Source organism: Nicotiana tomentosiformis, chromosome 3, assembly GCF_000390325.3.
Source record: "Nicotiana tomentosiformis chromosome 3, ASM39032v3, whole genome shotgun sequence".
Classification (NCBI taxonomy): domain Eukaryota; kingdom Viridiplantae; phylum Streptophyta; class Magnoliopsida; order Solanales; family Solanaceae; genus Nicotiana; species Nicotiana tomentosiformis.
The window spans coordinates 103,189,049-103,333,227 of NC_090814.1; the positions used below are offsets into that span (position 1 = coordinate 103,189,049).

Consider the following 144,179-nt stretch of genomic DNA (forward strand, 5'->3'; position numbering starts at 1 on the left):
GACCTGTTGCCCAACTCATAGTGACAAACACAAAAGCTATTCCCTGGAATTATAACAAGACTGTCATGACATACAAAGGAAAAGAGATAGTTGAAGAAACAGGTGAAATGGGGGGCTTGACCCGCTCTGGAAGGTGTTATTCACCAGAGGAATTGAGAAAAGCTAAGCAAGCCAGAGAAGATCATTTGCCAGTGAAAGAACCCGTTGCAGAAAAAGAAGCGGAGGAATTCCTTAAGAAGATGAAATTGCAAGACTACTCAATTATTGACCAACTAAGGAAAACTCCTGCTCAGATATCTTTGTTATCTCTGCTTTTGCATTCAGAAGAGCATCATCGTGTGTTGATCAAAACTTTGAACGAGGCATATGTCTCAGAAAAGACAACGGTGAATCAGCTAGAAAAAATGGCTGAAAGATTCTTTGAAGTAAATAGAATTACTTTCAGCGATGATGATTTGCCTGAGGAAGGGGCTGGCCACAATAGAGCTTTGCATCTTATGGTCAAATGTGAAGGGCACTACGTAAAAGGAGTCATGATTGACGGAGGCTCAAGTGTAGATGTGGGTCCTCTTTCTACTCTACAACAGCTGAACATCGATACTAACAGAATTCGAACCAGTAATGTCAGCATCAGAGCTTTTGATGGTTCAAAAAGAGACACTATTGGGAAAATCGAACACACCATGACAATCGGCTCGGTTGATTTTAACATTGTCTTTCAAGTGTTAGATATGGAAACTTCCTATAATTTTCTTTTGGGAAGGCCGTGGATCCATATGGCCAGAGCTGTACCATCCACCCTACATCAAATGGTCAAATTCGAGTGTGACGGGCAAGAAATTATTGCTCATGGGGAGGATGACTCATCCGTATATAAAGACCCGTCCATTTCATATATCGAGGCCAAGGAAGGATGTGAATCTATCATATATCAAGCATTTGAGGTGATTGAGGTGGACCAAGTGGAAGAAGGAAAACCAATTCTGCATCCTCGTCTTTCAGCCACATCTATGATGGTAGCTTCGCTGATGTTGAGGAACGGCTATGAACCAGGAAAAGGATTGGGATCCTCTCTACAAGGAATTGTGAACCCCATTGCTCCATTTTCGAAGAAAAATACCTTTGGCTTGGGCTTTAAACCAACATCAGCTGACATAGACAGAGCCAAGGCCCGCAAAAAAATGGTTGGAATCTGTCCAAACCAATCCCTCACATTGCCTACTCTTTTGTCAAGCCACAATTTGAAGAAGTCCAAAATCCTTCTACTCAGGATGACATTGACGGAGTTTGCCAGGGTCGCAAGGAGATGTTCTATGAGATCAATATGGTTCAAGTTGGGGAGGGCCCTAGCCGTGCAAGTGTTCAACTGATTGGTCCAGATACTTCACTCAGCAACTGGGAAGCAACTCCTCTTCCCATCAGGAAGGAGTCTGGGTAGCCTGTTTTGTTATTTTTTACTGTATTTGGAATTTTAAGGGTTGTAATCCAGATATTTTAGTTTAATTACTTTGCTGTGATGTTAACCCTTCTATCCTTTCAAATTCAATGAAATGAAGTTCCATTTTCGTAGTAAAATTCTATTTTTTTATTTCCCTAATTTTTGTTAATTTCTTATCATTTTCAGTTTCGATAATGCTGGCTTTAAATACATGACATGCACGCGGAATTCATGCCCAGATCTTAAAAAGCTGTTTAATCTCAAAATAATGAATCAAGAAGTTGAGTATGACGAAGATGAGTCTTTTAGAGAAATAAAAAGGGAATTGGATCAATTTGAGAATAAGCCTAAGCCTAACTTAAATGAAACTGAGGCAATTAACCTGGGAAGTCCTGAAGAAACTAGAGAAACAAAAATAAGTATTCATACTGAACAAAAGACGAGAGATGCCATAATTCAAGTTTTGTTTGAGTACAGAGATGTATTTGCTTGGTCGTATGATGACATGCCGGGTTTGAGTGCCGATTTAGTGGTCCATAAGCTTCCCGCATATCCTAATTTTCCACCAATCCAGCAAAAACAAAGGAAGTTTAAGACAGACATGAGTGATAAGATTAAAGAAGAAATCATGAAGCAACTAAGTACAAATGTGATTAGGGTCGTCCGATACACTACATGGTTAGCAAATGTTGTGCCAGTGCCAAAGAAGGATGGGAAAATCAGAGTTTGTGTTGACTATAGGGATTTAAACAAAGCAAGTCCAAAGGACAACTTTCCCTTACCCAACATTCATATCCTTGTTGATAATTGTGCTAAACATGAGATCCAATCTTTTGTGGATTGTTATGCCGGATATCACCAAATTCTGATGGATGAAGAAGATGCAAAAAAGACCGCCTTCACAACTCCATGGGGAACTTATTGTTATAGGGTCATGCCATTCGGTTTGAAGAATGCAGGGGCAACTTACATGAGAGCCATGACTACCATGTTCCATGACATGATGCACAAAAAGATTGAAGTGTATGTTGATGATGTGATCATTAGGTCGAGAACACAAGCTGACCATGTGCAAGACTTGAAAAAGTTCTTTGAAAGGCTACGAAGGTACAATCTCAAACTCAATCCAGCCAAATGTGCATTTGGAGTTCCTTCTGGGAAGCTTTTGGGTTTTATAGTTAGTCGAAGAGGCATTGAGTTAGATCCCTCCAAGATAAAGACCATTTGAGAGCTGCCTCCCCCGAAGAACAAAACAGAAGTCATGAGTTTACTCGGGAGGTTGAATTACATCAGCAGGTTCATCGCGCAGCTTACAACCACATGTGAGCCTATTTTTAAGTTGTTGAAAAAGAACGCCGCTATCAAGTAGACAGATGAGTGCCAAGAAGCTTTTGATAAGATCAAGGAATATTTGTCAAATCCCCCTGTTTTGGTCCCGTCGGAACCTGGTAGGCCTCTGTTTTTATATCTGTCAGTAATGGATAGTTCCTTTGGTTGTGTTCTGGGTCAACATGATGTCACAGGAAAAAGAGAACAAGCAATATATTATTTGAGCAAAACGTTCACCACTTATGAGGCCAAATACACTCTTTTGGAAAGAATATGTTGCGCCTTAACCTGGGTCGCCCAGAAGCTTAGGCATTATCTTTTGGCCTATACAACTTACCTCATATCCCGAATGGATCCCCTGAAATACATCTTTCAGAAGCCGATGCCAACTGGCAAATTAGCAAAATGGCAAATCTTGCTCACAGAGTTTGATATTGTTTATGTCACTCACACTGCCATGAAGGCACAAGCTTTGGCTGATCATCTAGCAGAAAACCCGGTTGATGATAAGTATGAGTCTTTGAACACATATTTCCCAGATGAAGAGGTTAATTTAGTTGAAGAAGTAGTCCAAGATGACAGTCAAATTTGGAAACTATACTTTGATGGGGCTGTCAACATCAAAGGCTTAGGGATTGGGACAATTTTGGTATCACCTACTGGGCAACATTACCCTGCTACGGCGCGACTTCGTTTTTTCTGTACAAACAACACAGCAGAAAATGAAGCTTGCATCATGGGTCTGAACATGGCAATAAATCTAAATATGCATGAACTGTTGGTGATGGGAGATTCAGATTTGCTTATTCGGCAGGCTCAAGGTGATTGGGAGACTCGAGACATCAAGCTCATTCCATATAGACAATGTGTGGAGGATCTTAGCAAAAGGTTCAAGTCCATCGAATTCAGGTACATTCCCAGGTTTCACAATGAATTAGCTGATGCCTTGGCCACCCTGGCCTCAATGCTTCCATATCCGGGTAATACTCACATTGACCCATTAGAAATTCAAATTCGGGATCAACATGGTTATTGCAATACAATTGAAGCAGAACCAGATGGTGAACCATGGTATCGTGATATTAAACAGTTTCTGAAAACAAGAGAATATCCGGAACATGCTAATAGGGATCAAAAGAGAACTGTTAGGCGACTCTCTAATGGTTTCTTTTTGAGTGGGGAAATCCTATACAAAAGAACTCCGGATTTGAATTTGTTGAGATGTGTGGATGCCAAAGAAGCTGAAATAATTATGAATGAGGTGCATTCGGGAGTTTGTGGCCCGCACATGAATGGATATGTTCTAGCAAAGAAAATCCTTCGGGCAGGATATTATTGGCTTACTATGGAACGAGATTGCTTTCATTTTGTTCGCAAGTGCCACCAGTGTCAGATTTACAGTGATTTGATTCACTCGCCTCCTTCAGAGTTGTATCCTATGTCGGTTCCTTGGCCTTTTGTTGCTTGGAGAATGGACGTCATTGGCCCAATCGAGCCAAAAGCTTCAAATGGGCACAGATTCATCTTGGTTGCAATTGATTACTTCACCAAATGGGTGGAAGCTATTACATTGAAAGCAGTTACCAAGAAAGCAGTAGTAGACTTTGTTCACTCCAACATTATCTGTCGTTTCGGTATTCCAAAAACCATTATTATAGATAATGCTGCTAATTTGAATAGTCATCTGATGAAGGAGGTATGTGAACAATTTAAAATTGAGCATCGCAATTCTACTCCTTACCGTCCCAAAGCTAATGGAGTTGTTGAAGCTGCGAATAAGAACATCAAGAAGATTCTTAGGAAGATGATCCAAGGGTCTAGACAATGGCACGAGAAACTGCCTTTTGCTCTTTTGGGATACCGGACAACTGTCCGTACATCAGTTGGCGCAACGCCCTACTTATTGGTTTATGGAACTGAAGCGGTCATACCTGCTGAAATTGAGATTCCCTCTCTCCAAATCATTGTTGAAGCAGGGATTGAGGACATTGAATGGGTGAAGTCCCGATTGGAACAGTTGAATTTGATTGATGAAAAGCGTTTGGCGGCAGTTGGTTTTGGTCAGTTATACCAACAAAGAATGGCACGCGCTTACAATAAGAAAGTGCGCCCAAGACAATTCGAGGTAGGACAACTTGTTTTGAAACGTATCTTTCCGCACCAGGAAGAAGTAAAAGGAAAGTTCGCCCCAAATTGGCAAGGTCCTTACCTCGTCAAGAAAGTATTGTCAAAAGGAGCTCTACACTTGGTAGATATAGAAGGAAAGGTGACTGATATATCCGTCAACGCAGATGCGGTCAAGAGATACTATGTATGACATGGCTATGTTGGGGCATTCTTATATTTAGCATTCTCAGGTTGGGATGACGAAAGGCTATCATTCTCGCTACCCAAACACTGGTCAACTCTAGTTATCCCTTTGAAGCCTTGTTTATATTTCTTTGTTTTCCCCTCTTTTGGAACCAATGTACTAAAAAAAAAAAGAAAAAAAAAGAAAAGAAAACTCAAAAAAAAAAAAAAAATCATCAAAACAAGTTCATGTTATTTGAACTACGTTCGACCTGATTCCAAAAGGATACGTAGGCAGCCTCACTCTGGGGTTCGGTCACACCAAAACAAAAATCCATATTTTTCCAGTATTCAAAGAAACTGGGGCATGATTTTATTTTATTTTTGATGGTTGTTCCATCAAAATGGTTCCAAAAGTTGTAATTCAGTTGAATAGTTCTTTTTACCTTTCCCTGCTAAGACCTTCTGATCAACTTTCGAGAATGCTAAGTCAGTATACTACGGGTAATGCTTCAGCCATTGAAGAGAGAAAAAAATAAATGAGAGAGTCTTATTAGTGAAAACCTTCATGGGCACTATAAGGCAATTGTGAGTTGAGACAAAAGCAAATGAGAGAGGTCAATTGGTGAAAACCCACAAAGGGCATCATTGATCGATTTAAGGCTTCGTACATCCCGACACAAGCATGGTCAAGGCAAAGAACTTAGTTTCAAAGTTAAGTTTACAATAGATTTTGAGAATTAGACGGTTCAAACGGATCAGGCATCCAGTCCAAAGTGCATGTCATGTTCATTGAAGTCAGCATATTCCTCCAGATAAGTCCTTTCTTATTTTATTTTATTTTATTTTATTTTATTTTTTATTATTTTTTATTTTTATTTTTTTTTCTTTTTTTCCTAAAAGGGACACTTCTTGATTAAATCATAATACCTGTTAGTTCACCTTCTTGTTTTCGTTCGCATTACCTTTTTGAGTCCCTTTCAGTCTAATTTTGTCAAAGCAAAGCAAAGAAAAGGCCGCAAAACTGGTTACAGTTTTCCCGTTATATAAAGCAAAGATTGCTGGGCATAAACCGTATGGGCAAAGGCATAAAGCCATCTGTGATTTTTCCTGACTAACAAAAGGCTTGAAGGACGGAACAATGCTTCAAGGTTCAACAAAAGTTACTCAGTTAAAAGTTGTTTTGGGAGCAAGGTTGTTTGCATCATAAACACAAGTGGTGATAGGCGCAAAATAGTCTGGTTTTGATGTTGAGAAAGAAGATCTCCAGAAAGTAAAGACAGAATCTCCCGGCGATTTGTACGACCATCGACAGAGTCAACTTTTCTAACAAGTGTAATGGACTCGAGGTCAAGTCACCCAAGAAATCAAGGCCACAAACTGACCACCATTTTAAAACTAACGAATCTTTCTTTGTTCAGAACAGGAACATAACAATTTTAGGAAACAGTTCGTGAAAAGACAAACACCACCAAGTGAAGTTCTCAAATACTTGATTTCCTTCCAATATACATGTAATCATGTTATTTTTAGTTTCATCATAGGGAATCAATACCCTATCTTTACCTCAGGGTACTACATCCCCTGGTTGCATTCCTTATTGCTAACATAGGGTACGACATTCCCTAGTAGTATCTCAGAGAGCCACATGCCTCATCGTTTTGCCAACATAGGGTACGACATTCCCTAGTAGCATCCTAGAGTGCCACGAGCCTCATCTTTTTGCCAACATAGGGTACGACATTCCCCAGTAGCATCCTAGAGTGCCACGAGCCTCATATTATCACAAACACAGGGTACTACATCCCCTGGTTATATTTTAGTACCAACATAGGGTACAACATTCCCTAGTAGCATCTCAGAGAGCCACGAGCCTCATCTTATTTGCAACACAGGGTACTACATCCCCTGTCTGCATTACTTTCTGCCAACATAGGGTATGACATTCCCTAGTAGCATCCCAGAGTGCCAAGAGCCTCACCTTATTGCCAATACAGGGTACTACATCCCCTGGCTGCCTTACTTTCTGCCAACATAGGGTACGACATTCCCTAGTAGCATCTTAGAGCCACGAGCCTCATCTTATTGTCAACATAGGGTACTACATCCCCTGGTTGCCTTCCTTCTTATTAACATAGGGTACGACATCTTTTTTTCAATTCTTTATTCTGCAATAGCAAATATAGTTTAATGAATTTTCAATAACTCACAAAAATTTCCTAGAGCAAACTGGGGCAGAAAAGTTTTGTTCGTTTTGTTTGTTTCTGATGGCTTGCAGGTTTTTCTGCAAAGTATGGATTGGATGTGCAAGAAAAGACTCCATCTCTCGCCAGAGAAAGTGGAACGTTTGATCTCAATACCATCCGCAACCAGCTTTGACATAATGCATGCGGAGACATAGGATCTCAAGATCCATCTTCTCATCATCTGATCAAGAATCAAGCCTCGGAGAATATTTCATAATTTGTTACATCGAGAGCATCAAGTTTCAGTCTAAAGTCAATGAGGGAAGCAAGTCAAGAATCAAGACAAGACTCCAGATGACATTTAGATAGAAATTTTGTAACTCTTAGATTTCAAGAGTATATAATTTTCTTTTCATTTTGATGTAATAGTAGGAACCGCGGATCTGAACCTCGACGGAACTTCACTCGACTCTCCCTCTAAGCATACTCCATCACTCTTCTTTCACTTGAACTATACGTGACCTGATTCTCTTATAACCCGGGATATGTAGGCTGCCTAAAACCAAGGCTCGGTCACATACCTTTCTTTTATCTTATTTTTTATTTTAAATAATAGTGAGGTCAAAAATCAGTCACATTGTTCATTTTTCTTTGCCTGAAAACCTTCATGTTTTCAAGCAAAGAGGGGCATGCTGTGAACACCTAATTTTTTACCACACCCAAATTCTATACTATCTAGTGTAAATATTTCTTTTAGGTCTAATTTTGATATTTTAAACTTTTATCTTACTCTTAATAGGTTTTATTTGAAAAAAAAATTTAAAAAAATTAAAAACAAATACAAATATATTCATATATATATATATATATATATATATATATATATATATATATATATATATATATATATATATATATGTTTTCTTTTAAATAGAATTGTAATAAGTAAGCTATAGAATTTTCTTAGTATCATTTAAAGTACGTGTAAATATTTAGTTTTCCTATATTATAAGAAATGTTGGTTAATATTCTTATCTTTATAATTTAATTTATCATTTTAAAATAAAAAAAATAAAAAAAAATCTCTGATTTATTATCTTTTAAATTAAAAAAAAAAAAAACTCTCTCACGTCTCCTATCCACAACTAACCCCCACGATTCCCTCCTCCCAGCCCCATTACCCACTCTCTCACGTATTCCCCCCACATATCCATCCCACATCCCAACTTTCTCACATGATAGAGCACACACTTGCACTCTTTATTTGGAAGAACCCAAAAAAATATAGTCCCGGCAAGTAACGGACACGATCACTTTCTCACAGACACTGTCTTACATAGACTCTATAAAATAACCCTTACACACATTATTTAAGGAGGGGGAGAAATCTGGAAAAAAAAAAGGGTGGTAACCAAGGCAAGATTCAAAAGAACAATTTGGTTGAGTTTTGAAGTTCCGGTTGTGGTTCTCTGTTGAAGTTCCAGTATCGTTTCTACTGTAGTTGTATTTTGCTGGATTAATTTTCAAGCAAATTTTCGCCTAAAGGTCTGTTTCTTCAATTAGTTTTAGTTTTTGAATGCTTGGTTTATTTACTCTTCATAACTATGTGTGAATGAAGGTATAATTTTAGTTTATTTTAGTTTAACTGATTCTCTATCTTCTTTGTGTTAGGATTAAAGTTTCTTTCATGTCTTTCTCGTTGATGTTTATCCTTAATTTAAAACAAAGTATCAGCTATTAAGTTTAGTCATTTCTTTAGTTTAGATCTTTAAAATTTGAGTAGATAACATTTCTCTATATGTATAACTTTAAAGATCTTTTGAATTCACTGTCTTACTTAGTTTAACTAGGAATATAAGTCATAAAATTAATTTGTGTAATACCATATCCGTGATTTTCCTCTTTTATTAGTAAAATAAATCTTTTGATGTATAATGGATAGATATGAAGAGAGTAGGACCATATGAGGTTTAGCTTGGACCTAAAATGAAGGTCCGTTAATCTATTTTTTTTCTAATATTGAGTAGATTTTTTTTTTTGAATTTAATTATATTTTACTCTTCTAGTTCTTGCTACGGTAGCCTAGTAATAATCACAAGAGGCCATATCATGCATTTTGGGCGAATATTTCTTTCATTAACATTTTGTTTGTGTAGCGTTAAATGTATTTACTTTAAACGTGAATGTTTGAGCTATATTTGTATCTTTACTTGCTGAATTTTCTTTATAGTTAAGTATGAACTTGACGGGGATGTAGATACTTATTGGATTTTTCATCATTATAAGGCCATTAATCATTTAGTTGAATTGGATAATTCAGGCCTCGAAAGTTCAAGTTACCCACGATATTTGGCTGGCAGCAAGTTTTAATTGTTAGGACAAATTATGATATAATTGGTTTTATAAGTGTTGATAACCTGTAAATCCTTATAGTTAAATCACACATTTCCTCCATAATAATATTCATTCCATAATTTCGGATTTACAATAAATCTCAAATTAGTTTAGAAAAAAAAATAACTTTTAAAATAGCTAAAAGAGCTTTACACGCGTTTAATGCGCTAGAATGCTTTAGGCGCACTCTTAATTAATTGAATCATCATGATTATGTATACGTTCGCGTGACATAATTATGATTCCCAAAATTAAAGGCAAAGTATGCATTCGCGCAACTTTGACAGAACAATCTTAAAAATAATAAAGTATTATTAATTATGTACACGTACGCGTGACATGATTCATGACACACCAAACAAAATGAATACACGTACGCGTGATTCGTTTCAAGATAATTCCATAATTATAAATAATCAAGAAATTAAAAGCGGTTTAAGATGAAAGTGCACAAAGTTTCCTAGAACATAAAATATCCAGAATTGGTTATGCCAAGTATAATTATTAAAAGCGACCGTGCTAAAATCACAAAATCTGAGAGTGCCTCACACCTTCTCTCGGGTTAACAGAATTCCTTACCCGGTCTTCTGTGTTCGCGGACCATAATTCGGAGTCAAAACTTGCTCGATTTGGGATTTAAAAATAAACTTGTGGCTTGGGACACCATAAATTATTCCAAGTGGCGACTCTGATTAAATAATCCCATTTCGAATAATGTCACTTAAATTGAAAAAACTCTCTTCTTCCCTATCCTTAGGGAAAAAGGAGGTGTGACACTAAGCAACCGATTTCAGTGTGATTGCTATGCGCCAACCGAGGTCCTCGCCGTACGCTAGACTAGATTATCAGTATCGTACGGAAAAACCAATGTCGTGAGCAATTGAGCAGTGAAAAATGAGCAATTGATGATGAAAGCTGATGATTGTATTGATGATGATGATGAAAGCTATTATAAGATACAATGCGGTATCGGGGGGGAGAGACACCAGTACAGAAAATTGTTTGAATGCTTGAATGTTTGAATGCTTTGGTCCCCCTTAATAATGCTTAAAAAAAATAAACCAAAGTTACATGAGTTGACCTAAGAAAGCTATAGAAGCACACTAAAAATAAATGAAGTAAAACTACTCTATAATTATAATGAAAAGGACTTAGTCTTCTATGGAAGCAAAGTCCGATAGCAGCAACTTTGTCTTGAGCATCAGGGTCTGCGCGCGCATTGCTGTGGGCGCGCGTGGCACTATTTGGATCTGCCAGCGGCGGGGCACTGTTGCTTGGCATTGGGTCTGCGCGCGCGGCATTGTCGGTGCGCGCGCGGCATTGTCGGTGCGCGCGACGCTGATGGCATTCGCCAGCCGCTGGGGGCACTGATTATCGGTAGGGCGATAGAGGCGCATGCTCGCTTGTCACTTGGCGCTGCTGAGACCACGGGGCCGACCGTGGCGCTAGGCGTTGGGAGGCTTGCCGGGACGCCACGGGGCGCGTCCAAGGGATCATGGGTCGATGATGGAAAGCAGCCCATGACATAAGATATGATGAAGAAGCAAAAGAAAAAGGTAGACAACCCAAATCAATCATTTTTGCTAACTCCTCGCGATCCTTCATTTTATCATATTTCATAAGTCCTCAAGTACTAGGGTTTAGAGCTCCTTGATTTTCATCTAAATCAAAGCCACATTCTATAAGATGAGTAATTCTCATATGTCTACTAAGTGTTCCAGTCCCCCCAAAACTTCCTCCAGTCTTATGTTTAAATTCATCTTCACAAATCTTGCATCTAACTCTATCAGTATTCTCTATTTCGTCAAAATATTTTCAAACTTTACTTCTCCTTCTTCGATTACTAGTCGGGGCCACATGTGGTCTACTACTAGTGCCACGACCACCACCCCTGCTACCAACTCCAATACTACTAGCTGTAAGTAGTGTCTCATCTTCAATTTCTAATTCATTATCTTTTATACCGTAATCTTCCTGTAATTGTTCATAATCTATATTATTATTAGGTGATGTTCCATAAACATGTGTAAAGTCATTTATATTACTACTACAAGTTGAAGTAGTATCTCTTTTTCTATTTCACTGATTATCCTGATTAGCAACCTTATTACAAACTCGTTTTGTAGCATTAAACATATTGTAAAAATTTAACTACTAATAAAAATTAAATATACAAATAAAATATTAAATAAGAGAAAGAGTTAGAATGAGTGCACCGAATTCCGCAATAAATTGAACACTTGATGATTTTTGAAGTCTTGAAATTGAATTTCGCAACTCTGATGTTACCACGAAGAAACGTCAATTGTTCAAAGTTCAAACTTCAAATAATACCATAAATAAAATTTCAAAAAAAAATGAGAGCCAAATAGTTGATTGCAATTTAGGTGAAAAATGAGAAAATGACAATTGAGAATTTGAGTTTGAGAATTGAGAGATGAGTGAAGAAATAAAGAAGAGGGGGGGTTTCTATTTATAGTTTTTTAAAAGGTTAAATTAGTAAATAATAAAAGTATTATTTTGGGGGGGAAATGCCCAGAAAGGGCTATTCTTGGATATTAGCCGTTGGGCAACGGTCAAAATGGCAGCTGATCGTTGCCAACGGTCAACTTTATTATAAAATAAAATAAAATTTGAACTAGTCGTTGAAACGGTGCGGTTAAGCGGTTCCAAATTGACTTGACAGTAATGGGTCGTACCAGTCTAGCTAACCGGTATCAAAATTCTACTCGTCACAGGCCGGTTTCTATCCCAATCCAGCCCTGCTCGGCCCCTTACTGTCGGGCCGGGCCGGTCCGGTCTAAAACCGGTCATGGTCGTTCTAGATCCGGGCCAGCCCGCCTTGTTTGACACCTTTATGCACTACCATATCCATTCCCCTTCTCGTGAGAGTTTTGCAACTTGCAAGGTGGGAGCTGCTATCTGTCCAGTTTAGATTTTATGTTTTTTATAGGTATTGTGTGTAAAATTCTCGTTATTTTATTTATTTATTGGAAAATTTTCTTCTCAATTATCAACTCCTAAAGATAACAAGAATCAGATAAAATGCAATTCCATACTTACTGGATCCATTGAGCCCATCGGAAGTTCCCTACCTTTATTTAATTTATAGAAAAGGACCAAAAATGCCCTTGAACTATTTGAAATAGTTCAAAAATGTCCTCCGTTTGTTTTTGGTACCAAAAATATTCTCGTCGTTTATATTTTGGACCACAAATGCCCTTAAACCACTAGTCTTGCCATTGAAGGTAACATGGCAGTCCAACTGGGTTAGATTTGCTTACATGGCCATCCACCTAAGCAATCCAGCATGGCAAAAATATTTTTTCAGAAAAATTATTTTTCCGATTTTTTTTTAAAATACAAAATCAACACTTATTCCGAAAAAAGTAAAAATATTTATGAAAAATTATTTATTTCGGAAATTTTTATTAAAATACAAAATCAACACTTATCCGAAAAAAGTAAAAAATTTCAAGAAATTTATTTTTTTCGAGAATTTTTTTACTTTTTTCGGAATAAATGTTGATTATGTATTTTAAAAATATTTCCGGAAAAATAAATTTTTAAAATTTTTTTTTACTTTTTTCGGAATAAGTATTGATTTTGTATTTTAATAAAAATTTCTGAAATAAATAATTTTTTCGAAAATTTTTACTTTTTTCGGAATACGTGTTAATTTTGTATTTTAATAAAAATTTCCGAAAAAAATAATTTTTCCGGAAATTTGTTAACTTTTTTGAGAATAAGTGTTGATTTTGTATTTTTTTAAAAAATTCCGAAAATAAATAATTTTTCTGAAAATTTTGTACTTTTTTCAGAATAAGTGTTATTTTGTATTTTTTTTTTTAAAATTCCGAAAAAATAATTAGGTGGATGGCCATGTAAGCAAATCTAACTCAGTTGGACTGTCATGTCACATTCAATGGCCAGACTAACGGTTTGAGGATATTTGTGGTCCAAAATATAGACGGCAGTGATATTTTTGATACCAAAAATAAACAAAAGACATTTTTGAGTTATTTCAAATAGTTCAATGACCTTTTTGGTCCTTTTCTGTTTAATCTATTATCATGAGCAGAAGAAAAAGTGCACAACTTCAACTACATGACATTACCAAATTGCATTATACAAGTTGACTGAGCCTGACTTATGCATCAGGGTTTTGACTATTTGGAGAAGAATATGTTTGATCAAGTTCTTGTTCAACAAAATGAGTAATTTTGTTTTCTAAGAAATTAAATCTCATATGATGGCATGTGAGGTTCTTTCCGTTAAAAAACTAACAGATGTTTGGATGGAGACTAAAAGTATCCACTTTATTAAAAAATGTAGACTATTAATACTCAATGTGAAAGAAATAAGATTATTTTAAGTTAAAGTCCAAAGATACTGGACTATTTTGGGCCTTTTCTCGATATAGGACAATGGTTAAGATATAATCCCTCTGTTCCAGTTTATGTGAATTTATTTCCTTTTTGGTCCGTTCCAAAAAAATGACCCATTTCTAAATTTGGTCATAATTTAGCTTAAACTTTCAATTCTACCTTTAATGGAAAGATTTTATAACCACACAAATACGCTAAGCCCCTTTTTGACTTGTTTAGGATCATAAATTCCAAAAGTCTTCATTTTTTTTTAAATTCTATGCCCAATCAAACAAGTTCACAAAAATTAAAACTGATGGTATGATAACTAAACACTGAATTTAATTAAGAAAATAAGAAACTATTTTCCTCTACCAAACACACCTAAAGGGGGTTCTCTTTTGTATAAAATCGCTGGAGCTAAAGGAAAAAAATAGTTTGCACATAAGTTTAAGTTTCATGTCAAAAATACTATATTCAAATAAATTCTGCATTGCAATGCTACATTCGCCTCTGACTATAGAATAACTTTCGGCATCACAAAATTCATAATCCTTTAAACCACATATGTTAGAAAGAAAAAACAAATACTAATTGGGCTTAAAATATTAGAACCAACTTCTACCAAGTGGTTAAATACCTGTTATTAGTTAAATAATTTTACTTGCTTTTAAGTTTTGAAAACATGAATCTAAAAGATTAAATGAATGAAAAAAACGTAAAGAAAACAGAAATAGACAAAAATCATACTTAAGTATTCAAAAAATAAAATAAAAAATGACATATAATACTACATATGACTTGTAAGTTGAGAAACCATCAAAGGTGTGATGGAGCAATAAATAGCCTCCATCCTTAAAAGTCTTGAGTTTGACTTGTCATAATGAAGTTTTCTTTTGGTGGGGAGAATTTATATACAAAGCTGACTTTCTCATGCAAATTTAAATTCATAAGCCCAAAACGGTCATCGAACACCAGTTTCGAAAAGGAAAACTACCGGTTATATTCATTTATAAGTAGTTTATTATAAAAATTGGCCAATATATTAAATATTACTAATATTACCCAATTAGTTGTTTGTAGCTAAAACATGTCAAATTTTCGCTTTTTTGAGTGGGTATTATTAGAATAGGTTGGGTATATCTTAAGGAGTTTGAATCTCATTTTTTGAATGATTTGACGTAGTTTTGAGGTGGTTTGAATTGAAAATTCGAAGTAGAAGATGAAACATGAAAAAATATATTGTGTATCATTTGTATATCACATATGTATCATATTTGTATCAAATGTGTATCACACTATATGTATACTTGTGTGTGTGATACATGCGTAATACATGTTTTATACATTTGTCGTAGAAGAATTTTTTGAACTCGATTTAACTACGAATTTTGTTACCAAATCAGTCCAAATCACCTCCAATCTTCCTAAAAAATTGTATATGTCATTTCAATGAATTCCAACCATACCAATTGAAAAAGGTCTTTTTTGCTTAAATTTTTGAAATCTTTTATATATATTTTTGTATTCCATCACCTTGTTTGCAACCTCATCCATGCAATTTTCTTTCAGTCTTGCATCTAATGTTGGTGATCACGCTTAAAAAATATGAAAGGAGATCTTTGCGTGTGATTCTTGGAGAGAAAGAATCTTATTTAATTGGTATTCAATTTTTATATATGCTCGGCTAGTTTTGGTAAGTCTATAATTAATGACTAGAGGTTATCAAGTTGAACTTATTTGGGACATTTACGTAAGATCCCCTTTGGAAAATCGAAAAAAAATGTTGATTGAGCATAACAAAACATGGCAGGATTTGTGGGCTGAAGTCCACAAACGGCCCCTTTTAAGAAGTCGGAAAAAAGACATTGTATAATCGCTCTCAAAATAATAGCATATATATGTGAATACCTAATTTTTGTACTATTTTAACACCTTCTAAAGTCATTAGTGTTTTGTTGCTTTAATTATATTTTCCAATTTTTGTGTCTTTGATTGCATATTCCCTATCATAAAAATACCAAAAAATAGTTCTTTCTTTATTTGTGCATTTTAGGAATTAACTAACTATTCAATTGGTGAATTAATATAGTTAATTGATCATTTGAATAAGTTACTTAATTAATTTATTTGTTTGTGTAAATTTAGTTTAATAAGTAGGATTAAGAAAGAAATTGGGCCAAATTTGAAAGAGAAAGTGGCCAAAAGTGCAAGATAAGGGGTTGCCCTTGAAAGGGTCCGAAACGACGTAGTTTTGCCTCAAACTACGTCGTTTCATTAAGTGACCCAAGATCAAATCTCGCCCATTGATCACCCCTTGATCTAATGGTCCATATTTGATCTCTCAAGAGATATTTAAAGCCTCAAAAATCTAAAAAATTCCCTCATTTCCCCCATAACTCTTTCTCTCTTGTCTCTCTCTCTTCTCTCTCTTCTCTCTGCCGCCGCTGCCGGAAATCACCCACCGGCGACGGCCAACCTCCAAACACTCCCAAATTCACACCATGTAATCTCTACAACCTCCTCTTTCCATATCTCCAAACCAAATCCTTCAAAAACCCCTCATACGCCTTGAATTTTAGATCTAGGAAACTTTAGCCGCCACTTTTTTGCCCAAAATCTTGAAGTTCCGGCCACTACCACCCCTACAATACCTACATCAACGGATAGAACTCATCAAGACCTACCTATTGATGTCAATTCCATCCCGAAAATCCGGCAACTAAAAATCCGGCCAAATTCCGGCGACCACCCCGAACACCCTCAATTGGTATACCCCTATTCTCATTTCCTTTGTCTATTTTTTCTAATTGTATTGTATTTAGTTTATGTCTAGCTTAATTTTTGATTTTTTTATTTATTTATTTTTATTATTATTATTTATATTTTTATTATTAGTTGTATTTAATATATGTTAGCTTAGTCGTTCATAGTTATTAATCACTGACAATTAGTTATTCATTAGTTTTGAAATAGCTATTTGCTTAGTCATGATAGTTTATGATAGAAGTTTCAAGTGCTTAGTGAATTTGTTTTATTGGATTTGAGTATTTGAATTTTTGTGTTGATAAAAGCTGAAATTAAAGAAGGAATAATACAAGTTTGGTTGTTTTTACTGTGCAAAGACTTTGAAGTGCAAAACTCAAAAGTCATTGTATGGTGACAAGTAAAATACTTTTTGACAGCTTTTGAACAGTATTTAGCACACAAAGTCAGTCTTTTGGACAGACTTTTGGTGAACCAAAATCTGTCCAAAAAATCTGATTTATTGGCCTATTTAAAGGGCTCTTTACTCACTGAAAAAAAAAGGAGGACACTCTGTTACACATTGTATCTTATACTGAGACACATCTTGGAGAGTTGCTTAAAGACATATATCTTTGAGAAAAATCAGCAGCTTAATACATATAACAAGCTGAAATTTCAGAGTTTTGTGAGGATTATTTGAGTGCAAAAACCTCGAGAAAAATAGAAAGATCCCTTAGGCAATTTGTGAAGTTGATAGCTACCAGCTTCAAGCATCTTTGTTGAGTTTTCTGGGTTGTCTTAAAACTTGAGTTGCTGCTGTTTCTACTGTATTTGCTGCTGAGTTTTTTATTGATGCACTACTGTATTTTATTATTCTACAAATCAGGTAACTTTCAAATTCTTATATTGCAGATTCTTGATGATAATAAGAAGGATTTGATCCCGGTTTGGTTGATGGAACATATTAGATCTGATTTTGTTTCAAGATGAATGTTATATTAGTGTTATCAGCATGTAAATCTGTTAAAAATTAGTTAAATTATCGTTTTCTTCTTTATATATGTGATTGAAATTGCATTCTGTTAAGATTACTTAGTTTAAGGAAAAGATAAAGACCCCACTTTTAACCATGTTTGTTTAGTTTGGGCTCTTTTCCGTGAGTTACTTTCATGGTTCATGTATAATTATTTAAGAGAGACTTCTAGCTTCAAATGTTTTGATGCTTTGAATTATAGTCAACATAATGTTATACTTAATATAGTTCTTCTCTTTAGCATTGAAGTATTACCGTTTTTTGTATTTTTTATATTTAGTCGTGGTTTTTATGTTGTTAATGAGTGTAGTTTGATTAGTGCCATGATTGGTGTAGATGAGTAGAAATATTATGTTAGTCCTTAAGAAATAGTTGGTTAAGAAGATAAAAGATAATAATTAGCATGTAAGTTTCTTTTATGAAAAAAATAATTTTTAGTTTGGACATCAATGTAAGAAGCAATTTGGGCTTAGAAGAATATTTATTATTTTGTGTCATCGAGGCTCTTAAGCAACATGGGCCAAATAAGCTAAAATTTGTAGGCCCAATGACAATAGAAAGTAAGATGACATTTTCTTTAAAATCAATAAATTATCTTTTGTTAAATAAAATAAGTGTCCCAATACCATAAAAGTTTAATATAAGCTTACCCGGGTTTAATGTTTTGCATTAGTGAAAATTATTTTTAATAATAATATTTTTTTTCAGTCGAACAAGTAATAAATAAAAAAGAAGCGCTTTTTAATTAATTTAAGCGATAGGCAATTTTAGGCACGTTTGAGATGTAGACCATGTGTTCATACACGGTCCTTGGTCGATATTTGTATTAATAAAGTAGTCATGTGTGCATTCCCGCTCCTTGACTTTTTAATATCAATTGTATTTAAACCATGTGTACCGACACGTTCTTTGTTTTAATACATATAATCAAATAACGACTTTGTGTGCTTGCACGCTCCTAGGCCAAAATTATTAATTATTAAGCAGCACTAGACAATAGTAACTTAAGGCAAATAATACACACTTTATCCAAAAATAATTTAAGTCAAATTTTAGTCAATAAAAGCGACCGTGCTAGAACCAAGGGATTCGGGGAATGCCTTACACCTTCTCCCCGGTTAATAGAATTCCTTACCCGGACTTTTTCGCAGACCAATAATAATAGAGTCAAATCTTCCTTTGATTAGGGATTCAAATAAAAGGTGACTTGGAACACCAACAAAATCAATTCCAAGTGGCGACTCTATAAATAAAATAATCCCTACTCAATTTTGTTACTTTAATTGAAAAAACCTTTTAATCCACAAAATATTATTTTGTGGGTAGAAAAAGGGCGTGACAATATATATATATATATATATATATATATATATATATATATATATATATGATGTTTTAACTTCAATACTACACAAGGGGGAGGGGGGAGGAGTGATTTGTATGGTGTCCAATTTTTTGCTTAAACTGATTATAGAAGGATCTGGTTCTTCTAAGTGTTCCTTAACCTACTATTGCTGAAATAGTAAATGCGGAAAGTAAAAAACACAAGTATTTTACGTGGAAAATACCTGGCTCAAAAGGTGAAAAAACCACGACCTACTTCCTAGTAGGATTTTCCCAAACTCTCCACTAAATCACTGAGCCAAAAACTGAATTTACAAAATACTTTTGTAAACTTAGGATTAACTCTAATCCCGTTGTGGCAACCAGCCTCTAACTGCTGCGACAACTTCAAGTTAACTCTAACTTGAATACTCTGAGTACCTATTACAATTACCTCTAGATAAAGCTAAAAGGTACAATATGAAAACGCTTACTACAATTGAACTAGAATAAAAGACAAACACTTGGAGCTGGTTCTTCTATCTCGTTCATGTAGTTTCAGGTTTGCACACTTGAATCACACACGAATTGCTTGCAAAATGCCTTGCTATTTTGCTCTCAATTCACGTTTAACTTCTGCTTTTGTGCATCACTGTTTAATGAGAACATCCTGCGATTTATAGAGTTAGTAGAGTAAAAACTTCCTTGGTGGAAGAGTTGTAGTTGATCTCAACTTCTAACTCCTCCCTTATCTTGGATAGTGTTCTCTTTGAGTAAGTAGTCCTTCTCCTCAATTATGCAACCTTTTCGATCAGGAGATATCAATTATACCAAGTTAGGCTTATCTCCTTCATGTACATCCCACATACTCGATTCTGCCCGTGTCTATGCACACAAGGGATGGACCTGGTTCATGCGTGAGCTTCCTTTGTCAATCTTCAAAACTAACCTTCACTTGGGCTAACATATATATGTGTACACACACACACACATATATATATATATATATATATATATATATATATATATATATATATATATATATATATATATATATATATATATATACATACATACATTCTGTATGTTATATACAAAAATTACACAAATTTTATATACTTTTTCGACTAGCGAATATAAATAATTTTTAATGCGGGTTAAAAATGATAATACCCCGTTGAAGTCACCAACTGTATATTGTTCATGCTTTAAAAAGTTTTGCAAATATAATTGATGCTACACAACCTTGAAAAATAAAAAAGAATTATGTTGTCGCTTACGGACAAGTGACAATTAAGTTTAAAGTTTGGTTATAGTTCTTCTATAACTTTAGACCATCAAATCTAAAAAATTTAGTGAACTTGTCTAAAGAAACTTTCCAGACAACTTTAGATCTCTGTCTAAAGTTTGGTTATAAGTTTTTTATAGGCAGTCTCGTTTTGTCAACAACTTTAGACATCAACCTAAATGTTCGATGATCACCTATATGGTTATCTCTACTTCTTATTTTTTATCCAAATTTAGCTTAAGCTTTAGTTTTTAATTTATTGTCCAGTACTAAACTTGTCTTTGTCTCTTAATTACACCTGTTTGGATTAACTGACTTTTGAAAAGGATCCCAAAACATGAAATTAATTGAGTATTTATTTCTTGATTCAAATTTAAAGTATTTCTTGAAATTAAAACAACCAAAACATGCATGAATTAAAATTTTCATGCTAAATTACGGAGATTAGGAGGAAAAAAAGAAAGAAGAAGACTGGAAAATAAATGAAATCGGCGATTTTCCATTGGGTCTATATATGTAAAGGCTGCTAAAACAAGATATAATTAGTGGTTTCAAAAGAGGACACATGTTGAACTTTCTGTAGATTGTTGTAGGAGAAGGCGTAAGGATTCAAGCTCATATCATCTCTGTTAGATTTTTCTGGTTACCGAACTTTATCACCGTAATAATAACTAGTATTAGAACTCGTGCAATGCGCGATAGTTATTAAATAAAATTAATTATAACAAATTATTTTATTTATTTGTAACACATTAAATCTAATTATTTCAATTAAGTTGCATAATCAAGCATTTATAAATTCAATTATATTTAATAATAACACATTTATTTATGTTCGCTTCTAGCTGCAAAGTCAATCATTTTATAATTTTAGTTAAGCAAACCATTTTTCTAAGTTCTAAATTTATAATCAACATAACCCAATTAACCTCAACTTTTTTTTTCTCTTTTTATTTAATTAAAATCAAAGAGATTTTATTTTCTAGTCTTGTAAGAGCGTCGAGACTTTGGTAGGGACTTCCAATTTTCTTCTTTTCATGACAATATCTTTCTCTACTATTCATATGATTGCAAAGAGTACGCCAAACATATAAATTACGATTAATAGTTTTCTATATAGCGTCTGGCTTACATATTTAAATAATTCCTATTTTTAAAGTTCTGGAAGTCTCTAAAAAAACATGCATTTTGGCAGTAATATTTTCGCTCTACACACATTCAAGAACCATTTAGAAGAAAATTCACTCATGCCTAGTCTTAATCTCTATGATATAACATGTAAAATAATATCTAGCGCTTTATTGTCCGCAACTTCAAATGGAAAAACTATCTTCTTGTGAAACCTTCTTTAAGCAAATAATATAACACACTCGGTTTAAGTTCTTTAATTTGTATCACCCAATCCATCATTATCATTATCTCGCTTATATATATGGTTATGATGCGATTTAAGATTTTTACTTTGAAAAGCTATTTAAGGAATACAGTCCAACAATCCTAACTGTTTCAACATGATATAACTAAGTTTAACCCTAAAAAAAGCCTCAAAACTATTTTAAGGAACAAAAATATATTTTGCCATAATAAACGATGTCCAGACTACAACCAATACTTCTTTTGTATAACTTATTTCCTTTTGTTGGTCGACATTAAAATGCTTTTGCTAGTTCACACAATAATGGACTCATATGATTCAACCAACTACCAAGTATGATGTGGTTCTATATAAGAAACAGAGAATACCTCATTCCATTTAAATATCTTCCCACAATAATGAGGATAGTTAAGTAATCAAAAAAGAAAAGTACAATTTAAGTTTCATATAGAAAAACATAGAACACTTCATCTATTTCAAACATCTTCCAGTAATAATGAGGATAATTAATTAATTATTCTAAATATGGATTAGAATAAATAATGCCATTAAAAAAATGATAATTATGCTGAACTTCATTAAAGTCAATCGGTAGTCCAAATATCTTTATTTATGATCTCCTTATTCATGTTCATCAATATCCGTAAATCAAAATCTAGATTTATTTAAATTTAAAATTAAAGGTAAATCAAAATTTTACCTAATACAGGGTCTGAGGAGGGTTGTGTGTACGCAGACCTTACCCCTACCATGAGGTAGAGAGGTTGTTTCCAATAGACCCTCGGCATCCTTCCCTCCAAGAACTTCCCACCTTACTCTTGGGGTGACTCGAACTCACAACCTCTTGGTTGGAAGTGGAGGTTGCTTACCATCAGAGCAACTCCTCTTGTCTAAAAATTTTACCTAATCTGTTCATTCTCCGTTCCAATTTATGTGAGCTTGTTTGACTGGACACGGAGTTTAAGAAAAAATGAAGACTTTGAAATTTGTGGTCATAAACAAGTCAAAAAGGGGCCTAGAGTATTTATGTTGTTATAAAAGCTTCTCATTAAGGGTAGAATTATAAATTTAAGCTAAATTGTTTCCAAATTTAGAAAAAGGGTCATTCTTTTTGGAACGGACAAAAAAAGAAATAGGTTCACATAAACTGGAACAGAAGGAATATGATTTTTGTGACTTTAATTATATAGATTTACATATTAGTGATCATATAATTTTTTTATAGCAAGTACCACTGATCATATATTATGTCATGGGCTGCTTTCCAGTCACGCCCCATGACCCCTTGGACGCGCCCCGTGGCGTCCTGGCAAGCCTCTCAACGCCCAGCGCCACGGTCGGCCCCATGGTCTCGATAGCGCCAAGTGACAAGCGCGCATGTGCCACTGTCGCCCCACCGATAGTACTAGCCAGCGCCCAGCGGCTGGCAAATGCCAACAGTGCCGCGCGCACACACCATCATATTGCTATCAGCACCGCGCGCACAGACAGTGTCGCGCGCACAAATCCTGATACCTCGCCAGCAGGCAGATTCCAACAATGCCGCGCACACAAACAATGTCGCGTGCGCAGACCCTTATGCCAAGTGTCAGCGCCAAGCCGCAGGCAGATACAAATAGTGTCGCGCGCGCCGACCCTGATGCTCAAGACAAAGTTGCTGCCAACAAACTTATTTCTACCTTGTAGAAGACTAAGTCCTTTTCATTATAAATATAGAGTAGTCTTTACTTCATTTACTTTCAGTGTGCTTCTACAATATAGATAGGTCAAGTCATGTAACTTTGGTTTATTTTTTTTAAGCATTATTAAGGGGGATCAATCATTCAAACATTTCAAGAAAGCAAACATTTCTCTGTATTGGTATCTCTCCCCCGACACCGTGTAGCCTTTTGTAATAGCTTTCATTCATTAATGCAATCAACTTTCATTCTCAATTGCTCATTTCAGTTCTCTCAATTAACTATGGCATTGGTTTTTCCGTACGATACTGACAATCTCGTCTAGCGTACGGAGGGGACCTCAGTTGGCGGACAACAACCGTACTGGCATCGGTTGCTTAGCCTTACGTCGCCCTTTCAAAGAATCTCACGAAGACGCCGTGTAACAGTTGGTATCAGAGCCTAGGCTCGACATCGAACGAGGGAACACATTGCCATTACCACCATTTCTAACCATGGTGAACTATGTGGATCACATCGCGATCCTTGAAGAGACGGTCGACGTATTATGGCCCATCATGGATACGGTGCCTGATCTAAGAACCAGTCTAGTGCAAAGGTTGGACGACTTGGATCGCAGAATACGGCAGGTCGAAGTTAACATAGCAAACATCAGTCGCGACTGTGAAGAAGATCGGCAAACGGCAGCCATAGAGGCAGCCGAAATTCATGGCAAATTCGAGGACCTCCAACAGGAGCGTGCCGAGGATTTAGCCCATCGAGAAATAGAGGCAGACAGAATGACTGCCATGCAGTAAACTATAGATAACTTGATATGCCAGCTCAATGTTGCCAATGCTGCCCTTCAAGGCCTGTTTAGAGGAGGTGAAAACCAAATCAAGGGTGACATGAACATTGCCCCTGGGCCACAAAATGTCACGACCCAAACTGATGGGCCGCGACGGACACCCGGTACCTTACTCAACCGAGTACTAACATAACGTATCTTTCGCATCATACTATCATAGGTAATTGAGCCGGAGAGGCTGTCGTGAGATATGTAGAATAAAACATGAGGAAATACTCAATATAGGGTGACCCAACTTGATAGACTGACTTATACATATGACGTATTGGCCTATAAGGCCATACTAGTATCCGTATACATGACATCTGTCTACAAGCATCTAAGAGTACATAAATATCATAAAGGTCGGGACAGAGCCCCGCCATACCATACAATACATATTCAAATCATACTGACCAAATAGGCAACTCTGGAACAAGTGGAGTGCACAAACACCTTCTGCTGAGCTGATAGCCTACTAGGAGAACTCTCAACTTGTCTATCGGGACCTATGGGCATGAAACGCAGCGTCCCCGGGAAAAAGGGACATCAGTACAAATAAAGTACCGAGTATGTAAGGTATGACAGTAGTATATAAAAGACATGAAAGAAACATGGAGTAAAGAACTCAACCTGAAATTCTGAATAGCTCTGTGAATCATGAAAATTTATAATGTCATGCATGTGCGTATAAATGTCATACCATGCATATGTATATGCGTTCATAACATCATCAAGCCTCTGAGAGCATCCCATCATATCATCTCGGCCACTGTGGGCAAAATCATCAACGTATACCAGCTGATCAGGTGGTGCTGCGTATATAACGCCGTAACCTTTTCATATATCACATATACATATATATACATATTTATGCGTATATAACGCCATCTGGACATGGGTCAATGTACATGTATAAATGAATGTAATGCATGAGAAGTACGTCAATAAAATCTTTTGGAATGTCATAAGACCACTATGCCTTTGATTAATATCATGAAGTAAACTTTATCAACTTACGTATTTTCTGAGACCCATGAACAAATGATAGAATAATAGGACACATGGGGAATCAAGAACATAAGCATCTCTAGAATTTCTATGAATAGAGTTATTTATGGAAGTTACGTATTTTGCTCGTTTCGTTTGTATCATTTGGATCATGTCAAAAGAAAGAAGGGATAGCCTTAACATACCTTAACTCCGTTGAATCTTTAATACGTTCAAAGAAATTCTTCAAATAACTCAATTCAATCTACCACATCATAAGGAGATTCAAAATCAGTGCTGAGTAAAGGCTAAGTCCGCAACTTAAATTAGTAGTTCGTTTACGTAAATTTGGGCAACATCTCCCTTGTAACTAGGACCTCCTCCAATACCATATACCAACAACAACAAGAACACAACAAGAACAAAATGTAAGCATCATTTTTCAACCTTATCTCCATCACAATATACCACAAAACAGCCCGCACACCCTAATCACTTCATACATAAAACGACAACCAAAGTAATGTCAAACAACTTAAAAAAATATAACGACAAATGACCAGCCCACCATTCTATCATTATGTGGTGTTTATCCATACCATTTTCCTCCAAAACTCTATTAAACAGTAGAAAATATATACAGCCAAAAGGCAACACGAAACAGCCCCCAAAACAGTCCACTACAAGCCAAATAACTCGAACTCACGGCTTCCGATCACCGTCCCGTGAGTTCTAACTATTAGAAAACGAATTTATCAACATTCCTTGATATTTAAATACTTAAATACAGAAAGTACATGTTTTCTTAACTATGAAGTACCTTCCAAAACTCAAACTACAAAGAAAAAGAGAGGCGATACAGCGATACTTACGTCGTAGGGATCGTTTTAATGTTATTGTTTCTTGATTCCGTGCCCGGGATGATAATATTGTTTGAAGCTCTTGTAGAGAGCTTAAGAGTAAAGTTAGGGGGTATTATTTGGGCGAATTCTCTGGAAAAATGGAGAAAGAGACAAAATGGGATATAAATATCTCATTTTTTTAAAAGTCAAAAAGGTGCTACTTGGCACCCTATGATTGGCCCTTCTTCCAACGCTTATAACTCTTTATCTGGGTGTCGTATGAATGAACGGTTAAGTGAGTTGGAAACTGTATTACAAGACCTTCAATTTGATATACAATATGTCCCAAAATACCTCATATAGCACACGAAATATATTTCTTAAAAAGCTCTATTACATGGCAAATCCTTAGTCGGTGTTTCCGCAACTTTAATCCGATTTTTTCCAAACTTCATATTTTCTATACAAACATCATATATAGCCATATTATGACTTTAAAATCATTTAAATCATGATTAAAAAGTTTCATATTCATTACGTCACATTGGGACGCACAGGGGGTAACAATCTTCCCCCCTTAGAAACATTCGTCCTCGAATGTTAAACTCCCAGAAATCTATAGAAATTTTGGCAGAGTCTCCTCTGTAACGGTACTACTACCAACTTGTCATACATAAAACCCAACAATACAAAGCCACACAGGGCCACAATCATCAATAACACCAATGGCCTCACATGACCAATAACAATATCTAACATAAGAATCAAGTACCATATACGTACCTAAAGGCTGTGATGTCTCAGTCTGATCCTTCTCCGGAAGTGGAAACAAGTGAGGATACCTAGTCTTCATTTCTTTTTCAGCTTCCCAAGTCATCTCCTCCACATTATTGTTAATCCAAAGTACTTTAATCGAAGCTACATCCTTAGTTCTTAATCTCCGAACTTGTCTATCTAGTATAGCAATGGGAGCTTCCTCATATGATGGCTGCTCTGTAACCTGAACATAGTCAACTGGAATGTCTTTAGAGGGATCTCCAATACACCTACGGAGCATAGACACATAAAATACTGGATGTACAGACTCCAATTTGGAAGGCAAGTTTAACTCATATGCTACTTGGCCTACTCTGCATATAATCTTATAAGGTCCAATGTACCGAGGGCTAAGCTTTCCTTTCTTACCGAATCTCATAACGCCTTTCATCGGTGACACCTTTAGGAATACCCAGTCATCTACCTGAAACTCCAAGTCTCGCCGCCGATTATCTGCATAGGACTTCTGACGACCCTGTGCTGCTAATAGCCTTTCCCTTATAAGCTTAATCTTCTCAACTGCCTGTTGTAGCAACTCTAGTCCTACTAACTTAGTTTCCCCAACCTCGAACCATCCTATAAGAGACCTACACTTTGGTCCGTAAAGAGCTTCGTATGGAGCCATCTGAAAGGTGGAATGATAACTATTATTATATGCAAACTCAATAGGTGGAAGATGATCATCCCAGCTACACGTGAAGTCCATCACACAAACCCGTAGCATATCCTCCAATGTCTGAATAGTATGTTCAACCTGACCGTCTGTCTAGGGATGAAATGTTATACTAAGACTTACCTGAGTCCCCAATCCTTTTTGGAAGGACCTCTAGAAATTACTTGTAAACTGAGCACCTCTATCTGAGATAATAGATATAGGGACACCATGAAGTCGTACTATCTCCCTAATGTAAAGCCTTGCATAATCTTCTGCTGAGTAGGTAGTCCTGACAGACAGAAAATAGGCTGCTTTTGTAAGTCTATCGACAATAACCCATATAGCATCGAACTTACGTTGGGTACGAGGTAAGCCTATGATGAAATCCATATTAATCACTTCTCATTTCCAAGTCAGAATCTCTATAGCCTGTAATAATCCACAGGGTTTCTGATGCTCAATCTTAACCTGCTGATAATTAGGGCACTGAGCAACAAACTCTGCTATATCCTTCTTCATTTCGTCCCACTAGTATATTCCTCTGATATCATGATACATCTTCGTCGCTCCTGGATAAATAGAATAACGAGAATAGTGAGCTTCTCCCATAACCTGCTGGCGTAACCCTGCCACATTAGAACACATAATTGACCTCGATATCTGAGGACTCCATCTCCTGTAATCTCAAATGGTGTATTCTCCTTTTGAGGGGATGTATCTCTGTAATGAGCTAGCACAGGATCCTCATACTGGCGTTCATTCACTTCAGTTACTAAAGAGGATGTCGCCGTGTCCTGAATAGTAACTCTGGTATCACCTGAGTCCAGTAATCGAACTCTAAGACTAGCTAGCTGATGAATCTCATGGGCTATACCACACTTCTCTGGCTGTAAATATGACAGGCTACCCTTAGATCTATGGCTGAGGGCGTCCGCTACTACATTCGCCTTCCCCGGATGGTATAAAATATCAACGTCATAGTCTTTCAGTAGCTCCAACCATCTCCTTTGGCGTAAATTCAATTCCTTTTGATTGAAACTATATTGAAGGCGCTTATGATCCGTATAAATATGAACATGAATACCATACAAATAGTGCCTCCACATCTTTAGTGCATGAATCACCGCGGCTAACTCTAAATCGTGGGTCAGATAACTCTTCTTGTGCTTTCTTAGTTCTCGTTAAACATAAGTAATTACTTTTCATGGTCGTTCTGCCATTTGTTGCATGAATACATGGTTTATCTCATTGCCCACAAATATTGAAATTTCCTGTAACTCATATGATCTCAAATATCATCTTTTGATTTTTTTTTTCTTCCCGTTCATTAGCCACGATAGATGCCACTTTCTTATGGAGTGCATACAATATTGTTGTGAGACTGTTGTTACAAGACCATTTGTTCCTTATGTCACTATGCTTAAGTTGAAGCCTTCTTCCTTATTCCCTCAGCTAGACTTTCTTTGTAGTACTTAAGAGAGACCCTTTGACTCCTGTAAAGCTGCGAGCTTATTACATCGTATACTCGAAAGAATTTTTGTCATTCTTACTCGCCTATAATTATTCTTAATTACTTACCTCCGCGCCCTTGTGCTCGTAAGGTTGATTCTGAACTGAAATTTTTGGACAGTCTTCTCAGTGGCACCATTTTTTTTTGTAACACTTATACGGTACCTTTATCAACCCCAACTTCTATCTGAATATTTCTCAAGGATTACGATGTCATCATATTTGCGAGACTGAATTCCCTATGTTGGGTTTCGCTATGTTTATCTTGCACAACCTGCTGATTTGTCTGTATCCTCTTGTTTAGCCATGGCTAGGTTCTTCCTGAATCAACTACTAATTACACGTTAGTCCATTCTCATATATATATTCTGTGTAATCTCTCTTGGGTTATATCCTTTGTCTTAACTTATCCCGCACACTAGCGCATTATGTATTCAGTGTTCATTCGCACTTATTTATCAATAACATCTAGTGATGGAACCCTTTCTGCCTCTCCCCGTCGTCATGCTTACATAATGTTATGGAGTCGTATCATATTCGTAGGATCTGAATAAATGCAATTTCATTCCTTTTGCCTTTCTACCACATTATTCCTTTACTATTCCATAGTTACCTTAATCACATAACTCCGACTTAATACCACATCACACAATCTCCCACCCTTTAGGGGAGTACTAATATTTATTGCTATAAAGATTTACCTATAAATATTTCACCTCTTCATATTTGACATCTTTTCACATCTTCACATACTCTTACTTGCCTTGCGGTAACCCTTCTATACCAGGGATAATTTAATTTCTTACACACAAAGTTGACACCTAGTGTAATTGGCACACTTAGTCCCTTAAGCTTAACTCTGCTCACAATGCTTGTTTCAGGGAAACATATTCCTGAATGACCTTTAAAAGTTATTCTTCTGTTGTCCATTCAATTATTGCCCGGAACGCGATCTCTGAAATTCTCACGATGTCAACTATTATCAAATCCTTCGGTCCCGAATTCATGTTCAGTTTATCTTATTCACTAGCCCATACTAATTTCTATTACTCCGGGGTCTAACTTTTTCTTCTGGTAATCATGGGACATGACTTTATGGCTTATACACTTTTATTGTCTCAAGGCATGTAACTTCTTGTCTTTTTCTTCACTTGACTATAGAATCTGTAGTCCTGTCATATTTTAATTTACCGTTATCATCCATTTATCACATCTTACTCATAATGCTTCCTTTACTTTCTTCTTATTCTCCTACTAATATTTTTGTCTATCACTTTATTATGAAAACTTCTTCAAAACATTATTTCACTTTTTGCCCCCTTGATTCAACTCACTGGCTCTTCGGGTCGCCTAACACTCTCTCTTTACTAGGGACGAGAGCCATACAAAGGTAAATATTTATCCCTTCTAGGATTCCAATGCCAATCTTTTGAAATTTCTGAACATTCTAGTATTTATATCTGATTGTACTATTCTAGAGTGCACCATCTGGGTGCCTCACAAGGAGAACCATTACCACGCTTGCAATATCCCTCGAAAATGTAAGCTAATGATAACAATCCATCCATAATTTTGGGTTACTCTAACCCCAACTGGATGCTGATATCCTATCCTTCTTTTAAATTATATATGTTAGCTCCCACAGGGCATAACTGAAATGGGTGTTGTCAAGTGAATATATCTTTGTTATTGTTGAAAGTAACTCAAAATGCTTATATTTCTCTGCCTGAATTGTAAATACATATAATCTTCACTAACTGCATACCTCTTATCCTTCTTCACCTAGCTTCTTTTACTTGTTGAAACTTGTATCTACCTTGTGATTCTCTAGTTGCTTTTTACCATAGGGGCAAATAGATATTCATGCCTTAGAGCTCCTTATCAAGAGGCTCACACGTGGTAGTACACGCATATCCACTGAAGGCCTTACATTTACTCATCATAAGCATGATGCAAAATCGAGTTCCTCTTACTCAACTCTTCCACAGCCACATTCACTCTCTTACCAATTGTCTTTCTGGATGTAGATGTCGTTGTATAACGAATAAAATAGTACTTAGGAGTTTAAATTTCTTACAACTCAACTCTACCACACGATTTAGAGTAAGAAGAAAGGGTGACAGTCCTAAATGCCCCGTAGCCTCCTTCTTATAAGTGTGGTGCACAACACACCCATAAACAAGACTCTACTAGACACGGCTTGTAGACTCCCTAGGACAGAACTGCTCTGATACCACTTTTGTCACGACCCAAATTGATGGGCCACGATGGACACCCGGTACCTTACTCAACCGAGTACCAACATAACGTATCTTTCGTATCATACTATCATAGGTAATTGAGCCGGAGAGGCTGTCGTGAGATATGTAGAATAAAATATGAGGAAATACTCAATATAGGGTGACCCAACTTGATCTGACTTATACATATGACGTACTGGCCTATAAGGCCATACTAGTATCTGTATACATGACATCTGTTTACAAGCCTCTAAGAGTACATAAATATCATAAAAGTCGGGATAGAGCCCTGCCATACCAAACAATACATATTCAAATCATAATGACCAAATAGGCAACTCCGGAGCAAGTGGAGTGCACAAACACATTCTGCTGAGTTGATAGCCTACTAGGAGAACTCTCAACCTGTCTATCGGGACCTGCGGGCATGAAATGCAGCGTCCCCAGGCAAAAGGGATGTCAATACAAATAAAGTACCGAGTATGTAAGGCATGACAGTAGTATATAAAAGACATAAAAGAAACATGGAGTAAAGAACTCAACTTGAAATTCTGAATAGCTCTATGAATCATGAAAATTTATAATGTCATGCATGTGCGTATAAATGTCATACCATGCATAGGTATATGCGTTTATAACATCATGAAGCCTCTGAGGGCATCCTATCATATCATCTCGGCCACTGTGGGCAAAATCATCAATGTATATCAGTTGATCAGGTGGTGCTGCGTATATAATGCCGTAACCTTTTCCCATGTCCCATATATATATACGCGTATATAATGCCATCTGGTCATGGGTCAATATACATGTATAAATGAATACAATACATGCGAAGTACGTCAATAAAATCTTTCGAAATATCATAAGACCACTATGCCTTTGATTAATATCATGAAGTAAACTTTATCAACTTACGTATTTTCTGAGACCCATGAACAGATGATAGAATAATAGGACACATGGGAAATCAAGAACATAAGCATCTATAGCATTTCTATGAATATAGTCATTTATGGAAGTTGCGTATTTTGCTCGTTTCGTTTGTATCATTTGGATCATGTGAAAAGAAAGAAGGGATAGCCTTAACATACCTTAAATCCGTTGAGTCTTTAATACCTTCAAAGAAATTCTTCAAACAACTCAATTCAATCTACCACATCATAAGGAGATTCAAAATCAGTGCTGAGTAAAGGCTAAGTCCGCAACTTAAATTAGTAGCTCATTTACATAAATTTAGGCAGCATCTCCTCTGTAACTAGGACCTCCTCCAATACCATATACTAACAACAACAAGAACACAATAATAACAAAATGTGAGCATCATTTTACTACCTTATCTTCATCACAATATACCACAAAATAACCCACACACCCTAATCACTTCATACATAAAACGACAACCAAAGTAGTGTCAAACAACTTAAAAAAATATAACGACGAACGACCAACCCACTGTTCCGTCATTATGTGGTGTTTCTGCACACCATTTGTCCTCCAAAACTCCATTAAATAGTAGAAAAATATACAGCCAAAAGGCAATATGAAACAACCCCCAAAACAGTCCACTACAAGTTAAATAACTTGAACTCACGACTTCCGATCACCGCCCCGTGAGTTCTAACTATTAGGAAATGAATTTATCAACATTCCTTGATATTTAAACACTTAAATGCAGAAAGTACACATTTTCTTAACTATGAAGTACCTTCCAAAACTCAAACTACAAAGAAAAAGAGAGGCGATATAGTGATACTTACGTCGTAGGGATCGTTTTAATGTTATCGCTTCTTGATTCCGTACCCGGGATGATAATATTATTTGAAGCTCTTGTAGAGAGCTTAAGAGTAAAGTTAGGGGTGTCATTTGGGCGAGCTCTCTGGAAAAATGAAGAAAGAGACGAGATGGGATGTAAATATCCCATTTTTTTAAAAGTAAAAAAGGTGCTACTTGGCACCCTATGATTGGCTCTTCTTCCAACGCTTATAACTCTTTATTTGGGTGTCGTATGAATGAACTGTTAAGTGTGTTGGAAACTAAATTCTAAGACCTTCAATTTGGTATATAATATGTCCCAAAAATACCTCATATAGCACACGAAATATATTTCTCAAAAAGCTTTATTACATGGCAAATCCTTAGTCGGTGTTTCCACAATTTTAATCCGATTTTTTCCAAACTTCATATTTTCTATCCAAACATCATATATAGCCATATTATGACTTTAAAATCATTTAAATCATGATTAACAAGTCTCATATTCATTACGTCACCTTGGAACGCACATGGTGTAACACAAAAGGTGAAAATTCTGGTGCCAAAACCATACAACAGAGCTCGGGATGCTAAAGAAGTGGAGATTTTCATCTTCTATATCGAACAATACTTCAATGCCATAGGAGAGTTAGAAGAAGTGAAAAAGGTAGCAACTGCTGCCATGTATCTTCAGGGTGATGCCAAACTCTGGTGGCGAATGAAATACGAAGCCATCAGGGCAGGGGAAGATACTCTCAAGACATGGGCAGAACTGAAGGCAGCCATACGCCTGCAGTTCTTCCCCAAAAACGTGGAATACAATGCACGAAGAAAGCTGCGGGAACTCCGCCAGACCAGATCATTGCGGGATTACGTGCGAAAATTCTCCTTGCTCATGCTAACATACGGGATATGGGGGACAAAGACAAACTATTCACATTCATAGAAGGTTTGAAACCTCATGCTCGTATGGAGTTGCAAAGACAAATGGTAGATACCCTGCCCAAGGCGATCCAAGCTGCAGAATGCCTTAGGGATTATCATATGGAAACTCATAAGGATAGGCCCCAGCCGCCTGTCCGAGGGGGATACAACGGGAGACAACCTAGCAATGGTGGCCCTAGCAGAAATGGAGGAGATCGAAGTGCATCCAAATCTAAGACTCCTTCCTCAAGCAGTAACAATGATGCATCCGTCAACAACAATCAGGGAAGAAAGCCCCCTTCAGAATGTCGTCATTACGGCGGGGAACATTGGAACAATCAATGCCCACATACACAGATCAATGCTCATCATACTGTTGAAGATGGGTCAGACGACGACTCAGACGACGCAGAGCAAGTAGGTGCCTTCAATGCAATGGTTGGCTCCATCCCTGATACCTTAGCGGGAATCAGTGCTGGTAACCCTAAGAAAAACGCATGCCCAATCACCAAGAAAGGGAAACAAAAGGCAGATGAGAGGCCTTCTACCACACAAGTGAGGACCTTAATGTTCGTCGAAATGAAAGTAAACGGCAGATCCATTCGGGCAATGATAGACACGGGTGCTACCCATAACTACTTAGCCTCGATTCAAGTGGAGCGCCTCGGTCTAGTTGTGCAAAAGAGTAGGGGTCATGTCAAGGCTGTCAACTCACCACCCCAGCCACTGAGTGGAATAGTCAAACAAGTGCCAATGAAGCTTGGCCCATACGAAGGAAGATTCAACCTACACATAGCAATCATCGATGACTTCGAACTGATAGTGGGATTGGAATTCCTGAGGCAAACCAATACCATACCGGTACCATATGCCGACATGCTCCTGATGATGGGTGAAAACAGGGCCAAACCCCGCATCATACCATGCATACCCATAAAGATGGCCGCTGAAAACATTTCGGCCATGCAGTCGAAGAAGAGAGTCAAAAGACTTGAATCTATGGTTTCGGCTACCCTCAACATCAAGAATCAAACATCACATCATCGGCCTCAAATGACTGATGACGCCCCTTAGTGTGTGAAGACTTGTCAAGCATGCCAGAAGGACAAGTCGGATTGCTCAGCACAAGTGGGACTCTTGGAGCCGCCATCTGTCCCAAAGAGACCTTGGGAAAGCGTTTCCCTAAAATTCATCACAGGATTACCCAAGGTCTGAGATCTTGCAACCATCTTGGTTGTGGTAGACCGGATTTCCAAGTATTCCACCTTCATAGCAGCCCCACATAACATATCGGGAGAAGATACAACTCGACTCTTCTTCTCTCATATTGTCAAATATTGGGGCCTGCCCAAAGACATCATTAGTGACTGCGACTCACGCTTCACTAACAAATTTTGGACCCACCTCTTTAGGTGCCTCGGATCCAAATTGAGTCACAACTCAAACTTTCATCAACAAACAGATGGCCAGACAGAACAGTTCAATGACATGCTGGATGAATATCTCCGCCACTTTGCAACCGGATCACAGAAGAATTGGGTGAAGCTTCTGGATGCTGCTCAACTGTGTTCCAATTCACAAAAGTGCTCCAGTACAAGCAAAAGCGCTTTTGAAATTGTTACCGGACAGCAACTGCTACTCCCACAGATTGTGAATGCACCAAACATGCCAAAATCGCCTCGAGCTGCCAGTTTCTCAAAGGAATGGGAGTAAACTTTGGAGATAGTGCGGAGCTATCTTGTCAAAGCCCAAGAGAGGGAAAACAGATATGCCGAACAAAACCTTCGCTTTGTCCAATATCAAGCAAGAGACAAACATTCTCTGTATTAGTGTATCTCCCTCCCGACACCGCGTAGCCTTTTATAATAGCTTTTATTCATTAATGCAACCAACTTTCATTCTCAATTGCTCATTTCAGTTCTCTCAATTGCTTATGACATTGATTTTTCCGTACTACACTGACAATCCCGTCTAGCGTACGGAGGGGACCTCGGTTGGCGGACAACAACCGCACTAACATCGGTTGCGTAGCCTTACATCGCCCTTTCAAGGAATCTCAGGAAGGCGCCGCGTAATAATTATTACGCCATAATAATTTTTTTCTTTTAGTTATTATTGGACTTTTGGTCTATCACATGTTTTGAAAAGAAATTTTTTCTTTCATGTTTACGACAGTGTCAATAGAATATTTCATACCTTTTTCTCCTACCTATATTTACTCAAAGTATTAATTTAAAATTTTTGAAGAACGTTTTCTCAACAAAAAAAAAAAGGCATTTGCATAGATTGTACTTAAAGCAATAATATAGAAGAAAGAACATTTTACTATGATATAAAATCTATATTATATTAACTATCAATTTTGCCTAGGTTTAATATTATTTTCTTATATTCTTTTCTCTAATTAATGCTTGCTTTATTTTCTCACTTTGAAGAAAAAAATATAGATTTGTCTAAGATCTATTTAGATTATGTATAAGATTCATTCAACTGCTTCCATTAATTATGTTTCCATTAATAATTTTTAATTATTAATGTTGTCCTAAAATTGCCAAGTGGCTTTATTTTAGCTTGTCACTTGGCTTAACCACATGCTTCACTGCCCTCCTTTTAATATAATATAGATATAGATATCTTAAAATTATTTTTTAATCATATTAAAGTAGCTGAACTTTACTAATTATAGCAAAAGAGTTATTACACTTTATCCACTAAAATAATAAATTATAAAACTATTTTTATCACATTAAAATAAATAAGTTTTACCTACTTTAAATTCAGCCAAATTTACTATCATAGTGGAAATTTTTTTGTGACTTTATTATTATAATAGGTAAAATTTAATTAATTTAATGTGAAAAGAATCATTTCTTAACTTGACTAGTATTATAGTGACTTAAATGTTGTATGGATAAAAAACTATTTTATGACATTATATTATTATAGTAAGTATAATTCAAAAGATCATACGTGAATTTAACCACATATCTACTTGGAGCGACTTAAATGCCATTTTACTACCAATAACTAAGGAAAAAAAGTATGAAATTCACAGTTGTATATTTTTATTAATACCAGTCAATATATATATATATATATATATATATATATATATATATATATATATCCTAATTTTCCTTGAACAGTTTGCTTTTCTTTGCGAGCAAGTTTGGTTTCTGTTCCTGGGCGGGAAACTGACCGAGTTGGTTCTCTGCCCCGATTTTCTTTTCCATAAATAATGACTAGTCTTTACTCTTTAAGCGCCACTTGTTCCTCTGTCTGAGGTACCTTTAAATCCTTTTTCATGCTTCTGTTTTTCAATGTTTTAATTGGCTAAAAGCACTCAGTAGATTCTGCTGCCAATGTTTGTTTTGCTGCAGTATAAATAGTTTCAATTAAGAGAAAAGGGAAAAGGAAAACAATTGTAGCAAAAGACGCATGTGGTCAGGCAAATTCATGTTAGTGATAGCTACAAATTGATGGAACTTCTGAATTTTTTTTTCTTTTTGGTTATCCTTTCAGTACAATGGGAAATTTAAGAGCTAACAATCCCTGGGATGCAATTAGGATTTTTGCCAAGAGATTTTACTGTGCCTGCAGGTTTTGCTTCTTCTTTATTGTTATACTACTTCTTTTCTTCATTGCATTTGGTTTATAGAATATTTTTAGCTAAATCTCGCTTATGAAATGCAGTGAACGTATTGTTGATGTTCCAGTAGATGTCCGCAGAATCAAAACGGGTTTTGACCCAGAAATATCTCGCCTCAACTTCCAACTGAAGGATTTAGTAAGAACAAATCAAATTTTAAAAGCACGTCAACTGTTTGATGAAATGCCTTGCAAAAACACTTGCTCCGTGAACATGATGGTTTCGGGTTATGTGAAGTCACGTAATCTTTCTCGTGCGAGGGAGTTATTTGATAGCATGCTCTCTCGTAATGAAGTTTCATGGACTACGATGATTGGTGGTTACTCTCAGAACAATCAGCCTAAAGAGGCTTTTAGTCTATACACGGGGATGTGTAGGTCGGGGATTAAGCCGGATCATATCACCTTTGCAACTCTCTTGTCAGGTTTGGATGATACAACAACTTTAAAAGAAGTACTTCAGATTCATTCCCATATCATTAGATTTGGATTTAGTTCAAGTCTTATTGTTTGCAACAGTTTGGTAGATTCGTACTGCAAAACTTGCTGCCTGGATATAGCGTCTCGACTCTTCAGTGAAATGTCAACGAAAGATTCTGTAAGCTTCAATGTTATGATAACAGGGTACACAAAATACGGTTTTCGTGAAGAAGCATTAGAGCTATTTATGCAAATGCGGAATATGGGTTTTCAGCCTTCAGATTTTACTTTCGCAGCAGTTCTAGGTAGTCCGAGTGCTGGATCAGATGATGTTACTTTTGGCCAACAAATTCATGGACTTGCCATCAAGACCAGCTATGTCTGGGACATATTTGTTGCAAATGCATTGCTTGATTTCTACTCGAAGCATGACTATATAGATTTCGCGAAGAATCTCTTCGATGAGCTGCCCGAGTTAGATGGTGTTTCGTATAACATAATTATCACAGGTTATGCATGGAATGGGCAGTATGGGAAATCATTTGATCTCTTCAAAAGGCTACAGTGTACAACATTTGACAGAAAGAATTTTCCTTTTCCCACGATGTTGAGCATAGCTGCGACAGAATTAAATTTAGCAATGGGAAGGCAAATCCATGCACAGGCAGTGGTGACAACAGCTGATTCAGAAGTTCAAGTAGGAAATGCCCTTGTTGACATGTATGCAAAGTGTGAAAAATTTGATGAAGCCAACAGAATATTTGCAAATCTGTCATACAGAAGCTCTGTTCCATGGACAGCCTTAATCTCAATATATGTTCAAAAGGGTCTTCATGAGGAGGCACTCAAAATGTTCAAGGATATGAATAGAGAAAATGTTCATGGTGACCAGGCAACTTTTGCTAGCACTTTAAAAGCTTCAGCAAGTTTGGCTTCAGTCTCTCTTGGGAAGCAATTACATTCTTCTGTGATCAGACTGGGATTGATGTCTAGTGTTTTTTCTGGCAGTGTTCTTGTAGACATGTATGCAAAATGTGGGTCCATGAAAGATGCAATTGAAGTTTTCAAAGAGATGACAGATAGGAATATAGTATGTTGGAATGCACTGATTTCGGCATATGCTCAAAATGGCGATGCTGAGGCCACTTTTAGCTCCTTCAGGGATATGATTGAATCAGGTCTCTATCCTGATTCTGTTAGTTTTCTCAGTGTCCTAACTGCCTGCAGCCACCGTGGGCTTGTTGAAAAGGCACTATGTTATTTTAATTCTATGGCGCAAGTATATAATCTTGACGCAAGGAGAGAACACTATGCAACAATGATTGATGTGTTATGTAGAAGTGGAAGATTTAATGAGGCAGAGAAGCTGATTTCTGAAATGCCATTTGAGCCGGATGAGATAATGTGGTCATCAGTTTTAAACTCATGCAGAATTCATAAGAATCAAGACCTTGCCAAAAAGGCTGCTGACCAACTTTTCAAGATGGATGCTCTTAGAGATGCTGCTGCTTATGTCAACATGTCCAACATCTATGCGGAAGCAGGCAAGTGGGAAAATGCGGCAAAAGTCAAGAAGGCTATGAGGGAAAGGGGAGTTAAAAAGGTCACTGCCTATAGCTGGGTTGAAATTGACCACAGAGTTCATGTATTCACTGCAAATGACAGAACCCATCCACAAACTGAGCAGATTAGAAGAAAAATTGACTCATTGGTTCAGCTAATGGACAAGGAAGGATACACGCCTGATACAAGTTGTACGCTTCAAAATGTGGATGAAGAAATGAAAATAGAATCACTCAAATATCACAGTGAGAGGTTGGCCATTGCCTTTGCATTGATTAGTACTCCTGAAGGATCGCCCATTATCATTATGAAAAACTTGCGAGCGTGCGTAGATTGTCATGCTGCAATTAAAGTTATCTCTAAAATTGTTGGAAGGGAGATCACTGTGCGAGACTCAAGTAGGTTCCATCACTTTAGAGGTGGATCATGTTCATGTGAGGATTACTGGTGAGATATGGATGGATGATTCTAAGATCATTTCATTTGGTTTGTGCTTTCCCTCTGTAATCGGAAGTCATAAAATTTGGGGACTTCTTCAATTTATTCCTTGGGGTGATGATGATAATTAGGATTTACCTTAAAGGATGGGCTTAGCCCAATTGCAGTTCTTGGATCCAAACCTTGTGGTTGTTGAACTATTGCAATTATTATCACTCTAAATTGGGCATTTTAATTCTGCTATGAACAGCATGGAGAACCAAGTTCTGCTTTTCCCTGAAAAACACTCTACTTTTTTTCAAGAGTTCACTGGTTTTCTCCCTAAACCACGAATTATTCTTTCAACAATAAGAAGGATTTGCTGTCTGGAGATGGAGGGGTTTTGGTTTCTCTTCTTGGGAATGCAAACATGTACCAAGTCTACATCATTCTCATCTTCAAGAGGGAGCTGGTTGGAAGAATGCTTAAAAAGAGACTGGAGCTCGTAAAGAGTTCATAATGGTATATTTCTACCGCTTTGTGTTCATCAAAGACATCATAAGAGGTTGTCAGTAGACACCTATGCTTTGTGCAGGTAACTCTCTGATTGTTTACTCCCTCAATATGCATCTATTCCAGTTTTTATGAAGTAGACAACAAGTTTGTTATCTAAGGGGCATACATACATCTAAAGAGATGCATATGGAAATGAGATTGGTATCGAGTTGATTGTCATTAGATCCTACTTGTGTACATTTTTGGCCATTAATGTTTTTCTCTCTTGTTTCTCACAATGTTTCCTCCCCTGAAAGGATAAAAGGATCCCACTATGTCAAACATCTGTATTTCGCAGAGTGTTTCATCCATGAGATTCTCTATCTCGTAATTATAACAGTTTCATTCTGTTTAGGTCTTTGCCAGATGCATCCTTTCATTATTGTATCATCTTAGGGCTTGAACAGTGTCTACTAGCATCCTTTCCAGGTGGTGGAGGTGTCTATGGGTGTCTACTACTCATCTCAACTTCGGCTGGTTCATATAAATTGCTCTGGCAGCTTAACTCATTCCCTTTTCCTACGGCCAATGAATGGTTCTAGTCTGTGTAACACCAAAGTATATTGATTGGGTGAAACATATGAAAAGATTGCACAAGCGATCGGACGTCGAGGAATTTCAGATTTTTGTTTTGACTTAGACTCACTTATCACGATGATATACCGACAGTTGGACTGAATTTGCTAAAGCATAGAGAGTTCAAAGCTGATTTCATCTTCTAAAGCTGTAATTAGTCTATAGGTAGGACACCCTTTAATCAGTATACAGATATTTGACCTGTTATGAGGCTGCCCGTTTGACTTTGGCTATTCTTGAAGATTTTCACCTAGTTACCTTCTTTCAATTGATTGGACTATGCATTGCAATTCAACCAATTTGAAATTCCTCAGTTCTGCCTGCAACACTAAAACATGAACAAGTTTTGGAGTGCTTATATCCTAAAACCTTCTTTAAAGTATACGTGTTTTATGGAGTAGGCCCTTAAACTTGGAGATTTTCGGATTTTCTTGGAAATTTTCAATTGTTTGAGGAGACGATCAATGGTGATACGGAAACACAAATCTTTCTACCCTGGTATATCCAGTAGATAGGACCTCAAATGCAATTGCGGCTTCAGCTGTTCCCGTGCTTGTCGAGATCTTTCTTACTGGACGCATAGTTCAGTGCATATTGTGTTCGCTTCTATAGCTTAGTTGCTGCCAGTCTCAGCTAGAGATTCTCATTGTGGAACCCAAATGCTCTAAGGTTGATGTTTATGTAATATCGTATTTTAGTTACATTCTTATGGATGTATGTGATTTGTTTCCCATACATACCCTTCTTTTTATAGAGTTAGTTGCATTTGACCTTGCTCATGCATAGTCTCAATTTTTCGGTGTAGCATATTAGTTCACTTTTTTATCTATGCCTTCTGGGGAAGTACCTGGATAAAGGCGTCTTCTTGGAAAATTTTGTATTGCAGATGGGATAATCTATTCATGTTTATTCCCTGCTTCATTCAATCATCAAATCATAGTGCGTTTCTAATGCTTTAGTGGGTGGGTTGTTGCCTTGCCATACATAACTTTCGGCAGTATATACTGTTTTTTGTTTCACACTAACAGTCTACCACCTAATAACAAACTTCCCACTTGTTCCCTCCCTCTTATAAATCTAATAATGTCCTCTTATAAATACAGTCATCATTATATGCCACTTGAAGTTTATTTGAACAAAAGAATCTATTATCGGAACTGGTAGTTAGTGGAGTGCAGCAAAGAATCAGTTTCATCTGGTAAAAAAGAATATAGTAAACAAAACGTGAGAAGAAAAGGCTGCAGGCTGACGACAGTGCCATGGCTACCACTAAAACATTAAACATTCTCTTGCTCGCTGTAATCCATGATACTAATTTAAACAATCTATCCAGAACTATGTTAATACAGCTTATATATAAAACTAAAGTGCCTCCAAGTTCTTGGTTGGCGCTTTTCCTAATAGACCAATGGACTTGAACCTTCTACTTCTTGACCCTAAAATTAAATAGCAATGCCATCCTCTATGATTGTCTTTTTGATCCTAGCTATGCTACTAAACACAGGAGTTGGTGTCAACTTCGCCGAAGTTTTCGAGTCGAGTTGGGCACCTGACCATATTACTGTGGTAGGAGACCAAGTTATGCTCACCCTTGACAATGCTTCTGGTGGTTACCAATATGTCTCACTTCATTTCTACTTACTCTCTCTTCCTAGTCTTTTATTATATTTTCTGTTTTTCAAGGTAATATAATTATATAACCATTTGATATATTATGTTGATATTTACAAAGGCTGCGGGTTTCAGTCGAAGAACAAATATTTGTTCGGGAAAGCCAGCGTGCAGATCAAACTAGTTGGAGGAGATTCAGCTGGAACAGTCATTGCTTTTTATGTACGTAACCAAACCCAAACAAAATATTCATCAAGAGTACTCTTACATTGTTTCTTCAAACTATAACCAACATTATTGGAATTAATATGTGGTTGCAGATGTCTTCGGAGGGAGCTAATCACGACGAATTGGACTTTGAGTTTCTTGGGAATGTTTCAGGAGAACCATACCTAGTACAAACAAATGTGTACGCGAATGGCACCGGAGACAGAGAGCAGAGGCATAGTCTCTGGTTCGATCCAACAACGGACTTTCACACTTACTCTTTCTTCTGGAATCATCATACCATTATGTAAGTAGTTCTTACTTCAACCATCTCTAAATGTGTTTGATCTTTCCTTTAAATAATTTTAGAGGGTTGCAACTTTGACAATCAAGTAAATTTCTATAACGAGTTGGTAACCTGCATTGTCGGTGTATATAAGTTAAACCTCAACTAATAAAGAAGAATTTTGAATTTTTGTAGCTTTTCAGTTGATGACATTCCTATTAGAGTGTTCCAAAACAAGGAGAACAAAGGCGTGGCATACCCGAAAAATCAAGGCATGGGAATTTATGGATCATTGTGGAATGCAGATGATTGGGCTACACAAGGAGGGAGAGTGAAGACCAACTGGAGCCACTCTCCATTTGTTGCAACATTTCGAGCGTTCGAGATCGACGCTTGTGATTTGTCTGGTGAGGACACAGTTGCTGCCGGTGCAAAATGCGGCAAGTTAGCAGAATGCTGGTGGGATAAGCCAGCTGTGAAGCAGCTGAACAAGAGCAAAAAGCGCCAATTCAAAATGGTTCAATCTAAGCACTTGGTCTATGATTATTGTAAGGATACTGCAAGATTCACTCAAATGCCTAAAGAATGCTTGGACTAGACCAACAATTCAGACAGTTCGGCAAGCAACATGTTAATCAACGTCTAAATATGTTTATGTCTCGCACAATTTTAGTTTTCCAAATTTGTTGGTCCAATTTGCTGATCTTATTTTCTTTTTTGGCTTGTTATGCTATCTAACAATTCAGAAAGTTCGATGGTCAATAAGTAATTATTCAAAAGTGTTGTGTGTTTGAATCCAATCCTAACCACTAGTATCCACATTGGTTTTTTTTTAATAATTAACTATGTGAAAAATGGATAATAACAAATCTATTATAAGAAAAATCAAATTATGGTGGATGTCTACTCTTCCTCCATGATCTTCTCAAATGCTTAATGACATATTCAATGACATATTTCTGTGCTTAATGACATATTCAATGACATATTTTTCTTCACTTTTCATGCCTATATAAAGGTCTTGTAATAGATAAGAAAATACACACAATTGAAGAAGAAAATCTCTTCCTTCTCTCTATCTCCATTTCTTGTTCATGTTTTACTAAATTGCTTTTATTTCATAACAACATGTCTTGTTCATATTTTACTAAGTTGCTTTTATTTTATAAAACGTTATCGACACGAATTGCTATTTTATCTATGCTTCCTACAAGAGATAACAGAATTGTAGACTTAGCTTCGTTGAGGTCTTGACTTTTGTTAGTGTGTTATATAGAGTTCATCTTTCAATAGTTTCCATGTTTTGGGACTTTTCTTATACAACACTTATATGGCCATCAAACAGTAAGAATTGCCCTCTACGATCATTCTAAGCGTACAAATAAGGTATGCACATTTCTAATAAATAAGTCAGATGAGGTATGTACACCTAGTATAGATTATAATTAGTATACTCCTTCTGTCATGTTCTCACCTTTAACTCTAGTTTTAGTTACTTGGTGATACATGATGGTGGAAAGGTCAACATACCAAGTAATTTTTCTAGAATTAATACTTTCTAATTGGACAATATCAGTTGATTGACTAGCTATATTTACTACAAAATCATGCTTGTGTTTTAAAACTAATTCATGAAAGTGTGTTAGGTTGTCGCTTACATGATGATATCCTCTAAATGTATTTTCTATAATTTTATATAGTTTAGATAAATTGATCCTCTCTAAAAGGTTTTGTTAAGTTAGGCACCTATTTAACATAAAAACTATAGCTTTCATTGTTTGGGTGGTTTCTCTGCGGAAAGTATTGGATTACTTTATTTCACCAAACTTATTAAACACAACGATCAAAATGCAACACATGTAATTTGGTTTCTATTTGAGCTAATGTCATCTCGCGGAATTGTTCATATGATAATTAAATACATGTGCTTCACACTTGTAATATGAGGTTGTATTTATTCTTTCACCAACTAATTTTATAGGTTTCTTTTAGTATGCGAAATATTTGAGCATATCACATGTACGCAACCCATTCATACTTTCATATCTTTGCATTAACTTTATGTGCAGTGTTTAGTAAAAATACTTTTTTCAATTGTATCTAGTGAAATAAAGAATTGGAAAGGCATGTCTTTATTTGCTACATCTCTTATATGACAAAGATAATATTCCAACGTATATATATGTTCTGACATTTTACATACTATGATAGATAATTATTAAGGTAATTTAGTAATAATATTTTTACCATAACATGATGTATTTCATTGAAAGTAAAATTGGCATATATCCTAACTGGCATTTTTGTTGCAGAGGAACTGTTTCAAGATTGAAATAGTTATATATGTCTTCTTGAAAGTTAATTTACTTGTGCCTATAATTATGAAGTAATAATATTTTAAAGGTTCGAATGCGAGTCCAAGTGAATTTTGGCCTATTATGCCAAAAATTGAGGGTAAGATGATGGGTTCAAGTCCCAACGCACTATGTTGATGAAAAGGCGTTGGATTCAAGTTCCAACGCATTATGGCCTAGCATGCCTTTATATGGGTAAGACATTGGGTTTGAGTCCTAATGCACTATATTGATAATAATAATAATAACTAAATAAAAAATAATGTAATTTTCATGAAAAAGCATGAAGCTTGTCCCACTTGATTTGCTCCATTTTTGAAGTGAATGTGATAGCAGTGCATGATAAGTCTAAATAAAGACAAGTGGTTGACCAATAAATGTGGGCGTGCGAAAGGCCAAAATAATAATAGTTATCACTATGGTAATTATAAAAGGGAGAAATTCTTTGAAGAGAATATGACTTGTGATAAATATTAAGATTGCATACTCATTCCTGAAAGTGAATGTGAAAATATATATATATATATATATATATATATATATATATATATGATAAAGATTATACATAATAATGTATTTATGCATAGTTGGATAAATACTACAACTCACCTCTAAGGGAGGTTTGAGACAAAGAAAGATAATGAATATTATTGTGTAGTTACATGAATATATCATTGGTCGCATGCATGTGATGCGCCAAAAATATTTTGTCATGCCTTATGAAAGTTATTAAAAGAAAAATTAAAGTAAGAAATTATTTTGCTTGTGATGATTTTGAACATGACAATTATTATGATATGATTCTCTTTGTGAAGGAGACATTCATTATATGGATGGTGTGATAAAAGATCTTGCAGTACAAAAGCAGTTAAGAGCTCTGAAAGAACTAATTTGTTACTACCCAGATGAATGAAATTCTTCATGACATTAATATTGTAGTAAGTCTCAAAAGAAATATTTTGATTTACAAATATATTAGACAAAGTGGTTAGCATATTGAGACTATAAATGAAAAGAAGATTGAATATCTTTATATTACTATAATCATACCGGGTAAATATGAAAGGTTACCTGACTTTTCTTCTATTTGTACTACACAAGTATAAGCATGATGATGCATTCACAAGCCACAAGTAAACTAGAGGTTTGCTGAAACAAATATTAGTTGGCATGACCGGTTGACCATCTCGGTTCAATTATGATGCGAAAAAAAAAATTAATTGAGAATTACATTGGCATATATTGAAGAAATATAAGATTCTTCAAGAATTCTCTAGTGCTGCTTATTTTCATGATATACCAGTTAAGGTTGGGATTGAATCCCTTGATTTCTGGAACGAATAAAATGTGATAAATATATGGGCCCAGTCACCTTCCATGTGGACCGTTTACTATTATATGATTTTAATAGATGCATCTATTCTATGGTCACATGTGCATTTGTTATCAACTTGTAGTTTGGCTTTTGCAAGATTGATTGCTCAAATTATTAGAACACAGTTCCACAATATAAATTATGATGATTTATCTTGATAATACTGGTTTAAATCCAAGTTGGTTTAGCAGAAATTGTATGCCTCCAATTAGATCTAAACCATTGGTTATGAGAATAAAATTACCAAAATAAAATTTGGCATGTGATGTATTATTTAATATACAACAGCACTTGGGCGTATCTAGCCAAGTTATGATAAGTTCTCCCTATCACAATCGGTTTAGGGTCAGGAACCAAATAATTTCCATCTAGAAATATGAATGTGCTATATGATTTAATTATTCCACCACAATGCACAAAGATGGATCCCCAAATAAGACTAAGGATATGTGTTGGTGATCCCAACAATAGGGGGAGAAAATGGGCAGCTGAAAAAAAAATGCATATAATAAATTATTATGAGTACATCGAGATCCTCGTACGAGAAAATGTGAACTTGAAGTTCAAGTGATAATTCATTTGCAAAATATTGCTAGGCGTATTTGCTGACCCAAAGCTAAATGTCATATTCAACTGCTAATGCTTCAAATAAAATAAAGTTCATAATGAATAGAGTCCATAGCATGCATAAAGCATAATAGACTAATCGGTTCCAAAGATAAAACTCCTTGAAGAAGGAGAGGAGCAAATGTTCAAGATGGTCATAATAAGGAGGCAAGTGCTCTAGAAGAGCACCACGACATAACACTTCATAAGACCTCATGGGAGAGGCTCAGGTACCTGAAAATAATAAGATAAAGAGATCTCAATAAGTTATGTCTTTATTGGGTAATAGTAGAACCGATATAAAATGATCGTCGGCGATATTGTTAATTTAATGTAACTCTCAATATTATTTATATTGACGAGGATCTTGAGCTCAAATCTGTCATGAAATTTGGATAGATAAATAATTGGCCAAATAAAAAATATGCAATAAAAATTGCTTTCACATGAAAAATATGAAGTTGGACGGATAGTCCCAACACCTGAAAGTATAAAGCCAGCGAAGGTATAAATGTGTTCTTATGCAAAAAAAAAAAAAAAAGGTCAAGTCGATAGACATAAAGACGACTTGTGTCACAAGAAGATTTGTAAATATCCTGGCATTGATTATATAGAGACATGTTCTCCTGTGGTGGATGTCACCATTTCAGGTTTTAATCTGGCAATACAAAAAAAACGTGATATGCGTATAATGGAAATCATTGAAGGATTTAAATTGTTCTGAAGCATATTAAGGTTTCCAAGAAATTTATTAAATAAAGCTTCAAAAATTCTTATACGGATTGAAACAATCAGGGCGCATGTGGTATAATTGTCTGAGTGAGTACCTGTTGAAAGAAGGGTACAAGAATGATTCAATTTGTCCTTGTGTCTTTATAAAAAGATCTGGATCTAAATTTGTTATAATCACCGTGTATGTTGATGATTTAAATATCATTGGAACTCCTGGGGAGCTTCCTAAAGCAGTAGAGCTTCCTAAAGTAGTAGACTATTTAAAGAAAGAATTTGAAATGAAAGATCTTGGAAAGACAAAATTTTGTCTTGGTCTACAAATTGAGTATATGAAAGATGGAATTTTTGTCCATCAATCAACATACACTAAAATGATTTTAAAGCGATTTTATATGGATAAAGCACATCCATTCCGACCTCATGAAAATAATGAAGAGCTTCTTGGTCCTGACGTACTATATCTTAGTGCAATCAGTGCACTATCTTTCTAACATTACAAGGTCTGATATAACTTTTTCAGTTAATGTCTTAACAAGATATAGATCTGCTCCTACAAAGAGACATTGGAATGGAATCAAATACATATTGCAGTATCTAAAAGGGACTACCGGTATGGGATTATTTTATGGCAATGATTGCAGTCCTGATCTTGTTGGTTATGCCGATACTGGGTATTTATATGACCCACAAAATGTTCGATCTCAAACAGGCTATGTGTTTACATATGGAGGCACTGCCATATCTTGGCGATCGACTAAGCAATCATTCGTGGCTACTTCATCTAATCATGCTGAGATAATTGCTATTCATGAAGCAAGTCGAGAATATGTATGGTTGAGGTCTATAATACACCTTATTCGAAACAAATGTGGTTTGAAGTGTAACAAACTACCTACAATTTTGTATGAAGACAATGCACCATGCATAGCCCAGTTGAAGGGAGTATTCATAAAAGAGGATAGGACAAAGTACATTTCACCAAAGTTATTTTTCACACATGATCTTCAAAAGAATGGTGATATCAATGTGCAACAGACCTATTCAAGTGATAATATGGTTGATTTGTTCACCAAATCTCTACCGACGTCAACCTTCAAGAAACTAGTGTACAAGATTGGGATGCGAAGGCTCAAGGATATGAATTGATGCTCTCATCGGGGGGAGTTAATACGCGTTGTACTCTTTTTTCCTTACAAGGTTTTGTCCCACTGGGTTTTCCTTGCAAGGTTTTTAACGAGGCAACCAAAAGGCGTATTTCTAAACATGTGTACTTTTTTTCCTTCACTAGGAATTTTTTTCCCATAGGGTTTTTTCCTAATAAGTTTTTAACGAGACACATTATCTATGGACATCCAAGGGGGAGTGTTATAAGAAAAATCAAATTATGGTGGATGTCTACTCTTTCTCCATGATCTTCTCAAATGCTTAATGACATATTCAATGACATATTTATATGCTTAATGACATATTCAATGATATATTTTTCTTCACTTTTCATGCCTATATAAAGGTCTTGTAATAGATAGGAAAATAACACAATTGAAGAAGAAAATCTCTTCCTTCTCTCTATCTCCATTTCTTGTTCATGTTTTACTAAATTGCTTTTATTTCATAACAACATATCTTGTTCATGTTTTACTAAGTTGCTTTTATTTTATAACAAAATCAAATTAGAAGAATTACTTTTGTTTGCTTTTCACCCAAAAAAAAAAAAAAAATCACTTATACATAGTACTAGTAGTACATAATTTTGGAAAGAGGATAAATTGGGACTCAATAAATGGAAACCAAGTAGAATATTCCATTATCCTACCCGCCTTAAATCGTTTGACTGTGTATCTCTCTGCGGAGCATACAAATGAAGAGAGCAAAAAAGTAAAGAAATAGGAGAAACGAGAAGTAATTAAAGTAAAAGGAGATGAGTACAATTCATATGAGCAGTCTCACTATCGGCAGCATTTCTCAGCAGCAACCCTTTTCGCCATTCCCCTATTATAAATCAATTGACTCTACAAGAATCAAAGCATCGCCAATAGAAGCAGAAGCAGAAGCAGAAGAACTAAAAAGGAAGATAGAAATTAGAGTTTGCACAAACAGGACATGCAGGAAACAGGGATCTTTAGATACCCTTCAAGTTCTTTCCGGAATTGCTCCTCCCTACGTTACTGTTAATTCCTGTGGTTGTCTTGGCCACTGCGGAGCTGGACCTAACGTCGTCGTTTTACCCGACGCCGTCTTTGTTAAGCACTGTGCTACTGCTACTCGTGCTGCTGAAATTATGGCGTTCCTTTGCCTTGGTAAGAGGGATGACGTGGAAGGGGAAAGCAGGAAAAGCTTGGAGGCTTTAGCGTTGAGGAAAAGAGCTGAGGATGAAATGAGTAATGCCAATTTTTCTGAGGCTCATAGTTTGCTCTCACAGGTATATATTGGTTTCGTATTTTGATGCATTGCACTGAATCAAGTTTTGCTTAGTTTACATCTTAGAATTACTTTGAAGAATGTTATCTATCAAAAAGTTAGGAGGTGTCTGATTTCTTCACATCTGCCTAAGCTGGTGGGACTTGGGAGGTAACAGGTACCGGTGGAAAAGTTGAGCTGCGCGCAAGCAAGCCTGGACACAGTGGCGAAATCAGGAAATTCAATAAGGGTGTTCAAATTTGCCAGTGGGCTATGCAAGGGTGTTCAAATTCTTTTTTTTTAATCAATAGCAAGTAATATTTTACCTTATGCGTAGTATAATTTTTCGGCGAAGGGTGTTAAGTTGACCACCCTTGGGCCAACATAGCTTCGCCCCTGCCTAGACACTACCGTCATCCAAAAAAAAAAGGAGGTGTCATAGTGACACTGACCATTGATCTTTTTGGGCTGTCTTAACGGGATAGAGCGCATTGGAATGAATATCAATGCATTGATTTCCACTTTGATTAGTAGAATAAATTTGAGGCTATCAAAGTATGTCATGATAAAAATGGTGAAGAAACTAAAGCTTGAGGTGTGAATGTTTGAATTAACTTTCGGTTTCAAGGTCTCATACATTATAACATTTGATCCTTTCAAGGTTATCGAATTGAAGATTTTCTTACTATCAGACAGATATATATATCACTAATGCAAGCTGATCGGGGCACCCTTGTTAAAAAGAAAAAAAGAAAAAATCTCTAGCTTTCTTGCAACATTAAGCAGTTACGCTGGATTACTTTGAACTTTGTTGTCCCTCGTCTAGTGCATCATAAAAGAAAAAAGTACCTATTGCGGCATTCAATATCCTTTCTCTAAAAGTTAATTAAAGTGTCTAGAAATGATGCTGTAGTCCTTTCATTATTTTCTATGTTGCCATCGTTACTTATGTTGTAGTTTTACATGTCTCTTTATATATGGCCTGTTCATTGTATCTAATACAAGGTTGGTGCCTAAGGGCACTGATGTTGCCATTTTCATGTGCAGGCTATTGATCTAAAACCGTTTGGAGGTGTTCATATTATGCTCAAAGACAGGTTTATTGTGTTTAAACTCTCTTCTTTTCCATTGGAAGTTAAGACATTTTGTAGTCAAATAATCAGAAGGATACCCTAAATCTATATCTGTTATTCAAATGATTGTCATGCAGCTTTAAGCAAAACCAACCATCATTATTCTGTCTCTTAAGCGTTTGTCCTTGCATTTTGGCTTTCATCTTCCTTTCTGGTTAAAATACTGAATTTTCTTAAAGTCATTTAAAAAATTCTTGGATTGCTAGATTCTGTTCCAGCATCCAAATTTATATTAATAATTTGTCACTAATGCCTTGTTGTCTAGATGGTCAGAATGCATGTGAACAACAAGATGCTGAAATAAGTATCTTCATTTAGGTCTGCTGCGGAGTTGGCAATGGGAAATTTGGCTGATGCACTTGAAGATGCTAAGGAGGCGTCGACTATTGCTCCCAATTATCCTGAAGTAATTTGATTATTTGTTACTTCTGCTACAGTATACATGAAAAGCATGTTTTGTGCTTAAACTCAATGCTAAAATTAGCTTATTTAACCATGATGTCACGATCCCCTACATGTCGACTTCAGAATGCAGCAGATAAAAAAAAATGACCGCATAATATCTGTACTCTCTTTCTGCTATTAGTTTAGGAAGAGAACAGTAAACTACTATATCTACTAATCCCTACTTACAAATATTTATTACTATTTGATTTTTACAGGGTTATATCTGCCAAGGTGATGCTTTGATGGCTGCGGACCAAGTTGATGCAGCCGAGAAATCATACTCCATGGCTTTAGTGTTAGATCCGTCCATCCGTCGTTCAAAATCATTCAAGGTGCAGTTCATGTCTGTTGAAATTCTACAGTAGAATTGGTTTAACATTTTGCATCTGTTCTGTATCGTAAATCCTATGACTTGGGCTTATTTTTTAAGGTTTACTTCCTTGCATTAACTTTTGGCAACACCAAACAAGTACAAAATGTTTTTTAAGACAATGAATGTGCTATTTGAGAAGTAATTAAAAATCTGATATAGTAGTTCATTTGTTAGTAGTGTAAATCCGGTTATGACATCGTAGAAGTCATTAGTGTAGCCAGTTGTGTCAATAACTAAATAAAGTTATGGGTAATATCTTTAAACAGATATTGTGGTTCCAATAAGATAAGGCTGCAAGCGCAGATAAATTGCCAGATTGTAGTTGCAGCCAAGAAAAACTTTACGCTTCATATTCCAAATTAAAACTAAAATTGGCGTGTCCAGGAAATGGCTCACAGTTTTTTGCGATGGCGGTAGTACACTTTCATGTTTTGTGGGATATAGAGAGATCTGCCCATGCACACCACAAAGCTGATCCATGTGGAGGGTGGTGTTTGTCAAAAATGGTTCTAAGCCTCCAAACTAATTATTATATTAAAGAATTATGGGCCTGAAGTAAATCTATCACCTCATTGATGCCCCTAAGTAGCTGAGTCCATATGCATACACACAGGTGACGTGCTGAGATGCTATTGTGGAGAACTATCCGTTCTTCACAAGATCTGGTTTTTCAACACTGATGTATCATCATCCTTAATGTTTCAGGCTCGGATTGCAAAGCTTAAGGAGAAACTTGCACTTGCGAATTTGGGATGAGGGATGTGTTGGTATGCTTTACCTAGGTAGGATCTTTGTCAACATAATTTCCCTGAAGTCTTGCTGAGGTAGAATAGGTTCAATTATGCCAAAATCTACAGAAGTGAACTTTCACTAATCTAAATGGTTCTGTATTGTAGTTTATTGTCTAGTTTGACATTGTATACAGAACAATGTCGGAAAACAGGAGATTATTTTGTTAGTAACTGTTGGCTGGTATTTTTGTTATATATATGCATCATAAGTCAATTTATCAACCTACTTAAATCTTAGCGCATCTTCGACAGTGTTCACTTTTGCAATCTTGGAGATTAGGGCAGAGATTGAAGTTTTTTTCAGATGTCACATGTATCCTGCCAAAAGGTTGGAATAGAACATACACAATACAAGAGTTAAGTCTCTACTAAACTTACGGTATACTAGTAAAGCTATAATTTCAATCTAGTAAACATTCTGTTTCCCTATAATCAGCAATAGGGTGAGTTGAAATTAGGTCCACAAAGGAAGATATCAAACTTCTTGACCCTATCCCACAACTTAGGAACTTTCTTCCCATCTTCAGCTTTGAAATTTTCCTGTTGGTCACCCTTTTTCAGATTTCCAAAACTAAAGCTCCTAGTAATCCCAGCAACAACATCTTCAGGAACTTTAAAGCAACCCTTTAGACTAACTTCTCTTTTACCCTTCATCGATTTGGACGTGCTCTTCTTCTCTTCTTCATGCTTTACAAGCTGATCATAATACTCCTTGTTCCTCTTCTCCAGCCCGTATATTTGCCCTTGAAGATCCTCAATCTTTCGACTTAACATGCAAACCCTATGATCCTCCCTCATTTTTAATATGCACCTTGCTAACTCAGCAGCCTTCCTCTTCAAGAACAGAGATTCCGAAGATAACCCTTTGTTTTCCTCCATCAATGCAGCTACCTTGTATCCTAATCTAGCATTCTCGTTTAACAGTATCAACCTCTCTGATTCCAGCACGTCCAGTAAGCTTTTCTGCAACTCTACCTTCCTTAATGACTCATTGTTTTGCTTATCCACTTGATTAAGCTCGTCTAAGACGAAATCACATTCCACAGTTCTGAGCACCAAGTCAGCAACAATCATGTCTGCCTCAAATTTACCTTGTGTTGAAGGTGGAAAGGGAGGCTGATATGATAATGAACTCTCAGCATCAGACTCAATGATCTCCCCACCATTGTCTTCCTCATCACAGTTATCGTTCTCACTGAAAGTTAACGATGGTATAGGAGAAGAATATCGACGATTGTGATCATGGTTCTTGGCAAGTGCTTGACAGTAGCGATCTGCCAAAGAGACATAGCTGTTGTACAATTCTTGAAGTAAGGCTAACAGCTGTGGCCGTTTCTGGTAATAGGCGTCAGCACGTTCGGCAAAACTGTCAGCATTGCCTTTTTCTGGGATGTTCAGTGCCACCTTCTTCATCTTCTCATCCAAATCTAAAGAGAATAAAAAAACACCCAAATTCAAGTAGAGACAAATAAGTGAATGGTCTGTTTTTTACTTGGACAGTTGCAAGAATTTGAAATTTGAATTGCATGGTACATTGTTTTCATCTTCAGCCCATTTCTTCCCTATGTGCAGATTGTGACAAATTTGGACGTATATGAAAATGAAATCAGTAGTTTGAATCCAAAATAAACACTGGTTCTGGTCCTTGTTTATTAATTTTCAACTTCCTCCACATTTCTACGAATTTAAGAACATTGCTGTAACATGCAGCAAAATATTATTACCACAATTGCCAGCCCAAGTTAAAGATAGCATTCATGAAATCACAATTGCTTGTCTATCCCGAGTCCACGAGGTACAAAACAAGAATTTCTCAATTAAAAATGTTTTATTTCTTTGAGCAGGAAATTACTAATTAATCAGCAGTAAATTAAGAATCTTAAGCCTTACGGTACAGTGGTTTATCCATATGAGCATTATATTATTCCTTATATTAATTAACTCAAAGGTAGACTTCCAAAATGATCATTGCCATTGACAAATATAGTACTATCTGAGAAGAAACAATTTCTTCTTATACTATAATTTTCTAAAAAGCTTTTTTTATGAAAAACTCATATAGGCAAAAACTAAAGTAAATTGGGGATTATAACTCCAAAAATGTAAATTTTTCTAAAGTAAAAATAGAAATAGAATTCTCGTTCAAATTCGCTCCTACATTTATGATTTGACCATGTAACAAGCTTATTCTTTAATAATGAACAAATATTTATTTTAAGCCATATTAGAAGAAAAAGCCCCGACATATAGGTTGCAAAATGAGAACCGTCCGTCAAATAAGCTACTACTACTAAATAAGTTTATTCGCATCCAATTAGCACTCATTCTTTAAACCGAAGACTTTCCTAAAGAGAGTACGGTCAAACCTTTCGTTTCTTCCGAATATTTTTTGTTCTTAGCGAAGTGCCGTTATAAAGAACATAATAAAAATTGGTTACGAAAAAGCTTGGCTTTTATAGTGAAATGTTGTTATATGGGGATGCTGTTATAAAGAGGTCTGACTGTATTTTACTTCAGTAAAGAGGGGTATTCACTAGTCAAAAAACCTTATATAATCTTGTGAACCAAGCACATAAATTAGAAACAAAATTAGTAGCTGCATCTGAGAGTCCGGAACCAAAATGTGATTATTTTGGACTCAAAGAATCAAAATGTCGAAAAAAATATAGCAACCAAAATATATATAACGCCCTTTTAAAGGGCGCCCGTTTGCCCGTTAAGGTATAGTGCCCTTTAAAAGGGCGTTATATATATTTTGGTCACTATATTTTTTTTCCATACATTTTGATTCTTTGAATCCAAAAAATAACTCACATTTTGGTTCCGGACTCCTGCATCTGAGCATTCGAGAGAGCATAGGATTCTTGTACTCAAAAAGGATTAAAGCTACATTACGTCTAAGGTACAACAGATAAAGAAGATTCAGAAAAGAAGAAAAGATTCTGTCGTTTAAAACCAGAAATCGTTTTCTTTCTGCAACACGGCATCACATAATAAAAGTAAATACTATATCAGTAGTCCCCTATTCCCCTCCATTTGAAAACGATTTTAGTATTCAAATTTTGAAAATACCTACCTAAAAAAAGTGTTGCCAGATTCTCAAGTCTTTAAACAAAAACCGCAAGAGACATAAATAGCAAAAGGACACAGCTTTTTGAAATTAACTTTCTGTTTCTATCATAAAATAATTCATAATCTGAGAAGAAAGTGACCCTTCATTTCAGAATGATACCCTTCTTCCCATACACATCCAAAAGAAAGGTAAACACTCTAGTCATTCCCTAGGGAAAGAAATGTTCACATCACCTAAATCACCTAAAATATAACGGACCCCACACCCCTACAATTACAATCAATGCTCCTTCTCTTTCTATCTTTCTGCCATCACTAGTCCAATCTTCATGTTTATTTTGGTACCGACGATTATAATATTTCGGGATTATAGTCTTCGAATTATAATTTTCGGACTAATTTATCCCCCGTATGAGACATGAGATAAAATAATCCTAAGTTTGATGAGATAACCATGAAGTCTGAAATTAAACTTACTTGACGGCATAGATAAATTTTATACAGTATAAATTTAAGCTAGTAACTTACGACCTCTAAAACTACAATATTGAGTTTTCCAACTTATGTTCTTACTACTAGTCTACTACTACGACAAATAAACAAATTATGGTATAACATTCAATATGCTTTTTAGAATAATAAATAAAAACTTGAAAAAAGGTTTTCTATGTGTCAAATATGGGTGTAAAATAAATTATACTTCAGTAAAAGCTTCAAATTACACCTTTATACTATGAAATATTTCAATTTTATCTTCTTCTATATTTCAAGGTCATTCATACATTTTATTTGCCCCTGACAGTATGAGATTCTATGTGTCAATACATGGAAAAAATCCAAATTTATCCTACTACTTTTAACTATAGTTCAAAATCCGGTAGTGTCACAGAAAAATAGTAGACAATTTTATAACGGCAAAGGTAGGAATGATACTAGAATATAGTGGATATTTGGGTATTTTTCTTACTACCTTTTTTTTTTTCCTAAAATGATGTTGGTGTACAATTAACAGAAGAGAAAAAGCAGAGTAAAAATTATCTGAATAATTTACCAGCAACTGTGCAAAGAAGCCAAGAGGGTCTACTGAAGCTTCTCCTTTTTGAATAATTTGAAGAAGCCATAGAAACAGGAGTTAAGGCCTCACCACCATGTTTTTTCTCTGCCTTCAGTTTTGTTTCCATTTCAGCTGGCAAAAATAGGGCCTACACTATTCAAAAACGATGTCAACTTATTTTTCCACTTATATCTCTTTCATCAATTAATGATAAGCAAATAACACATTAAAAAACTGAGGCTTTGTTGGCTTGTTGCAGTTTCATGAAAACATTGATATACCCCATAATAAACTAGAATGTACAGTACAATTAATGATCTGTTTGAGGTATCCTATGAATAAAGAACAGAACAAAAAAGAATAGAAGCAATATAATAGTAGCAGTATAGAAGCTCAAGAATATATATATATATATATATATATATATATATATATATATATATATATAATATATATATATATATAGATAACGAGGTTAAAAGACCAGTTAAGAAACTTAAAATATGTAAATAATATTATTAAATGCCACTATGTTTCACAAAATTTTCCTTAATGTAGCTTCAACCCCCTTCTCCTGTTCACCTATAAGTTACAGCAGAGTTGGAGTACAAGACTAAAACCATGAGTTTGAGAACAAAATTTCAAGTGAGAAAACTAAGAACAAGCGCGAAGCAAAAACTTACCAAATAACAGAGAAACAGAGAGTATACGTTTGTGGGGGTCAAACTTAACGATGAGAAGAACAAACTTGAGCAGAACTTGAGTGATGAAAATAGGAAGAAGCTTACTGTAGTTGAAATTCTTGATCACTTAAAAAAAAACAGATAAAAGAAAAAGTGCTTCTACTACAAATCCAAATTATGGAGAATAAAGGTTAGATTTTTTTTAATTTGAAGTGATGAGTTACAGATATAGCAAAAGTTGGGGGTGACTTTGGGCTTTTCTGTTTTCTTGGTTTTGGGGGACTTTTTTTCTTTGGTTTGGGGATGAGAAGTCAAATAGTTTCTCGCTGGAAGCCCGCACACAACGATTTGATTTTTGGCGAATCAGTAGCTGCCACGTTATGAAGTCCGTGCAGTGTTATTTAATGCAGTAGCTGGGAACTGAGTTGATGGACAGGTCAAAGATGGGTTTTTCAGTTCTAATAGGGAACAGCCTACAGCTACTGGTTACAGCCCTATGTTATAGCCCGAAAAATGGAAAAAGGAAGAAAACAAAGGGTGTGTTTGGTATAATATTCCAAGAATTATTTTTTTGAAAAATAAGTAGTAATCTTATTTATTTTTCGACGTTTGGTACACAAATTAATGAAAATAACTTTTCAAAAGTATTCATAAATAATTTAGATACAATAAACATGAAGTCATAAACTTTCGAACCAATAACCTTCCGAATTCACAAATTTCATAAACTTTCGAACCGCTAAACTTTCAAAACCACAAAATTTTGAACCCGTAAACTTTATAATTTTTAAACCCGTAAATTTTCAAATACATAAACCTCCGAACTCATAACTTTGGATCTTGTGAAATTTCGAACCTGTAAACCGAAAGATGAAAAAACTAAAACTGAAAATATATAAAATAAAATAAAATAAAATCGGGAAGGGGGAGGGGGGAGGGGCGAGGGGTTGCAGAAAAACGAAAAAACAGAAATTTAAAATTACAAAAGAAAAAAAAAGTAAAAAAAAATTGTGAGGGTGGGGGAGGGGGTGGGTGGTGCAAAAACAAGAAAAAAACAGAAATTTAAAAATTATAAAAATAAAAAATACAAAATAAAAAACTTTTTTTGTGCGGGGGGTGGGAGTGGGTGGTACAGAAAAATAAAAAAATAGAAATTTAAAATTACAAAAAAAAAAAATTTGGGGGAGGGTTAGTAGGGTTGATGGTGACGAAAAAAAAAAACCTTTTTGGAGAGAGGGGTAGGGTGGGTAGGCATGGGTGGGATTAGGTGGGTGGGGGTGGAGGTGGAGGTAGGTTAGTGAGGGTGGGGAATAGGGTAGAGAAGGTTGAGAAGGAAAATTGAAAAATATTTTCCTTCCTACCAAACACACCCAAAAACATAAATTATTGTCCACAAAAAAAACTTTCCTCATCTCATTGTATGCATGTAATTATTTTTAGCTTGAGATATTTGCATTGACACATTGTTTGAGGGATAAGGAATAACAATTTCGGGATAAAATATTATATTATTTTGTCTCATGTTTGATATAGATATTAACTAGTCTCGAAACTATTTTATACTAAAATAATGAGATTAGCTATCTTACATAAGGTGAAATAGTTAATCATGTGGTCCCATCCTGGTAACCAAACGATCCCCATATACTTCATTTATCCCAATTTATAAAAGATTTAGGGGTCGTCTGATACGCGAACTAAATTAATTCGAAATTATAGTCTTGGGATTATAATTCATAGGCTAATTTATCTGACCCGGAAGGTGCGATAAAATAATGTACCAAATTTGATGGGATAAGATTGGATATCCAGGATTAATTTTAGGACTAAGTTTATACTATGTTTGATTAACGGTATAAATTTATTCCGAAATAAATTTATACCGCCAACTAAATATAGTATAAATTTAGTACTACACTTTATCCCATCTTATCACGCGTACCAAACGACCTCTTAGAGTATGAGAGTTCAAATATCTAACTTCCGTTTGAAATTTGAGTATAGATTTTTTACTTTTTTCAAAATAAATTTACATATCTAACATGTATCTATATTATTATAAAAGCATGAATACAATGTTGGTTTACAAAAATAATCTTTTAATATTAAGTATAAAAACTCACAATAAAAGGATATAATCGAAATTCTAGACATTAGCCTTATAATCCTATTAGTTTAAATACATAATACTGCACGTTAGGAATCCTACACGATTACCTTTACGAATCCCATTAGTATAATTACTTTCGGGCATATACATATAATACTACATGTTAGCATGTAAACCTAATACCTTTAGGAACACGTTCGGTTTCTATTTATATAATTACTTTCGAGGTAAATACATATTTTTAGCCATGTAATCCTATTACTTTTAGGATATATTTATTAAAAAATTCTATTACTAATTTAATTTGAAAACGTATTATATTGTCCTATTACTAATTTAATTTGAGAATGTATTATATTTTCAAAATTCATTTAGAAAAAGGATAGCCTATATTATTATAAAAGTATTAATACAATATTGATTGATCAAAATAACCCCAAAATATTAAACAGAAGAACTCATACGGAAATGACATAACTATAATAACCTATTTTTTTGTACTACAATAACTTCTATGTCAATTTTTTTAATATTTTAGATTTTAAAATTAATAAAATTTTGTCTATTAAATTTTCATTAAAATATGTAAGAAGGTTTAATAAAATCAGTTTCATAAAAATCCTTCGCATTGACAATAAATTACCACTCCATAATGTCCAATATCAAGAAAAAATAAAAGTAATCTTAGGTGGACAGCATAAAGCATTAAAATTAAAAATAAATCTCCACGATATTATATTTTATATTATTAAAGTTGAACTGCTTTCCTACTCAAATAATATTTTATTATTATTAATTTTTTGTGTAATATTCAAAAATATACCCCATTATTAAGAACATCTAAGAAATTATTTAAGAATACAAAAGTGTGATAAAGAAAAAGAAAAATGATTGGTAAGAGTTAATATTACTGATGATTTTGCAAACATAAAGATATAAAAGTGGAATGTCAGATCGAACTTTTTACTCTTTGAAAATAAAATTTATGGTGGATAAAGTTATAAAAATAATAGATGAACTGATATTACTAATCTAAATCAACATAAAATAAATTATTTCTTATGTTAAGATCAAATAATTAAATCCTTCAATTAATTATAAAGCAAGTGAATCCAATTCAATTATTTTTTAAATTCATCATGTGAGTAAAATTATTTTTCAAGTAAAAAAAATCTTAAGGTACATAAATTTATTCCATGAAAAGAGCGTTAGAGCTTAAAAAATTAGATCCCAAAGTAAAAAAAGATTAGTATAGTATTAAGAATCAAAAGGTAATATAAGTGTTTGAGGAAACACAATTAAAACTAAATCTTGAACAAGAATAAGTTTTCAAGACTATATTATAAAGAATCGACTCTGGTATAGCGGGATTATCCTTTGTAGATGCCTCTGAAATCGAAATAATATTCCTATGTCATACATTATTTGCAAATGTCAGATCAAGAGGCATGATACTGTTAGCAATAATAATAAGTGATGTACTAGCAACGATTTTATTATGAGGTCGTACAACTCACTTTAGATTTGATATATATTTTTAAACAACTGAAATAACCATCACAAATATATCAAAGAAGAGCAATGGTGCTAAATTTCCAAGGAAAGCAAAATTGATAATATGGGAAGAAACGCTTATGGCTAAGCGTCAAAGGATTGAAACAATTGCCCATAGTTTTAGAGATAGATTGTATATCAATGAACCGTTTGGTGGAAAATTAATGGTTTGGAAGGTGATTTCCATCAAGTACTGTCAGTAGTTCCAAAATCGATGAAAGTAGAGACTGTAAAAGCTAACTTGCCAAAAATATACTTATGGCCTCAAATAAAAAAGATTCAAATGACACGAAATATAAAAGTAAGAACATATCCATCATTCAGTAACTTCTTTCTTCATGTCGGAAACGAAGAAGAGCATCTAATAAAAAATGGTTTGATTCCTCCAGAACACGTGGTTATCAAGCTCAATGGTAATACTTGTACATTTAATAAGGGAAATGTTCCCACCATTAGATTTAAACGTAATTTGTGCAAGTTACGTGATAGAAATTAAAGAGCTATCTTAGCCAGCAGAAATGAATATGTTGATCGACTAAATAAAAGGTTGATTGCTAAGTTTATGGTAAAAACAAAATATTTTTCAGTTTTTGATTCAGCAGAAGATGATACCAGCAATTACTATCAAGAAGAATACTTAAATACTTTAATACCAAATGGCCTTCCACCATACAAGTTTGTTATTTCTTACATATGTTAGTGTTACCGTATATATAATAGACTAAGTTAAAATTGATCTTCCATTGCATATAGGTTGATTTTGACGAAAAATATGCATGTCATGCTATTAAAAAACTTAGATCCCTCGAATAGCTTATGTAATAGTACACATATAGTATACAAAAGTTTTGACAATAACGTCATACATGCAAAAATAACTGGTCAATGTGCTTCCAAGTACGTGTTTATCCCCGAATTTAACTTCCATCTTCCAAAACTAAAGAATATCCTTTTAACTTTGTGGGAAAATAATTTTCAGTATGTTTATATTCTGTAATTATGTAATGACCCAACCGGTCATTTTAACTTTTAGAAACTCGTTCCCTAAAATAAAACTCTCCGAACATGCTTTTATTAATTAATGACTTGCGGGGATAGTTGTTTTTGGATTTGGAAGTGTGTGGGTTGAAATCGGAACACTTGGTTCCTTAAGTTAACTTTAAATGGACAAGTTTGACTTCGGTCAATATTTTGAGAAAATGACCCCGGAATCGGAATTTGACGGTTCCAATAGGTTCGTATGATGATTTTGGACTTGGGCGTATGTCCAAATCGGGTTTTGAATAACCCGGGAGCGTTTTGACGCTTAATAGTAAAAATTAACTATTTGAAGATTTAAAATTTTTTAAATTTGGTTTGGGGTAGTTTTTTGAGTTATTGAAGTTCGTTTGTAATTCCGAGTTTGGGAATAGTTCTGTATAGTGATTTAAGACTTACACGTAAAATTTCGTGTCATTCAGAGTAGTTTAAGTATATTTTGGCGCATTGGAAGTAAATTGAAGAACTTGAAATTCTTAAGTTTGAATCAATTTGGTTTAGGGTATAATTCTTAAATTTGATGTTGTTTTACGCGTTCCGAGAGTTCGAACGAGTCCGTTTTATGATTTCAAACCTGTTGGTATGTTCGGACGGGGTCCCGGAGTCCCCGAGTGGCAATCGGACGAGGCTTAGACCAAGTTGGAAGGTAGGTGCCAAAACTGAAGCTCCCACCTACTGTAAGAATCGCACCTGCGCATGGCCAGTCGCAGGTGCGACATTCGCAGATGCGAGATTTCTTCGCAGAAGCGGAAAAGAAATGTGAGGCCTGCCATCGTAGGTGCGGAATATTGGGCGCACCTGCGAACGCGCAGGTGTGAGGCTAGACGCGCAGATGCGAGAATTGGCAAGACGAGTGGAACTCGCACCTGCGTTCCAACCTCCGCAGGTGCGAAAGGCCTGTTTGGCAAAAGCTTAAAAGAACGAGAATCCGTCATTTTTGCCCGTTTTCTCTCCACATTTGGGCGATTTCAGAGCTTTTGAGAAGGGAGTTTCAACTAGCAATTGAAAGGTAAGTTAATTTCACACCCCTTGAGTTAAATACATAGATTATAGGTAGATTATAACTAGTAAATTTTAGAAATCAAAGATTTAGATGAAAAACCTAGATTTTTATAAAAGTGAGATTTTAACCACGAAAATAGTTATGGAATTGGATAGAAATTATATATTTAAGTTCTTGAGATTATGGGTAACGTTTTCATCCGAAAATTTCCAGAATCCGAGCACGTGGGACCGAGGTGAATTTTAAAATTTTTATCATTTTGGATAAGGTAATTTATTTAATAGATAAATTTTGAATCATTTAGTATATATTAATTATTTTGTATAATATTTGGATAGTTTTGGATTTTAGGCGTCGAATCGAGAATTCAACGCGACGTGATAATCGGAAAGTGGACTTTGAGACGAGGTAAGTCTCTTGTCTAATCTTGCGAGGGAGAAATTATCCCATAGGGATTAAATTGAATAATTATTGCTAATTGCGGGGGCTACGTACGCACGAGGTGACGATAGTCCGTACGTAGCTACTATTAATGCTAAAGTCCGGGTAGTTTAGGACTCAATGCATGAATTACTTGTGTAAATTGTATTCTTTGTTTAATTAATATTAATTGATATATGTATGAATATAATGTGAATTGTTAGATAAAGATATTAAAGGATGAAAATCTCATATGCTTGATTTTCTGTTTAAATTAATTAATTATTAAAAGAAATTGTTCTTCCTCCCGAATTTATCTTATAAAAAATATACTCTCCTTCCGGAGGTACATAAGAAAATGTCCTCCTTTCTTGTGAAGCGGGCCGAACGCCTCGGCAGGACAGATGCATCTATGGATCGTGCCGCACGTCCCTCGGCAGTGTACAAGACACTCTGGATCGGTCCGTACGTCCTTGGCAGAAATCGTGCTTAATAATAATAATTACACGATACTTTAATAGTTTATTTCAGCTTGCGAAGCTAATTGATAAATTGGAGAATCCTTTGAATTTAATGAATTAATATTCCTGCTTGTTAAGGAATTGATTGTTATTCCTGTAAATGAGATTTAATTGATAAATTAGAAATTATTTGAATTTAAGAAATCTAATTAATATATTGAGAATTGTTGCATTTGAAGGAATTTGATTATTTCCACTGGTTAAATAAATTATTGTAAATTCTGTGAATCATGCTGATTTAAATATTCTAGTTGTATTTCAATTATTATGATTGACCCATAGTGAGTGTCAAAGTCGGCCATCTCGTCTCTACCACTTCGAGATTAGGCTTGATACTTACTGGGTACACGTTGTTACGTACTCATACTACACTTGCTGCACTTTTTGTGCAGGACCTGAGGCAAGTACTAGTGGGGGACCTATCGTCTTACACCCACGTTATCCAGGGGTATAGTGGTGAGCTGCCTTTCTGAGCCGTTCTGCAGCTACTAGTGTCTCTCCTTGTATTTTTTATTCTGTCTATTTTTATTTCAGACAGTATTTGAGGTTTTGTATAATCTACTAGATGCTCATACACTTGTGACACCAGGTCTTGGCACACACATTGGTAGAATTTGGTATTTTATTATTTTTTTGATTTTAAATTTTATCAATATATGCTTAATTTATTAAGTTGGCTTGCCTAGCTGTAGTGTTGGGCGCCATCACAACCTATAGGTAAAATTGGGTCGTGACAAATTATGTAATAAATAAAGCAAAAAGATAAACATTCTAAATATTGGACTATATTTACAACAATATATTTTCTTACACGAATAACTATATATTTCATTCTCAAGAGGAATATCAATATCGACAACAAGATTTCTGGTTATGGCAGAGCGACCAAAGTATTAGAAGGAAATATACACAAAAAAACATCATTTACATAGAAGTGTTAGGTAATATACCATCACATTAAATACTTTTAAAGTACAATACATAATTATCTAATTAACATAACTAGATTGATCATTTGTGTAAGTTCTGATGATGTCCTTTTATTTTGAATTCACATATTATGCTAATGTAATAATATTTTTCGGCATTTAGATGATTGTTGTATTATTATGCATAAAATTTCTCTAATTAATTTTGTTGTTTCTTCATATAAATAAATATTTAAACTATCACGTGTCATTATTAACGTGCAACGCACATAGATATTAGTATTTTTAAAAATTGAGAATATTCTAGTAAAAAAATGGTTTGATTCCCCAAATAATTATGCCTTCATATAAAACGAGACACAGCGAATATTTTAATTTGTAAAGTTAACTTGTTCTAGTATATATTTATTTACAATTACTTAAAACTAATTAAGTTATGATGTCAAGTAAAATAGAATCAAATAATTTACTGTGAGAACGCAAAACTATTTCTTGCTGTCCTAGTACAATTGCTGCCTGTCTATTGCCTATATACAGGGGAAGGATAGTGTGATCAGATCAATGTCCTCTAAAGGCATATAAGAGATCGAATCCGAGATTTTTTGTCAAAAGAGAGTGTACGTGTCTGAGTGATTTTATGGCGTGCGTCGCACAAGTGACATTAATTGTGTGAGGCATCTTTTTACCTCACCTAATTGTGGACTAATATCTTATATATTTGGGTCTACAAAATTTTGCGTTGTGAGATAAAAAAGAGGACTCATACAGCTAGTATTAGTTGTGTGAGGCACAAAGTAAACTTTGTCGTCTTTGCACGTTTTGTAAACGCTAGCAAATGGTTATCCTACATTATTTGGGGCATTTACACGAATGATCTTTTCTGAAGTCACTACTTAAATTTGTCTCAGAAAAAAAATATTCATCCAATTGCTTAAAGGTGAAGTGTATAGTGGCGTCAAAAGGAAAGTCATCCTATGCAAATAATCCAATTATTTGTCCAATCTTAGACAGGGTGGGGAAGTGCATAATTAGCCACTAATTAGAGTTGTATTTATTTTTAAGTCAATGTTTAAAATGTATTTACTCTTTAACTAGTGCTTTAATAAACTTTTAACCGCCCGGACGAACATACTCCTGTGCTAGACATGATGTCCTTAACTTTATGAGTGTTGTGTAAATATTAAGGATTAAGTGTCATGAATTAGCACATTTTGTTTTAAACTTTAGGACATCTTGTCCTTAACTTCATATATGCAGTGTAAATGTTAAGGACATGGTGTCCTTAACTTCATGAGTGTTGTGTAAATATTAAGGACAAAGTATCCTGTATTTGCTCCTTCTGTTGTTAAACTTTAGGACATCATGTCCTTAACTTCATATGCGCAGTATAAATGTTAAGGACAAAGTGTCCTGTATTTGCACCTTCTGTTATTAAACTTTTGGACATTATGTCCTTAACTTCATGAGTGTTGTGTAAATATTAAGGACAAAATATCCTTAATTTCATGAGTCCTTAATATTTACACAACACTCATGAAGTTAAGAACACCATGTCCTTAATATTTACACAGCACTCATGAAGAAAGGGTAAAACCGTCTTTTCGTATTAATTTTAATAGAGTTGTGGCTATTTTTGCTCAGCATTAAAAATACTGGATAAGAACTAAATACCGTATATTAAAAAGTGGCTTTCCCATGCCACTTCTACTTTAACACAAGTTGGGTAAGGCCCATTTGCAGTCACCATATAAAAAGGTTTTGGCCAATTAGCAGTCGTAAGGCTAAGGCTGACATGTCTTGATCCCGAAATAAGTAAATGTAGAATCTGTTTGAAAGGTAATTTGAATTAGCGGTCGGAAATCATTGTCACTCGTTAAGCCTCCCAATATAATTGATTTCAAGGAGTGAAAGCCAGTATCTATATTTGGTTAAATGAAAGAGAAGTTGCGGACCAGGCAGCCGCATCCTTCTGTGGCATTAGACAAGAATCAATATATAGTTGTGGCCGTGTGAGAAGCAACTGCTAGTCAAAATTTCTCTTAGCAATGCATTAGAAGCGCACTGGATATTTTTCATTATCAGATGGTATAACATGTAATGGACGTCTTTGAAACATGTTCATGCGTACAAGCATTAACGCAACAAACCGAAAAAAAATCAGCGTGGACTTAAGACGGGGGAAAAAGGACTCCACTGAAGAGCAAGAAAACAAAATACATGCCTGTGTCAAAGGCAGTCAACTTCTTACACGTAAACATTAGCAAAAGCCAAAAAGTTCCTATCACGTAATACATGTTTCTACAACATGCTCCATTTGTTCCTTTGAATACTGAAACAGATCAAGATGACCTTGCGGAGTGGCAAACATCGTGGATAGTGGATGCTGTCCGAACCAGTCCAGGCATTGAGCAAGAGAGTAAAGCATACAATCCCATCACAGATGGAGTTACTCCTGGGAATTCCCATATCGGCATTTAATTTCTTCCCCTTCTATAAGCCTCTCTACTGAGTCTAAAGGAAGGCCAACCAAATCTAGCGTCTTCTCCCATACCTTGTAAGAAGTTTCGACATTATGTGCTTCTTCAGAAGCATTTGTGGGACGACAATCGTGAGAGATGTAAGCACAGACTGGCCAATCATCTGCTTTCAGCATTTCACAATACTCGGATATTTGAGGATCTGTAGCTGCAAACAAGGTACTTCTAGCGCCTGCAACAACCGGATTAATTTGAGTACGTTTTACACTATACGCATGGGGATGCATTAGGGAAACAATTAGACTGCACGTTCCAAATAATCAAGCAGTTATTTGGGTTGAGACACCGCTACTACTTAATTTAACTTTAAGCAACTTGTATAGTCTTTCAAGCCCCTTTTTTTTGAGTTCATTTTCTCATTTTTCCATTTTGGTCAAATTAATCTTAGTTTGTTCGCAGTCTTCTTTCCTTATAAAAAAGTATCATTTACCACTGCAGAAAACTATCAAACTAAGTTGATATGCTCGACTTAGTAGTGTATGGAGTCAATGAAGTACATCCGACAATTATGCTGTCATACTAGGCTTTGTTTTGTCTAGTTGTTATTTCTTCAAATTTCTACCGTATTGGTGACTACCGGATGATTGATTGAATGAAGAAACACATGGTACAAACTTTGGAATCGTGCATTTGCGACTCTTTAGAGAGGCTGTTGTAACGTCATACTCCCTCTGTCTCAAATTATCTGTCATGTTTCTTTTTTACACGCCCTTTAAGAAAATATTAAATAGGAAATGTTTTTGACTATTTTAACCTTATTTATATCTTAAGATATAATCTCTCTTCATTTAATACTTACTCATAATTAAGCTACTCTTGAACTTCTAAAATGACAAATAATTTGAAACAACTATTTTTAGAAATCATGACAGATAATTTGAGACGGAGGGAGTAACTTATTTTTTTCGTTTTTGGAAACTAATCATAACTTTTAAGTAGGGACACTCCGGTAAACAGCAAACTGAAACTGCTATGAGGTTCGTGCTGTGTAGTTACACAAGCCTAACTTCCTCAAGTCAAGGAACCCCCACCCCCTCCACCAGGTGTTACTGAAAAGAGGAAACTGGCTCATGGGAACAACAACAACAACAACAACAACAACCCAGTATAATACCACTAGTGGGGTCTGGGGAGGGTAGTGTGTACGCAGACCTTACCCCTACCCTGGGGTAGAGAGGTTGTTTCCAAATGACCCTCGGCATCCTTCCCTCCAAGAACTCCCCACCTTGCTCTTGGGGTGACTCGAACTCACAACCTCTTGGTTGGAAGTGGAGGGTGCTTACCATCAGAGCAACCCACCTTGGGAACAAAACGGGGGAAAAAACTTGCAGTCTGAGCCTCAATACTCTAACATGCGACACAACGTAAAGAAAGATATGAGACGTTTTATTCTCTTTTCCTTTACTGCAAGAACATGCAATGTACACAGTGAAACTTTAAACGAGAAAAAGTACTAGGAGTTAAGAATAACATACCTTCTTCAGCATTAAATATAAAATAGGGTATTAGACGATAACCCACTTGCAGAAACTGAGGAAGATCCCTGGCCTGCAATTTTTGTATGTGTAAACTCGAACTTTAGTATTTGTAAAACGATATCATAGAAAAGGAATGAAAAGAATGGAAACTAAAAAGAAGAAAACCAGGTCCAAGAAATTTAGATTTTTTTTCTTGTTCTTTTTGAGATAAGAAGGGGAGCCTTGGCGTAACTGGTAAAGTTACTGCAATGTGACCAGGAGGTCACGAGTTCGAACCGTGGATACAGCCTCTTGCAGAAATACAGGGTAAGACTGCGTACAATAGACCCTTGTGGTCCGTCCCTTCCCGGGACCCGCATAGCGGGAACTTAGTGTACCGGGCTGCCCTTTTTTTTTAGATAACTGAGAAATCCCCAACCAATTGGCACAATGGTTCGAAACTCGATAATGGGCTGCCCCTCTATCCTTCCCTACTTAAATACCATGCTTTTGTCCGTGGCAAGGTTCAAACCAGCCTAGTGAAGGGGAGATCACATGACCTAGTCAACTGTAAATGAACTTGAAACTTGAATATATAGTTTAGGGAAACAACAGAATTATGGTAAATTTAACCATTTGAATAATCCTTACTGTCATATTATCCCGTCAGAATACTCAATTCTGGAGATTACAAGCTCAGATTACGGTTAAGGATATTTCAAAATCGAAATATGGTTTAGATATTCATCATAGAAATTTGACAAAAAACCCTTATATACCACCCTATAACCCATTATATCTTCCAAGGATAAATGCTCCCCTAAAGAAGGTGGCCACTAAAAGAAGGCTTATGGTATACATTACAAGCTTTATGGTATACATTACAAGCTTAACACATCCTAACGCATGAAGCAAGAGTTATCTTCTGCCCTTTATCAGCAAGAATCTATATATTCCAGATATAACATGGATGTCTCGTATGCTGAGTGATATTGTCGAATGAAATTGTCCAACATAAAAAATTTCGACTTGCTTAGTGTTCAAACTTTAGCATTAAGAAGCCTTAGAGGTCGGCGGTAAAAGCTAACAACTAGTTAAGAAGTACTAAAGTGCTAATGTGCCATATATTACAGATTTATGAACTGTTATAATAGATTGAAAGTGTATATACACTGGGACCTTAATGTATAAAGTCAGAAATGTTACAGAGAGAAAATAGGGAGGAGGCCGTAATATAATGAAAAACTGAGGCGCATCAAAGAATGACATCAACAACTGGCCAACAAGCTGACTCAAGAGATACACTTACTAAGTCGATTTATATGAAGATCAAGTCTACTTAAATGTCTTACATTTACGAAAAGGGGTTTGGTTCAGCAGTAAGAAGGCAATGGCGGATGTGCGAATAGGGCGCATGTCACAAGTTTGAATCATATCACTTACCAGATAGCCCTGTTTCTCATCTTTATTTTTTATTTCAAATTTCTTTTTTCTTTTCAGGGGTCCAAAAGGCTAAAAAAGAGGTACTTAAGAGGGAATAGGGTAGAAGAGCGGGCCCATACTCTCTGAATTTGTGGACCAACTAGGGATAGGGCAGCTAACTCACATGGAATTTTTTGATTACAAAAGAGAAAATATCTTACACCGGCACGTCAAGACAAAGACTTAACCAAAAAAAAAAAGGGAAGAAGAAGAGCCTACAATTTAGTGGCAGTCAAATCATAAAAAGGAAATAGCTGCAAGTTTGCAAATTTTATTTGCAAGAATTGGTGTTGAAGGTGGAAGCTAGAGGAGAGTTTTGGGATGAGATAAAGAAAGCAACCATTGCTTATGAGAAGAAGACATTTTTGAGGTCATTTACAAACTTCCAGATATCTACATGTCTCAGTTGGGTACTAATAGTTAGTGTATTTGCATCCTTAACTTCATTTACTTCTCATGCTATAGGTAGATGGAACAATATTGGGTTTCTTTTTCTTTTTCAGACAATGTGGTCACTCTTGGAAATTGGAGTTAATTATCAGTATAGATAAAGATAAGGCACTGAATTTTTTATCTGTTACAAAACATTTCAAACTGTGAGCTTAATCTGAACAAGAAAGGTGTGGCAGCATTCTTAAGTTTCTTCCTTGAGCAACTAAATATACGACAAGCTTGAAAAAATTTCTACTAACAACTGAAAATCCACCAACACAAAATTTACACCAAGCATAAATCTTCCAGAGGCACCGCATGAAGCAAGAATTCACCTCACCTCAATTGGTTCTTTTAGCATTTAGAGCGGAACATGTTAAGGCGGATTAGTGAATGTCCATGTTTAATTGGGACCAGAACCTCTTCTAGAGAATCTTTTAAATCGAAACAATATGAGGCTCCACCAGTGTTATCAAAAGCGAAAAGCGCAAAAAAGCTCTAAGGTCTTTTGGGGCTTTAAGCGCAAAGCGCAAATAAAGCGTGGGCATTAATGAAAAAAGCGCAAGTGGAGAAAAAGTAAAAATATGTATATACAGTCCAAGACCAATAATTATAAGCATGAATAAATTGAAAAAAATTACGATAAAATGAAATATCAATTGTTTAGTGTCGTCTTGTCAAAATTACACGCATTGGCAAGGAAAGTATGTCTTAGAGCCTTGATGCAACACTGAAGCGCCCCCAAAGCAAGGCGAAGTGCTCAACATGTTTTGAGCCTCGCTTCAGGGCTTAAGCGCGCTTTAAGCGCGCCTTTGACAACACTGGGCTCCACAAGTCAAATATATATGTGGACTAAATAGTGGAAGGTGACCCTCTTTCACATGAACTCATTTACATGTACGTATCGGACACGAGTACACATAAGGATCCAGGACGGGTAAGTCTAGCTTTTTACTAATTTTTAGTGTATATTGAAGGACCTGCACTAAGTACCCACATTCTTATCACACACGTTCTACATCAAGACAAAGGCAGGAGCTCAATGACATAACAGATGGCAACTAGAGAGAAAAAAGATTAAGTTTTTTAGAACTTACAACATTGGTTAGAACAATTCCAGGAGTAACACAGACTACACTTATGCCAGCTTCGGCAGGTAGCCTCTTGTGAAGGACGCTACTGAACATAATCTGCAGTTTTAACCACAGAGGATTAGTTACTGGAGCGCAAATCAACAAAGCCAGACATTCTTTTTTTTTTCATAAATCAAACGGAAACCACATAGAAAGGAGAAGGAAATAAGAGCTTAGCGTCCTAAGTTCACTTCTATCAGAAACCCTAGATGATTTAATTTTATAGCTGAAATGATTACTAATAAGAATCTACATAAAGTGTACTTTTAATACTTGATCTTTTGCTTTCATGTCCCTTGCCTGGTGTTCAGTGCTGATGTAATGTGTGCAAAGGCTTCCCATATTACATATCACATTGATGATTAGAAGTGCTGAAAAGTTGAAAGGCTGGATAGTTTGTTTTCCTTTCCTGTCCAGTATTTTCAATCCAAGCCAAAATAGGAAAAACCGCAAGCACCACTAGGCCGGGTCGTCGGTTGAACGTCATTAGGGTCCGATATTCATTCCTTACTCAAACAAAAATTAAAACCAGTGTGGGTCGACTTTCTAAAAGAATTTGCACATGTGTATTAGCGTGACTTTCTACAAGCAAATAAACATCTCCCTACAGAAATCAATTTTCAGTAACAACTTGTGGAATTAAGAGATTACAGATTTCCAGTAATGGCTCTCAATTGACATGCAATAAAGCTACAAGAGACGTGCCTTTTGATGTTTGCATCCCAAATTACCAAACAATAATGTATTCTTGTTCCTTGATAACTCTTTGATGGGTCCCATCCAAGATATTCAAATTGCGTTTTTGATCACTAATCAGGATGATCATGTATGATAGCAATCACCTTATGCCTAATGGATGTCAACAATATTGGAGTGAATATGGGCTAGTGAAATCAAATACTAGTATTTCTATCAGCATAAATTGAGTAGATAGTAATACAAGATGTGTGCAGCTTAAGAGTCCTATTCAAAAGAATTCTCCTCTCCACAAAACCCATCGCTCATCTAATGGTGGAGTATCATGTTTGATTGTTAGTTAGAAGAAAATACTCCAACGTTTAAAAAATAACCTGTTTCATTAAATGTATAAAAGTATTGTTTGCATTTTGCTTGTCACTCCATGCGGTCTAACAACATGCATCTTCTTTCAGTTGCATTTATTGGACGATATCCAATAAATATTCTCTATACAGCTCTAGACTGAGATTTACAGTATGCTCCTTAACTACAACTGTACTATTATGCACAAAAACTAGTGAGATTGTGCTAAAACGATACAGAATGCGCAACCTTCAGTGCACTTGGCAGCTGTGTGAGTCAGATCAGGCAGACCATGGAAGGGGCGTTATATGGCAAAATTAAGGTTTCTAAGCTTTATTTAATAGGCAGAACGTAAGCTTCGCGAATCATGGAAAAAACGGAGTATAACTACGCAGCCACTTGTGTTAAGGTGCTTTAGTGCAGTGGTCGAACAGGTTGTGGCATCTCAATTAACAATAACAGGACAAGCAAAAAACCTTTAGCAGGTAATAGCTAATAACTTTTTAGACAATACCTGAGCAAGCTTACTGCCTCCATATCCCACTACACTGGTGTACTTCCTCTTTCCAGATACAACATTCATATCTTCTGGATCAACAAACCCAACATAGTGCATCTACACAGGCGAAATAAACTATATTCCTGTCAGCTGGCGTGACAATAGCCATACACTGAAACGGGAAACCTATTCCAGAATCCAACATAGTTGCCAAAAAAAAAAAAAAAAAAAAGTTATCCTGCTTTTGGTCTTTCAACATATTATGATGCAATCACTTAAATCAAAAGACATTTATTTCCTAGCAACTAAATCTACCCCTCGAACTTCGATACTTGGTTTTGTTGGAGAATAGACTTAATGGTTATTACAGCAGAACATCTACTTCGTCCTTTATATTTCACTTTCAATCCCAAATTTGGCATGATTATAGGGTTTATTAGCTACCACGTCTTTTTTTTGTCCTTTTCATATCCACTATAATGATTTATGTCATAAAACCACCTATTCTTTATTAGCTACCACGTCTTTTTTTTTTGTCCTTTTCATATCCACTATAATGATTTGTCATAAAACCACCTATTCGATCATTATGTAGCATAGTCCAGCAAGTCCTAATAATGTGCATCCCTTTTTTTATTCATTTGTAATCTTAACGCATACACCAGAAATCTTAAAGGACAAAGATCCAGGCCAAGCAACTTCAATTTCCCAAGCAATAAAATACCTTCTTTGCTCAGACTGTTCATGAAAAGGCAAAGGCTTCCAAAAAGAAAAGGACAAAAATAATGAAGTACATGCTGAACCACCTACTCTTTGCTGTCTATTGTTGCTTCAACAAGCTTATGCTTTATACTATCCCAAATTAATGAATACTAGATAACCGTTTTCACCAATGCTGAAACTTCAATTTGCAACTTATTTTAACGTATCTCGTGGATATCATGGAAAGATAGGAATCATTTAAAGCAATAACTTAGTGCAAAAGGTGAGGAGAGAAGCAGTTGAGTATATAACATATCCATCTAGAACGGGGGCATATTGCTAAGACTTACCGTAGAGTTCACGTTAATAATTCGGCTGGGAGAGCCTCTAATAAGTGATGGTAAAAGCAATATGGAAAGCATCGCTGGAGCTAGATGATTCACTTGCATGTGTTCTTCATACCCATCTTTTGAAAACTTCTGTGGTTCTGTAGAAAACAAAATGATTCATTAGCTTTGTTAGAAGACTCAGAAGCAAAGTCTTACAAGTTTCCAGATAAAAGCAAGTCCATTCACTCAGCTATCATTCATTCAGTTTCCATCAATAGGAGAAAACAGGTTAAAAGTTGTATCGTATTTCTATTGCCAACACTATGTATGTCCATGCTTAAACTGCTAAATAGACCCACACTAGCCAAGCTTTAGTGCATTAGCAAGAAAATATGGCAAAGCAAGCAAAAGCGAGAAGTCAGGCTAAGGCACTGCATTAATACAGGACAGGAGACCAGCATAGAGTTTTCTTGTTACCTATGATCATGATCAAGAGTTCTAGCACATCCATTTAATGTAAACATGATGAACATTTAACTGTAGTTCTAGAAAGAAAAAAAAAGGTTCTAGGAACATATCCGAAGGTGCATATAAAATGTCAATCATAAACTTATAGTTGTTAAGATAACCAATTCCACAGATACAACTGTAAACTGTGTTTTAACCAAGAAATATAGACTAATCGTTGCAACTTACTCTAGGGTAGTAGGAGAACAATTTACTTTACACTTGCACTATATCACCATGCTTGAGTGAGCTTATAAGACGTAAGCATGAGAAGGTGATTATCCAGTTAAAGACGCAGATGCTGCTGCTACAGGCTCTTCCCACTTCAGAAATAGATATGGGACATCCTTTCGTTTTATCCAAATCAACCAAGTAACTAATCAAATAGAATTTGTCATTCAGAATCTCTATAGAATATTCCATCCAAAGACTAGAGCCAAAAACAAACCTTTCTGGAGTTCTTATTTGACATATATCATAAAACCAACTTTTTTCGTATTTACCAGGTAGCACTAGCGAATTCAAAACGTAGACCAGTCTGAAGCTAGTGATGTCCCATTTAAGATTCATTATCATCTCAACTCTAGAAACATTCTAGAAGAATATATATAGAGAGAGAGTAAAAATCAATCATTGATGTGTTTGGTGTCACGAGTTTTTGATAAACACTGATTTATCACATTTACAGATTTAATACCTTGCTTTTCAGAAGTTGTCCATAGTTACATGGAAACAGATCTTTATAGATGCTCCACATAGACCATAGACTTCTAAACTAAGACAACAAACAAAAAAATTGACCACATGATGAAACTTCTAAAACATGCAAACACGCTATAGTATTTGAAAAGATTAAAACTGGATATCAAGCCAATATGCTTTTATGACACAGCTGAAACCTAATAGTTGTTCTCAATGTATTATAGCTCCAATAACGCACAAAAAGAGTGGACATTTTGGTTAACATCAATTAATAAGAAGAAACTAAAATAGCACTAACCTCCTATTGAAAATATGCCAGCATTGTTGATGAGAACATGTAATGGTGCCAAGCGGGCATTCCAAGCTTCTGCGAATTGTGCAACAGAATCCAAAGAGAGAAGATCAAGCTCCATGACCTAGCAACAAATGTGAACCTTATTCAATTAGGAAAATTCTCTCATGAAAGTAGAAGAGATTAACTAATAATAGCTTCAAAATCTTGAAACTTAAACATTTGTAATAATAAAGCTGTATACTTCTTCCTAGATGTATTACTATTAAGTGAAAGACGACATACCTCAATGTTGAGTGGAAGGCCCTTGCCAGACCAATCTTCCTGCCATTTCCGTATTAATTCCTGTGCATTTTTCGTGTTCCTGACAGCCATAACAACATGTGCTCCTGATTCTGCCAACTGCCTGTCTAATGCAAAAGCAAAAAAAAATTGTACATTAGAGCAAAGGTATTAAAACTTGTTCTTAATCTTTGTATCTGGAAGATGAGAGATAAGAGATTAGCGGTATCAACAAGGTAATGAAGATAATAATATAAAGAAAAGGCACATTTCGTCTAACATAATTATTATACATATTTTTTAACGGTGGTGTCCGGGCAACTTGTGGACACGTCGACTATTCCACCTAGTACCTGCTACCTACTACTAGCACAAGTACCAGGTAACTCAACTCACCTCATCTAGTGTTTCTTTGCCTCCGCTGAGATTGGAACGTGAGACCTCAAGGTTCACCTACCACTCATACCCTTGGGTGCTAATATGGTATAATATCATTGGCATCATCGCACCCACCTCACCTAGCCACTACTAACACACCCTTGGGTGCTAATATGGTGTAACATTATTCACCACAAAGGACGTACGCATCAAACCTCGGGAACCAGGATTCAAATTGCACCAAAGACAATAAGCACTAGGTGATTTGTAACAATTTACTAGTGCAGTGGTCAAGGTGCGTGCAATATACTTTAAAATTGGCGCAGAATCTCAAAATGTGCTCAATCCAATAGACAAAATCCAAACAGAAACGGCGAAAGCAAAGTGGAAGAAGCAGAAAGTAAAGCATACCGAGCGATTTCGCGGCCGATGCCGCTGGTAGAACCAGTGACGATGCAAGTGAGATCATTGATAGGAGGGAGAGGCATAGGGTTGTGCAAGTGACTAGCCGATATCCTTTGAAAAAGCATCTCGAAAACCAAATAGAACCACCCTCTTAGCCATTCCATCCATCCTAATGCTTCCTTCTTCGCCGTGTTCAAGGGCTGCTTAGCTTCTTCTTCTTCTTCTTTAGAATTCTTAATCTCCTCCACCTTCGCCATTATCTCCTTTCCTTTGATTCTACGCAGAAAGATTCTCTCCCGAACCTGCTCCGCAACTGTCGCACTTGCTGTCTTCTTTTCTATTATTTATTGCCTTTTGTCTTTTTCTTTGGCCATGTGACTCTCACGTGAGTCATATTAAGACTGATTAGATCATAGATCCGTTCAACCGTTGTTTACTTCTCTCTTTTATTTTTTAAAGACTGATTAGATCATAAATCGCAAAGTCTAATTTTATGGTGATTAGTAGATTAGATATTTATTTTTGGTGAATGTTATGAACCTGAGCTAGTCATTTCCAGGGGACGATCTGACTAACACACCAACTACGGCAAATTAATGGATATTAATATTTTATATTTATACGAGAAAAATATATCTAATCAATTAAATATGATGAAAAAAGTAACCTTCCATTTACTAGGCAAAGGAAGAACTTTAGGCAAATATAGCTTTAATTTAATGATATCTCAAAATTAAAAGAGTTTCGATAATCGTTTTATTTCCCATTTAGATAACTTGTAAACAAATGATTATTATGGCTTTCTTAGAAAGCCCTTACGTTGACATTCATCAAACAAGGGTCCCGTAACTAACAATACGGGTGCAGTCATACACTATATTTGTGCCATTTTTTAATTTTTATCTTATTTTTTAAAATTATTGATTTGGTAGCCATCTCACAAAAAAAATCATAATAATATGACAATTACACCCCTGACAAAAGATATAAAACGATCTCCCCCTCTCCTCTCAACAATTTTATAAAAAAATCAGAAACTTGTCCAGATTCATCTTCAGAATCACACTTGCATGAAGTTGTTTCACCTTCGTGCTAATGCATGCTGAAGTTATTTATCCTGCAGTCTACAGTTTTGCCATGAATTTTATCTGAAACTTCAGTCTAAAAATGCTGAAGTTATTTAGTTCGTTTGCTAAAACTTCAGACTAAACATGCTGAAGTTATTTAGTTCATTTGCTAAAATTTCAGACTAAAATTTCAGACTAAACATGCTTAAGTTATTTAGCTCATTTGCTAAAATTTCAGACTAAACATGCTTAAGTTTTTATCTTGTAGTATGTAATTTTCTAATGAGTTTTTGCTAATGCATGTTGAAGTTATTTAGTTCATTTGCTAAAATTTCAGACAAAACATGCTGAAATTATTTAGTTCAATTGCTAAAATTTCAGACTAAATATGCTTAAATTTTTTAGTTCATTTGTTAAAACTTTAGACTAAACATGCTTAAGTTTTTGTCTTGCAGTATGTAATTTTCTAAAGAGTTTTTACTAATGCATGCTGAAGTTATTTAGTTCATTTGCTAAAACTTCATACCAAAACATGCTAAAGTTTTGTAACGCAATCTACAATTTTGTCCTGAGTTTTATCCGAAACTTCAATCTAAACAAGCTGAAGTTTTTTTGTTTATTTGCTAAAACTTCAGCCTAAACATGCTTAAGTTTTTGTCCTGCGGTTTGTCAATAGTCTTTTATTAGAGAAGGGCAAAATCGTCTTTTTTAAAATACTTTTAACAAAAAAATAGATACGGATACAAAAAAATAAAATAAAATAGATATAAGTTAAAAAGGAATGACCAAATAAGGCGCTCCATGCAATTACTTGATTATATATTATGGCATACAATGTACTTACAAACAAAATTGAAAGATGGAAATTATTTACCAATTCTAGTGGTCTAGATAGTAGTGGTAATTTGTTCTATATGATGTTCCAAATTGGTCTAAAACCTGTGCCTTGGGATTGGGAAGGCTGCCATAAGATATATATTCTTTCATGTGTTCACGATGTGTTCATTGCCCTATAATATTTCATGCAATTCGACACATGTAATTTTACATTTGAGGAATCAAATGACGGCTTTGCATCATCTTACAGTGAAAGTTATGGATGGATCGAGACACGAAAAAACAGATAAAAGAGTAAAATGAAGATGTTGGATAAGGACTTGAGAAACCTTGTAATTAATCACTCGCCTGCCACACCTAACACTAATATTTCCACATCTTTAGTGGCCCATGGAGTTATTTTCATCTCCACGTTTTAAATACGTATCCATCCCACCAGAGTCATTTCCATATTGTGGATCCCCTACACGAGCAGGATTATTTCCATAAACTGCAGTGTCATTTCGCCTTCCACACTATGGTTGCCCTACATTGATTGTCTTCTTACCAACAAAATGAAATGGGACAGGTATGGAAAAACAGGGGCGGGGGACAAAAAGAATTGCCACTCAGCTAACTTCTACTACTATCTAGCAACTACCACTCTTTTCCTTCCCAGATGTGTCTATAAGAATAAATTGTCACACGCGAAGAGATGGCATAGAAAGATCGATTGCACTAGTCACACGCATACAACACAGAGAGAGCAAGCACCAATGCCATAACTTGGGAAGTCAGAAGTTATGGCAGCAAAACGGACCCAAAGAAACATTTTACGAACAATGACTCCAAATCAAACATATTTTAACAACCAGAGTTCAAACGATAAAAGGGTGTGGTTGATTTATACCCAACCCACTGAAACTTGAAAAATATACACTACTAGTCAAGCCATCAAGCAATCCAGAAATGCAGAGGTTCCCAGATCCTGTTTAATAGATAGACGTTCATACAACAATTAAAGCATTTGATTCAATGAAACCATGTTGAATATACATATAGCAGAATACACAATCTAAATAGAAGTCAGGGCCCATGCAATTCTGTCATTCATGAGGACACACGGTTTCAATTCGCATCCCGTGAACACAAAAGATGCCACCAACCTCCGTACTCCAACTGACAAGAAATTATTTCCCCCTACATAGAAAAAGAAAAGAGTAAAACAGTCAGAGATCCCCCCCCCCCCCCCCGTGGAGGTGAAGGAACATCAGAGAAAGAAGAAAGATCACAACAGAAGATACATATAGACATATAGTAGCTATTTATTTATAAAAAATATGATTGTGCATCAGATAATTAGGAGAGCAATGACATACGTGTTCATCATCAGTGTGATATTATCGCCTTTCAGAAGAATACGCCCTGCAAAAAAATCAGAGGTTAGAGACGCAAGACACATCGAAATATTATTTTCCTTGGTAATTCTAAGAGGGGGAAGAGGTCAAAACAATTTTACCCACCCAACTGTTTTCTGCTTTTCTTCTTCACATTGACTTCCTCAGCATCATCCAGAACCAAATTCATGTACTCATCGAAACCCTACACAAATCAATTACCTATTAGTAAACAAGTAGTCACATGTTTATTCACAGCCCACATAGTGTAGCGTGGAAGTATCTAGATTCGGCATGTTCCGGAGAAATTAACACTTCAAAGTTCTACAAGTCAATCAGTACTAATCCCTTGATCAGACAAGTCATCTGGCCAACAGGATTTAATCCAGGTGCAAGAGGCAAAGCAATATTCAATACTCTTAATTTATCAAAACAAAAAGTATGCAAAAGCAGTAATACAGAGGCAACACATAATTACCAGGCCGCCTTTTGTCAACAACCAAGCACATAGCTTTAAATTTTGCAGTTATAAGGATGAAGAATATATAAGTGGCACAATGATCAGATAAACAGATTTTAGCACTTAAAAAGACCAAAATGATAAAAAATACAGATCAGAATAACATTTACACTGCTTGCTCCAACGGGTGTGGCTTAGCAGCCAATAAGCTGGAGCAAAGACCATGTGAGACTAGGATTCAAATCCTAGCAAAAGCAAAAAAAGCTAGGTGATTGTCTTCTCATATGTCCAAACCTTGGTGGACAGAGTTACAAGTACATGGTGGAAAATGTGAGGTGCGTGAAAGCAACTTGACACCTCTATTATGAAAAAAAATAAAAATAACATTTACACATCTTGCAAAGAAATAGAAAATTTTAAAATGGCCACTAAGCCACACATCTACACCAAGTAACAAAAAGACCAAATGATCAGCTTCATAATCACTTGTCAAAGATTATCATAGAGGTCTTAAGATATAACACGTTCCCCAAAATAGTGACCGCTCACTATAACAAGCTCTGTAACATGAGGCAACAAACAATAATGAGGACAAGTCAGCCAGTATTACATTAGAAATTAGAGTTACCAATTCAAACTACTGGGAATTCAGTCCATCCCAAATTCAAGTTACAGCTACTAGTGCCTCAAGGAACTAGAGTGGGAGTTTACCAAAGAATATGCCCTTTCTTCGCCAATACAACTTTGCAGGTATACATCATGTGTAACAGGCACCAATTATGGATTTGTTACCCCAATGCACTACCAATAGTTCAACCATGAGCTTGCTACAGCACATATGAGCTTCTAATGACGGCCTTTATTGGGTCCAGTAGGACCAGTATGAGTTTCTATGCACAGATCCTGTGTTATAATAGCCAATATGGGTTGTGATCAAATCTGTATTAGTTATTACCAATATTTCTATCATGAACTTGTACAGCATGCATGAGCCTTTTTTATGTCAACTGATAAATATTGCAAGACATTTTGCATACTATCTGAATTGCACCCATCACTACATAAAAATGCGATTGACGTGTGACATTAAATTCAGAGAAAGAATATGATGTGTGGCTTCCTAAAAGCTGGATGATATTTTAGGATGATATACCTTGCCTCAACCATAAAAATCTCTTTTATCTTGTTTCTTTAGTTCTCCTATCTACTGAACATTTTGAAAACTCAGTCCTTCTCATTCTACTAAATCAAACGTGGCTCAGCTTAAACCAGGTATAGACTCATGAAAGTTCTACACAAGATCAACCTAACTTACACCATAAGATATCTAATCATGGTTTACATTAGCCATTAAAAAAAAGACTAGTTTAAAGCTTTGTAAACAATTCTGACATGAGATCATTAAGAGGTTCGAAATTCACAGACAACAACAACATATCCAGGATTATCCCACACCATAGGGTCTGCGCCGAATGGGGAGGATAGTGTGTACGCAGACCTTACCCCTACCTTGTGAGGATGGAGAGGTTGTTTCCAATAGACCCTCGGCTCGGGAAAGCATAAGCACCACATTAATGAAAATATAGACAAGGGACAGTACCAAAAAGCTATATAAAAATAGAATAAAAAACAACAAGATAGTAAAGTGATCAACAATGAAAGAAAACAACGGTTAGTCATAAAAACCTATTACCAACAGAAAGCGAGACTGTGTGCCAATACTACTGTTATGAACACTCTAGACTACTTATTCTACTACCCTAATCCTCGACCTCCATACCTTCCTATCAAGGGTCATGTCCTCGGTCAGCTGAAGTTGCGCCATGTCTTACCTAATCACCTCTCCCCACCTCTTCTTTGGTCTACCTCTACCTCTCCGTAGGCCCTCCAATGTCAACCTCTCACACCTAGAGGCCCTCCAATGTCAACCTCTCACACCTACTCACCGGGGTGTCTGTGCTCCTCCTCACATGACCAAACCACCTAAGTCGCGCTTCCCGCATCTTGTCCTCAATAGGGGCCACACACACATTGTCGCGAATAACCTCATTTCTGATCCTATCTAACCTGGTGTGCCCGCACATTCATCTTAACATCCTCATCTCTGCTACCTTCATCTTCTGGACATGAGCGATCTTGACTGGCCAACACTCAGCCCCATACAGCATCGTTGGCCTGCCCACCACTCTGTAGAACTTACCTTTAAGTTTCGGTGGCACTTCTTGTCACACAAAACACCGGAAGCAAATCTCCATTGCATCCATCCTGCTCCAATACGATGTGTGACATCTCCATCAATCTCCCCATCCCCTGAATAATAGATCCAAGGTACTTAAAACTTCCTCTCCTAGGGATGACCTGTGAGTCCAGCCTCACCTCCCCTTCCCCTCCTTGAGTCTCGCCACAAAACTTACACTCCAAGTATTCTGTCTTGGTTATGCTCAACTTGAAACCTTTAGACTTCAGGGCTTGCCTCCATACCTCTAATTACGCGTTCACACCGTCTCGCGTCTTGTCAATCAATACAATATCATCTGCAAATAGCATGCACCACGACACCTCCCATTGGATGTGGCGCGTCAGTACGTCCATCGCCAGAGCAAACAAAAAAGGGCTGATTGCCGACCCTTGATGCAACCCCATCATAACCGGAAAATGGTCCGAGTCCCTACACACCGTCCTCACTCGGGTCTTTGCTCCATCATACATGTCCTTAATCAACCTAGCGTAGGCAACATGCACACCTCTAGCCTCCAAACATCTCCACAAAACCTCATTCGGAACTTTGTCGTACGCCTTTTCTAAGTCGATGAACAACATATGCAAGTCTTTCTTTCTCTCCCTATACTGTTCCATCACAATCTCCTCACAAGGTGGATGGCTTCTGTAGTCGAACGCCCCGGCATAAACCCGAACTGGTTCTCGAAAATAGACACACTCCTCTTCACCCTTAGCTCTACCACTCTCTCCCGGACTTTCATAGTATGACTAAGCAGCTTGATACCCCGATAGTTATTGCAATTTTGGATATTTACCCTTTTTCCTATATACAGGAACCATCGTGCTTCATTTCCACTCTTCGGGCATCGAAACTCACGGACCAATAAAGTAATAAACTAAACAACTCTACCACTAGGAGTCAATAGTGGTCCATCCCTTTTGGCTCCCTTAGTGAGACAAGCCTCCAACCTTGAGGTTGGAGGTGGTCCATGTGGAAGGTCTGTTCCAAATGTGTGCCAAGTATCATCATCCAGATTATTCTGGCTAGTAAAAAAAAATAATCATGCATTCCAAATATAAGCTAGAACCTCGAACAATTATCTACATTATTATACACGAAAAGGATCTCTGAAGTAGCATGTACAATCAGGACCTTTTTAGATTCTGCATAATTAAAATGTTGTTATAAATAGCATAAGTTATTAGACCTCGAAATTGCTGCATACCTTTGTTTGTTCTGTAGTCCAACAGGTAACTTGCAAAACTTCCTCTCTAATTTAAAGGAAGCAGTGGGCAATTAACTGACTAGTTACGTTGTTTTCACTTCTGTATTTGAGGAAACTATTTGGGAGAAAACATGAAACAGATCATGCTACATTCACATTCCAACTACTAAATTAAAAAGTATGAAAAAGACAGCTTACGATAATACGTCCTTCAATCCTCAGATCTTTCTGCTCGAAAAGCCATATCTGAATGCGAGCTTTCTGTAAGCAATTGCACATAAATTGTAGGAACATGAGCAGAGCATCCATTAAGTAATGTAGTAGAAAATAAAAATTAAGCATAAACAAACGCGGAGAAACTTACACTCTGAAGAAACCTGAAAATCAGGTTCTGCAACAAAAAGAGAAAACAAACGAACAAGAAAACACGTTATCCAAAATCTTAGTGCCGAGTGAAAACTGGGAAGTCCTAAATTAATCATTCAAATATGAAGGAACTTACAATGGGCTGGGTCATAATCCTTTGAACTTTGGTGCTAGCCATGGCTAAGACTCCTGTTTCTCCGACGAAGTAAAGCTCGCTCTGCGGTCAAAGAAAGCAGCTAAACCCTAGCAAATACCCTAATACTTGGATGCGCGAATCGAAATGGCGCCTAATACCGTAGACACATACAAATATAAATTCGGGTTTGGGCTCGCGGAAAACGCCGCTTGCGTCTGGGCTTTTCTTTTCTGTGCACTGCTTCGGCCTGTCTCGTTCCTTAAAAAATTGCAAAAATATGACACTTTTTGAGGTGTCTTTAATTTTTGACCCTCTAGTCCTATGGGTGGACTTTAAGATCAAAAGTTAAAAGTATTGCCCATAAGGCAAGCGAGAGATAATACTTGTTAACTTAAAGTTCTGCCCATAGAACAAGCGGGGACGAAAATTCAAGGAGCTATTATCACTTCTAGCCATCCGAAAAAAACTAATGACAATCGGTAGCCATAAATTTCAATATACATTTTATAGCCCAAAACTAATTCTAGGTCTAGCCACCGAAATTGACAAACCCAACTATCACGGAAACACAATGTTGAGTTGCAGCAAGAACCCTATCTTGTCCTTCTATAGTCGCCACCATCAACCCTTCTCTCTCTCTATTTTCCTTCATTTCTCTTTCAACCTGGCTCTATATATCTATGTGTGTGGATTGAATTGAATTGAATTGATATATGTATAGAGATTTGGGGTGTTTGAAATTAGGGGTTGGGAGAAAGGGGAAGGAAAATAGGTCCTCGATCGAAGTGAGGGGGGAAAGAGGGGAGAAAGAGGACTAGAATTGTTTGGTGGGTTTTGGGAGTTGCAATTTCGAAAATTCAAATGTGGATTGTAGCGTCCATTTCAGCAGCTGCTGCCTTCGTCCTTCCAACTTCCAAAAATAGATTTTAGTATTATTTTTGAAGTATTTTGCTTTTTAAAATTTTAATTTTTTATCTCATGCATAGTATTCACTATACAAAATATATACAAAGTAGACTGTCACTATACGAAAAATATACTAAATAGACTGTCACTACACAATTTATATATAATCGACTGTCACTATACAAAATAGAATGTTACTATACAAAAAATATACAAAATAAACTGTCATTGTACAATTTATATACAATAGACTGTTACTATGCAAAAAATATACAAAATAGATTGTCGCTATACAAAATATATACTAAATAGACTGTCATTATACAAAAAATATACGAAATAGACTGTCACTATACAAAAAATATACAAAATAGATATTTCAGGCTATTAGATGTAATATGTTTGGGCCGGAGGGCCATTTCGTATCAATGGGAAAAAATATGGGCTATTAAAATTTTGAAGGGTTATAGAGGGTAGTTTTCTCAAATATATACTACAATTTGATTCCTCGTTTCTGTTGGGCCTTGGCTATATGACTCATTCGGGAAAAATTTAAGTTTCAAGAAATAGTATGGCACTTGGATGTCGCCTCTTCGCCACCTGGGACTGTAGTATGTTACAAGTGTTTAGTTGTTCCTCATGAAAGTGATGTTTGAGCTGGATTCAAAACATCTTGTGACAATTTGAGTATATATCGTGTTATCTTTACGAAGCAAGAAACATCTCAGCATAAAGAAGAAGAAAAGGCTATTAGAGTTAAAAGTTATATACATTGAGAAATTGACTTTTTATTCGTGAATTTATGTTCATTATGTAAATATCCTAAGATATAAAGATATGAGACCAATATACCAGGTTCTAGTTCACTGCCCACAGCCCACTGGACCTCATGATAAGCTGGTTGCCACCTAATTACAGAAAAGTTTATGGTATACTCCGCTGATGAGTAGCAGATACCCAACCAAGAACAACGATTTAAGAACCACATATTAAAGTATAACTTTACATACAAGAATACATTTAAATCTCAAAAGAGCTTATAACTTAAAATCTCTATCACAAATTAGCTGTATTAAGTCATTGCTTTTGGTGGACAAAATAAAACTACGTTGTGTGAAAGATGACTACTTGCCCTTTTTCATGCAATTTTTATGAATCATAACAAAAGATCGTGGAACAATTGCGAGCACTCGTGCAACTAAACACGCTTCAACATGCAATTTTCTGATTTATGTTTGATTAAAGTAACATTGTCTATTTTACATACAAGTATGATCTTGGAATGTATTTACGTAAATTCCATCAATTACAACATACAATTCCATTTAATTACTTGAATATTAATATATACATTGTGAGCTTTCTGTTTTATGTTTGGTGTATTCTTTGTAGTTAAATTTATTCTTAGTTTGGTTTGTTGCTCCAGGAATATTAATGATTTGAGCAGGGAACTTGAGCTTTATTTCAATACTTCTACGTACAAGGAAAAACAAACTGAAAATGTCCAAAAAATATGCTACAGAGGCAGGAGAATAAATAGCATCAAAGTTAGTTATAAACTGCGCACGCTTCAACTCTAACAGTTCCATGGACGAATCGACCCAATCCAATAGTCAATACGCCAAATTATTTGACTCCAACATCAATAATGTCACTTAAAATGGGACCTAAGAGGTACTTTACAGATATTTTAAAAAAAGGTGCAAAATGCTATTGAAGTTGCACTCATCTGCATATTTCCCATATTTAGCTGTTCATTGATAAGCTCTGTTTTAAAAGGTAAAATTGGGACTCGCCCCGGGGAGCACTCGTAAAACGCCCCTGGGCTTATGTGTGGGGCTTAGTTCCGTGAGACATACGCCTCGATCGTCGGGACTTACGCCCTAGACACGCCCAACGCCCAGCGTAGTGGGCTTGCCTGATAGAACTTTATGCAATTGTATGTAACTAACCTTGTAAATCCTCAAATTTTCTTAATAAATCGTTGACTATTCAAAATTACTTTTTTCTTAATCATTAATCATTAAGTTGAGAGTATTTTATGTCATAATTAAAATAAAAATTATTGCATGTTATCCACTAAGACTGCTATCATAGTAAATTTTAAATAACTCTTTCATTTAAAAGTATTTATTTATTAACTTTTGTTATGTCTTTATTATATAATAGATCATAATTTTTTTTATAATTATTTTTCTAAATATTATTTTTTTCACGTTTACGAGATACAATACTTATTAATTTAATAGCCCAGTATTAGCTAGTAACTATTTATAAATAATTACTTAATTAGTTATCATGGTATAGTATGGTGAATTATGTGTCACCTTATTAACTTGTTGAAACTTAAAAATAAATGATGCTAGAGAATCATATTTAAATTGTGAATTATGTATTTATATAAATTCTCTTTCAAATACAAAGCATATTAAATAAAAGGAGTATTTAAAAAAATATCAAATTATAATATCGAAATTTTTTCAAGATTCATTACTCCTTAAGAGATACATATAAGATTTCGCATCGAATACATTACTTTTGATGTTTGAGTTGACGTTGCAACTAATTTGCATATTATGTTATATGTTAGACTTTTCGTATTATTCATAGTTGAATTATAATTTATAAATATTTTAAATAGATTATTTGTTATAATTTTTGAAATTAGTAAAATTTAAGGATCATTGGGACTTACGCCCCATGTACTCGGACTTACTCACGACACCACCTTTTAAAGCATTGTTGTTAAGTACCCAACATAGAATTAGTTGAGGATTTAAAAATACACGTAATTGCTTTATAGTATATTATAAGGACGACGACAACTAAGATGGTGACACTAATAATATCATATTAACGTGTGAATGGAGCAATTGGAATTAGTTACTGATCTTTTGTATGTTCAAACCGCTTTGATTTGTATATTTTAACATTTCTTTTTCAAAAAAGAGAGTCTTATTATATAAAAAGGAAATTTGAAATATATATTAAAAAAGAAATTTTAAAATATATGTTAACATATCTCCAGCACACATTACTCTTGGAGTCCTACTTATATTATAGAGGCGGACTTATGCTTTGAGAAGAGGTGTCACTAGCTGGACCCGTTAACTTCGGCAAAAATTCAGAATATACAAGTGTATATATATTGAAAATAATCATATATTTTGCTTGGAACTTTTAAGATCAACCGTTCGGTGGGTGCATTGGTTGAACAACTCGCTCATGTGCCCGCCACATTCAAATATTAAGTCTGTCTTTGATTTTTTTTATATATATATATATATATATATATATATATATATATATATATGAAGAAACTATAGTAATGCATACAATTTATTGAGTGAGCATCCACTCTCAGTAGCAATTCCAGATTAAAAGTAGTCTAGCACCCATAATTTAAAAATTTGGGTTCAGCACAGCACACACAAAACAAAGTAAGAAAACAAAATATGTCACCAGAAAATGCTGCAAGTGATAGTACTTTACATAAACAACAAAGTAAAATCAATCTGAATTGAAGATGTTGCAACACTCGCGAATTATTTCAAGACGTATTGAAGTACTAGTGATGATGAGGAGAAAAACTCTTCTTTTGCTGGCCTCGCATTGTATAAGTAATTAGATGTATTGAATTGAACTATATGCATAATGATACTAGTTCTAGCCAGTAATTAAGCAATCTGAGTTTAACTTAACGGGCCAGATTATTTAGCATATATCGCTGATCAGATTCTTGCCTCTGCAGTATTCTCTCATGGTTGATCTTTTTAATGAAATCGTCAAATTTCTTGTTGGATTCCTCTGCACTTACAGAGATGTCCCCTCTTAGCCCCCCTATTCGAGACATCGATAAAGCATCGTTAAATGTCAATGACTTTTTCAGCTCCTTTTTCTTGTTTGTAATTGCCTTCCATGTCGCCTCCAATGAATCATCCTCTAATTCCTCCTCTTCTTTGCTTTGAGTCTCCTTAAACTCTTCAAACTTTTGTTGCTTTGTCTTTATTTTTGTAGCAGTGGTAATCTGTGGCGGATGTGGTGAACGTGGTTTCTTGATTTCACTGGCTTCACTCAAATGAGATATGTCTGAAAAAGTACATGCTGTTTGTATACTATCAATTTCAATGTCTTTCACACTGCTAGACATCTCATCTTGAATATCTTCTAATACTGAAGGGTGGGAATTATAACGGCTGAAAAAAGACATAACGGTGTCCATTGCAATTGCTGAATTAGTTCTATTCGGCATGTCCACTTTTTCATGATGTTGTGGCTGAGTAATCTGAATACCATCAGCATCCTTTTCATTTAGAAAAACATTGAGAAAGTTCTTTATTGGGTGTTGAAATTTGGAGAAAGTCAAGATAAGGATGACAACGGAATTGATAAAGAGGCAGATATATAGTGGAGATGACAAGAAGCTTTTCAAAGAATTCAAACTTTCCCTCAGATTAACAAGAAACATGTCAAATAAGTAGCGGGGGTTTATAGCCTTTTTGAGCATGAAAAAAGTAGACACAAGTCCTGTTGATAAGAGAAGAAGCTCTATGGTTAATATTGCAGTTCGGACCATGCTTTTCTTCTCTGATAATCCATAGTTAATCAAGGCAGCCATGGACAGAGATGATGTAGAGGTTGGGAAAAGAGCAAGAAAATACTGTTTTGTTCAAGTCTAATGGAGGGCTGAGATATTTACAAGAAATGCATATTGAAAAGACAATTAGAGAAGTGAGAGAATTAAGTTGATGATAGGACTTGGGGTTTTTAGTTTGCTGGTGGTGAATTCTTATATCTTTACAGGATAGACATTAGAGATAGACACATATACTGAGTATAATAATAACAACATAGACCCACATAGAACATCAAATAAGGCTGATGGAAACCTTTTTATAAGGTGACAATGATTGCATTTCTTGCCCCGCTCATCTACCTTTAACTTAATTATAGCTTGTTTGACCAAATTTAATTTTTTGGACAAGCTTTTAAAAAAAATAAATATTTTTTTGAGTAGAAGTAAAAACAGTTAATACTTTTGAGAAAAATACATTTTAAAAACTTGGTCAAATATTAATTGTTGCTCAAGTATTTTTTAAATTAATTAGCCAAACACAAACTCTTTTCAAAATAAACTGGTTTTTGAAACTTGGGCGAAACTACTTATTAATCTCCATCATTTCTCATTGTATGCTTTCTACTTTTCTCTTTCTTTTTCTATTTGTGGGGAAGGAGAAATTGCGGGCAATTAAGGGTGAAATGAGGTAACTCCCATTAGTAAATAGGTAAAGGGTTCAAGTTGTACATGTGATAGTTCGAAATTGATCAACTTTGACTTTGATTAAACTTTTACTAATATAATGTTACTTGACCTTTAAGAAAAAGTCGTTTTTCCCCTTGACGCCTAATTAATTAGCTTCAATTTGAATTATAGTTAAAAGTTAAGAATTTGGACGTGTAAAGTTCATCAATTTTAGATTATTAATGGAAAGTGCAAATACTAGACAATTGCAACGATAACGGTTAGTATGGAGTAGAAGTCAAAGAAAAGACATAATTGAGTTTTAGAATGAAACAGATAGATTCAAGAATTGGAAGTTCTCCACTGGACCCTTAACCACATCAACAGGGTCTTAATCTAGTTAATTAACTTTTAATTAATTTATCTAGCTAGTACAAGAACAAGATTATTAGAAACTTGCTATCATCTTAAACAATTAATAACATAGTTTTAAGACATTGTTTGCTCTAAATTTCTCATGTTTGATTTGTAGCTTTCCGTATCTCTTCATCAATCTTATTTCAGTGAGCAAATCCAAATAGATCGTGTTGCTCAAGACGTTTTCCTGGATAAGCGTATATTAACTACAATATATATATAAAGAAAACTTTAAGGGAACTTAAATTACTTGACTCCAGCCTTGCTTATTATATAATTTGAGTCAAGCAAGTAATTAAAATCAACAAACTTATACAAATAATCAGTCTTTCTTTATTCTTACAACTGTAGAGATATCCCAAGCCAGTCAATACTATTACTATACTTGTTTGCTGATGTGCTTTCTCTGATATCTGAAGTGACATATAGTATAGATAAAAATATCAAATAGCACAATTATAGCATTTGCAAGCATGTCACAGATATATCAAATGGCCATGACAAATTATAGGATAATTTACACTTTTCTATCATGCTAATTGTCCAGCTGTCCATCTTTCATATTATCTATTAATAGAACGGATCATCTTTTGAAAGTTGGCATTTTCAAATTATAAAGGGGCGGATGTATAGTAGTCCGATCAAAAATATTACACGAACATATATATTCTCATGTCCTTGTCTATGAAATTCAAATCAAATCAAGGGGCCAGATAACTTGTCGCTCTTCCTGTTTTGATTCAGTTGAAAAGAAAAAACAAAGGTAAAGGTGGCAAAAATCCCATTAATCTGTGGCCTGACCTGCCTTGGTATTGGGGAGCACAATTTCCCCTCTATTTTGATGAGTCTATTTTAATTTGGATATATCGCAGATATATAAGTTATTAACTTAATAATAACAAAACCCCAAGAAACGGAAAAATGGAATACTTCAAAATACAATGTATTCCATTAGTTGCACCATTTATGTGATTATTCTCTTATTCCTTTTGCGAGAACTGTTGCATTGAATTGACAGGAGGATTGGCAATCTGGGAAATAGATTATTAATAGTGCTTTCACCTTAGCCGCAGGTGACAGTAGCACATGATAATCGAACGAGGTGAAAGCTGATTGAGTAAGATTGTGCTTTGTTGTTATTTTTAATTATTGAAGGTTGACAACACCGACGACTAAATGTTTATCTAATTTATTTATTAAAAATCTGACTTTTATTCGTAAGTGATGGAAATCATTGTTCATCTCCTTTTCGTCGTGAAGATAATTTCCTTGGCAAAATTTATATTTCCAGTACATTAGACTATGTGGATAATTGTTATCAGAGGTGTTCATATTGTGATACCTTTATCTATTCGGCAAACGTATTCAAGATCGTTTATTTACAGATATAGTCCTGTGCCTTTTTTTGGGTGGGTTGGGGGTAGGCACGGCGTGGGGGTGGGGGTGGGGGTTAGGCATTTGTATCTTTTATTTGGCTTTTTGGTTTCCATTCGGTGTTAATACCCGCATTAAGGCTGGGAGGCATCTACCTCATCCCGATCACAAGGAGAGGTTTAGTATGATGGGGGTACTTTTTGAATTTGCATCGGAAAATCTCAGGGTAAAGCGCTCCCTAACCGACCCACTCCCAAAAATTAAACCCGAGACCTCTGATTAAGGATGAAAGAGTTACTTACCACTCTATAATAACCCCTTCTATTTGTTGAGTAATGTGTGTTTGGTATGACATAAAAAATATCTTCCGGGAAAAATGTTGATTTTTTCTTGTTTAATTTGGTGGGAAAAAATGCATCGTACCAAAATAAAAATTTAAGAATATTAATAGTGAAGTAGCTAGTATAATATAACTATCACTGAAATTATGGTCTATACAAGTTTTTTATGAACTTGATTATACATTTGCCTTAGAAGTGAATGGCAAAGTTTAAATTTGTTGTCAGAATTATGTCCTTAGTCTATGCTTCTACAAGAAATCAACAAATCAAATGATGTTTCCTATTATTATGATTATCGGAAATATAAGCTATTAACTTAATAACAAAACCACAAGAAATGGAAAAATGGAATACAATATATTCCATGAATTGCAACATTAATGTGATTATTCTGTGTCTTTTCGTGAGACTATTAATGGTGCTTTCACCTTAGCCGCAGGTGACAGTAGCACATGATAATCGTACAAGGTGAAAGCTGATTGAGTAAGATTGTGCTTTGTTGTTATTTTTAATTATTGAAGGTTTTGACAACAACGACGACTAAATGTTTATCTAATTTATTTATTAAAAAAATGACTTTTATTCGTAAGTGATAGAAATCATTGTTCATCTTCTTTTCGTCGTGAAGATAATTTCCTTGGCAAAATTCATATTTCCAGTACATTAGACTACGTGGATAATTGTTATCAGAGGTGTTCATATTGTGATACCTTTAGCTATTCGGGAAATGTATTCAAGATCGTTTATTTACAGATTTAGTCTAGTGCTTCTTTCTTTTTTTGGGGGGTTGGGTTAGGCATTTTGTATCTTCTATTTGTTTTTTATTTTATTCGGTGTCCGGTATCCGATTGGCGATTGGGACGCGATTAAATTCAAATTTGCATCAGAAAAGTCCTATAGTAGGGTTAAAACGTGTTATAATTCATAAGAAGAATGAAGAAAAAGCTTGTAGCTGAATTTTCTGTGCATTCAAAATAAGCACTGCACATGAATTTATATAAAAAGAATGAAGAAAGAATGTAATCCTATTTGTACACTTGTCACCTATCTACGAGCTAATGTGTAACTAACTTAGAAAAAGAATATTCTTCAAAAAATAAATCAATCTAAAATACCTATGGTGCAAATGGAGTGTTTTGACACCAATACTCTTCCTTCTAATAAAGAATGGCTAGGATTAGATCTATCATAAACTTAAATAAACGGTGGTGATTGAGGCAGTGTGTGCTATCTCTTTAAACGTTGTAAAATCCGAAATTTTGACTTTGTGTCTGCTTTCTTTTTCATTTGTTCTTCTCCATCTAAAAATCGTTTCTTTCCCGAATCACCATCGGGCAACAACTCATCTAAAATCCTAATGCCAACATCTCCCTCAAATTGGAAGGTGGAGAAACTACCCCCAACTTGCCCAAAATAAGCCGATGGTTAGGGCCAGAAAAGGGGCTTTGTAAATACGTCGGTGATCTGTGAAGTAGAGGGTACGAAAGACAAGAAAATGAGACCGGCAAGATATTGATGCCGGACAAAATGATAGTCGAGATCCACGTGTTTGGTACACTCGTGGAATACCGGATTGCGAGCGATATGAATCACCACTTGGCTATCTGAGTGAACTTACATCGGTAAGGAGGGAGAAATAGACAGATCTTAAAGAAGCCTCACCAGCCATGTGATTTCTGAAACAACACGATGCATTGAGCGATATTCCGCTTCTGCTGAAGATAAAGAAACCAAAGCTTGTTTCTTTGACTTCCAAGAGATCGGAGCTCCTCCCAAAGAGATGAAATACCCACTGATAGAGTGCCTAGAATCTGGGCATTGACCCCAATTAGAGTCACAAAAGGCCAACAAATCAAAAGAAGATGCAGATGACATGAATAATCCTATACTAGGATTTGTGAGGAGATAGCATAGACAACGCATGTCAGCTTCAAAATGAGGTACTCGAGGAGATTGCATGTACTGACCGAGGTATTGCACTACAAAGGAGAGGTCAGGGCGAGTATGAGTGAGGTAATTCAACTTGCCGATCAACTTTCGATAAATTATGGGGTCAAATAGCAAGTCCCCAACATCCATATGAAGCTGACAAGAAGGATCAATTGGAGAAGGAGCCGATTTCAGATTTAGACAACCAAATTCAACCAGTAAATCCAAGGTGAACTTACGTTGACTGAGTATTATTCCCTGTGGTACTCTAATAGTTTCCATGTTAAGAAAATAGTATGTTTTTCCTAAATCCTTAATTTGAAACTCAGAATCAAGAAAATATTTGAGTGAACTAATTTCTGAAGGATCATCTCATGTTAAAAATATATCGTCCACATAAACATCAACAATAGTAATTCTACCTCCTAAATTCTTAAAGAATAGTGAATAGTCATTAAGAGAGTATGAGTATCCCTTGAAGTTCAAGGCTGCAGTGAGCCTGGCATACCATTGCCTTGAGGCTTGCCGCAGTCTATAAAGCGATTTCTTGAGTCTACACACATGATGAGGTGAGGGAGAACGCATACCAGCTGGGAATTTCATGTAGATCTCCTCTTGTAAGTCACCACACAGAAATACATTATTGACATCTAATTGAAAAATGCCCCAGTTTCTTGTAACTGCAACTGCCAATTGACACCTGATAGTAGTCATCTTGACTACTCGTGAATAAGTTTCAGTGAAGTCCACTCATTCTCTTTGAACCCCTCACAACCAAACGTGCCTTGAGCCTTTCCAGTGATCCATCATGCTTATACTTTACTTTATATACCTATTTGCAGGGCAAAGCCCTCTTATCCTTTTGGTAATTCTACCACTTTCCAAGTGTGATTTGCTTCTAAAGCCTGAATTTCTTTAGACATAGCTTCCACCCATCCGAGATGTAAAGAGGCTTGTGAATATGATGTAGTTTTAGAGATAAAGGAAACTGAATTTAAAAGGGACTGATTTGAGTGTGAAAGAGTTGAAAATGATAAGGTAGAAGGGGTAACAGGGAGGTAAAGAAACCAAAGGAAACATCAGTAAGAAAAACCGAGTGACAAATGTAATCATTTAGATAGTTAGGTAAGTGATGCTCCCTAAGGGATCTTCTAAGGGCAAGTGGGGCATGGGTAGATGACTGACTGGAAAGGTGAAGAGACTGTCCTGATAAAGGACTTGGGCTAGGAGAGGGAATGGCTTCAATGGGTGTATGGTTATAGTGGGAGCTGGGTGTTCTGAGAGGAGAAGGTAAACTAGGAGAAAGTAGATGAGGAAGGTGCTCAGAAGCAGGGGAAAGAACCTTTCTGAGAGCCTGAAGGTGACTGAACAATAGAGTTAGGAAGCAGAGTTAATGAAGATATGTCAGTAATAGGCATTTGTGAGTTAAGAGGAAAAAGATGAACATTATCTCTTGAAGAAAATGGAAAGGTATCCTCATATAAAGTCACATTTATGGAAACAAACACCTTCCCAGTGTCTAAAGCAAGTAACTTGTATCCCTTTTTCCCCATAGGATACCTCAAAAAGACACATTTAACTGACTTGGGATCCAAATTTGTTCTATGTATAAGGAGTGATGAAGCATAAAAAGGCATCCAAAAGATTTGAGATTAGTGTAGGAAGGTGGCGAACCAAAAAGAACTCCATTCGGGGACTTTCCTTGAAGAAATGTAGAGGGAAATCTATTTATTAAATAAGTTGCAGTCAACAAACACTCCTCCCAAAATTGAATTGGTAAATTTGATTGATATAACTATCACGACCCCAATTTTCTTCCGTAGGATGTCGTGATGACACCTAGTCTCTAAGACTAGGTAAGCCTAACAATTTGCGGAATAAATAAATAATAAACTAAACTCCAATCTCAACGCTTGATATATAATATAAAACTTCAAATCCATAATTACAACATCCAAAACCCGGTAGAAATAAGTCACAAGCTTCTAAGAGTAAGTAGTAAATATCTCTATACATCAAAGTCTAAAGAGAATAAGGGAAGCAACATAATAAGGATAGAGGGGGACTCCGAGGTCTGCAGACGCTGGCAGATATACCTTGAAGTCTCCACGTACAGTCCAACTCACTGGTATCTGGTCTGGTGGGGAGAACATGGATCTGCACAAGAAGATATGCAGAGTGTAGTATGAGTATTCTACAACGGTAATCAGTAAGTGCCAAGCCTAACCTCGGTAGAGTAATGACGAGGTCAGGTCAGGGCCTTACTGGTTTAAAAGGAAAGTAAGGCAGAATATATAATAATATTGGAAATGACTGAAAATTTAACAACGGGAAACCTCAGAAACTAATAGCTCAGGAAATAGAGGAAAACAACAGGGGCACTCCCGAGGTACCGCCTCGTAGTCCCAAATATAAATATGCAAGACATGGGGATCATCCGAGGAACCGCTTCGTAGTCCCAAAGTAAAATGCAATACAGGGGGATCTCTCGAGGAACCGCCTCGTAGTCCCAAAGTAAATATGCAGTACAGGGGGGCCTAAAGTAAATATGTAGTACAGGGGGATCTCCCAAGTAAACGCCTCGTAATCTCAAAGTAAATATGCAGTAAAGGGGGATCTCCCGAGGAACTGCCTCATAGCCCCAAAGTAAATATGCAGTACATGGGGATCTCCCAATGAACAGCCTCATAGTCGAAAAGTAAATATGCAGCAGGTAATTGAAGGAAACACGAACTTTTAACAAGAATCTTACAGTTAAAGATTTAATTCAAATCAAGAAAAATAGGTAATTCAACTAAGCATGTTGCACAAATTGCAAGTAAGAGTTAAGGCACGTAGACATGCGATACTAGGCTAAACATGATCACTACATATGCTATGGCAACTCAGTTAATGCATTTTAAAAGAAGATTACTCGGTTAAGGAAATTCAAAAGATGACAAATCAACAAGAACAAAATTTTTCATATTTAGCCCGTGTACGCACTCGTCACCTCGCGTACACGGCGCTCACATATCACAAATTTTTACAACAGTAACAAATCCTATGGGGATTTCCTCCACACAAGGTTAGGTAAGTCACTTACCTCAAATCTCGTTCAATCAATCGGTAAGGATGTCTTTCTCTCGATTTTCCAACTCCAAATAGCCCAAATCTAGCCAAAAATAATTACATCTCATGAATAAAACTACAAGGAACTAATTTAAACCATAAATTTATGACTTTAGCAAAGAATCAAAAAATCACCCCAAAAAGTCGACCCGGATCCACGTCACGAAATCGGGTAAAAGTCACAAATTACAAACACCCATTCGAACACGAGTTCACTCATACCAAAATAACCAAAATCCGACACAAAATCACCACTCAATTCCTCAAATCAACTCACCAAATCCCTAACCTCCAACTCCCAATTTCCACCTTAAACACACATAATCTAGGTGGGAAAATCAATGGGAAAACAAGATTATTGATAAAAAATAAGCACAAGATACTTACCTCAAGAAATCCCTCGAAAATGCTCTAACAAATCGCCCTAGACCAAGTTTGCAAAGTCCAAAATGACAAAAATCACGAAGCCCTTCGGTTTTAAATACTGCCCAAGCTTTTCGCACATGCGGCCAATTATCCGTACCTGCGAAACCACTTCTGCGGCCGGTGATTCGCTTCTGCGGAATCAGCTCTTGGCACTCATTCCGCTTCTGCAGTCCAAATCCCGCTTCTGCGGGTGTGCATTTGCGCAAACATGCCCGCTTCTGCGGACATGCCTTCTCACACTCGTCCGCTTCTGCGAATAATCTTCCGCAGAAGCGGCCTTTACACCGCATCTGTGACCACTGGACAATTCCCCTAGCCCCGCACCTGCGTCCCATTGCTCGCTTCTGCGGGCTCGCTCCTGTGGTCAGCCTTGCGCAGGTGCGATTACACCAGAACCAGCCCAGCACCAGAAAATCTTCTAAGTCCAAAAATGATCCGTTAACCATCCGAAATTCACCTGAGGCCCCCAGGACCTCAACCAAATATACCAACCAGTTCTAAAACATCATACGAACTTAGTCGAGCCTTTAAATCACATCAAACAATACTAAAAACCAAATCGCACATCGATTCAAGTCTAATGAACTTTAAAACTTCAAACTTCTACATCCGATGCCGAAACCTGTCAAATCAAGTCCGATTGACCTCAAATTTTGCACACAAGACATAATTGACATTATGGACCTACTCCAACCTCCGGAATCAAAATCCAACCTTGATATCAAAAAGTCCACTTCCGGTTAAACTTTCCAAAATTCATCAAATTTCCAACTTTTACCAATTGACGTTAAAATGACATATAGACCTCCGATTCAACATCTGAACACGCTCCTAAGACGAAAATCTCTTTACGGAGCTATTGGAACCGTCTAAACTCTATTCCAGAGTCATCTTCACATAGTTCTAACTATGGTCGATTCCTACGACTTAAACTTTTATTTTAAGGACTATGTGTCCCATTTCACTCCGAAATCAAAGACAAATCCTCCCGGCAAGTCACAAAACCCAAAAATAAAATAGAGGAAGCAATAAATAGGGGTTCAGGGCTAATACTCTCATAATAACCGGCTGGGTCGTTACATCTTCCCCCTCTTAAAACATTTATTCGTCCTCGAACGAGTATAGAGACATACCTGAAGTGGTGAAAAGATAAGGATAACTGTTGCGTATATCATGCTCGGTCTCCCATGTCGCCTCCTCAATTGGATGACCCACCTCCACTGAACCTTCAAAGAAGCGATGTTCTTTGACCTCAACTTTCGAACCTGCCTGTCCAAAATGGCCACCGACTCCTCAACATAAGATAGATCCTTGTCCAACTGGACTGAGCCGAAGTCTAACACATGAGACAGATCACCGTGATACTTCCGGAGCATGGAAACATGAAACACTAGATAAACTATAGAGAGACTAGGTAGTAGTGCAAGTCTGTAAGCCACCTCTGCAACCCTCTCAAGGATCTCAAAAGGCCTAATATATCTAGGGCTCAACTTACCATTCTTCCCGAACTTCATAACACCCTTCATGGGCGAAACTCAGAGCAAGACCCGCTCACTAACCATGAATGTAATGTCGCAAACCTTCCGATACGCATAACTCCTCTGCCTGGACTGGGCTGTACGAAGTCGATCCTGAATCAATCTAACTTTCTCCAAGGCATCCTGAACCTAGTCTGTACCAAATAGACTAGCCTCGCCTGGCTAGAACCAACCCACTGGAGACCGGCACCGTCTACCATACAAAGCCTCATACGGCGCCATCTGAATGCTCGACTGATAACTGTTATTGTAGGAAAACTCCACAAGTGGCAAGAACTGATCCTAAGCACCCCTAAAATCAATCACAAACGCACGAAGCATATCCTCCAATATTTAAATAGTGCATTCGGACTATCCGTCCGTCTGAGGGTGAAATGTTATACTCAACTCCACACGAGTACCCAACTCACGATGTATGACTCTCCAGAACTGTGATGTAAACTGCGTACCCTGGTCGGAGATGATAGATACCGGGACGCCATGAAGCTTGTCGATCTCGCGAATGTAAACTTGAGCCAGCTGCTCCGAAGAGTAAGTAGTAACCACATGAATGAAATTAGCTAACTTGGTCAATCTATCCACAATCACCCAAACTGCATCGAGCTTCCTCTGAGTCCTTGGGAGCCCAATAACAAAATCCATAGTGATCCGCTCCCATTTCCACTCTGGAATCTCTAACTTCTGAAGCAATCCACTCGGTCGCCGATGCTCATACTTCACCTGCTGACAATTTAAGCATCGAGCCACATATTCCACTATGTCCTTCTTCATCCGCCTCCACCAATAATATTGCCTCAAATCCTGATACATCTTCGCGGAACCTGGGTAAATAGAATACCACAAACTGTGAGCCTCCTGGAGAATCAACTCACGCAAACCATCTACATTAGGCACACATAGCCTGCCCTGCATCTGTAATACACTGTCATCTCCAATAGTGACTTCCTTGGCATCACCGTGCTGAACTGTGTCCTTAATAACAAGCAGTTAAGGGTCATCATACTAATGCTCCCTGATACGATCATAAAGAAAAGACCGAGAAGCCACACAAGCCAACACTCGGCTCGGCTCGGAAACATCCAATCTAACAAACTGATTAGCCAAGGCCTGAACATCTAAGGCTAAAGGCCTCTCTGCTACTGGTAGATATGCTAAGCTGCCCAAACTTTTTGCTTTGTGAATCAAGGCATCGACCACTACATTGGCCTTCCCGGGATGATAGAGAATGGTGATGTCATAATCCTTAAGCAACTCCAACCATCTATGTTGCCGCAAGTTAAGATCCTTCTATTTAAACAGATGCTATAGACTCTGGTGATCGGTGAAAACCTCACAAGGAACACCATACAAATAGTGTCGCCAGATCTTCAAGGCATGTACAATAGCTGGTAACTCAAGGTCGTGGACAAGATAATTCTTCTCATGCACCTTCAGCTATCTAGACGAGTAGGCAATCACCCTACCGTCCTGCATCAACACCACGCCGAGACCAAAGAGTAACACATCACAATACGCCGTATAGGACCCCGATACAGTAGGCAACACTAACGCTGGGGCTGTAGTCAAAGCAGTCTTGAGCTATTGAAAGCTCTCCTCACAATCCTCGGTCCACCTGAATGGAGCACCCTTCTGGGTCAATCTGGTCATAGGTGCTGCAATAGATGAGAAACCCTCTACAAATAAATGGTAATACCCCGCCAAGCCAAGAAAACTTCAGATCTCCGCAACCGAGGATGGTCTGGGCCAACTCTGCACTGCTTCAATCTTCTTCGGGTCTACCTTGATCCCCTCACTCGATACTACATGACCCAAAAATGCCACTGAATCTAGCCAAAATTCACACTTCAAAAATTTTGCATATAACTTCTTCTCTCTCAAGGTCTGAAGCACAGTCCTTAGGTGCTGCTCATGATCCTCCCGACTCTGGGAGTACACCGGAAGGTCGTCAATAAACACAATGATGAAAGAGTCAAGATAGGGCTAAAATACACTATTCATCAAGAGCATGAATGCTGCTGGGGCGTCAGCAGCCGTAAAGACATCACAAGGAACTCATAATGACCATACTGAGTCCTGAAAGTAGTCTTCAGGATATCTGGCTCTCGAATCTTCAACTGATGATAGCCTGAATACAAGTCGATCTTAGAGAACACTCTGGCACCCTGAAGTTGATCAAATAGGTCATCAATATGTGGCAATGGATACATGTTCTTCATTGTAACCTTTTTCAACTGGCGATAATCAATACACATTCGCATAGAACCATCATTCTTCTTTACAAACAGGACAGGAGTACCCAAAGCAATACATTGGGCCAAATAAAGCCCTTATCAAGCAACTTTTGCAATTGTTCCTTTAATTATTTCAACTCTACTGGGGCCATCCGATAAGGTGGAATTGAAATGGGCTGAGTGCCCAGTAACAAATCAATGCCAAAGTCAATATCTCTGTCAGGCGACATGCCCGAAAGATATGCTGGAAATACGTCTGCAAAATCCCTCACTATCGGTACTCGATAGTAGGAGTATCAACACTAACATCTCTCACATAGGCCAGATATGCATCACACCCCTTCTCAACCATTCACTGAGCTTTAAGAAATGAAACAACATGCTAGGAACATGATCCAAGGTACCTCTCCACTCTAGCCGCGGTAGACTTAGTATAGCCAACGTCACCATCTTGGAATGACAATCAAGGATAGCGTGATAGGGCGACAACCAGTCCATGCCCAAAATAACATCAAAATCCATCATACTAAGCACTAATAAATCGGCTATGGTCTCAAAATCACTAAGAACAATCAAACACGACTGATACACACAGTCATCAATAATAGAATCACCCACGGGTGTAAATACATAAACAGGTAAGCTCAGAGAATCACGGGATACACCCAAATACGAACCAAAATAAGATGACACATAGGAATAAGTGGATCCTGAATCAAATAAGACTGATGCATCTCTATAACAGACCAGAACAATACCTATGATAACAAAATCTGATGCAACCGCCTCTGTCCTAGCAGGAAGGGTGTAATATTTGGCCTGGCCTCCCCCTCTAGGTCGACCTCTACCTGTCCGACCTCCACCTCTAGCTGGCTGTGCAGGTGGGGTGGTAGTTGGTGCCACAACCATAGCTTGAGGACCCGATGGAGCACGAGGTGCCTGAGAAATCTGTGGATGTGCACCCCTCCTGAATTTGGGACAATCCCTCACCAAATGACGAGTGTCGCCACATTCAAAACAAGCTCTTGGAGGAGGGGGCTGCTGTGACTGGCTTGGGCTTGATCGATTGGACTGACCACTAGAAGCACCCCGTAAAGGAGGCACACTAGACACCAGCGATGCATAATAAGGATACTTGGACCTAGTAGTGGTCGGAGCACCGCTGGCGGCTGGAAGTGCTGAATGAACATGGTGACCCATATAGCCTATGCCCTGACGAGCTATAGCTGGGGCACCAGTACCACTATAAGTGCCAGACTCTCGAGACCTCTTGGCCTCTCTCTCCTCTCTATCCCGAGTCAGCATGCCCTCTAACCTCCTAGCAATCCCCACTACCTACTAATATACAATATCCATCTCCAACTCTCGGGCCATGCTCAATATGATATTGGGGTTGAGCCCCTCAATAAACCGAAGAACTAGCTCTTGAACAATAGCAACCAAGGCCGGTGCAAGCCTGGCCAAGTCACTGAATCAGACCACATACTTTGACACGGTCATAGAACCCCGACGCAACTTCTTAAACTCTACGCGCCAAGCATCTCTGAGACTCTGGGGAACATACTCCCTCAAGAACATATATGAGAACTGAGTCTAAGTGAGCGAAGCTGCCTCAGCCAGACTATCCAACTCGTATGCGCGCCACCACTAATAGGCCACTCCTCTAAGCTGGAATGTAGTGAAAGAAACACCACTAGTCTCCGCAACACCCATAGTATGGAAGATACTGTGGCACTCCTCAAGAAAACCCTGGGCATTATCTAACGCCAAGCCACTGAAAGTAGGTAGGTGGTACTTCTTGTACCTCTCGAGTCTGAGCTGCACTGCCTCAGAAGCTGCTGCCCTAACCTTAGACTGGGCTGGAGCTACCGGCTGTATCAGTATGATCTCTGGATCCTGGTCTATCTGAACCAGCTGCTCTGAGGTACCTACGACAGGAGTCTGTGCTCCTCCCCCGGCCTGAGATGTGGCAGGAGCAAGCTGTATCAATCCTGCCTGAGCCAAGGTACTAAACATGCTCAAGAACTGGGCTAGAGTCTCCTGGAGGGCTGGTGCAGTAACATGTGTCTCAGGTGCATGTCCTCCAACTGGAGCTACTGGTGGCTCCTCTGTAGCAGCTCGTGCAGGTGCTCTGGCTGCACCACGTGGACGTCCTTGGCCTCTACCCCGACCCCGGCCTCTTGCGGCTCTAGTAGGGGGCACGGGTGTCTGATCGTCCGATCCAGCTGTATGTGTCCTCACCATATGTGAGAGATTATAAAGACAAAAGTTTAGAGTCCGAAGTCAAAATCTCACACGATAAGGAATCAAAGAAAGTTAAACTTTTCCTAACAGTTCCATAGCCTCCCGAAGATAAGTACAGACGTCTCCGTACCGATCCACGAGACTCTACTAAACCTGCTTGTGACTCATAAAACCTATGAACCTAGAGCTCTGATACCAACTTATCACGACCCTAATTTCCCTCTAAAGGATGTTGTGATGGCACCTAGTCTCTAAGGCTAGGTAAGCCTAACAATTTGCGAAATAAATGAATAATAAACTAAACTCTAATCTCAACACTTGATATATAAATATAAAATTATAAATCCATAATTACAACTCCTAAAACCCGATAGAAATAAGTCACAAGCTTCTAAGAGTAAGTAGTAAATGTCTCTATACATTAAAGTCTAAAGATAATAAGGGAAGCAACATAATAAAGATAGATGGGGACTCCGAGATCTGCGGACACTGGTAGATATACCTTGAAATCTCTACGTACAGTCCAACTCACTGGTATCTGGTCGGTGGGAAGAACCTGGATCTGTATAAAAAGATGTGCAGAGTGTAGTATGAGTACGCCACAACGGTACCCAGTAAGTACCAAGTCTAACCTCGGTAGAGTAATGACGAGGTCAGGTGAGGGCCCTATTGGTTTAAAAGGAAAGTAAGGCAGAAGATATAATAATATTGGAAATGCCTGAAAATTTAACAACGGGAAACCTTAGAAAATAACAACTCAGCAAATAGAGGAAAATAACAGGGGTACTCTTGAGGTACCGCCTCGTAGTCCCAAATGTAAATATGCAAGACAGAGGGATCTCCCGAGGAACCGTCTCGTAGTCCCAAAGTAAATATGTAGTACGGGGGATCTCCCGAGGAACCGCCTCATAGTCCCAAAGTAAATATGCAGTACATGGGGGATCTCGCGAGTAAACGCCTCGTAGTCCCAAGGTAAATATGCAGTACATGGAGATCTCCTGAGTAAACGCCCCGTAGTCCCAAAGTAAATATGTAGTATAGGGGGATCTCCCGAGGAACCGCTTCATAGACCTAAAGTAAATATGCAGTATAGGGGGATCTCCTGAGGAACCGCCTCGTAGTCCCAAAGTAATTATGCAGCAGTTAATTAAATAAAACATGAACTTTCAGCAAGAATTTTACAGTTAAATATTTAATTCAAATAAAAGAAACAAGTAATTCAACTACGCATATTGCACAAATTGCAAGTAAAAGTTAAGGCATGTAGACATACGATAATAGGCTAAACATGATCACTACATATGCTAAGGCAACTTAGTTAATGTATTTTAAAAGAATACAACTCAGTTAAGGAAATTTAAAAGATGACAAATCAGCAAGAACCGAATTTTCCATATTCAGCCCGTGTACGCACTCGTCACCTCGCATACACGGCGTTCACATATCACAAATTGTTATAATAGTACCAAATCCTAAGGGAATTTCCCCCACACAAGGTTAGACAAGTCACTTACTTCAAATCTCGTTCAATCAATCGGTAATGATGCATTTCCCTCAATTTTTCGACTTCGAATGACCCAAATCTAGTAAAAAGCAATTACATCTCATGAAGAAAACCACAAGGAACTAATTTAAATCATAAATGTATGACTTTAGCAAAGAATCGAAAAATTACCCCAAAAGGTTGACCCGGGCCCACATCACGGAATCAGGTAAAAGTCACAAATTACAAACACCCACTCGACCATGAGTTCACCCATACCAAAATAACCAAAATCCGACACCAAATCGCCAGTCAATCCCTCAAATCAACTCACCAAATCCCTAACCTCCAACTCCCAATTTTCACCTTAAACACACATAATCTAGGTGAAAACATCAATGAGGAAACAAGATTATTGATAAAAAATAAGCATAAGAGACTTACCTCAAGAAATCCCTCGAAAATGCTCTCAAAAATCGCCCTAGGCCGAGTTTGCAAAGTCCAAAATGACAAAAATCACGAAGCCCTTCGGTTTTAAACACTGCCCAGGATTTTCGCACCTGCGGCCCGTGATCCACTTTTGCGGAATCAGATCTTGGCACCCATTCTACTTCAATGGTCCAAATCCCGCTGCTGCGGGTGCGCATTTATGCAAACACATCCGCTTCTGCGGACAAGACTTCCACACTCGTCCGCTTCTGCAACCAATCTTCCGCAGAAGTGACTCCGCTTCTGTGGCCTTCACACTGCATCTGCGACCACTGGAAGATTCCCCTATCCCCGCACCTGCATCCCATTGCTCGCTTCTGCGGGCTCGCTCATGCGATCAGCCTTGTGCAGGTGCGATTACACCAGAACCAGCCCAGCACCAGAAAATCTTCTAAGTCTAAAAATAATCCGTTAACCATCCGAAACTCACCCGAGGCCCTCGGGACCTCAACCAAATATATCAACCAGTCCTAAAACATCATACAACTTCGCCAAGTCTTTAAATCACATCAAACAATGCTAAAAACCAAATCGCGCATCGATTCAAGCCTAATGAACTTTAAAACTTCAAACTTCTACATCCGATGCCGAAATCTATAAAATCAAGTCCGATTGACCTCAAATTTTGCACACAAGTCATAATTGACATTATGGACATACTCCAACTTCCAGAATTGAAATCCAACCCCGATATCAAAAAGTCCACTTCCGGTCAAACTTCTCAAAATTCATCAAATTTCCAACTTTCGCTAATTGGCATTAAAAAGACCTACAGACCTCCGATTCAACATCTGAACATGCTCCTAAGACCAAAATCTCTCTACGGAGCTATTATAACCGTCGAAACTCCATTCTAGAGTCGTCTTCATATAGTTCAAACTATGATCGATTCCTACGACTTAAACTTCTATTTTAAGGATTATGTGTTCCATTTCACTCCAAAACCAAAGACAAATCTTCCTGCCAAGTCACAAAACTCAAAAATAAAATAGAGGGGGATAATAAATAGGGGTTCGAGGCTAATACTCTCAAAATAACTGGCCGAGTCGTTACAATAAGAGTGCTCTACAGGTTTCTTATAGATGCCCGTGTTTCTCAATAACACCATTTTGTTGAGGAGAGTAAACACATGTTGTTTGATGCAAGATACCTTGTGAAGCAAAAAATTGAGAATGTGAAATACTGGATCCTAGTTCCCAGGCATTATCAAATCTGACCATTTTCACCTTAGTGTCAAATTGTCTTTCTATCATAGTGAGAAAGTTTTTGAGCATTGGAAAAGCATTGGATTTTGTACTGAGAAGGATAGTCCAAGTAGCCCTACTATAGTCATCAACAATGGTAAGGAAATATTTGAATCCTTAATAGGTAGGTGTCCTATATGGTCACCAGGTGTCAACATGTATAAGATCAAAAACATGCTTGGTAGTAACTGAACTAGAAGGAAAAGGCAATTTAGTTTGTCTTGCTTTAGAACAAACATCACAAACTTGCTTATAATAAGGTAAACCAGAATAAGGAATGGAACTGATATTCTTCATATTAGTAAATGGAAAATGCACCAATATGTTATGCCAAAGGCTTACATTACTTGTAACTAAAGCTAAGGATAAAACAGAATTTGAAAATTGATGTATACTGTGCTGATTACAAAGAGAATGACAAGTTGCCTTGATTTTACTAATGACTCATTTTCTAGGATTGATTTGATTTGACTTGAAAATGTAGAGACCTTGTTTTACTTCACCAAGCACCACTGGCCTCTTCAGTGAAGGGGCATGCAATATAGCACCAAGAGAAGAAAATATTAGAATGGATTGGAACTGAGTGCACAACATATGAACAGATAACAGATTATAGTGAAAACTTGGAACAAACAGAACCTTTTGTAAGGTGAGTTCAGGCAAAATGGAAACAAAACCATATTGATAAACCAAAACTCTAAGTGAATTAGGTAGAGTGACATATACTGGTGTAGAAAAAGTTTGTATATTAAACAAAAGACAAGAATCAAAAGTCATATGTTCTGATGCTCCCGAGTCTAATATCCAAGAAATAACATTCAAAGATACACTTATATAAGATCTGGAAGGAGTAGAAGGCTAAGGATGAGAAAATATACCAGCACAATGTGTAGAAATAACATCCTCATTGATTTGATCTCTTGGTTAGCAACCTTGACACTCTGAAGTAGTTGATAAAGGCTATAATACTAAACTTGTGTCATTGGCTTATCTCCTGATTGGACTGACTGATTTCCATTGTCTTCTGCAGGCAGGACTCATTGCTTTTAGGTCCAGGAACATACTTCTTGGATATAGTGAACTTGAAGTCAGCTGGAAACCCAATTAGCATATAGCAATTTTCAATTGTGTGATTCTGCTTATTGCAGTAACTGCAGAACTGTGTTGATTTCTTTCCTTCAGATTACCTATTCTTTGTATTAAACTTACTCCCTCCATTGTGTTATTTTGTAGACATGAAAGCCATCTCTCCAGTTGGCTGAGTGAGGTGAACCTCTCTTTGCTTCTCATCCCTGATAAGGAGAGAGTAGGCATGATTGATAGAAGGCAAAGGTGAGAGCATAAGCAAGCTACTCCTAGGTCCAGAATAGGCTTTATTCAGTCCTATAAGAAACTGAATGAGCCTTGCATCTTGTTGTGACTTATATGTTTTGGACTTTCCTCCACAAAAACACTCATGGGTACAATATTGGCAAGTGTCAAGACTGTCAAGTTCATTCTAAAGCCTTTTGAGCATAGTGTAGTATCCAGCAATGTCCAAGTTACCTTGCACTGACTCATTGATTTCCTTTTGCAGATGGTAAAGTTGTGGTCCATTGCTTTGTCCAGATTTTTCCTCAAGCTCCAACCATATTTCCCTGGCTGTTTTAGAGTAGAGAACACTCTTTGTTATCTCCTTAGTCAGAGTGTTTAACATCCAGGATATAACCATATCATTGGTCCTTTTCCAAGACTTGAATGAATCACAAGAGATCTTGGGCTGAAGAAAAGTCACATCGATAAAACCCACCTTGTTCTTGGCTGATAAGGAAATAAGAAACCCCTGTACCAACCTCCATAATTTTTACCATCAAAAGGTGTGTTGACCATGAGTATCCCCGGAGAATCAAAGGGATGAAAGTAAAATGGATGAGAAACATCAGGAAGAAGAGCTCCTGAACTTGTTTCATCTTCAGTAGCTTTTAAAGCAACAGTAGCAGCAGAGGAATCAGATGGATCTACCATTGTAGCTGTTGAAACTGATAAAAAATCGAGAGAAGAAAGGGAGAAGAAAAGCAGAAAATAAGAGAAAGGGATCGAGCCTAGTGCTATGATACCATGTTATAATTCATAAGAAGAATGAAGAAAAAGCTTGTAGCTGAATTTTTTGTGTATTCAAAATAAGCACTGTACATGAATTTATACAAAAAGAATGAAGAAAGAATGTAATCCTATTTGTACACTTGTCTCCTATCTACTAGCTAATGTGTAACTAACTTAGAAAAGGAATATTCTCCAAAAAATAAATCTATCTAAAATATTTACACGTAGGCGGGAAGCTTCCTGATGGTGCAAATGGAGTGTTTTGACACCAGTATAGGGGCGGAGGCAAAATGCGAGATGCGGGTTTGACCGAACCCAGTAATTTTTGTTCAAATCATGTATTTGTCTTAAGAAATCCATTGAATATGTTTAACTTATTAATTTAGAACCCAGTAACTTAAAAGTATACAATCCCGAACCCATAAGGTTCAAATTCTGGTTCCGCCTCTGCACCAATACCTTTCCTTCTAATAAAGAATGACTAGGATTAAATCTATCATAAACTTAAATAACGGTGGTGATTGAGACGGTGTGTGCTATCTCTTTAAACCTTGTAAAATCCGAAATTTTGACTTTGTGTCTGCTTTCTTCTTCATTTGTTCTTCTCCATCTGAAAATCGTTTTTTTCCTGAATCACCATCAGGCAACAACTCATTTGAAATCCTAATGCCAACAAAACACTCCCTAACAGAGGCAACCCATCTCAAACTAAAAAACTTTGGTTAAGGATAAATGGGTACTTACCACTCTATCATAATCATAGTTGGTATATCTTCTATTTGTTAAGTTATGTGTGTCTGGTATGACAGAAAAAATATCTTTTGGGTAATATGTGATTTTTTCGTGTTTAATTTCTTTGAAAAATCACTTTAATTTCGCCGTACCGAAATGAAATTTATGAACATTTATAATGAAGTAGCTAGTATAATATGACTATCATTGAAATTATGGTCTAATACAAGTTTAATAAACTTGATTATACAGGTGCCTTAGAAGTGAATAGCAAGGCTTAAGTTTGTTGTGAGAATTATGTCCTTAGTCCATGTTTCTTCAAGAAATCAACAAATTCAAATGATGATTCCTATAATTATGCGCACAAATCAAATTATTTTCATTACGACCTTCACCTGTTTACCTTTTATTCCTTAATTCACGTCCGGCCCATATATATAATGATGAAAAGATAGTAAACATTTTCTTAAGATGACGTAATGAACGATTTGGTGTATGAATGTCTTAAATGAATAGAAACTTCATCAAATTATTACAGTATTTGTTTAGTGCATTTTTATAATGTGGGACGGTAACCCCACACTAAACTTCTATTTTGAAAGCTATGATATAGTTCTCTTTCGCCGTAGCTCTCTATTAAGTATTAACGACAAGAAAATATCCTCATTTTTGTTTGTCTATACTGTCGTACAATTTTGTTACGTATGTGAATACCTAATTTTTGCACTATTTTAACACCTCCTAAAGTCATTAGTATTATGTTACTTTAATTATTTTTTTCAATTTTTGTGTCTTTGATTGCATATTTCCTATCATAAAAATACCAAAAAATAGTTCTTTCTTTATTTGTGCATTTTAGGAATTAACTAACTATTTCAATTGGTGAATTAATCTAGTTAATTGATCATTTGAATAAGTTACTTAATTAATTTATTTGTATAAATTTAGTTTAATAAGTAGGATTAAGGAAGAAATTGGGCCAAATTTGAAAGAGAAAGTGGTCAAAAGTGCAAGATAAGGGGTTGCCCTTGAAAGGGTCTTAAACGACGTAGTTTTGCCTCAAAACTACGTCGTTTCATTAAGTGACCCAAGCCATTGATCACCCCTTGATCTAATGGTCCATATTTGATATCTCAAGAGGTATTTAAAGTCTCAAAAATCTGAATTTTTTTTCTCATTTCCCCAATAACTCTCTCTCTCTCTTCTCTCCGCCGCCGCCACCGCCGTCGGAAATCACTCATCGGCGGCGGCCAACCTCCAAACACCCTCAAATTCACACTATGTAATCTCCACAACCTCCTCTTTCCATATCTCCAAACTAAATCCTTCAAAACCCCTCAAACTCCTTAAATTTTAGATCTAGGAAACTTTAGCCTCCACCTTTTTGCCCAAAATCTTGAAGTTCTGGCCACTACCACCCCACAATACCTACATCAACGGATAGAGTTCATCAAGACTTACCTATTGATGTCAATTCTATCCTGAAAATCTGGCAGCTAAAAATCCGGCCAAATTCCGGCGACCACCCCGAACGCCCTCGTTTGGTATACTCCTATTCTCCTTTTTCTTTGTCTATTTTTTCTAATTGTATTGTATTTAGTTTATGTCTAGCATAATTTATGATTTTTTTAATTATTATTTATATTATTTATATTTTTATTATTAGTTGTGTGTAATCTATGTTAGCTTAGTCGTTCATAGTTATTAATCACTGATAATTAGTTTTTCATTAGTTTTGAAATAGCTATTCGCTTAGTCATGATAGTTTATGATAAAAGTTTCAAGTGCTTAGTGAATTTGTTTTTACTGGATTTGAGTATTTGAATTTTGTGTTGATAAAAACTGAAATTAAAGAAGGAATAGTATAAGTTTGGTTGTTTTTACTGTGCAAAGACTTTGGAGTGCAAAACTCAAAAGTCATTGTGTGGTGACAAATACAATACTTTTTGACAGCTTTTGAACAGTGTTTAGCACATAAAGTCAGTCTTTTGGACAGACTTTTGGTGAACCAAAATCTGTCCAAAAAATCTGATTTATTTGCCTATTTAAAGGGCTATCCTTACTCACTGAAGAGGACACACACTCTATCTTACACTGATACACATCTTGGAGAGTTGCTTAAAGACATATATCTTTGAGAAAAATCAGCAGCTTAATACATATAACAAGCTGAAATTTCAGAGTTTTGTGAGGATTATTTGAATGCAAAAACTTTGAGAAAAATAGAAAGATCCCTTAGGCAATTTGTGAAGTTGATAGCTACCAGTTTCAATTGTTGAGTTTTTTGGGTTGTCTTAACACTTGAGTTGCTGCTGTTTCTACTGTATTTGCTGCTGAATTTTTTGTTGCTGCACTGCTGTATTTTATTATTCTACAAACCAGGTAACTTTCAAATTCTTATATTGCAGATTCTTGATGATAATAAAAAGGATTTGATCTCGGTTTGGTTGATGGAACATATTAGATCTGATTTTGTTTCAAGATGAATATTATATTAGTGTTATCATCATGTAAATCTGTTAAAAATTAGTTAAATTATCGTTTTCTTTGTTTGCGTAGCGCGATAGTTAACTTTTAATAAATTTCAAAATTATTTTCTTCGAATGTAGTAATTTTCTCCAAAAGTAACAACGTACTAATAATCCTCGTTACGACTGCGGATTCTCTTGCGTAGCGCGGTTATGACAAAATCAATAAAATTTATCTCGGTCACACATTCGTTTGCGTGATGCGGTTAGGATAATTTTATTCAAATCTTTTTTTAATAATTTTAATAATTAAAAGTGGATAGGTAAAACATGAAAATCTAAATAAAATACAGTTTATCCAAAATAAATTCAAGCCAAGTTTAAGTCAATAAAGCGACCGTACTAGAACTACGGGACTCGGGAAATGCCTTACACCTTCTCCCCGGTCAACAAAATTCCTTACTCGGACTTTGTTTTTGCAGACCAATTAATAATAGAGTCAAACCTTCCTTTGATTAGGGATTCAAATAAAAGGTGACTTGGAACACCGAAAAATCAATTCCAAGTGGCGTATCTGTAAATAAAATAATTCCTATTCAAATTTGTCACTTCAATTGGGGAAACACTTTAACCCACAATCCATAAAATAAAACACATATCTTTTAGGGGGTAGAAAAGGGGTGTGACAGCTCTGGCGACTCTGCTGGGGATTTCAAGAATTCGGGTTTGTACATTGACTTTATTTGACTTTATTAATTTATATATATATATATTGTGATTTATTTGGGACTAATGTGCTACTTGTCCACTTTTTACTGTCTTGATATTGTTGAACCGTCCATATAAATTGTATCCTCTCTCGCATCCCACTGAGTCTTCTGATAATTAGTTATGTTGTGTTTGCCTACCAGCATCACCAAATTTCTGTCTTGAGATAAAGCCAGTTAGCCTACCAGCTTCTGGTGAAGGATTTGGTCACACATGTTTAGGTGGGAGAGCCGTTAGCTAGCCAGTGCTGTTCTACTACTGGTAATGTTTGACGCTCCTCGGCTCGGGTTGTCCGCCCGGGTAAGCCAGTCTAGATACCATCTCCTTTAGGATTTACAAACTTAGAAGAACAAGCCACAAGCAATGAATATCCCTAGTAGGCTACACTTTATTTGCATCATGTGCATTTGACTTAGCAGCGCTCGACACAGGGGCCGAGTTTTATTTTAGGACAGGCCTTGTTGAGACCATTATGTCATGTTATGTGCTACTTGTTGCATTATTTGTTAGGCTTGCATGTCGACCGACTTTACCATAAATCAGTTGAACGAACAGAGAAAAAATGATGTGGTCTAGTGCATATGGTTTTTAAAGATTAATTTTCATAAAAAAAGAAGAAGAACATAGTCGATTTTAACCGAACTACGTGGGTCTGATTCTCACCGGATGTGAGATACGTAGGCAAACCTCATTGGTTCCGACCCCCAATTTTCAAAAATACAAAAACATATTTTCCTTTAATTCCTTATTTGGAAGTTTTTCTTTGAGACGTCAAATCCAAAATCCAAAAATATTTTCTTCTTTTTAAAAAAAAAAAGTCTTTCTCCCAAAATTCAAAAAAAAAAAATTAAAATCCAAAAAAATATTTGTTGTCTTTTCAAATTTACAAAAACAAAAATGAAAATGCAAAATATTTTCTTTTTTTTAAAAGTCTTTCTTTCGAAGATTCCAAAAACAATAACAAAACAAAAAAAGGCGAAATAAAAAAAAAAAATCTTTCTTTAGAAGTCTTCTTTCAACAAAAAAAAATTCAAAATATTTTCCTTGCTAGGAGGTTTCGTGGGGTTATTTATATATGAGTAAAAAAGAGTGGGTTTATTTACTTTATTACTGATCCTCCACGAACTACACAAGATCTGATTCATGTTCCCACATGATACGTAGGCAACCCACATCAGGTTCGATCAAATGATTTTGAAAAAAAAAAGTAAAAAAAAAATGTGTTCATTCTATCATTCTTGTTGTTTTGAAATAAAAGCTAGTTAAAGATGGTCGATTTGCAATGGTGAATCACGAAAATAATCCAGGATCACTTTATCATTTTCTCAACCAAGGGAATAAGCATCGCTATTGTTGATTCGACTATGGTCACGAAAAGGCAAGTACATAGTTTGGTGGTGAAAAGAAGAGGAAAATGTTGGTTGACTTTTACCAAGTTTGAGCAATTGGGCATGCTTTGTGTGAGACGATCTGTGATGTTAGAGACATGAGAATTCTTCCAAGTCTTTTGACAAATTGACTGCTATGAAATTTCTCATGCCGCCGGTCCTGAAATTCGATAGCCAATATTGGGGAACGGTTTGACCAAAAAGTCAAAATTTGAATGTTGATTCCAAAGCAATCTTATTGAATTCAGTAGTAATGTTGATGTGCAGATGTGTAGCTAAGATGTGAAGCTTGGTAATTGGAAAGTCACTCCCCTCCTTGCCGGAAAGGAGTCTTGGTAACTTATTTTGTCATAATTTCTATCATATGGATTGCTTCGAGGTTGTGATCCTGATGTTGTTTGTTTGTCATGTCATCAAACCTCTCTATCCTTTAATCAATAAAATGCAACTTTTCATTTTGTGTCATTTTATCCATTGTGTTTAATTCTTCTTGCATATATAGTTCTTTTCACGCCAATTTCAGTGACATGACATGCATACAGAGTTTTCGGCTAGATTTTAGAAAGCCTGTCCAGTTTTGAATTAAATCGAGGAAAAGCACTATGAAGATAAGGAAAAGGCTGAAAAACTTTGATGAAAAGCTCGTGTCAAGTTCACGAGGAACCAAAATAGTTATATCCGTAGAGATTAAAGATCTTCATCTCAATCTATCATGAAAATTCGGCTTAAGGATATTTGAATGGGTTGGAGTTTTGTTGGACTAATCGATGAAAGGCTCTTTGGCCACGACCTGCCATAATCTAATCATATCAGGAAAGATGACCCAAATCTCCAAAGAAGGTGCATTCCATGGAATTTAAAATGGATTGGTTTGTACTGAAATGTATCATTTCACATCAAGGCAAAGACCAAGAAAATGTGGCTCCAATTTGTCAAAGGTCATTTGTTGCGAACAGGATATTGACTACGGAACTGTACAACTGGCAAAACTAAGAAGACAGTCATGTCTATCATTGCCGAGCCTGAGAAGAGATAGTATGTTTGGCATTCTTGAGGCTGGGAGGCCATTTTTTGTGCTACCCAAATATTTTATATCCTTTGTCACCCCTTTTGAGCTTGTTTTTATTTTTCTTTAACCTCCCTCTTTTGGAATCAAGCATAGAGTCAAAAAAATAAATTGAATATCCATGCCACCAGAAAATAGGAGCTACGACAATTTGATTTAAAAAAAAGAGAAGAAAAGGAAAAAAATGAAAAATGAAAAGAAAAACAACAAAGAAATCTTTCGTGCTAGTTTGAACTACGTTTGACTTGATTCCTTTAAAGGATACGTAGGCAGCTCTATCCTAGGGTTCAGTCCAACCAAATCAAAAATAAAAATTCCCCAGTATCTGAAAGTGGGGCAGGAGTTTTTTTTTTATGTTTTTATGAAGAGTCGATTCCAAGAGTTGTAAGTATACAATCCCATCATCTTGAGTCTATTTTGAGCCTTCATACAACCCTTTCTTTCTAACCCTATCCTAAAGCCATCCAAATAAAGACCTCCCAATTAATCTCTAAGAATGCCAAGTGAAGCATGTAATAAGCAACAGTTGTCACACGACATAGAACAATGTCAAGTTGCTCACACAAGAAAGCAAAAAAAGAAAAAAAGAAAAAAAAAGAGAGAGTCTTACTAGTGAAAACCCTCATGGGCACTGTAAGGTGATGTTAAGTAGAGATAAATAAATGAGAGAGATCGATTGGTGAAAACCTTCTAGGGCACTACCGGTCGAAGGTGAGCTATGATTTTATGCAAATGATTGGCACAAAGAGGCCAACTTCAAAGACGAAAGGGAACAACAAGTAGAAAGGGTAGATTGGCTGGATAGATTTGGCCGCTCAATCCAAAATGCATGTCATGATCATTAAAGTTTGGCTACCATATTCAAAAGAGCCCATTCTATGTTTCTCTCCTCGTAAAGTGGCATTTTCAGTTAAATACTATTCTTTCTCATTTTCACATCGCGTCATTTTATTCATTTGCATTATTATTTTGAGTCAGTTTTTGTAAAAACAAAAGAGAAATGATTGCAAAATCTGTTACCAGCTTTCTAACTATACAAAACGAGTTCTATTCTAGCACATCAAAGAGGACATATTCAGAAGGCAACATGCACAATAAGTTGTTGATATTAAACAAGATCTGAGATTTCATACAGACGAAAGTTCCAAAGAGAAAACTTTGCTGGTCTATTTGCTTAGAAGCCAAAAAAGAAAGGGCCACAAAATTGGTCACCATTCCCCGGAAGTGCAAAACAAATGATGTAGGGCATACACGACATTGACAAAGGCACAAATCCAACTTTGATGTCCTGTGATAGGCATAACAAAGTGTTTCGAAGAAATCGAAAAGGTCACTAAGCAAGACTTGCTTAATGGGCAAAGATGATAGCACCATAGACACAAACTGATATCGGGTGCAAGATAATCAAGTTTGATTTTTAAAGGAAAAAACCTCCAAAGTGAAGACTTGCTTTATAGACAAGGTTCAACAACACCTTAGATATTCCGGTATGAAAATAGTCGGGGGCAACGATGGAAAGCCAAGATTTCCAGAAAGCAATACAGAGTATTCGAGCAACTCGATATCGCACTGAAAGAATCAGTTCTTCTTCAGCAAGGTAGCCGCAAATTCAAACTACTTAGGGCATCAAGGCCACAAACCGACCACCACTGTTAAACTCACAAATCTTTCTTTGTTTGAAGCAGGAAACAAAGTAGCGTAGAAATGAAGTTCTCAAAGTACGAATGTCACCAAATGTAAGTTCTTCAAAGACTCTACTTCTTCTTTCTAGGCATGCCCATAATTACATCATCAACCACTGCATTTTCCAGCATAAGGTACATCAGTCCTTAGTTGAGGTCCTTTTTTTGATATAGGGCACACCATACCCTAGTCGCATGTTCAGTATAGGGTACACCAATTGCTAGTTGTATTTTCTAACCTAACATACACTAATCCTTAATGAGGTTCTACTTTAATACAAGGTATCCTATCCTTGGTTACTTTCTCTATAAGTGATACAAGGCGCCATCCCTTGGTTACATTCTCTCAGCGATAAATGGTGCCAATCCCTGGTTATATTCTCTCTTAGTAATAGAGGGTGCCAACCCCTGGTTACATTCTTTCTCACTGATACAGGGCGCCAACCTTTGATTATATTCCTCCTTAGTGATACAGGGCGCCAACCCCTTGTTATATTCTTTGTTAGTGATACAGGGCGCCAACCCCTGGTTATATTCATTCTCAGTGATACAGGGCGCTAACCCCTGGTTACATTCCCTCCAAGTCTTTCAACCTCACTCGTAGGAGACGCACTTCTTAGTTTGGGCGCCAACCCTTGATTATATTCCCCCTTAGTGATATAGGGCGCCAACCCCTGGTTACATTCTTTGTTAGTGATACAGGGCGCCAACCCCTGGTTACATTCGTTCTCAGTGATACAGGGCGCCAACCCCTGGTTACATTCCCTCTAAGTCTTTCAACCTCACTCGTAGGAGACGCACTTCCTAGTTTGGGCGCCAACCCTTGATTATATTCCCCCTTAGTGATACAGGGCGCCAACCCCTGGTTACATTCTTTGTTAGTGATACAGGGCGCCAACCCCCGGTTACATTCATTCTCAGTGATACAGGGCGCCAACCCCTGGTTATATTCTTTCTTAGTGATACAGGGCGCCAACCCCTGGTTACATTCTTTCTCAGTGATACAGGACGCCAACCCCCGGTTACATTCCCTCCAAGTCTTTCAACCTCACTCGTAGGAGATGCACTTCCTAGTTTGAGTCAGTCCAATAGGAGACACACTTCCTAATCCAAACTACCAATCCTTGGAGACGCACTTCCCAGTCCAAGTACTTAAACCTCACTCGTAGGAGACGCACTTCCTAGCTTGAGTCATTCCAATTGGAGACACACTTCCTAATCCAAACCACCAATCCTAGGAGACGCACTTCCTAGTCCAAGTTTTTTTACCTCACTCGTAGGAGACGCACTTCCTAGTTTGAGTCATTCCAATAGGAGACACACTTCCTAATCTGAACCATTAATCCTAGGAGACGCACTTCCTAGTCCGAGTCTTTTGACCTCACTCGTAGGAGACACACTTCCTAATTTGAACAATTAATCCTAGGAGACGCACTTCCTAGTTCGAGTCTTTCAACCTCATTCGTAGGAGACACACTTCCTAGTTTGAGTCATTCCAATAGGAGACGCATTTCCTAATCCAAACTACCAATCCTAGGAGACGCACTTCCCAGTCCAAGTCCTTCAACCTCACTCGTAGGAGACACACTTCTTAGCTTGAGTCATTCCATTGGAGACACACTTCCTAATCCAAACCACCAATCCTAGGAGATGCACTTCCTAGTCCAAGTCCTTCAACCTCACTCGTAGGAGACGCACTTCCTAGCTTGAGTCAACCGTGTTCATTCTATTAGGAGATGCACTTCCTAATATGAGTCATTAATCTAAGGAGACGTAATTCCTAGTTCGAGTCCTTCAATCTCATAGTCATTCCAATGCTACCCATGGGACACGTACCTCCTAAGTCCAAGGTATATCAATTTTACACCTAAGATAAGAACATCCTTTTCGGAGCCTTTAGTTTCATTTTTGCATCTTTCAAATAAAATAAGCCGATCTGCAGCTTTACCCAATAACTCGTAAAATTTTCTCAGTGCCAAACTGGGGCAGAAAATTTTGTTCGTTTTGTTTGTCTTTGATGGCTTTGCGGCCCTGCCGTAGAGCACATATTGTGACGATTAAAGCTTGCGGTTTCAGTTTCTCATCAGAAGAAAGAAATCTTCCGATCACAAGATAGTTGGAGTTAATTTTGATAATGTGTCACCGACCCAACATCTCAAGATTCATCTTCTCAATTTTGAATCAGGAAGGCGAGAGACCGAGAATAAGCCATAATCGTTTCTTCAAAGAGTATCAAGATCCAGTCTAAGGCCAACACAAGTGAGCGAGTCAAGAATCAAGATTTGACTCCACAAGACACATAGATTAGGAATTTTGTAACTCTTAGTTTGCAGACATATGTAGTTCTCTTCTCTTTTTCTTTTGATGTAAGCAACAAGTAACAGTAACAACAACGGATAGTCCCAGCTACCAAATTTTCCCAGAAAGCAAGCAGCAACAGCAGTCTTAAATCTAGTGTCCGGTAGTCCCAGCTACCAAATTTTCCCATAACTACACTGACCTGATTCCTCTAAACAAGAATATATAGGCAACCTCGGAAGAAAGGTTCAGTCACCATTTTTCAAAAATGCTTTCATTAGAGTGATATGTGAGCAACAATTAGCCATGACATTCACTTTTCTTTGCACGAAAACTCTTCATGTTCTCGAGCAAAGAGGGGCAGCTGTGAATACCTAATTTTTACACTATTTTAACACCTCCTAAAGTCATTAGTATTATGTTACTTTAATTATTTTTCCCAATTTTTGTGTCTTTGATTGCATATTTCCTATCATAAAAATACCAAAAAATAGTTCTTTCTTTATTTGTGCATTTTAGGAATTAACTAACTATTTCAATTGGTGAATTAATCTAGTTAATTGATCATTTGAATAAGTTACTTAATTAATTTATTTATTTGTGTAAATTTAGTTTAATAAGTAGGATTAAGGAAGAAATTGGGCCAAATTTGAAAGAGAAAGTGGCCAAAAGTGCAAGATAAGGGGTTGCCCTTGAAAGGGTCTTAAACGACGTAGTTTTGCCTCAAAACTACGTCGTTTCATTAATTGACCCAAGATCAAATCTAACCCATTGATCACCCCTTGATCTAATGGTCCATATTTGATCTCTCAAGAGGTATTTAAAGCCTCAAAAATCTGAAAAAATTCCCTCATTTCCCCTCTAACTCTTTCTCTATTCTCTCTCTCTCTCTCTCTCTTCTCTCCGTCGCCGCCACCGCCGTCAGAAATCGCCCACTGGCAGCGGCCAACTTCCAAACACCCCCAAATTCACACCATGTAATCTACACAACCTCTTCTTTCCATATCTCCAAACTAAATCCTTCAAAATCCCCCTCAAACTCCTTGAATTTTAGATCTAGGAAGCTTTAGCCTCCACCTTTTTGCCCAAAATCTTGAAGTTCCGGCCACTACCACGCCACAATACCTACATCAACGGATAGAGCTCGTCAAGACCTACCTATTGATGTCAATTCCATCCCGAAAATTTAGTAACTAAAAATCCGGCCAAATTCTGGCGACCACCCCGAACGCCCTCGTTTGGTATACCCATATTCTCGTTTTTCTTTGTCTATTTTTTTAATTGTATTGTATTTAGTTTATGTCTAGCATAATTTATGATTTTTTATTTTTTATTTTTATTATTATTATTATTATTATTATTTATATTTTTATTATTAGTTGTATTTAATCTATGTTAGCTTAGTCGTTCATAGTTATTAATCACTGATAATTAGTTATTCATTAGTTTTGAAATAGCTATTCGCTTAGTCATGATAGTTTATGATAAAAGTTTCAAGTGCTTAGTGAATTTATTTTTACTGGATTTGAGTATTTGAATTTTATGTTGATAAAAGCTGAAATTAAAGAAGGAATAGTATAAGTTTGGTTGTTTTTACTGTGCAAAGATTTTGGAGTGCAAATCTCAAAAGTCATTGTGTGGTGACAAATACAATACTTTTTGACAGCTTTTGAACAATGTTTAGCACACAAAGTTAGTCTTTTGAACAGACTTTTGGTGAACCAAAATCTGTCCAAAAAATCTGATTTATTTGCCTATTTAAAGGGCTATCCTTACTCACTGAAGAGGACACACACTCTATCTTACACTGAGACACATCTTGGAGAGTTGCTTAAAGACATATATCTTTGAGAAAAATCAGCAGCTTAATATATATAACAAGCTGGAATTTCAGAGTTTTGTGAGGATTATTTAAGTGCAAAAACTTTGAGAAAAATAAAAAGATCCATTAGGCAATTTGTAAAGTTGATAGCTACCAGTTTCAAGCATCTTTATTGAGTTTTTTGGGTTGTCTTAACACTTGAGTTGCTGCTGTTTCTACTGTATTTGTTACTGAATTTTTTGTTGCTGCACTGTTGTATTTTATTATTCTACAAATCAGGTAACTTTCAAATTCTTATATTGCATATTCTTGATGATAATAAGAAGGATTTGATCCCGGTTTGGTTGACGGAACATATTAGATCTGATTTTGTTTCAAGATGAATGTTATATTAGTGTTATCATCATGTAAAATTGTTAAAAATTAGTTAAATTATCGTTTTCTTCTTTATATATGTGATTGAAATTACATTCTGTTAAGATTACTTAGTTTAAGGAAAAGATAAAGACCCCACTTTTAAGCATGTTTGTTTAGTTTGTGCTCTTTTCCGTGAGTTACTTTCATGGTTCATGTATAATTATCTAAGAAAGACTTCTAGCTTCAAATGTTTTGATGCTTTGAATTATAGTCAACATAATGTTATACTTAATATAGTTCTTCTCTTTAGCATTGAAGTATTACCGTTTTTTGTAGTTTTTATATTTAATCCTGGTTTTTATGTTGTTAATGGGTGTAGTTTAATTAGTGCCATGTTGGTGTAGATGAGTAGAAATATTATGTTAGTCTTTAAGAAATAGTTGGTTAAGAAGATAAAAGATAATAATTAGCATGTAAGTTTCTTTTATGAAAAATAATTTTTAGTTTGGACATCAATGTAAGAAGCAATTTGGGCTTAGAAGAATACTTATTATTTTGTGTTGTCTTGGTCATCAAGGCTCTTAAGCAACATGGGCCAAATAAGCTAAAATTTGTAGGCCCAAAGACAATAGAAAGTAAGATGGATATTTTATTTAAAACCAATAAATTATCTTTTATTAAATAAAATAAGTGGCCCAATACCATGAAAGTTTAACATAAGCTTACCCGGGTTTAATGTCTTGCATTAGTGAGAAATTATTTTTAATAATAATATTTTTTTCCAGTCGAACAAGTAATACATAAAAAAGAAGCGTTTTTAATTAATTTAGACGCTAGGCAATTAGTAGGCGTATTTTAACTTCATAGAATTGCTTGCGTAATATGATGTTTAACATTCAATAATTTAATTCAATAATGTCATACCGTACTCGTTAGTTTTAGTTAATTTTTAATTTAATAAATCCATTGCTAAAATCGCGGATTCGTTTGCGTAGCGCGATAGTTAACTTTTAATAAATTTCAAAATTATTTTCTTCGAATGTAGTAATTTTCTTCAAAAGTAACAACGTACTAATAATCCTCGTCATGACTGTGGATTCGCTTGTGTAGCGCGGTTATGACAAAATCAATAAAATTTATCTCGGTCACACATTCGTTTGCGTGGTGCGGTTAGGACAATTTTATTCAAATCTTTTCTTTAATAATTTTAATAATTAAAAGTGGATAGGTAAAACATGAAAATCCAAATAAAACACAGTTTATTCAAAATAAGTTCAAGCCAAGTTTAAGTCAATAAAGCGACCGTGCTAGAACCACGGGACTCGGGGAATGCCTTACACCTTCTCCCCGGTCAACAGAATTCCTTACTCGGACTTTGGTTTCGTAGACCAATTAATAATAGAGTTAAACCTTCTTTTGATTAGGGATTCAAATAAAAGGTGACTTGGAACGCCGAAAAATCAATTCCAAGTGGCGACTCTGTAAATAAAATAATCTCTATTCAAATTTGTCACTTCAATTGGAGAAACTCTTTAACCCACAATCAATAAAATAAAACATATATATCTTTTGGGATAGAAAAGGGTCAACGTAGGAAAGTTGGAGGAACGAGAAGGCTAGTGCGCTGTTGATAAATGATAATTAATTGGTTGATATTACTAGAATGTAGAAGCATTAAAAGTATGAACGTGACCTAATTCGCCACAAAAAAAGAAGAAGTTAGTACTATAATTTAGCTTCAAAAGCTATATCAAATCTTGAAAAAGTCTTCTTAAGTAGAAATTACTACAGTACTAAAAATTAATGAAATTTATAGATTGTGAGTTCGAGTTATAGAATCAATCACCAATCTTTTGCATTAGTATATATATGTTGCTTATATCACATCCAAGAGGGTACACCTCTTATGCCAATTGTGCATAAATACGAGATACTATATGCACCTAAGAGTAAAAATCATAAATAAGAAAAATTGAAAGATTAAAAGTATCACAGCGAGACATGAGAAACTGAATCAAGAGTTACTCAAAATAGATGAGGGAGATAAATATCCTCATAGAACATGCTATATTATACTTTCAAAAATGACTAGTTTTAGATCGGACTTTGTGAAGAAAGGTCTTAGCTACGGAAATATTACAACGGAATAACGACGGAATTAAACAAATTAGCAATGGAAACTATGTTTAGAAATTATAGGTAGTTTACAAACGAAACATTCCGTAGGTAATTCTAATGCTTTTTGTAGCATTAATAATTGAAGTTCTGCTAAGATTGTGCTTTTACTTTGTCGGATTTGTTTTTGTTTATTACTTTTCATTTCTTTTTCTTTTTCTTCTTCATGAACGAGCGCCCATAAAGTATATATATCGAGTGCGGATACTGTTGGCTAAACTAGACACAAGCTGATGACTAACCATTGTTAGCTTGTAGACTTAACCGTAGAGTGTATAGTTAGGTTGTTAAATGTATGGTTTGGTAGTTAGAAGTTAGTTATGGTTAGGTTGATAGATGGTAGTTATTTACTGTATATTTACACAGTACACATGGAATAGAAATCGACAAATTCCATTTTCATTTCTCTCGATCTGTTCTTCCTCTTTCTCAAATTCTCTCTCTTTCTAGGCTGAACTCTCTCTCTCTCTCTCTCTCTCTCTCTCTCTCTCTCTCTCTCTCTCTCTTCTCTCTCTCTCTTTCTCTCTCTCTCTCTCTCTCATTGACAGCCATGGCAGCTAACATGGTATCAGAGCCATCGGCGTAGATCTACATCGCAGCTCCAATTTTGCTCCAGTCTTCTTAGAAACCTCGATTCAACAATTTCTGGTTGAATCGTCTCAGAGTTCATCTGAGCTAGAAGGAGCTAGGGTTTGTGAATTGAATGAACATTTCTCAGAATTATTCACTACAGTTGTTCTGCGATTTTGTTGCTACTAGAAAATGGCAATTGGAGATTAGTCTAGTCCCTCAAGTGGTTTACCTGCTCCTTCTACCATAGGAAATGGTAATCTGGGCACTGGTACCACGAGTTTTCCAACAATTGATCACAATCATTCATTATTCTTACAGCCAAAAGACACTCCAAGGAGTACATTGATATCTCTTAAACTTACTGGATTTGACAATTATGCCCTATGGAGTCGTGCTATAAGGATTTGCCTTTTAGGTAAGAGCAGATTAGGCTTTGTTGATGATCGATTTCCTAAAACAAGGTTTGAACTTGAATTACATGATCAGTGGAAAAAGGTTAATGCTGTTGTTCTGTCATGGATCATGAACTCTGTTAGATTAGGCCTATTGAGTAGTGATTTGTATGCTTCTGATGCTCATAAGGTTTGGGAGGATCTCAAGGAAAAATTTGATAAAGTCAATGGTTCTAGAGTTCTATATCTTCATAGAGAAATTTATATTCTGACCTAATGAACCATGACAATTGTTGATTTATTTTCTAAACTAAAAGATCTGTGGGATGAATTTGATGCACTCATGCCTTGTCCTGGTTGCCCTTCTCCTGAATCTAAGAAATATTCTCAGCATTTTGAAGCTCATAGATTACTGCAGTTTCTAGTTGGTTTGAATGAAACCTATGCTCAAGCCAGAAGCCAAATTATGATGATGTCTCATGTGCCTAGTATCAACAAAGCATATTCCTTGCTTGTTGATCAAGAAAGTCAGAGAAATCTTGCAACCTGTCAGCAGTCTATGCTAGTTACTGAAGGGATACAAAGCACAACATTGTATAGCAATAAAGGGAATGAAACTTCAGGTGGTAACTATAAGTTTGAGAAAAGTCAGGTCCAATGTGAATACTGCCATTACAAGGGACATACCTAGGAGAATTGCTACAAACTGATAGAGTATCCACCTGACTTCAAGACCAAAAGGAAAGGGCCTGCATCTACCCCTGATATGTATGCCAATGGTTCCTCTGGTGTAGAATTTACTGTAGGGGATACTACATATAAGAACACTCAACCACATTGTGCACCCACTCAAACCAATGATTCCTATCAACAGAACGAAGGAGGATACCCTTGTGTTTATCCACATCAGCCAATTGCCAATCCACAACAACAGACTCCTAACTTTGGACCTCCTCCCCAGTCTAATTTAACTCCTGCTTTCTTTACTAAAGAACAGTATCATCAAATTCTTCAACTATTGTCAAAGAGGAATGAGGAAGCCCCAGGATCATCTAGTAGGTTGGCTGCAATAGGTACTCTGATTACATTAATGACCAAATTTGTCAATAAGAACTGGATCATAGACACTGGTGCTTCAAATCATATGACCTCTAGAATTGACATGCTTAATTCACACAGTTCAATTAACAAAGAAAATAAAAATACAGTTCACTTACCAAATGGAGAAATGGTGTCTGTCACTCATAAATGAGAAGTTAATGTCCTTAAAGATCACACTATATATAATGTGATGTACATACCAGACTTTATGTACAACTTGTTACTCACCAAGGAGTTTCAGTACTTTGTTGCCTTTTTCCCCGACTTCTGTATTTTTCTGGATCTCTACATTGGTCAAGTGAATGGGATTGGTAAGGAGAATCATGGACAGTATATTCTACAAGGAGAAGGGCTTCTGAACTCCTCAACACAGTCTGCTGGAAGATGTCTCAACACATTTGGTGTTTCTTCTGGTTCTGAGACTAGTTCTAGCTCTAGTACTACTGATAGTTCTAGTTACTACTCATCTAGTAATCTGTGGCATAAGAGGTTGGGCCATGCTCTTGTAAATATTATAAAAAGGCTTTATATAATCAGTGATGTGAAGGCATGTACTCATGTACATTGTTCTGTGTGTCCCTTAACTCAGCAATCGAACTGTCTTTTCCTCTGAGTAATTCAACTACTAAGTCTATGTTTGAATTGGTGCATTGTGATATTTGGGAACCGTACAGGGTGCCAACTTATAATGGGAAAAGATTTTTTGTGGGAAGAGATTTTTTGTCACTTTAGTTTATGACTACTCTAGATATACTTGGATATTTCTTATTAACTCCAAGTCTGAAGTTGTAGTAGTGTTGAGAGATTTCTTAGTTAAAGCAAAAAATCTGTTCTCTACTGGTGTAAAATACTTGAGAACTGATAATGGAAGTGAGTTCTTTAGCTATGAATTTACATCTTTGTTAACCACTCTTGGGATCATGCATAAGAGTTCTTGTGTGTACACTCCAAAACATAATAGAGTTGTGGAAAGAAAGCATAGAACAATACTAGAGATGGCAAGGTCTCTTAGATTTCAAGCTTCTATTCCTCTAAGATTCTGGGGTGAGTATGTCACTACAACTATCTATCTTATTAATCGACTTTCTTCTAAAGTAATTGGGTACAAGACTCCTTTTGAGATGCTTTATTTGTATCCTCCTTCAGTACAACACTTAAGGGTCTTTGGGTGCTTGTGTTATGCATCCAGTCCTAAAGTGCATGACAAGTTTTCACCTAGAGCAATACCAACAGTTCTCATGGGTATTCATCCACTCAGAAGGGATATATCCTCTATGATATATCCTCAAAAACCTTCCTAGTCAACAAGAATGTTACATTTCAAGAAGATATTTATCCCTTTAAGCACATTAAACAAGTTAGCAATTTATTGTTTCCTGTCCTGGAGTTTGTTCCTTCTGCTCTTGACACCTCAGCTACCTCCACTATAGCTCCTCACAATGTGACACAACCCTCTCCAGCAGTCTCAGAAGATGACAGAGTGTCTGATCACTTACATCTTCCAAACATAACTGAAATTCCAACTACAAGTGAAGCTCCTGTAGTTGATTCTCTATGTACACAAGAACTCAGAAAGTACTCTAGAACCAGTAGACCTCCTCTTTGGTTGCAAGACTATGTAGTTCAGTCCAAAAGGTCCAAATGCACCTATCCAATCTTAGCTCATGTGACATACTCACATATATCTACATCTTACTGTCAAGCTCTATCAGCTTATTCTGCATGTGTTGAACCTCAATCATTCTTAGAGATAGTCAAAGATCCCCATTGGGTGGATGCCATGAAACTTGAGATAACAGCATTAGAAGACAATCACACCTAGAGTATTATGGATCTGCCTCCTGGAAAGAAGCCCATTGGCTGCAGTTGGATATTCAAGATTAAGCATAAAGCTTCTGGGGAGATAGAAAGGTTTAAGGCCAAGCTAGTAGCCAAAATGAAGGCTTAGACTATAGTGAAACCTTTTCACTAGTAGCTAAGATGGTGACAGTTAGATCCATTATTACCCTTGCAACTTCAAAGTAGTGGCTTATGTATCAAATGGATGTGCATAATGCCTTCCTTAATGATGATCTCCTAGAGGAAGTCTATATGGTCATTCCTGAAGGGTTTGCTAGACAAATCTATGGGCTTCAAAGCAGAAGGTCTACAAACTATTCAAATCTCTATATGGTCTCAAACAGGATCCTAGGCAGTGAAATTTGAAACTTACTGAAGCTCTGGTATTTATGGGATTTGAACAAAGTCACTATTCCTATTCCTATTCACCAAGAAGGCTGCATATGATGTAGTAATAGTTCTGTTGTATGTGGATAATCTATTGGTTACTGGAAATAATCCAAGTCTGATCAATGACACTAGGTGCAAACTGCAGCAGAAGTTCAAGATGAAAGATCTGGGGGAGTTAAAGTTCTTTTTGGGCATTGAATTTGCAAGATCAAATAAAGGCATCTTTAAGTGTCAAAGAAAGTATGCCCTTGAGCTAATTGCTGAGGCAGGCCTAGGGGGAGCTAAGCCAGCTGGTACTCCACTAGAATTGAACCAATAACTTACATAAGTGAAGTACGATGAGTGTATCAAACACAAGAAATCAAGTGGGGATAACCAACTTGAAGATCCCAGCAGCTATTGGAGATTGGTGGGGAGATTATTGTATCTAACTATGACCTGACCTGATGTTGCTTTTGCAGTACATGTATTAAATCAATACATGCACTCTCCTAAAGTATCTCACATGGAAGCAGCCTTAAGGGTAGTGAGGTATATCAAAGAAGCTCCTGGTGTGGGGTTGATCATGCCTACAGGAGATACTGAACAACTCATTGTCTACTGTGACTCTGACTGGGGAGCATGTGTAAAAACATGAAGATCAGTCACTGGGTACCTAGTTAAGTTTGGGAAGTCTTTTGTATCCTGAAAAACTAAGAAGCAGAACACTGTCTCAAGAAGTTCTGCAGAATCTGACTTTAGAAGCATGGTTGCTTGTGCAACAGAAATCAACTGGCTGGTAGGCTTGTTTAATGAACTTGGAGTCAATATTCAGATGCCAGCAAAAATGATATCAGACAACAAAGTTACAATACAAATAGCAGCTAATCCCATATTCCATGAGAAGATAAACACATTGACATAGACTATCACTTTGTGAGAGAAAAAATCAGCCAAGGAATGTTACAAACTGAACATATACCTACAGAAGACCTGCTGGTAGACTTGTTTACCAAGAGTATAGGAAAGGCACAACATGATCATTTGTTGAACCAGCTTGGAGTTGAGAACTTGTTTAAAGCTTTAGCTTGAGGGGAGTGTTGGCTAAACTAGACACAAGCTGATGACTAACCATAGTTAGCTTGTAGACTTAACTGTAGAGTGTATAGTTAGGTTGTTAAATGTATAGTTTGGTAGTTAGAAGTTAGTTATGGTTAGGTTATTAGATGGTAGTTATTTACGGTATATATACACAGTACACAGGAAATAGAAATGACAGATTCCATTTTCATTTTTCTCGATCTCTTCTTCCTCTTTCTCAAATTCTCTCTTCTTCTAAGCTCAACTCTCTCTCTCATTGACGGCCATGGCAGCAAACAGATACACGATCTATAAAGTTAATTAACTTTAACCTTTGCCTATTCTTGGATGTTATTAAGGAAATTAAACAGTAGCACATCATGAATTATTTGGCCAATAAAGTTGAATCATTGCTACCTCGATCAGCCGTTGAACCGGCAGAAAACTTGGAAAAAAAAATGCAGCAAGTGCCCCCAAAGTTAATGATTAGGTAATTCCTAGAGGAGCCTAGACTAAAAAGTGATTATATGGAATGAAATAATTGTCGGCCACTAAAGCTAAATTTTAGGAAATAGAAGAAGTGGTAGTACTGTAGTTCAAAATAATGGAGAACATCAAGGCCTGTGGAATGATGGTTGTAAAATTCCTCAATCTTTAATTAGAGTTTAATTTCGAGCTTGAGAATTAAAACTCCCTGTTAGGTGCTTTTCCCTAGAGTAATTTACTTGACGTAAATCTAAATCTATTGAGCCAGTTAGTTTTAAATACCGATTAAAAAGATAGCCTGGGGAGGGTAGTGTGAACGCAGACCTTACCCTACTATAGGGTAGAGAGGCTGTTTCCGATAGACCCTCGGCTGTTTTCGATAGACCCTCGGCTCCCTCCTCAAAGAACTCCTCACCTTGCTCTTGGGGTGACTCGAATTCACAACTTCTTAATAAAAAGTGGAGGGTGCTCATCAATAGATCAACCCACTCTTGTCAACCATCAGTCTTACTCACTATAATAGAATTCATTTTATTACATAATACAAGGATAAAGAGGCTATAGAAATGGGGCGTGGTTGTGGTAGTGTGTTCCATTGCATTGGGTGGCTCTTCTCTCTATCGCTTTCCATGGCTTTACTCTTTAGGGAGGCATATGTCTATATCTTTAATTTTGTATTTATAATTTTGCTTGCCATTGAAGAATTATTAGCTTTAGGGTCTCCATTTTTCCAAGATTTTGTTGTAGGTATGTACTGTAGTTAGCAATAACATAATCATTGTTTTCTATTATTTCGTAGGCAAATGTCAAACTATGCCACAACTAGAATCGCAATGTTGTTTAAAATTTTAGAACATTCGGGCAACAGTTGTGTTTACTCAAAAAATGGATAGAATTGAATTTATACGCAGTTCCGAAGATATGTGGCGTAACTTAACACAAAATGCAAGGATAAATAAAAGTGTAAATATAGATTGCGGAGAATGCAAAATAGATAAGGTTATCAAGAACAATATATCTTAGGATTCAACAAATAGAATCAACCTAAGATATATGAAAGGAACGATTCTTTACTGTAGAAGAATATAGCGCTTTTATTACAATGTAAGCCTGAGAAAAAAACTTGTGCTACAGAAATGGTAACCAAGCCCTTTTATAGTGGAGGGATTTGGCTCTAAGCATAATAAAATAAACATTCAGTGGGAGACCCATGATAAGTCAGCTTTTCCATAATTCCTGCCAAGATTCTCTCTAGTGAAATTGCAACGGCTTTTGTCTGCGAGCTCGATCTTGCTTAGAACTCTCGATTTTGGTTTGAGCTTGATTCGGCTCAAAATCATGACCTTGGTTCAAGCCCGATCCTGGCTCGAGCCCTTGAATTGATTCGAGGTCGATGTTGGTTGGTCTCTGGGTTATCAGAACGATAGATCTCCTCTGCATCATGGTTCGATTTTGATTCGAGCTCGATAATGATATCGAACTTGACACGGATCGGCCTCCCGGGTTCGAGGTTAGTTCGTTCCACCTTCGGGATCTTACTTCGATAAATCATTATTCGAACTCGATCGGACGTGCTAAGGCCGAAATCTATTTCGACCGTATACAGATAGTCCCCTTGTTTCTCGGAAAGAATGTGGCGAGAAAATGATATGATCCTGTCGTTTCCATCGGGTTCGACCATGACGCATCTGGTAGCTGTCCCGTCGGTTTAGTCTTTCAAGGCATTTAATGCATGTCAGGCGGTGGTCGGCCACTGCTGATACTGAACCGCCATCGCTTGAACCTATAAATAACCCTTTCTTTTATCTTTTACCACTTTTACATCTATCTTTCAAATTTCCCAAGTTCTTCTTCGTACTCTCCAACTTACCAGTAAATCTGTGATTTTTTCCGCAAAAAACCCTTCAATTCTGCCAAATTTTTGTCACTTTCTTCTATTCCTCACCTTTGAATTCGAAAATGGCGAAAACATCGCAAACCATTCCTCAGAAAGAGAAGGCTTCATCTTCACAGTGTGCCGCCGACGAGACACTGGCAGAACCACGGCCTGAGGAGTGTGTTCCCGGGGCGTGTGTCCTTACTTTAGATTTTAAGGTCGACAAAGGTTTATCGGTCCGTGGACGGTGTGAGACGGTATCGAGGTATATGTGTTCGATAACCGAGAAGCACCTCGATCAGCTAAAGAAGGATTGCAATTGGGGTGAAAAAGAAATAATAATTCCTACCCCTGACGAAGATATCACTTCTTGTGTGAAAGGGTTTTTGAATGTGTATAATTACCCTTTCACTTTGGGTCCCCTCGATTCCGTCATTATTGACTTCTGTCGACAATATCAGGTAACCCTAGGCCAGGTCCATCCTTCTTTGTGGCGGATCGTTATCCTGATCCGATATTTTGTGAGAAAAATCGAGGGGTTGCCGTTCACCCTCGATCATCTTATTCGATTGTACTATCCTCGACTTTTTCGAGGAGGGTTAATAAAACTCCAGCGTAATATTGCAACGAGCGAAATATTTTTGAAGTTCGCACAGCTATCCATCATAACGGTGGGAATGATACACACATTGTCAATGAAACCAGAAGGTTATGCTCCTGTGGGAAATGGTCCATCTATCACATGTCGTGCTCACATTCCATGGAGTGCTTTCAACATACAGGTTTTGCGTCAACGAGGTACGTTGATAAAGAATATAGTGTTGCTGCATACTTAAACACCTTTAGTGGATAATTGCAACCAGTGGGTGCTGAGCATTATTGGCCGCCGGAACCATTTAAAATGGTGTGTAACAAGGAGATGTGCGTCAATGACAAGTGCAGAAAAGAATGCGTATACGGAACCAAATAGATATCGGTGATATCGTTTATGCGCGTAAATGTGACATATATTCCCAAACAGGACACGACCGCCGTAAATGTCCTTCAGCTGATTTGGGTAGTGGTGGTAATTCAGCTCCCGGTGAAAGTTCATCCAATATGCCCAATTATCAAGGATACATGTAGTGTTTTATTTTAGTAATTTATTGTAATAAGTGTATGTACATATTTAACCTGCAGAAATGTATGAAATAAAATTATGTTTCCATTGGTGTTAAGTCTTATTGATGTTAAGCATTAATACTTAAGTACAACAATTTAACATATACCGCAAGAAAAAAAATAATAGTCATTCGACATTATCGTCGATGTCTAGCACGATTTCAATGTCACTGTATTCATCTTCTCCGTAAACATCGTGTACTCAACCTTCGGGACCGAGGGCATCGTAATTTTCACGACCCAAAATCTACTAAGGTCGTGATGACGCCTAACATCGCAGTAAGGCAAGTCAACAGTGAATGTTTAACTTAGTTACTTATTTTAGTGTTTTTGAAACCATAATTTTTCAACATTTAAATAGTAAGAAATAGAATTTACAGGGTTACTGATAATGGTTTCACAACTGCAATAAAGGAAAAACCCATAAGCACATCCAAAACCCGATGTCACAAGTGCATGAGCATCAACTAGGAAATAAAATTAAATACCATATTTGTCTGAGATACAATTTAGACAGGGAATACAAATAACTCTAATGGAGGCTCTGCCGGCTGCAGATCATAACATGAAATACAGCTCACGGTAAATACCCGCAACATCCTTGCTTCTGCGCCCAGAAGACCACCAGACATATATGTACCTGCATAGAAATGTGCAACAAGTGTAGCATGAGTACATAAATCAACGCGTATCCAGTAAGTATCTAGCCTAACCCTAGAGAAGTAGTGACGAGGGGTCGACATCGACGCATACTAATGGTCCAATAAGACAGATACAGTAAGATATAAAATTGATATGGGGCAGAATAAACACACAAATTAAACAAATATAAATCATGAACTCTGTTAGACTAGGCCTATTGAGTAGTGATTTGTATGCTTCTGATGCTCATAAGGTTTGGGAGGATCTCAAGGAAAAATTTGATAAAGTCAATGGTTCTAGAGTTCTATATCTTCATAGAGAAATTCATAGTCTGACCCAATGAACCATGACAATTGTTGATTTTTTTTCTAAACTAAAAGATCTGTGGGATGAATTTGATGCACTCATGACTTGTCCTGGTTGCCCTTCTCCTGAATCTAAGAAATATTCTCAGCATTTTGAAGCTCATAGATTAGTGCAATTTCTAGTTGGTTTGAATGAAACCTATGCTCAAGCCTGAAGCCAAATTATGATGATGTCTCATGTTCCTAGTATCAACAAAGCATATTCTCTGCTTGTTGATCAAGAAAGTCAGAGAAATCTTGCAACTTGTCAGCAATCTATGCTAGTTACTGAAGAGATACAAAGCATAACATTGTATAGCAATAAAGGGAATGAAGCTTCAGGTGGTAAGTATAAATTTGAGAAAAGTCAGGTCCAATGTGAATAATGCCATTGCAAGGGACATACCAAGGAGAATTGCTACAAACGGATAGGGTATCCACCTGACTTCAAGACCAAAAGGAAATGGCCTGCATCTACCCCTGATATGTATGCCAATGGTGCCTCTGGTGTAGAATTTACTGTAGGTGATACTACCCACAGGAACACTCAACCACATTGTGCACTCACTCAAACCAATGATTCCTATCAACAGAACGAATGAGGATACCCTTGTGTTTATCCACATCAGCCAATTGCCTATCCACAACAACAGACTCCTAACTTTGGACCTCCTCCTCAGTCTAATTTAACTCTTGCTTTCTTTACTAAAGAATAGTATCAGCAAATTCTTCAGCTGTTGTCAAAGAGGAATGATGAAGCTCCAGGATCACCTAGTAGGTTGGCTGCAATAGGTACTCCGATTACATTAATGACCAAATTTATCAATAAGAACTGGATCATAGACACTGGTGCTTCAAATCATATGTCCTCTAGAATTGACATGCTTAATTCACACAGTTCAATTAACAAAGAAAATAAACTCCGGATCTCCGTAGCTGAGGATGGTCTGGGCCAACTCTGCACTGCTTCAATCTTCTTTGGGTCTACCTTGATCCCCTCACTCAATACTACATGACCCAAAAATGCCACTGAATCTAGCCAGAATTCACACTTCAAAATTTTTACATATAACTTCTTCTCTCTCAAGGTTTGAAGCATAGTCCTCAGGTGCTGCTCATGATCCTCCCAACTCCGAGAGTACACCAGAATATCATCAATAAACACAATGACGAAAGAGTCAAGACAGGGCTGAAATACACTGTTCATCAAGTGCATGAATGATGCTGGGGCGTTGGTCAGCCGAAAATACATCACAAGGAACTCATAATGACCATACCGAGTCTTGAAAGCAGTCTTCGAGATATCTGGCTCCCGAATCTTCAACTGATGATAGCCTGAACGCAAATCGATCTTAGAGAACACTCTGGCACCCTGAAGTTGATCAAATAGATCATCAATACGTGGCAATGGATACATGTTCTTCATTGTAACCTTGTTCAACTGACGATAATCAATACACATTCGCATAGAACCATCCTTCTTCTTTACAAACAGGACAGGAGCATCCCAAAGCGATACACTGGGCCGAATAAAGCCCTTATTGAGCAACTCTTGAAACTGTTCCTTTAGCTCTTTCAACTCTTCCGGGTCCATCCGATAAGGTGGAATAGAAATGGGCTGAGTGCCCGGTAACAAATCAATGCCAAAGTTAATATCTCTATCGGGCGGTATGCCCGAAAGATATGCTGGAAATATGTTTGCAAAATCCCTTACTACCGGTACTGACTCGACAATAGGAGTATCAACACTAATATCTCTCACATAGACTAGATACGCATCACACCCCTTCTCAACCATGCGTTGAGCTTTAAGAAATGAAATAACCCTACTAGGAACATGATCCAAGGTACCTCTCCACTCTAGCCGCGGTAGACCTGGCATAACCAACGTCACCATCTTGGAATGACAATCAAGGATAGTGTGATAGGGCGACAACCAGTCCATGCCCAAAATAACATCAAAATCCACTATATTGAGAAATAATAAATCGGCTATGGTCTCAAAACCACTAAGAACAATCAAACACGACCGATACACACGGTCAACAATAATAGAATCACCCACGGGTGTAAATACATAAACAAGTGAACTCAGAGAATCACGGGATATACCCAAATACGAAGAAAACTAAGATGACAAATAGGAATAAATGGAGCCTGGATCAAATAAGACTGATGCATCTCTATGACAGACCGGAACAGTACCTGTGATAACCGAATCTGATGTAATTGCCTCTGTCCTAGCAGGAAGGGCGTAATATCTGGCCTCGCCTCCCCCTCTAGGGTGACCTCCACCTGTCCGACCTCCACCTCTAGCTGGTTGTGCAGGTGGGGTGGTAGCTGATGCAGCAATCATAGCCTGAGGACCCGGTGGAGCACGCGGTGCTTGAGAAATCTGTGGAGGTGCATCCCTTCTGAATTTGGGGCAATCCCTCACCAAATGACGAGTGTCGCCACACTCAAAACAAGCTCTCAAAGGATTTGGCTGCTGCGACTAGCTCGGGCCTGATCGACTGGACTGACCACTAGAAGCAATCCGTACAGGAGGCACACTATACACTGGCGGTGCATAATAAGGATACTGGTGCCTAGTAGTGGCTGGAGCAACGCTGGCGGCTGGAAGTGTCGAATGAATAGGGAGACCCATATAACTTCTGCCCTGACGAGCTGTAGTTGGGGCACGAGTACCACTATAAGTGCTAGACTCTCGAGACCTCTTGACCTCTCTCTCCTCTCTATACTGAGTCAGCATGCCTCTAACCTCCTAGCAATCCCCACTACCTGCTGATATGCAATATCCATCTCCAACTCTCGGGCTATGCTCAATCTGATGCTGGGGCTGAGCCCCACAATAAACTGAAGAACTCACTCTCGAACAGTAGCAACCAAGGCTGGTGCAAGCCTGGACAAGTCACTGAATCGGACCACATACTTTGACACGGTCATAGAACCCTAGAACAACTGCTCAAACTCTGCGACAAGCATCTCTGAGACTCTGGGGAAGATACTCCCTCAAGAACGTATATGAGAAGTAAGTCCAAGTGAGTGAAGCTGCCTCATCCGGACTATCAAATTTGTATGCGCGCCACCACTGATAGGTCACTCCTCTAAGCTAGAATGTAATGAAAGAAACCCCACTCGTCTCCGCAACACCCATAGTACGAATGATACTGCCAAGCCACTTAAAGTAGGTGGGTGGTACTTCTCGTACCTCTCGAGTCTAAGCTGCACTGCCTCAGAAGCTGCTGCCCTAACCTCGGGCTGGACTGGAGCTGCTGGCTGTATTGGTATGATCTCTGGATCCTGGTCTACCTGAACCCGTTGCTCTGGGGTACCGGCGACGGGAGTTTGTGCTCCTCCCCAGGCCTGAGATGTGACAGGAGAAAGCGATATCAATCCTACCTGAGCCAAGGTACTGAACATGCTCAAGAACTGGGCTAGAGTCTACTGGAGGGCTGGTCCAGTAACAGGCATCTCAGGTGCCCGTCCTCCAATAGGAGATACTGGTGGATCCTCTGTAGCAACTCGTGCGGGTGCTCTGGCTGCACTATGTGGACATCCTCGGCTTATACCCCGGCCCCGGCCTCTCGCGACACTAGCAGGGGGCGCGGGTGTCTGATCGTTCTATCCAGCTGTATGTGTCCTCACCATCTGTGAGAGATTAGAAAGACAGAAGTTTAGAGTCCGAAGTCAAAACATTTCGCAGGATAAGGAATCAAAGAAAGTTAAAATTTTCCTAACAGTTTCATTGCCTCCCGAAGAAAAGTACATACGTCTCCGTACCGATCCGCGAGACTCTACTAAACCTGCTTGTGACTCATAACACCTATGAACCTAAAGCTCTGACACCAACTTGTCATGGCCCTAATTTCCCTCCGTAGGATGTCATGATGGCACCTAGTCTCTAAGACTAGGTAAGACTAACATTTGCGGAATAAATGAATAATAAACTAAAATCCAATCTCAACACTTGATATATAAATATAAAACTGTAAATCCATAATTACAACTCCTAAAACCTAGTAGAAATAAGTCACAAGCTTCTAAGAGTAAGTAGTAAATGTCTCTATATATCAAAGTCTAAAGAGAATAAGGGGAGCAACAAAATAAGGAAAGATAGGGACTCCGAGGTCTGCAGACGCTGGCAGATATACCTTGAAGTCTCCACGTACACTCTAACTCACTGGAATCTGGTTTGGTGGAAAGAGATCGGATCTGTACAAAAAAATATACAGAGTGTAGTATGAGTACGCCACAACGGTACCCAATAAGTGCCAAGTCTAACCTCGGTAGAGTAATGACGAGGTCAGGTCAGGGCCCTACTGGTTTAAAAGGAAAGTAAGGCAGAAGATATAATAATATTGGAAATGCCTGAAAATTTAACAACGGGAAACCTTAGAAAATAACAGCTCATCAAATAGAGGAAAATAACAGGGGAACTCCTAGTCCCAAATGTAAATATGCAAGACAAGGGTATCTCCTGAGGAACCGCCTCGTAGTACCAAAGTAAATATTCAGTACAGAGGGATCTCCCGAAGAACCGCCTCATAGTCCCAAAGTAAATATGCAGTGCATGGGGGATCTTCCGAATAAACGCCTCGTAGTCCCAAAGTAAATATGCAGTACATGGAGATATCCCGAGTAAATGCCTCGTAGTCCCAAAGTAAATATGCAGTACAGGGGGATCTCCCGAGGAACCTCCTCGTAGTCCTAAAGTAAATATGCAGTACAGGGGGATCTCCTTAGGAACCGCCTCGTAGTCCCAAAGTAAATATGCAGCAGGTAATTGAAGGAAACACGAACTTTCAGCAAGAATCTGACAGTAAAATATTTAATTCAAATCAAGGAAAACAAGTAATTTACCTAAGAATGTTTCACAAATTGCAAATAAGAGTTAAGGCATGTAGACATCCGATACTAGGATAAACATGACCACTACATATGCTAAGGCAACTTAGTTAATGTATTTTAAAAGAAGACAACTTAGTTAAGGAAATTCAAAAGAAGACAAATCAACAAGAACCAAATTTTCCATATTCAGCCCATGTATGCACTCGTCACCTCGCGTACATGGCGCTCACATATCACAAATTGTTACAACAATACCAAATCCTAAGGTGATTTCCCTTACACAAGGTTAGACAAGTCACTTACCTCAAATCTCGTTCAATCAATCGGTAAGGATACATTTCTCTCGATTTTCCAATTCTGAATGGCCCAAATCTAGCAAAAAGCAATTACATCTCATGAATAAAACTAGAAGGAACTAATTTAAATCATAAATTTATGACTTTCGCAAAGAATCGAAAAATCACCCCAAAAGTCGACCCGGGTCCACGTCACGGAATCGGGTAAAAGTTATAAATTACAAACACCCACTCGATCACGAGTTCACCCATACCAAAATAACCAAATTCCAACACCAAATCGCCACTCAATTCGTCAAAATCAACTCACCAAATCCCTAATCTCCAACTCCCAATTTCCACCTTAAACACACATAATCTAGGTGGGAAAATCAATGGGGAAATAAGATTATTGATATAAAATAAGCACAAGAGACTTACCTCAAGAAATCTCTCGAAAATTCTCTCAAATATCGCCCTAGACCAAGTTTGCAAAGTTAGAAATGACAAAAATCACGAAGCCCTTCGGTTTTAAACACTGCCCAGGCTTTTCGCACCTGCGGCAAATTATCTGCACCTGCGGAACCGCTTCTGCGACCCATGATCAACTTCGGCGGAATTAGCTCTTGGTACCAATTCCGCTTCTGTGGTCCAAATCCCGCTTACTACGGGTGCGCATTTGCGCAAACACGTTCGCTTCTATGGACATGCCTTCCCACACTCGTCCGCTTCTGCGACCAATCTTCCGCAGAAGTGACTCCACTTCTGTGGCCTTCACACCGCATCTGCGACCACTGGACAATTCCCCTAGCCCCATACCTGTGTCCCATTGCTCGCTTCTGCGGGCTCGCACCTGCGGTCAGCTTTGCGTATGTGCGATTACACCAGAGCCAACCCAGCACCAAAAAATCTTCTAAGTCCAAAAATGATCCGTTAACCATCCGAAACTCACCCGAGGCCCCCGAGACCTCAACCAAATATACAAATTAGTACTAAAATATCATACGAACTTAGTCAATCCCTTAATTCACATCAAACAAGGCTAAAAACTAAATCGCGCATCGATTCAAGCCTAATGAACTTTAAAACTTCAAACTTCTACATCCGATGCCGAAACCTATCAAATCAAGTCCTATTGACCTCATATTTTCCACACAATTCATAATTGACTTTATGGACCTAATCCAACATCCGGAATCAAAATCCTACCCCGATTTCAAAAAGTCCATTCTAGGTCAAACTTCCCAAAATTCATCAAATTTCCAACTTCCGCCAATTCACGTTAAAATGACATACGGACCTCGGATTCAACATCTAAACACGCCCCTAAGACCAAAATCACTCTACAGAGATATTGGAACCATCGAAACCCCATTTCGGAGTCGTCTTCATATAGTTCGAACTACGGTCGATTCTTACGACTTAAAAATTCTATTTTAAGGACTATGTGTCCCAATTCACTCTGAAACCAAAGACAAATCCTCCCGGCAACTCACAAAATCCAAAAATGAAATAGAGGGGGAAATAAATAGGGGTTCGAGGCTAATACTCTCAAAACGACCGGCCGGGTCGTTACAATAATAATGCTCTACAGGTTTCCAATAGATGCTTATGTTTCCTCTCAACAACACCATTTTGTTGTGGAGAGTAAACACAGGTTGTTTGACGCAAGATACCTTGTGAAGCAAAAAATTGAGAATGTGAAGTACTGGATCCTAGTTCCCAGGCATTATCAGATCTGACCATTTTCACCTTAGTGTCAAATTGTCTTTCTATCATAGTGAGAAAGTTTTTGAGCATTGGATTTTGTACTGAGAAGGAAAGTCCAAGTAGCCCTACTATAGTCATCAACAATGGTAAGGAAATATTTGAATCCTTCATAGGTAGGTGTCCTATATGTGTTACACCCCATGCTTTCATACGTGAAAGTATGCCATAAGTAAATTGATGAAAGTTCGGAAATGAGATATTACTGTTACACCCCATATTTTCATACGTGAAAGTATGCCATAAGTAAATTGATGAAAGCTTGGAAATAAGATGTTACATCCTGCATTTTCGTACGTTAAAGTTTCGTCGTAAGTTAATCGACGTAAGTTCAGGAATGAGATTACTTTTGGATTATAAGTATTACGCTATTTCAAACAATTGATAAGTAAATTCGTGAAGGAGAGAGGGTAAGTGAATCGAAGAAAATAAATTCCGTCGAAGTTTGTCAATTTGGGATAAAATACGGTCCAAGCTATAATACCCGGTATTTATGGACTAGTTCCATATAAGGTACCACATGACCATGATAGTAAGGTGAATAAGGTGTGTTAAAAGTAAGTAGTATTTTAAGTCATTTGAAATAATTCTTAATTATGTGACTAATTGGTTAATTATTTATTAATGGGAGAATTAACATATTAATTAAAGATTAGTGAGAACTTAATTAAGGCTTGGGATAAGCCTTAAACGTGGCAGCCCCCCCTCCATTTCAGAATTTTGACTCTTAAATTATAATTGAGAGGTGGCACATTTAAGTAGATTATGTGGCTTAGTCATTAGTATGTGGGCCCCACATCCATTCTAACATAAGTCATCTCTAACTTAAAAGAGAGATGCATATGTGATAAGTAACGTGAGATTTTCATATCATCTTCAATAAAATGGAGATGCTTACATCAAAATCTCCAAGACATGTATTAGCAACGGGATTCACACAAAATTTGTTAGCAACGAGATTCACAATAAAATGAAGATATTTACATCTTCTAAGTGACGGATCTTCAGCAAGAATTTTCATACGAAATTATACTGTGTAATAGCAACGGAATTTGCAATTCTAAGAGAGCACGATTAAATCTTTCTCAACAATATCATACGAATTTTTTCTTACTTCGATCTTGACATCACATGTTTTGTCGCAATTGTCGTGGGTTAGAGGGATTGTCCAGAGAACCGGCTCAGGTATGTTAAGGCTATCCCTTCTTTTCTTTTGGCATGATCCATATGATACAAACGCGGCGAGTAAATGCACAACTTTCATAAATGACTCTATTCATAGAAGTACTAGAAGTGCCTATGTTCTTGATTTTCCATGTGTCCTATTATTCTATCATCTGTTCATGGGTCTCAGAAAATACGTATGTTGATAAAGTTTATTTTTTGATATTAATCAAAGGCATATTGATCTTATGACATTCTGAGGAATCTTATTAACGTATTTCTTTATGCCTTTCATTCATTTATACATGAACATTGACCCATGACCAGATAGAATTATATACGCATATATTATATGTATATAGGATATGGAAAAAGGTTACGGCGTTATATACGCACCACCACCTGATCAGCTGGTATACATTGATGATTTGCACACAGTGGCCGAGATGATATGATGGGATGCCCTCAGAGGCTTGATGATGTTATGAACGCATATACCTATGCATGGTATGACATTTATATGCATATGCATAACATTATAAATATGAAATGATTCACAAAGCTATTTAGACTTACATGTCGAGTCGTTTACTCCATGTTTCTCTCATGTCTATTATTTACTGATTTTCATTCCTTACATACTCGGCACATTATTTAAACTGACGTCCCTTTTTGCCTGGGGACGCTGCGTTTCATGCC

General features: G+C 36.8%; 10 protein-coding genes and 2 long non-coding RNA genes across 16 annotated transcripts in view; 8 read left to right on the forward strand and 4 right to left on the reverse strand.

Moving 5' to 3' along the window:
• The first annotated feature begins 3,503 nt into the window (after positions 1-3,503).
• On the forward strand, positions 3,504-7,435 carry LOC138908275 (uncharacterized). Its single transcript, XM_070198932.1, has 3 exons — positions 3,504-4,105; positions 6,041-6,156; positions 7,335-7,435. Exons 1-3 carry the CDS (start codon positions 3,504-3,506, stop codon positions 7,433-7,435), a joined length of 819 nt encoding a protein of 272 aa, XP_070055033.1.
• Positions 7,436-16,416: 8,981 nt separating this feature from the next.
• Positions 16,417-17,881, forward strand: LOC138908795 (uncharacterized). Its single transcript, XR_011415203.1, has 2 exons — positions 16,417-16,773; positions 17,664-17,881. It is a non-coding gene; the product is annotated as an uncharacterized lncRNA (long non-coding RNA).
• Positions 17,882-37,168: 19,287 nt separating this feature from the next.
• Positions 37,169-40,093, forward strand: LOC104121274 (putative pentatricopeptide repeat-containing protein At2g01510). 2 transcript variants are annotated; one of them, XM_009633256.4, is made up of 3 exons: positions 37,169-37,290; positions 37,529-37,606; positions 37,700-40,093. In XM_009633256.4, the coding sequence occupies exons 2-3, from the start codon at positions 37,533-37,535 to the stop codon at positions 40,086-40,088; spliced, it is 2,463 nt and encodes an 820-aa protein (XP_009631551.1). In that variant the 5' UTR covers positions 37,169-37,290; positions 37,529-37,532; the 3' UTR covers positions 40,089-40,093. The 2 variants fall into 2 exon arrangements, with proteins under 2 accessions (XP_009631551.1, XP_070053473.1); XM_070197372.1 differs by lacking the exon at positions 37,169-37,290 and having other exon boundaries at positions 37,297-37,606.
• A 423-nt stretch (positions 40,094-40,516) lies between these two features.
• Positions 40,517-44,084, forward strand: LOC104121109 (xyloglucan endotransglucosylase protein 6-like). Of its 3 annotated transcripts, XM_009633101.4 has the most exons (5): positions 40,521-40,649; positions 42,690-42,791; positions 42,918-43,018; positions 43,117-43,310; positions 43,485-44,084. In XM_009633101.4, exons 1-5 carry the CDS (start codon positions 40,637-40,639, stop codon positions 43,885-43,887), a joined length of 813 nt encoding a protein of 270 aa, XP_009631396.1. In that variant the 5' UTR covers positions 40,521-40,636; the 3' UTR covers positions 43,888-44,084. The 3 variants fall into 3 exon arrangements, with proteins under 3 accessions (XP_009631460.1, XP_009631396.1, XP_009631323.1); XM_009633165.4 differs by lacking the exon at positions 42,690-42,791 and having other exon boundaries at positions 40,517-40,649; XM_009633028.4 differs by lacking the exon at positions 40,521-40,649 and having other exon boundaries at positions 42,638-42,791.
• A 6,063-nt stretch (positions 44,085-50,147) lies between these two features.
• Positions 50,148-53,731, forward strand: LOC104089260 (uncharacterized). Its single transcript, XM_009594112.4, has 5 exons — positions 50,148-50,775; positions 51,801-51,850; positions 52,205-52,292; positions 52,549-52,665; positions 53,412-53,731. The coding sequence occupies exons 1-5, from the start codon at positions 50,275-50,277 to the stop codon at positions 53,460-53,462; spliced, it is 807 nt and encodes a 268-aa protein (XP_009592407.1). The 5' UTR covers positions 50,148-50,274; the 3' UTR covers positions 53,463-53,731.
• Positions 53,732-53,781: 50 nt separating this feature from the next.
• Positions 53,782-58,776, reverse strand: LOC104089261 (kinase-interacting family protein). The gene is made up of 3 exons (XM_009594113.4): positions 58,307-58,776; positions 57,621-57,771; positions 53,782-54,924 (listed from the first exon to the last, which is right to left on the reverse strand). The coding sequence occupies exons 2-3, from the start codon at positions 57,748-57,750 to the stop codon at positions 53,930-53,932; spliced, it is 1,125 nt and encodes a 374-aa protein (XP_009592408.1). The 5' UTR covers positions 57,751-57,771; positions 58,307-58,776; the 3' UTR covers positions 53,782-53,929.
• A 9,138-nt stretch (positions 58,777-67,914) lies between these two features.
• LOC104089262 (dehydrogenase/reductase SDR family member FEY-like) lies at positions 67,915-78,386 on the reverse strand. 2 transcript variants are annotated; one of them, XM_009594114.4, is made up of 8 exons: positions 78,066-78,386; positions 77,280-77,400; positions 77,001-77,118; positions 75,515-75,651; positions 74,478-74,579; positions 72,887-72,979; positions 69,894-69,966; positions 67,915-68,590 (listed from the first exon to the last, which is right to left on the reverse strand). In XM_009594114.4, the coding sequence occupies exons 1-8, from the start codon at positions 78,314-78,316 to the stop codon at positions 68,328-68,330; spliced, it is 1,158 nt and encodes a 385-aa protein (XP_009592409.1). In that variant the 5' UTR covers positions 78,317-78,386; the 3' UTR covers positions 67,915-68,327. The 2 variants fall into 2 exon arrangements, with proteins under 2 accessions (XP_009592409.1, XP_070053475.1); XM_070197374.1 differs by having other exon boundaries at positions 77,280-77,404; positions 78,066-78,275.
• A 2,526-nt stretch (positions 78,387-80,912) lies between these two features.
• On the reverse strand, positions 80,913-85,907 carry LOC104089263 (uncharacterized). The gene is made up of 6 exons (XM_009594115.4): positions 85,748-85,907; positions 85,610-85,636; positions 85,444-85,506; positions 81,466-81,544; positions 81,322-81,367; positions 80,913-81,142 (listed from the first exon to the last, which is right to left on the reverse strand). Exons 1-6 carry the CDS (start codon positions 85,787-85,789, stop codon positions 81,133-81,135), a joined length of 267 nt encoding a protein of 88 aa, XP_009592410.1. The 5' UTR covers positions 85,790-85,907; the 3' UTR covers positions 80,913-81,132.
• Positions 85,908-90,350: 4,443 nt separating this feature from the next.
• LOC104089265 (uncharacterized) lies at positions 90,351-91,271 on the reverse strand. Its single transcript, XM_009594116.1, has one exon. It carries the CDS (start codon positions 91,269-91,271, stop codon positions 90,351-90,353), a length of 921 nt encoding a protein of 306 aa, XP_009592411.1.
• A 35,112-nt stretch (positions 91,272-126,383) lies between these two features.
• On the forward strand, positions 126,384-126,802 carry LOC104092391 (uncharacterized). The gene is made up of 2 exons (XM_070198933.1): positions 126,384-126,401; positions 126,452-126,802. Exons 1-2 carry the CDS (start codon positions 126,384-126,386, stop codon positions 126,800-126,802), a joined length of 369 nt encoding a protein of 122 aa, XP_070055034.1.
• Positions 126,803-126,808: 6 nt separating this feature from the next.
• On the forward strand, positions 126,809-129,448 carry LOC138908276 (uncharacterized). The gene is made up of 4 exons (XM_070198934.1): positions 126,809-127,151; positions 127,239-127,598; positions 127,830-128,177; positions 128,928-129,448. Exons 1-4 carry the CDS (start codon positions 126,809-126,811, stop codon positions 129,446-129,448), a joined length of 1,572 nt encoding a protein of 523 aa, XP_070055035.1.
• Positions 129,449-143,116: 13,668 nt separating this feature from the next.
• The window catches only part of LOC138908796 (uncharacterized), a 1,379-nt gene continuing 316 nt past the window's right edge, over positions 143,117-144,179 (forward strand). The window contains exon 1 of the long non-coding RNA XR_011415204.1: positions 143,117-143,501. This is a non-coding gene — a long non-coding RNA (uncharacterized lncRNA). The remainder of the gene's footprint in view (positions 143,502-144,179) is intronic.

What these genes read in the sequence shown, in the direction of transcription:
- LOC138908275 (XM_070198932.1), top strand. Translation starts at nt 3,504, where the DNA reads ATGGGTCTGAACATGGCAATAAATCTAAATATGCATGAACTGTTGGTG. An exon ending in CTTCGGGCAGGATATTATTG is followed by an intron (nt 4,106 to 6,040) that starts GCTTACTATGGA and finishes AGTCCCTTTCAG; the next exon opens with TCTAATTTTGTCAAAGCAAA. An exon ending in GCAAAGGCATAAAGCCATCT is followed by an intron (nt 6,157 to 7,334) that starts GTGATTTTTCCT and finishes GATGGCTTGCAG; the next exon opens with GTTTTTCTGCAAAGTATGGA.
- LOC104121274 (XM_009633256.4), top strand. Translation starts at nt 37,533, where the DNA reads ATGGGAAATTTAAGAGCTAACAATCCCTGGGATGCAATTAGGATTTTT. An exon ending in AGATTTTACTGTGCCTGCAG is followed by an intron (nt 37,607 to 37,699) that starts GTTTTGCTTCTT and finishes TATGAAATGCAG; the next exon opens with TGAACGTATTGTTGATGTTC.
- LOC104121109 (XM_009633028.4), top strand. Translation starts at nt 42,638, where the DNA reads ATGCCATCCTCTATGATTGTCTTTTTGATCCTAGCTATGCTACTAAAC. An exon ending in GAACAGTCATTGCTTTTTAT is followed by an intron (nt 43,019 to 43,116) that starts GTACGTAACCAA and finishes ATGTGGTTGCAG; the next exon opens with ATGTCTTCGGAGGGAGCTAA. An exon ending in TGGAATCATCATACCATTAT is followed by an intron (nt 43,311 to 43,484) that starts GTAAGTAGTTCT and finishes GAATTTTTGTAG; the next exon opens with CTTTTCAGTTGATGACATTC.
- LOC104089260 (XM_009594112.4), top strand. Translation starts at nt 50,275, where the DNA reads ATGAGTACAATTCATATGAGCAGTCTCACTATCGGCAGCATTTCTCAG. An exon ending in TTGCTCCCAATTATCCTGAA is followed by an intron (nt 52,293 to 52,548) that starts GTAATTTGATTA and finishes TGATTTTTACAG; the next exon opens with GGTTATATCTGCCAAGGTGA. An exon ending in GTCGTTCAAAATCATTCAAG is followed by an intron (nt 52,666 to 53,411) that starts GTGCAGTTCATG and finishes TTAATGTTTCAG; the next exon opens with GCTCGGATTGCAAAGCTTAA.
- LOC104089261 (XM_009594113.4), bottom strand. Translation starts at nt 57,750, where the DNA reads ATGGAAACAAAACTGAAGGCAGAGAAAAAACATGGTGGTGAGGCCTTA. An exon ending in GCTTCTTTGCACAGTTGCTG is followed by an intron (nt 54,925 to 57,620) that starts GTAAATTATTCA and finishes TATTCTCTTTAG; the next exon opens with ATTTGGATGAGAAGATGAAG.
- LOC104089262 (XM_009594114.4), bottom strand. Translation starts at nt 78,316, where the DNA reads ATGGCGAAGGTGGAGGAGATTAAGAATTCTAAAGAAGAAGAAGAAGAA. An exon ending in TTATTAACGTGAACTCTACG is followed by an intron (nt 74,580 to 75,514) that starts GTAAGTCTTAGC and finishes TCGCCTGTGTAG; the next exon opens with ATGCACTATGTTGGGTTTGT. An exon ending in GAATTGTTCTAACCAATGTT is followed by an intron (nt 69,967 to 72,886) that starts GTAAGTTCTAAA and finishes CAAAAATTGCAG; the next exon opens with GCCAGGGATCTTCCTCAGTT.
- LOC104089263 (XM_009594115.4), bottom strand. Translation starts at nt 85,789, where the DNA reads ATGGCTAGCACCAAAGTTCAAAGGATTATGACCCAGCCCATT. An exon ending in GGATTATGACCCAGCCCATT is followed by an intron (nt 85,637 to 85,747) that starts GTAAGTTCCTTC and finishes TTTTTGTTGCAG; the next exon opens with AACCTGATTTTCAGGTTTCT. An exon ending in GAAAAGCAGAAAACAGTTGG is followed by an intron (nt 81,368 to 81,465) that starts GTGGGTAAAATT and finishes ATTTTTTTGCAG; the next exon opens with GGCGTATTCTTCTGAAAGGC.
- LOC104089265 (XM_009594116.1), bottom strand. Translation starts at nt 91,271, where the DNA reads ATGGCTGCCTTGATTAACTATGGATTATCAGAGAAGAAAAGCATGGTC.
- LOC138908276 (XM_070198934.1), top strand. Translation starts at nt 126,809, where the DNA reads ATGACAATTGTTGATTTATTTTCTAAACTAAAAGATCTGTGGGATGAA. An exon ending in AGGGAATGAAACTTCAGGTG is followed by an intron (nt 127,152 to 127,238) that starts GTAACTATAAGT and finishes ACAAACTGATAG; the next exon opens with AGTATCCACCTGACTTCAAG. An exon ending in TAGTAGGTTGGCTGCAATAG is followed by an intron (nt 127,599 to 127,829) that starts GTACTCTGATTA and finishes TGTACATACCAG; the next exon opens with ACTTTATGTACAACTTGTTA.